General features: G+C 41.5%; 1 protein-coding gene across 1 annotated transcript; it reads right to left on the bottom strand.

Annotated features, from left to right (window-relative positions):
- Positions 1-23,431: 23,431 nt before the first annotated feature.
- On the bottom strand, positions 23,432-97,113 carry LOC126101349 (odorant receptor Or2-like). Its single transcript, XM_049912018.1, has 7 exons — positions 97,066-97,113; positions 90,939-91,496; positions 80,695-80,975; positions 67,300-67,369; positions 48,407-48,508; positions 37,248-37,403; positions 23,432-23,488 (listed from the first exon to the last, which is right to left on the bottom strand). The coding sequence occupies exons 1-7, from the start codon at positions 97,111-97,113 to the stop codon at positions 23,432-23,434; spliced, it is 1,272 nt and encodes a 423-aa protein (XP_049767975.1).
- Between the last annotated feature and the right edge of the window lie 47,066 nt (positions 97,114-144,179).

Consider the following 144,179-nt stretch of genomic DNA (forward strand, 5'->3'; position numbering starts at 1 on the left):
GCCTAGAACCGAACGGCCACCGCGGCCGGCCATCCGAATACAGCTGGAGCACGAACTCACCAGTGAAACTATAATTTGGAACAAGTTCTTAATAGTCATGATTCCAGTTTTTAACACATACATTGTTCCTCTTTGCTGTAGGTCGTCAAAACACACGTATTCAGAATTCTCTTGAAGTCGACATCCGCCATTTTAGTTACCACTAACATTAGATTCTGGAGGAGGTGTTTTGACAAAAAATTCCAGGTTTCGTCGTTTACGAGCGTACCAGTTATTCTCATTATAATCCAAAGGACTTACATTTCATTCGTCGTTGAAGCGTCACATGCTTCTCGTCTCGGTTATTAGAAACGGATAACAAAATCGACGCGAAAAGCACCGTATTACTGAATCAAAGCTGTACTTAAGACGATGAGAACGTCCGAAGTATCTTCTTCACGCTGTGTGATTCACGAAAGCACTATAACATTTTCTGTTTCATAGAACTGACTCATTCACACGACAGAGATTAAGAACAAGAATCAATCGTCTGGTAATGTTCTGTAACATCTAACATGGCGGCACCTGCTTCGCAGCAACGTACAGCCTTAGTCTGAAGCGTCATTTCCCCTTCTTATACCTCCATGTTCGAAACACACAATATAGTCATGTGACATGTAGAATAAGATCCAGTCACTGTTATTACTTTATGAGAAGTGGAGCTATCATTACAGTTCGCCTTTGTTAAAGCTGAAATTAAGCCCACACTTTAACAGTCGTGTGACTTAAAACAATGATGTTAGCTATGAAACACTGTAATTGAAATTATTTCTGCTAAATTCTCAACATAAAAGCAGTACTCATCTGTTTAATAATCGAGCAGATAAAACATAATAAACAAAATTTGAAACATTATTTTTCCCGCTCTTTTTGTACATATTTGTTACAATAGCCAGAATTGCCTTTCCGGACTTGAATTTCCTGTCTGCCACGCTGCGCTTCATCTGGTCCAATGTTCACAAGGGACTCGAAGACATCTTATCGGATTGGTAGGAGGCATTTCGTTTTCAGATGACTCCTCAAAAATGAAAAATATGTGTAAAATGTTTCTTTTGTGCTACTATGAAAAATGACATCCACTTTTATTCTTCAGCTCCTAGTTTTACATAAAATCTATGCCGTCTTTATATTTTCCACGGTTGTCAAATCCATCACGAGACTAAAATCATACTAAAATAAGAAGTTGAGTGCGAAGGAAACGTTGACTATTAAGAAATCCGTTGCAGTAAAGTAGATAATATGCAGTTCGCCTGCTTAGATGACTGGTAACGTGCTTGCCTCCCGTGCAGCGAGGCCGAGTTCGATTCCCAGCCGGTTTGGAAATTTTCTCCGCTCATGGACTGGGTGTTGAGTTTTCATCGGCACGCAAGTCGTCCAATGTGGCGTCGACTGAAATAAGACTTGCACTTGGCGGCCGAACGTGAATGGGGCCTTGCGGCCAACAATGCCATACTATCATTTCATTTCAGATAATCGCTTCATCGTCGTCCATAGAGTTTTGAAATTGAGAATCGGTGTGTATCCCAGATTTCTGGACTGATTATGCCTCAGGCTATAATTTAACGTATTGATCTCGCAAAATGTGTTAGCAATTGGATTTTTATTTTTTAAAGGTCTTGCTGAGAAAATAAATATTAATTCCTGAGACATATTTCTGCGTGTAACCAAACAGTGCACGAGACTTTCACAAACAAAAAATCTTGACTGAGAACACTAAAACAAATTAATAATTACGTTTACAGCATAATTTATGTGCAAATAGTATTCACGTGTCAGCTTACCGTGATATCGTTTTCAGTACATTGCGCTTTGTGTCTCATGTGTGGTCTAAGCGTTTGCGTCTGACTTCCTTGCTGGATAGGGAAGAGATGTGTAGAGAAAGTTCGAACAGTTTACAGTGGCATAAAAACTGTTATTGGTTAAAGAATTCTCAGGTTGCGGAGAATGTATGTTGTAAACTGCAGTGAAGTAATTACGCAAGTGACCACAAGTGATTAACTTGCATACGCTTGGACTGTAGATAACTCACCAAGTCGGAAGAAGACGTGCATATTGGTCCAAAGCTGCATCACATAAATGGAGAATTTCAACTTTACCGCTATTTATTTTTAGGGAAAAAATGTTTCGCTTAACATATACGCTTTCTTGTTGCTGTAAAGCGCGCTGTGGCAGATAAGTATTTACGCGTGTAGTAATGTTGTGGAACCACGTATTTGTGAGAGTGCGAAATAACATTTCCTACCAGGTGTTATCTCTGGTCTCAGTCTTTTAATATTCCAGATCGCTTACTCTGTGGACCCGTGAGTAGCTGGAACCTTCAGATAATTTTTGGACGTAATTTAAACAAATCAACGACGTCAGTCTACGCCATGTTGTGCACCGAATTGCAAAGATTGCACTGCACCTTAAGACATCACATCCTATTCGCATAATCACAACCATCCTTCATGACAACATCGCAAGGTAAGATCACAGTCTCTGGTACGACCAAGACGCATTTGACTTTTATCACACTTCACTATGACAAGAATTGTTTCTGTTAAATATTTAATGTACAGTAAATAATAGTGGAAGTTAATATGAATTCGAAATAATTCTGTGACGAGATTTTATGTTTCGGAATAGAACTGAATCGCGACATCTCTCGCAGGTGCATACGTAAACCAAAATCCTTAATTGTTAATTCGTTTTAAAAAATTGTCTCAGAAATTTATTGAAATAGTTCAGATTCCATGTTCCGACGAGGTTTCCGCTAGATTTCCCTCCATTGTCTAACATACAGCAGAAGTTGTGATTCCCTTGCAAATATCTCCAATCTGGAACGCCTTTTCCAGACTCCTAAGCTAATATGGCAGTTGGCTGACAAGAATAAAGTTCTACATGAAGACTCGTGTTCTCATGGGTACGGAAAGCAAGATGAAAAAAGTAAATAGTATTGTACTAACAGCTAAGTCTACCTATTATATTATAAAGAAACCCATGTAACAGTGCATAAGCAAATTTATGAGAAAAAAAGTTATCCACACTTAAAATAAGGTTGGTAGATTTTTTTTAAGAGATGGTTTAGCATCATGTTAATAATCCTGTTACATGCCTTCACGTAAATGCGTGCAAAAGTACCACCATGACAAAATGTTAACACATTATCAGTATAGATTCTTCTGATTTATCTACAAACAAGTAGAAACAACATTTCATTTTTAGCGTATTTGTATTTATTCTGTCAGAATGCGCATTTGTCGGCCGCAGTGGCCGAGCGGTTCTAGGCGATTCAATCTGGAACTACGCGACCCCGATAAAATGATCTGTACTTCTACAACGAGGCAGGTAACAAATGGCAAATAAATATACGATATTTTAACTGTGTATCGCAGTCTGACGGGTTGCGTCAGCTACCTGGGTATAGGATTTCTTCTGGTTAAGCAGATGGGAGAACTAGTTATTAATTCAAATAGTACTTCAATACTAAATTGTAGTAGACATTAATTTCAGTGTATAATCAAAATAAGCAGAGCCAGGTTAGAATTTAAAATGCCGTCCCGGACGAAGCTATTACCGACAAAGTATATACTCTAAAAGAACAAAGCTGGAGAACAAAATCGAAATAGTCCATTTCAAAGGAACCAACAACTGGTAAAATTACGAAAATTTTTTGGGTAATCGAATGAGGATTTGAACCCCACAGCACCAAAATGAGAGTCCGTCGGGTTAACCGCTGTAGCGACTAGCTCTGTCAGCGCGTAATCGTGTAAATCTAAACGCTATTGTTGTAATAGTTTGTCAGTCGGATTTTTCAGTAACTTATCTGACCAGCACTAAACTCCCTGTTTTCAACTTCCACTTTCCCTTATGACTGCTTTTTACATACATATAACTGTATGACAATGAAATTAACGTTAAGTGGCTGCTAAAATCATTATTGAACAAGATTTTACAGTCTATTCCGTACCCATGGTAAATATAGTGCTGCTGGATCCACGAAACTTATACTGGTTTGTTATATCGATCCACCGCAAACTAAAATTTCCATAAAAAGTACAAACAATTCAATCATTTTATTCCATCATTCAAAACAAATTTAATCTTTAATTAGAAGTTGAATTACATATGCGGAGTTACATATACAAATCTATTGCGCAAGCCATTGAGCAGTACATGGAGAAGGTGTTTCGTACCAACATAGCCCAGAATAAAAGCGAAAAATATCTGTATCCCTTTGTAGGTACCCTAATCTCTGTTATTTTTACGAATCTTACAAAGAACATACGACAGAGGCAGTAGAACTGTTACACAGTCTTCCTTTAAAAGCAGGTTTCTAAATTTAGCGAACAAGGTTTTGTGAGATCAGCGTCTATATTCTTCCAGAGACTGAATTTCATTTCCTTTAGAGTCTCTAGAAAATTTTCGTATCTTCTATACTGACCTACTACCGTCCTAGAAGCGCATCTTTGTATTTGTTCGACACCTTCTTCGTAAGGCATCTAAAGGAAGAAGGAAGGAAAATTGTGATTTAACTTTCCGTCGACGTCATTAGAGAAAGGAAGATTAAATTTCAACTTTCCGTACAGCGTGGTCGTTAGTGACAGCACAAGCTCGAATTGGGAAAGGATGAGAAAGGAAATCCACCGTACCCTTTCAAACGACCAACAGCGTCATTCGTCTACAGCGTTTTAGGAAAACCTGAGCCGCTGTTCTTGATAATGTGAGTCCCTGTTCAACGTTAGAGGACTCTAAAACACGGTATCGGTATTGTCGACCGTTCTAGCGTCTTTCACGCTGTTTCCTCTTCATATTTAGCGCAAAGTCCAGTACTTTTCCAACAAATCTTCCATTCGTCTTTCCCGAAGCTACTATACCGAATTCGCCCTACTTCCTATCACTTCTTAGTGTTACCCCCATATAGCTGTGACTGGTTACATAAATTTACCATTATTCTTGAAAGCTGTTAGTATGTGACTTTTTCTCTTTGTCGTGGGCATTATTCTGAATTCATTCACGTTTAAAGAGCGTTATCACTCAATGCTCCAAGTCGAAATGCTCTCTCACTCAAGCGTTTTCTCTCTATTATTGAACGACGATACTTTTATGCAAATAATATTGTCAGGGAAGAGTCTTAGAGGGTTTCTAACACTACGTTACAAATCGTTTACGTATATCAAAATTATTAAATATTCTATAACACTTCCTTGGGGCATACCAGATTTTATTTTCGTTTGTGTAGAACGTTCTCCGTCTAACATAACATACTGTGTAACGAAACTGTTGTTACGTGGGGAAGACAAAGAAATTTTGCTGGGGCGAAAATTTCCAACATGGAAAAGAGATTATTTGATTTAAACAAAAAAACTCAAAAATTTGTTTTTATTTTAGTATTCCACAGACATCAAGAGATGTGTGATCATGGGGGTGTTTCTTAATGATCACATTGCCCTCCACCACTCAAAGATATACTTTGAGACAAATGCAAATGTTTACTGCTAAAACAGTTTCCAAAACATTACACTTTAGTAATTAGTTCTCCAGTGATACTTACGTAGTTCAGTTGATTTCTTATACGTGTCTTAGTTTGGTGTGACTCGGAGTAATCTGCTTCGTGCTGCTGCTGCTGAAGTAATCGTTGCCTCGGTCCATTTCATCTGCTAACTGGATGAAGGTACGTGAATTCCATGTAATAATCCAGGTACTAAGTCGCTTTATAGTGGTTTATTTATGTCAATCTGCACCATTTCTTCTTAGTGGGAGCCCACTCCACATAACAGGCTACATAGTCACAATACTGTATTACAACAATTAGATTCTTGCACCGACGTGCGACACAGTGGTTGCGCCTCAAAGCTGTCTCCCAACTGACTATTCTTGAGCCTTGTGCTCCTCCTATTTATACCTTTTTTAACAATCAAGTCAACAAAACTACAGTGCAAATTTATTAAATTAACAATTAAAAGTTTAACATTTTTATGAGTAACTACCCACAAGACCTTGCTTATTTTATGCTGAAACTGGCGTATACAATAAAAAAGACTTTTACATAGGATATAAATCATATTATATAAAATACTGAAAGATAACAATGCTAGCCTAAATTTTCTTAATTATGGCTTGATTTGTAAATGCAAAATATTGCGAATATATATTGAACAAGCATGACCTACTAGTAAACAAATGGATTAATAAATTTTATGAGATTTAATATATTACGCGAAATCACTTATTAGATACCATTGGAAATACGGAACTTTAAAAACAAAATGGTTCAAATGGCTCTGAGCACTATGGGACTTAACATCTGTGGTCATCAGTCCCCTAGAACTTAGAACTACTTAAACCTAACCAACCTAAGGACATCACACACATCCATGCCCGAGGCAGGATTCGAACCTGCGACCGTAGAGGTTACGCGGTTCCAGACTGAAGCGCCTAGAACCCACGGCCACACCGGCCGGCCTTTAAAAACAGAAATGTACTTATTAGATATCATTGGAATTACGGAACTTTCAAAACAGGAATGTAAAACAAAAGGACTGTTTTATTTCAACTGGTCTCTATTAGTCAAAAATTCTTTGAGTTTATTCATGTGTTTGTGAACTCGAACGGGCTTATCATGCTAATGAGTTGAAAATGTTCTGCAGTGTCGATCGCGCTACGAAAATATGGGAAGACGGAATCTAGCTGTTCGCCTTTCTCTACTACTTACAAGGTATCGTGTGGCAATAAAACGAGCTATGTTTCACACGAGATTTTACTGTTTACAATATTTTTATCAAATAATTCTTTCACGTTTAATTCAGGGACTATTTATATTTCTCTCAGCCTCAATCCTTTTTTACCGCCTTATTCTGCTTCAAACATCTAAATAGATCATGCAGATTAACATGTGTCGGTGTTTCTTTTTAGTTCATTTCTCCTCAGGACTACATGCAGAACGTTTAATTGGGCTAGTTGTATTTTATGTACTATTGCAACATTTTCAGTTTCACTTCGCATTCCGCGGTAAATTATCCCTAATGGGACTTCATATTTTCAGGTGTGCGAGAGCTCCTCGTAATGGGGGCCGTCAATAAAGTGTGCCTCCAAAATTTTACAGCTTCCCACCAGCGGTTTGTTAAGAAAACGTGTTTAATTGTTTCCATTAAAAATGGTTGTAGCTATTTTTGTTATGTTTTTTATTATGTTGATAATTTTAACTTTAGGACCGTTTGTATACAGCTGAGTGAAAGGCATTTTATCACACAATACGCGTTTCGCGTTTGATTTTTAGGCATTTATACTTCAGTCTGTACTTTGTTGTTCGCCTATCTGTCCTTCTATAAAGACCCCTTTATTCTCAGGAACGGGTAGAGTATCATCAGCGAGCGAGGTGGCGCAGTGGTTAGCACACTGGACTCGCATTCAGGAGGACGACGGTTCAATCCCACGTCCGGCCATCCTGATTTAGGTTTCCCGTGATTTCTGAATCGTCAGGCAAATGCTGGGATTGTTCCTTCGAAAGGGCACGGCCGATTTCTTTCCCCATCCTTCCCTAATTCGAGCTTGTGCTCCGTCTCTAATGACCTCGTTGTCGTCGGGACGTTAAACACTAAACTCCTCCTCGTAGACGTATCAGCTTGAAGTTTATGGCAAATACTAAGGCCTACAGTCGCTTTGTGGTGTAAAACATTTATGTTTCTAAGGCAGTGCAATCAAAAGACATGGCTGTTTATGTCACATACTCTGACACTATCAAACTCACTCATCAAGACATATGGTATTCTTTCCGTTGACATAGACTCATAAAATGTGGTAGGAAGCAAAGTTATGCAATAAAAATAAAGGAAAAATGTTAAAATTGTTAATTTGTAGTTGTATCACATAAGAAATACTTTTTGACATTTGTTGTCCGCCTGTCTCACTCCCTCCGCCTGTTAAAATCTTTTTCTCAGGAACGAGTGAAGGCATCATGCTGAGTTTTATGTCAAACACTGAAACCAGCCTTGTACATTACCAGCAGTCGATAGAGCCTAAATAGTGCTTTAATTACTCAGTCTGGACAGCATTGATTTGGTATATTACAATTACTTTCTCCGTCTCGTTCTTGATGTGGAAAGAGCGTTGCCCTGTTAGATTATAACTGCTGTTTTTCAGTTCCTATATTTCCTCCCAGTTAGGTTATACTGCAGCACAGTACATAATAAGAACTTTTTCTGCAATAATAAAGTGAAATTATGTCTGTTCTTCGCATATGGTGTTCCGTGAGAAGGGGCGCTGACTTAAGACCGAGACCCGCTTTATTGAGAGCGGCAGTTCAAACCCCGGCTTGGTATACAGATTTAGATTTTCCTTGGTTTCCATACATTCCTCAAGGCAAATGCCAGAATGGTTCCTTTTAAAGGTTACGAGCTGATGACCCGTCACCAATAGCCTCGACATCGACGGGATGTTACGGATGTTACATTCTAATCTTATTTCCTCCCACACACATCTCGCGTAATGACCACCACGAGAAAATTCGAGAAATTAGAGCCATAACAAAGGCTTGCCGACAATCATTCTTCCCACGCGCCATACTTCCCACGCGCCATACACGAGAATATGGGGGATCATTTAGTGGTACCAGAAGCACTCTCCGCCATACACCATTCGGTGGATTTCGGATCATGATGTAGATATATATATATATAATCTTCCCTTATTAATTTACGTTGCAAAGTATCATCACTCTGCCGGCTTATTCACAAACACAGGCACTGTAAAAACATGCATGAATATTTTTCGTTTCTCCAAAGAAAAACATTTTGACATTCTCGAATCGCTTCATCAAATTACTTTGTCCACCGTCAAAGCACTCTCACATGTGTCATCTTTTTCCGTCGTTTCTTAGTTACTTAGCCAAAAGTATTGAGCACCGTAGGTAACTTTGAATGTTGTTGAGAAATAAGAAAATTAAATAAATAGAAACAATTTGTGCGAGTTTATAATGTTTATTAGTAACACAAAATCAATATTTCGTTATCCCAACTTTTGCCCTTATTACAGTAGAAATTCTTTTTCGAAGAGCGTACACTAGCTTCGGCACAATGTTCCACTCAAGGTGCAAGCGGTCTTTTAATTCTTCTTTTGACTTAATTGTGTGCCGCTTGACCTTTCGCTTCAATAAACCCCATAAATTCTGAATGGGGTTCAGGTGCGGTGATTGGGAAAGCCATTCCAAAAGCTCGATGTTATTTTCCCGAAGCCAAGTCATTTTGCGGAAAGATTTATGGAAATTGGAAATTTGTGGTAAGGTCTTATGGGAGCAAACTGCAGAGATCATCGGTCCCTAAGCCTACACACTACTTAATCTAACTTAAACTAACTTACATTATGGACAACACATACACTCATGCCATGCCCGAGGGAGGACTCGAACCTCCGTCAGGCAAAGATTTATGACCGGCTGCGCTATCGTGCTGGAATTTAACGCCGTTCTTGTTTTTTATCGCCAAAAAGTGTTGTATAAGATGGCAGTAAAGCAGATTTTAGAACGTCTATGTCTTTGCGGAATCCATGCGTCCTTCACATGCGACCATTTGTCCCACTCCTGCAGCGCTCATGCAGCCCAAGTCATGACGCGCCTTCCCTCGTGTTTTACTGTAGGTACCACACACTCTAGCTTATATTCTTAGCCCATCCGGCGACGGACATGGGTCACACTCGATGTACCAAAAATCTCAAATGTGAAGTTTTTAGAGGTTTCTTTCATGTGTTTTTAAATTAATACATTTTGTTTTGTACCCAAATTAGTATTTGTTGTTAGAGCATCGACTTGACAAATCTGCGTGAACGTTTGCTTCGTCAGACCACACGATATTTGACCAATCTTGTTCGGTGAATGTCTGGTTTTTTCAGAGCCCATTCATGCTGCGCCTTTCTATTCTTGTCAGAAAAGCGAGGACTAAAGAGGTTTTCCCCGATTTTTAACTCTCCCTTACTATCATTCGGTCCTCCTGGCCGGTTATGACTCGCTTGCGCCCAGTTCTGGGCCTGTTAACAAGCGATCCGGTCATGGCCAATCACTCAATAGGATATTGTGCAGATCGGTGTGAAGATTTCACAGTTTTAGAAATCTGCACCTCGTATTTCCCTTGCTCATGCAAAAGCTTTATCTGCACTCGTTTTTTCTATATTAAGTTCGTTTCTGTTAGGCATATTGTAACAGTATCAAAGATATCACAGACGTGAACAGGGAAAGAGAACTAGGTTAGTGATATGTCTCCACAACGAGTGAAAGTAGCTAACTGATTAGTAAACAGAAAAACATTCAAACGAGAAATTTTGTTACACCAGATGTTTCATTGGTGACTTTGAGATGCATAATTGTTTTTGGCCTTTTTCAATGCCGACGAACTACTTTTAAACCAAAGGGTTTGCTTACTGTTATGTATACTGCACACGTGCAAAATTTCTAGCGTGCTCATTATTTTTGGCCAAGGGAGTATACCTATCGAGATGTGATCGGTCTGTACAACTAAATGAAAGGCTGTTTGTTTTGTGTTACACAGTGGCAGTTGTCAACACTGTATGCAGTAAACACACACAACTAACACACAGGGAAAGAGTAAAAGTGAAGTTTGCAGTTGGTGTGTTCGAAATCGCCGTAAATCGGACATCCTGATGTACACAGGCCAACTATGTGCAACTCGAGGACGCCACATGGAATAATAAGATCACAAAATTGTAAATAAAACCAAATAGAAATTTAACCTCAGAAACCTGTGCTCCAAAAAGCACCTAACAAGGAAATAAAAAAGGTATAGCAACTTATTTCGACTCATTACATGAAGCGGGAGAAATGCTCCTATCGGAGCCCAAAAAAGGCGAACATTTTCATCTTTAAAAGGCTGTGATAGAAAAGTGTATGTCAATGTTTTTTTATGAGAAAAGAGGAATGAGGAGTGTGGGAACTGGTTCCCCACTTCTCTGTCAGAGTCTTTTAAAGTGGAACTTATTCGCCTTCTTTGTTCTCCGACAGGAGCATTTTTCCGCTAATTCACTTATTTTCCCTGCTACAGCAGGGTGTGCTGCTTGTGTACTCGTAAATGACAGTTTATCTACTAGGTGATGAGGAACAGACTGAGAAGCTTGTAAGAGTGTTTCAGGGTCGGTTACACTGAGAAACAAATCTCAGGAAAAAAAAGTCAATAGTTACGCCGAGTCAATTAGCATTGAAGTTAGCCAATCATGCCGATGCGCGTGCATATTCAAGCTGCACGACAAGTCGCCAAATGTGTCTTTCGTTTGGTTTCCTAAAGCCGAACAAGAGAGCGATACAAAAATTAGACATCGGACTTAGCAAGGATCGAATCCCTAGCCATAGGTTGAGCACTCTCGTGCGCTGTCATATAAGCTATGAGAACTACTGACAGAAATTGTGTCTGGCGCGCCACTTGAATTCCAGCGCGCAACGGCCGGATGGTCTTAACTTCAACGCTAATTAACTAGGAAACGGCGCAACGTATCGAATTTTTTTCTTAACAATTATTTCCTAAAACAACTTACCTTGCAACACACTTACAAGTTTTTCAGACTGTTTCTCTTTATATACTTCGACACATTTATATATTTTGACACATACAAGCAAGAAATACTATAAGGTTAAATAATATAAGGCTAAAACAAAATCGATTGTTTTACATTTTTTTCTACATACTTTGCTCCTCAATCGGAATTCACCGCAAATCCTGTCTTGTGATTTGTATCGTAAGACATTAAAAATGTTATTAGATACATTTTACTTAATTTGCAGCCTTTCCAATATTGGCAGTCATTTTCTGTTCAGGCGTGTAAAGATCATTCTTAGCCCATCGTTTTTCTACAACCACTCAAGGCATATTTATATAGACGTGAATTATCCATTATACAGAGACAGCGAGTCATGAACTTTTATTGCTGAAAGATGATCGCAGGCCCTTTTAACTACGTCAGTTAAAACTACATTTACACCTCAGACCGGATATTACGTGCATATTTTACATGCAATAGTACGGTAAATTTGAGCCTCTGGGTCTCGGTAACCAATGCTGATATCGAAAAAAGTTTTAAGCTTCCCCAAGAACACCATCTTGAGAACATAAAGTAAAAAATTTCGACGGTTTGCCGTGAACAGAAATTATAGAAGTTAGCCATTCTGACAACCGCTACTTTTCGTGTCCAAAAATCATGCTTTGTTGCGGTTTGCTCAGGAACCGCCCATGAACCAATGGTGTTTATAAGCTACCTAAGGTCGATCGTAAACCTCACGTAATGCAAGAGAACCAAACGATTTGCTCGAGTTCCCTGCGCTGAGTTTAAGTCTTGACACAGTAGTGTAGGATAGTTAGAGTATGCTCGTTCTTGCGATAGATATAAAAATGGACGTTAGGTCAAGGGCTATCCAAAACACTTTATGCCTCTGTGATCAACAGAACCCGAGATATGACCTACTGAAAAATTGTAATTTCGCGCGCGGTTTTTTGGAACACATTGGTACCGTGCGCTCTCGTGCACGGATCGATACGTAAAAAAGAAAACTGGTGTATTAGAGACCACGGAAGCTGCTTCGTAAATAGAAGGAAACGAAACACATATGGTGCAAAACACATTGCCATTCATTTAGTTCCGTAGATGGGCAACATCTCCAAAAATCTCATAAACATCTCTCACTAATTTGCTCTGCCCCAGTAAACTTGCTTTGTTCCCTTTGCCATGTGTCTTAGAATTTCGTGATGTCAGAATTTGTGGATTCTTAACGAATTATTGAGCGAAGCGACACAGTGAATCGGACACTAAATTCACATTCGAGAAGTGTGCCTTACTGTAATTCTTACGTGGCCTATTTCCTCCCAGATTCTTCCCTGAACCGAACTGGAGCTCAGTGTTAATAACCCTATCACCGTTAGAAAGTACTTGTGTGCGTGTGTTTATGAGTATATCTCTAAAAGCACAAGGATGAGATTTAATCCGGTAGCTTTCCTACAGCCAAAAAATTCAGACTTCTGTGATTGCAACAGCTCAGTTGTGGAGAACATTAATCGTTCAGTCTTCGCCTTCCTGAAGCACTACAAGCACAGAGAACAATTTCTACCAGATCTTAAGAATCTTCTGTTTACTTTCACTACAAATATCATCAGTCTCTTAATAAGGAATGATAGCGTAGTACTTAATGTCTCTCGAGATTTATTTTCGGGAACAATTTTAATGTGAACACGGCACCTTAGACAAGAAGCGGCAATTTTTTTTATTGGAAACTCCAGTGTCAGTAGCAAAAAAAAAGTGTTTAGTTATGTTAGTGAGTCATCTTCATTCTAAGTTGAGGAAATTCCAAATTTTCAGTATTGGTGGCTAAATAGAGTTTTCACGCTGAAGGCCAAATAAAACAAAAAATGTGTGTATGAGCCTGCATGTTGTCCTCTAAAGCACGTAGTAAGACCGTCGATGTCGCCCGTTTTAGTTTTATACGTATAGACGACGATACAAAATATGTCAGTTTTATCACTAAGAAAACGCAATCTGCTCTATAAAACGTAATTATGGTTTGTTACGATCATAAGAGCCATTTGATAGGGGGAACTTTCGTATAAGAATGCTTTGAATGCCTATCCATTTAAAGAAAATTACACTTTTCTAATCTATGTGTCACTTCGGTAAGTAAAGCTGTGCACGTCCATAAAGTTAATACACGAATAATAAATCTGAAAAACCTGTCGACTGTGTCTGTTAACAACAGTATTGGAAGAGTTAATGAGCGTGTGGTAAATTTGAGTTAGTGACGCCGTAATATTGGAAAAATATATTTCCCCTATAACTTCAGGAACGCTGCAAAGGATAAAAAACTGAAAATTATGTAGGTATGAATGTTCGTCGATGTAATACTTCATTTTCAAAAGAATGTTACGCTGAGAAACTGCAAACAATTTTGCAAAAAATTCCGAACCGAACTAGCTGTTAATGAACTGAACCAATTATTATCCATTTATATTCATGATGATACGACTTATCTAAATTGTACTTTGTATTTCTATTCCAGTATGTTTCTGGCGTATTATATGATGCACATTTGTTTCAGTGTCGTAGAGCAGTCTGTCGTTTGATCAACGATCAGCTACATAAAACATTTAGCATTGAAAGTAGATTCAAAATCATTATTCGTGTTCGAAGTCACACTCAGGAGTGATATATTATCTTGCCATTCAGCCGTTTCGTCGATATTTGTGAGCAACATTTCAATGCTAAAAACAGTTTTTTTGCACTTTGATTGTGAATATACGAGGTGGCCTAAATGAAGCTTACCAGCATTCGGAATCTCTCGGGCTGTTCTCCAGCAAACGTTCTTCTAGTAAAAGACAGAGTGCAGAAAACAATGTCAAAATGGCAGCGGGGTTAGTTGTGCAAGTCAGACTCATAATTTTATCCTGTCCAGTTTTATTTTTATGGTCCTATATTTAATTGCTCACAGTCGTTGCCACATAGGTCAAAGAAAGAGCTACATGTGGCAAGAACGCAAACGCTGCTAGCAGTTGATGATAGGATAAACGTATTTCTGACGACTTTCTTTGAAACGAATAGACCTTTAGCAGTCCGAAATTGCGCTGCTCCATCAATTAAATGCCATAGAAAAAGACGTGTATTTGCTACATGTTACGATTTTGTCTGTACTAGCAGAGATAATTCACCGCCATGGGCCGGGTAAGAACTCGAGACCTCGAGCGCCAGTTGCGCAACCGCTGGCCGCTCGTGCGTCAGCGGCGCGATCAGCTTCTGCATTCTCGCAGGCGTTCGCTTAATCCTTAAGCACCGAGAAATTAAAGCCTTCAAAACAACGAAAGTAGATATGAATTCGTAACCCACTAATTACAGAGCCACGGGATACGGCGTAGCCTCTGCCAACAGAGGTCGATGGGTATATTTATCATTTATCGCCTGCATTCGTAATGGCTTCCCGTTGTTATTAACGACAGCCTTTACCGCACTGCGGCTATCGAGCGCCTTTTTAACGTAGGATACTCGGAAGAAGACAGAACTAAATAATATATAATTAAGAAATCGCACGAGAGCGGAGCAGTTCCACAAACGAGCCATCGGAAAAGTGCCAGGCTGCAATGTGATGAGTGACGATGCCTGTTATTTTATCTGACGCCATTTATCACAGATTACTTTGTAGTCGAGAATGAATTTTTCTCTCTGCAGCGGAGTGTGCGCTGATTGGAAACGTCCTGCCAGATTAACATTGCGTGATCGAACCTGGGACCTTTGATAACGCAGGCAAGCGCTCCATTGATTGAGCTACCTGGGTGCAACACACGTCCCACACTTACAGCTTTACTTCCACCAGCATCGCATCTCTTACACTCCACATTGGACGAAGGTACCAGGGTCGAATCCCAGTCCAGCACAGTTTTATTCCATTTATTAGTGGTTTTGATCACCATCATCTGTTAACAATCACGGATTTTGAATGATCTACCTTTGTTGTGGTGATTCGACGTAAGAAAGCGAAGAATTTTCTCATCTGCTCAGATTCCTACACTGCTCTACAGGCAGCTTCCCAGCGGTAAGACTGAGAAAGGAAACAGAATTCTGCTGGTTACCAGAGACGTCGTATTTCAAATAAAGAGGCTTACATTGTAACCAGAGGAGCTTACCAAGAACACATGTAGAAGCAGTATCCTTGCTGTTAAGCCAAAAAGTCAAAATTAGGGCAGTCAGAGTGACTGCAAAAGTGTGTGATCATTTTCCAGGAAGTGGCGATCGTTCTTCCGGTCGCAGAGGTGGGATGAAATGGGCCCACTACACCTCTACGTGCCTTCTTGCTCCAGTGAGAGGATCCGCCAGTCTGTGGAATTTGTGGAGTGTGTACTTAGATACATCACATTTTAACAGAGAGTATTTTATGTACTGACGAGAGGGAAGGAGCAAATTTAAGCGGGGACTTGCCCTCTGTTTCAGCGGATGACGAGTGTGGTGCGAGTTTTAAAATTTTGTGAATCGCCCAGACTCCAACCTAAACTATTATATTGGAGGTTTCAATGCGTTGTAGAATAGCCGCTGCATCCTTTTTCGTCCGGTGATTAGAAAGTCACATGTATCTGTTATATTGTTTTGAAACCTTTTCAAGATTTCTTCCTTTCCTTTTATCCACTTTTTGAAAACTGGCATATGACAAGCTTCTGTAGTATGTTTACTTGCGTGTTTATGTATCTGTATTTCGAAAGAGCAGCTTTAGGAAATATTTTATCATTTTATTTTGTAGTTAAACTTTCAGTCATTTTAACCACATTCGTCTCTCCAGACAATGTTACGGCAACAAAAGACCTCGCTGGTGTGAGCACAGATAATTCTATCACCATCATCTGCATCACGTACTTGTCTCTATAACATAACTAGCTGACACACACTTGTCCGATGACGCTCGATTCCGATGAAGGTCTTTTGAATAATGATGTCAGAAAAAATTTTGTTGCCTGTATTTTGCCGGAGCACATCTACTTATGTGTGGTCAGCATTGCCCGCTACTAAAGCGAATGTCCTGGGTTCGGTTCCCACTGATCATCTCAGATTTTCTTCCGCTGGAATGGTCTGGAATGCAGTCTGCTCGCAAAGGCAGATGAGAAGCTGCTTGATAAAATAAGCAGCTAAACCGACAAACAAGATTTGAAATGGAGTCGAATAGAAAGGCTTGCACTAATCTGGAAGCCACACTATTTTTTTAACTGTTTTAAACACTGGTGAGTAAGAGCAGCAAAGTTTTTGACATACAGTTTCGCAGTTAAATTCCAACTATTTGGTGACCTAGACATACAGCCAGTTCATTTATACACTTAGTACGCTTTAGTCGTATTATGTAAGCGCACAATATATTTAGAGAATACACAGAACATTAATTTAAATTTAAATTTTATTTATTTATTGCTTATTTAACCTGACCAGATTAGGGTCTTAAGGCCTTCTCTTATAGCCGACAGAAACGACAGATATAAAATATATTACAAAACCTCCCAGTAATAGTAACAATTATAACAATAATAATAATAATAATAATAACTGACACTGCCTGGCTTTTGTAGGCGATTTTGCAATACTTTCAGAAAATATGACGGACAGGTTTGTACAGATAAACCTTCTGGAAGACATAGCAAATATAAATGTTCTAAAAATTTCAGCTGAAGAGACAAAAATCATGACAACTAAAAAATGCATCAAAATTCATAGACACAAATAGGTAAAAACAGAGTAAGTAAATTTCAGTACCTTGGAGAACCTACACAGCAGAATGAACTAGAAGAATTTGCTTTAGATCTAACAATTAAGGAAATGGAGAGGACATACGATGTGACAAAGGATATTTACAACAAGAAATGCATATCTATGGAAACAAAAACAAAACACTGTACCACAGTGGTACGACCAGAACATTTATATGGATGTGAATCCCTAAAAATGAACTATGTGCTGCACAGAATAGAGTTACTTGAAAGACGGATTGCTAGAAAAATAATGGGTGCAATACAGACTGTAGATGGCTGGAAAATAAAAAATAATGAAGTCTAAAAAAATGGATAAAACGTCAGAAGTAATGCTTAAACGAAGATTAATCTTTTCCCGACACCTCTACCGAATGAATGAGAACATGATAAGGAAGCAAATACTCCTGTACTTCTAGTAGAAGAAATCGACAATAGCATGGATTACAGAAATTAGGAAAGAAATTGAAAGAAACGACATCAAAGAATCGGAAGTAACAGACAGAAACATTTTTAAGAATTAAATACTAACTTTACAATTCTTTCACTGTTGAAGAAATAGGAAATAGGGAACAATGTGGACAGAAGAAAGGAAAAGATAACACGTGGAGAAAATGGAAAATTGGGAAAATAGGAAACAGCAACAGAGGAAAAAGAGGAACTGACAGACAGACACTAACAACAATAAAAAAGTAATAACAACTGTAACAGCAGAGGTCATTGAGAATGATATAGATGGCCTTAGCACAGTTGAATCCATGTTTAGTATTAACAGAAGCGGAATGAACAAAAAAAGAGAAGATTGAAATGACAGAGACTGTGACTGTTAGGAAATAACAGTATATAGATAGAAAACACTGCCGGCAATAGGTAAGGGTAAGTTCCCGGAGAAGCGGCTGATACGAACTGCACAGAATGAAGGAGAGGTGGTTATTGTTACACAAGATGGATGACTGATCGTCTTTTGGACTTTGGAAGAAATTTAATCTCTCTCATATTTTGAGGAAGATTGTACCAAAGTCTGGTCCCTGATACAGACAATGATTTAGACAACATGGCAGCGCTGTGTGATGGTAGAGAGAATTCTGGGAATTGCATTCTGATCGACGTAGAAGACGACGACAGTACTTTCAAAACTCTATCAAGCACGAGTGGTAACAATGATCTTTGCTGTACTAATCAGTAACTCACGAAGGCCTGTAAATTCGTGATCTCTTCGCAGTGTTTTTGCAAACTATGTGACAACTGTTGGCAGTGATCCGTTAGTTGTATGGGAACGAAATGCTCGGTTTACCCTTTGATGTTATTCGAGAGGAGTCATGTATGGAGTGTCGACACATGATTTCGCCCTGTCCCGAAAAAACTTAAATTGTTCTCCATACATACTCGTCATTGTCACCGGCGCTGTTACACATTTAAAGCCCTGATTTATCGCAAATACAAGCAGTCTAAATGCGTTCCACTTGATCGGCTTGTAGGCATTGAGTCACATGAGAAAAATTAATGCAGTAGCATTAGTTAAAGCGAATTTTGTCTTTGCACTAGAGCGCTTAGTGCAAAAGAGGTGAACTAGAAACCAGTTCAGAAAGCTTGCAGATTTCATCATAAAAACTACACTACTGGCCATTAAAATTGCTACACCAAGAAGAAATGCAGATGATAAACGGGTATTCATTGGACAAATGTATTATACTAGAACTGACATGTGCCTACATTTTCACGCAATTTGGTTGCATAGATCCTGAGAAATCAATACCCAGAACAACCACCTCTGACCGTAATAACGGGCCTGATACGCCTGGTCATTGAATCAAACAGAGCTTGGATGGCGTGTACAGGTACAGCTGCCCATGCAGCTTCAACACGATACCACAGTTCATCAAGAGTATTGACTGGCGAATTGTGACGAGCCAGTTGCTCGGCCACCATTGGCCAGACGTTTTCAGTTGGTGAGAGATCTGGAGAATGTGCTGGCCAGGGCAGCAGTCGAACATTTTCTGTATCCAGAAACGCCCTTACAGAACCTGCAACATGCGGTCGTGCATTATCCTGCTGAAATGTAGGGTTTCGCAGGGATCGAATGAGGGTTAGAGCCACGGGTCGTAACACATCTGAAATTTAACGTCCACTGTTCAAAGTGCCGTGAGTGCGAACAAGAGGTGACCGAGACGTGTAACCAATGCCATTCCATACCATCACGCCGAGTGATACGCCAGTATGGCGGAACGCCGTGCTGGATCCCAACGGCCTCGTATCACTAGCAGTCGAAATGACAGGCATCTTCTCCGCATGGCTGTAACGGATAGTGCAGCCACGTCTCGATCCCTGAGTCAACAGATGGGGACGTTTGCAAGACAACAACCATCTGCACGAACAATTCGACGACGTTTGCAGCAGCATGGACTATCAGCTCGGAGACCATGGTTGCGGTTACCCTTGACGCTTCATCACAGACAGGAGCGCCTGCGATGGTGTACTCAACGACGAACCTCGGTGCACGAATGGGAAAACGTCATTTTTACGGATGAGTCCAGGTTCTGTTTACAGCATCATGATGGTCGCATCCGTGTTTATCGACATCGCTGTGAACGCACATTGGAAGCGTGTATTCGTCATCGCCATACTGGCGTATCACCCGGCGTGATGGTATGGAGTGCCATTGGTTACACGTCTCGGTCACCTCTTGTTCGCATTGACGGCACTTTGAACAGTGGACGATACATTTCAGATGTGTTACGACCCGTGGTTCTACCCTTCATTGGATCCCTGCGAAACCCTACATTTCAGCAGGATAATGCACGACCGCATGTTGCAGGTCCTGTAAGGGCCTTTCCGGATACAGAAAATGTTCGACTGCTGCCCTGGCCTGCACATTCTCCAGATCTCTCACCAACTGAAAACGTCTGGCCAATAGTGGCCGAGCAACTGGCTCGTCACAATTCGCCAGTCAATACTCTTGATGAACTGTGGTGTCGTGTTGAAGCTGCATGGGCAGCTGTACCTGTACACGCCATCCAAGCTCTGTTTGATTCAGTACCCAGGCGTATCAAGGCCGTTATTACGGTCAGAGGTGGTTGTTCTGGGTACTGATTTCTCAGGATCTATGCACCCAAATTGTGTCAAAATGTAAGCACATGTCAGTTCTAGTATAATATATTTGTCTAATGAATACCCGTTTATCATCTGCATTTCTTCTTGGTGTAGCAATATTTTAATGGCCAGTAGTGTAGTTTTTATGATGAAGTCTGCACGCTTTCTGAAATGGTTTCTAGTTCACCTCTTTTGCACTAAGCTCTCTAGTGCAAAGACAAAATTCGCGTTAACTAATGCTACTGCATTAATTTTTCTCATGTGACTCAATGCCTACAAGCCGATCAAGTGGAACGCATTTAGACTGCTTGTATTTGCGAGCTGTAGGATTTAGGAGGCTCTTAGATCCCCTGTACAAACACAGTGAACTGGTGCACTAGGTTGCCAGAAATCCATCATCATCATAACACCGAAAAACGTCAACTGTTGATGAAGATGACAGCTACTGGAACACTATTCTGACATCTCTTAATAACTGGAACAGTATATCGTTGGACGTAAGTAAATAGCGAAGAGATAGGTTGAACAAAGGGTAGTTCGGCTTCAGGTAAATATGGAGGCACTACGAGTGTTATTCGGAAAGTAAGGAAAGATCGGTCTCGAGATGGAAAATATAGTGAAAATCTAATGAAGCTTTGCACAGATGCATTGGGCCTTGTGTCCAGTACGCCTATCGATCGCATCATGTCGCTCTTTTCAGTTCTGAGCTCACAGTGAGAACGTAAAGATGGCTAGAAATTAGTGTCTCCGGCCAAGTATGAGGGTCTGGCGAAAGATTTCACCAGAAGCTATGCAATCCACATAACGTAACTGTCATGCGTTTCGTTCTACAGAATTCTCTGCCGCACTCTGCAGGGGCAATGAAGATGCTCCTGCAGCGTTTTCGATGGGAAGTGTTTGATCGCCCACAACACAGCCTGTAATTGGCTGTCACTGAGGTTCATCTCTGTTCGAATGAAGACAATATTTTGACACAGATAATGAGCGGCAGTTCAGAGAAGAAAATTGTCGACGAGCACTGGCGATTGTCTTCTATAACTAGGGAATTGAAAAGTTGGTACAACGCTACTACAGATGTCTAAGTCTGAGCGGCGACAGTGTAGAGAAGTAGCTGGAAGGTTTAGCTAATTGTTGCAAATAAAACAGTTTTGATTTTCACTGTGGTTTCCATTTCACGACCTATCGTTCCTTACTTTCCCAACAGCTTTCGTAAATACTAACTCTTATATTTTTATTCATAAGAAGAAGATAATAGAAAAGTCAGAGTATCTGTATATTTCCACGCATTCCTGGACCTAGAAAAGAACTTCAAATCTGCTGTAAATAGGTATGAATTAATAATGACATCATATTATCTACAAACAGAAGTTATTACTAATACTGACTTAATTTCCTAAATAAAAACATTTTTGTACAAATTATTTTATTCTTTCTCAAACTATTCGCCTCTAATGTTTATGCCCTTCTGCAGGCGTTAGAACTAATTTTGGCTACATTTTTTCCACTCTGAAGTTGTTGACTCAAAAACACGTGGTTTTGGAAGACATCAACTCCTACACTTGATGAAGTTTCCAGTCCTCCTACATTTTGTTTGACGTAATTAAACGAAGACAAGTCGTTACGTGTTAAATTAGATACACCGGTCAATGAGACATTGATTTGAAGATAACCAAATGTTTCACGTGCTGTGTGACAGCTGGTGCCGCCATAGTGGAGAAATACGCGGCGTTTGCGGCTTCTTTTTCTGATTTAATCGATGACTTCTGCAGCGGCATGCGCCGTATAAGCACAGTAGCAACAGATCATTTTCTTGGAAGTACTTTACGAAAGAGTCAGTTTTATTGACTTCGGTTCATCTTGGAACATCCAGCCATTCCTGCTTAGGTTCCGGCTCGTTTGAATAATATATCCAAATTTTCTCTCCGGATATGATTCTGTATATCTATTTTGTATTAACTCAAGTCGAATTTTTTGAAGATTTCCTTACCACTATCTTTTTGATATTCGGCCACATTGTGTGGAGTCGATTGGAAACATCTTTTTCACAACAAAACGCTCCCATGAAGTCTAATGCAGTGCAATTTACGATTAGCCTAAGGATAGCACTATCTCGTAGTAAATCTCATGCTAATCGGGACCTTCGCCTGTCGCAGGCAAGTACTCTACCGACTGAGCTATCCAAGCATGACTAACCATCTCCTCAACCTCCCCAACCGCAAAACTGTACTTCGCCAGTACCTCAGTAGAACGGAAGTAACAACCTGGCTGAACATGTGGAAGTACACCATTAATCAATCACGCCTAGAAAACCTGGGAGAACACACAAGATGGTAGAAGACGATGGCTAAATAGATATCCAAACGTAGCACATGTTGGGGCAATATAGAAACACGTACAAGCCAGTATGGATGCAGACGAAAGATGACTGGAAATCTCTGTGTCCCTTCATACTGCAAGTATGATTTCCAGGAATCAGTTTTGAATTACAGGGATCTCCAACGGTACCAACAACTGAAAATTGTCACCTATTACCGTTCTGCCTACATAAACACGAAATAGAGGATACTTAACATATTTTAACCGATATAGCGTTCTGTAAGTGCTGTTCTTTACTTAAAAATGGAATTTCAAAAGTACAGAAAAATTCTCTGGAACTTTCGGTTTTCTTGACAGGAAGACAATGATCAGAAAAAATGACATATTTTACAAACAAAAGTACGTGCAGAATTAATATTTATTCTTGTTCTTAATAAGTTTACAGGGAGACAGTATTTGTACAAAAATTCTACCCAGTGCATGAACAGATACTTTTAAAGAATTAGATGCAATTCTCTCTCTAGACCCATTCAACTTACAGATATAAGTTTAACACAATAATATACAAATGATTTATTACAGAGGCTTTTTTAATGTTGGTTTTCTAGTGTAAGTAATACTGTCTTCCACATACGTTCATTGTTTGCACAATCACCAGCGCTATGAGTGGATTCTTAGCACATATTGCTTACAGAGGTTGGTAGCTTATCTTCATCTTCGTTGTGGAACAGTATCACAGAAGAAAGCACCTATCAACGCTTGTTGATCTGTCCCAGTAGCGCGTAGTAGGAGTAAGATGCATTCACAAGCTGGAACAAATCGAATAACATTTGAGAGAAAGACATTAGGTCATGTTCCGTCCCTTCAAAATACAAAGTAGTATTCAATTAAATTTTAATTTAGTTTGAGAGCACACAATACCCGTACGAAATGTCAATCTTTCAGAGGCTACAGTTGAACACCTCTATTGATACATTATGTATCATCCATTATGTAGCTTAATGTAGCCCACATATTTGGTATTTTTTACACCAACATCGTGAAAGATAAAAATTTATTTCATTACCAAGAAACCATAAAAACCCGTCATTTTTCATCCCGCTGAATATTCGTTCATTTAAAGTTTTTTTAAAATTTTTGCGCACTGTTACTCTTTTTCATCTTAAAAGAAAAATTCTTAAAGTGAAATCTGTGCATTACTTGGATTTGTATTACTGCAGTGAAAAATAAAGCGCGACCCAACGGTGAGTTAGCTTGTAGCAACATTCAAATACGCAAAGTTGTAATGAGCACGAAATTACATTCGCTCACAGTTGGTGCCTCATTTACAGGGTGGTAAGAGGATATTGCGATCTACAGCTACATAGATTCTCCGCGAAACACATGTAAGTGCCTGGCAGAGGGTTCATCGAACCACCTTCACCATAATTCTCTATTATTCCAATTTCATACAGTGGGCGGAAGAAACGAACACTTATATTTTTCCATGCCAGCTCTGATTTCCCTTATTTTATTATGCTAATCGTTTCTCCCTATGTAGATCAGCGTCAACAAAACATTTTCCCATTCGGAGGAGAAAATTGGTAATTGAAATTTGGTGGAAAAAGTTCTGCCGCAACGCGAAACGCCTTTGTTTCAATTTTGTCCACCTTAAATCCTGTATCATTTCACTGGCACTCTCTCCCCTCTTTCGCGATAATACAAAACTTGCTGCCCTATTTTGAACTTTCTCGATGCACTCCGCCAATCAATCACCGAGCGAGGTGGCGTAGTGGTTAGCACACTGGACTCGCATTCGGGAGGACGACGGTTCAATCCCGCGTCTGGCCATCCTGATTTAGGTTTTCCGTGCTTTCCCTAGATCACTCCAGGCAAATGCCGGGATGGTTCCTTTGAAAGGGCACGGCCGACGTCCTTTCCCATCCTTCCCTAACCGAGCTTGTGCTCCGTCTCTAATGACCTCGTTGTCGGCGGGACGTTAAACACCAATATCCTCCTCCTCCTCCTCCGCCAATCCTATCTGATAAGGATCCCACGCCGTGCAGCAGTATTTTAAAATAGGACGGGCAAGTGTAGTGTAGGCAGTCCATTTAGTAGATCTGTTATGGTTTATACGTGTCACCGGCCCCTGTGGCCGAGCGGTTCTAGGCGCTTCAGTCCGAAACCGCGTGACTGCTACGGTCGCGGCATCGAATCCTGCCTCGGGCATGGATGTGTGTGATGGTACCCTTAGGTTAGTTAGGTTTAAGTAGTTCTAGGTTCTAGGGGACTGATGACCTCAGATGTTAAGCCCCATAGTGCTCAGAGCCATTTGAACCATTCTAAGTGTCCTGAGAATAAATGGTACAGTTGCCTCTAAGCACTATGGGACTTAACATCTGAGGTCATCAGTCCCCCAGACTTAGAACTACTTAAACCTAACTAACATAAGGACATCACACACATCCATGCCCGAGGCAGGATTCGTACCTGCGACTGTAGCAGCAGCGTGGTTCCGGACTGAAGCGCCTAGAACCGCTCGGCCACAGCGGGCGGCTGTCCTGCTAATAAAACGCAGTCTTCGGTTAGCCTTCCCCACAACATTTTCTATGTTTTCATACCCATTTAAGTTGTTCATTATTGTAATTTAGAGGTATTTAGTTGAATTTACGGCCTTTAGATTTGGCTGTTTTATCGTGTAACCGACGTTTAAACGGCAGCATCATCTGCAGACAGTCTAAGACAGCTGCTCAGATTGTCTCCTAAATCATTTTGCAGATGAGGAACAGTAAAGGGTTTGTAACACTATCTTGGGCAACGCCTGAAATCACATCTGTTTTACGCAAGGACTTTCCGTCAGTTACTACGAACTGTGACCCCTCTGACAGTAAATCACGAATCTAGTCACATAACTGAGACGATATTCCATAAGCACACAATATCGCTACAGTATCAAAAGCCTTCTGAGAACCTAGAAATACGGAATCAATTTGAAGTCCCTTGTCAATAGCACTCAACATTTCATGTGAGTAAAGAGCTAGTTGTGTTTCACAAGAAAGATGTTTGCTAAATCCGTGTTGACTGTGTGTCAATAGACAGTTCTATTCGAGGCAAGTCATAATGTTCGAACGCAGCAGGTACATTCTAAAATGATGATAAGGGCCTGTAATTTAGTGGATTACCCCTGCTAAATTTCTTTAATATTGGTGTGACTTGTGCAACTTTCCAGTCTTTGGTCTTTTTTCAAGCGAACAGTTATATATCAATGTTAAGTATGGCTCTATTGTAGCAGCATACTCTGAAAGGAACCTAATTGGTATAGTGTATGGACCGACAGACTTGCTTTTGTTAAGTGATTTAAATAGCTTCACTACTCCGAGGATATCTACTTCTACGTTACTCATGTTGGCAGCTGTTCTTGATTCTAACCTGTTACCTTAATACGTACCCACTTAAATGTGTTGTTTTTTCTCTGCCTCTAATAAGTCTTCCCACAGACACGTTACATTCTAACGACCGGGAGAGCGACGTGCTGACCCCATGCCCCTCCTATCCGCATCCTCCACCGAGGATGACATGGCGGTCCGATGGTCCCGGTAGGCCACTCGTGGCCTGAAGACGGAGTGCTTTACATACACGTTACATAATTTACCACCTGCTGTTTTCTGCACGGTCGTAACTGCACCACTAAGTGGACTATGCTTGTCAGTTTAGACTAACGGTTTTGTGTCTGTGTCCCCGAACTTCAATACCTGATCTGCTGCCTGGCGGGAACGAAATATTAAGGGCTTGCTCTTGCTACATGGAGGTACTAACTAACCTAAAAACATATTACTACTAATAGCCATAGCTATTAGTCTGCAAATGAAATAAATACTGATGTAATGTTGTTCAGTACACTGCCCTCAGCTATCAACAAAAGCATCTGCACTTATATTCCTAATACCCCGTATATAAGGATGAGCCAGCATGAGGTAGGTATACTGCACATGTTCTGGATGCACATGAAGAAATCCTCATTCTGATCCGCAAGAGGCGACCTGTGGTAATACATTAGGGAAGATAACTTCTTTCTCGAGATCGCTGATAGTAACCTTTATTCTCGACAACAGATTTTGGTAATGTTACCGTCTTCAAATCTGGGAAGATTTTGTACAGTGTGTTTATATACAAAAGGGATTGTAATATACAGTATCAGCTATAGTATAAAAGAAAAAACAAGAAATACAACACACCTCGACAGACCGATATTTCACATTTATTAAAATAGTAATAAAGTACTCTTTCTCGCCAATTGAAGGAAGGTACCTAGCAGACCAGAAAACTGATGCATCAGCATGTCAAAATTAAAACAACTAAACACACAGTTATTCAACACATACATATGTCTTATGTCATACACAATTGAGTGCATCATTGCAGCCAGTGTACCGCTAGACTGACAGGCGGTGAACAATAAAGGATAGACGTTGAAAGTTGGACCAACCAACATGTGTAGCTAGTGTAACGTGTACATTCTTTCTTAAAATAATTATATGATTACATTACAGTGTGCTTTGTGTAAGCCCTGCTAATAATCGTATTTCCTCATTTTATAATAAGATGTTTTACTATATTTAGCGAGTGCTCAGTCGTTACTTTGTATGTGACCACAGCACACACTGCTACTTTAATGACATTGTAGAAGACCAGATTGTAATCTTACCCTTGCTTTCTTTTAAGATTTGTAATTATTTAAAAAAAATGTAAGTAATTTAATGGCTTTGTAAGCGTCGCGCTAGAACGCCCAGTGGGCAATACAAAGTACCTAGAAAGTCGCACATAGTACACTAGCATATCGAAGATATATGTCGTAGTAGCTGACAGCAAATGAATTTTAGGAGGAGAAGGCGTTCGCGCCTTACAGTTTATAAAGCTATTGATAATATAGCTATTACTACGAAGAGTGGAATAGGTGCGCAAGTTATTCTCCATGGCTCTTGAGTGTTTTGTGGATGCGTAATGGATTTTACACTTAGTAATGCTGATGCTAGTGCACATGGTAATGGTTGGGTTACTGTGGCTCTAGTACGTAGTGGTAAAGCGGAGACTGTATCAGGGCTGGAGACCTTTAACAGCTGAGAAGTTGTTGCTTATCGCACATTTCAGATATGTGAGGTGTATAACAGAGATCGTGGTAAATCTTACTATATGTCTACCATGCCGTTGGTTCTTAGGACAAGGAATCGCCGTAAAGTAAACGAATCAGAATGTGTCCGTATGGGTTAGAGGTACACTGAATTGTGCAAAGATTAAAGTTGTTGGTGATGTCACGCATTATTATAGAAACTTATTTGACCTTGAGAAAATAAAAAAATTAAAAAATATTACACGACAACAAAAAAGAAACCTATTGGGTCATAGCAAATGAATCATTCCAAGTCATCCGGATACTGATTCACCAACAGACACAAGAATATCACTAATCTGCATATTATCAGATGACTGAAAATTAATATATGATGCTATGTCAAGTTTTCTTGCTCATTCCAAATCTGTTTTCAGTTTTTCCTGTCACGTACAGCTTTGCCGCAGTTTGACTTCAATTATGTTGCTGTGCCTGTAGGTTATGCGTATTGTTGGTGAGAAATTTCTCAATGCGGCTCTGTATATCTTTAGGCTGTTACACTAGTTGGTGCTAGTTGCTATTGTATGACCTTGAAAGTGTTGTTTATCACATAGGCTTGCATTACCAGTGCTGTATTGTGATTATCCCTGTATTTAACACATAATTAGGAAAACAGTTCATCTAACGTTTATAGTTACGACAATGTCCACATTCAGGCGTGTGAACAATCCGAATGTTCACAAGCAAGCGGGTGAACAATCCAAATGTTTTCCGTTATATTTTTAGAAATTACACAATGCTTAAGCGGAAATAGCAGTTTTTGTGAAAAAAGCCTACCATGCTTATTTTAAAATGAAACCTGGTGACCAGGACAAGGGATTGGCACCAAAGACTGTTTCTCGCTATTGTGTTGGAAGGTTAAGATTGTGGACAATAGGAAAGAAAACATGCACGCTATTTGTGATGGTGTGGACGAGCCTAAAAATCACTTTAATGACTGTTTTCTGTTTAGTTAATGTTCAGGGGTACAATTGGAAAAATAAGAAACAAATTGTGTATCCACATACTGATTCAGCCATCTGGTTGCTCCTCTTCCTCCAGCTGTTTTAGAGAACGTGGCAGGAGACAATGATGAAAATGAAGCTGATGCAATTAACTAAGACTATAGTGATGTCTAACACCCTGAATGCGACTTTACTCCACACCTGTTCTCTTAGAGTGAAATTAATTACCTCGCACAGGATTTGAATTTGCCTAAGGAATCTGCCGAACCACTTAGCCCCCAGTTAAGAATCTTCTGGATCCAAGAACACATTACTGATGATACAAACATTGACAGAAGGAACTAGTTCCCTTATTCTCACAGAACGAATCCTTGGCTTACTCCAATAAAAAAAAATCAAGATAATGTACTTACAAGACAGTGATTAAGCCAGAAGTACTGTATGCAGCAGAAACACTTAACATGGATTTCAAAGGCCAAATGGAGAAACTTGAGGTAAAGGAAAGAAAAATTTTAAGAAAAATCATTGGGCCAAAATTTCAAGACAATATGATTATATACATCAAAAATGAAACTCTCTACAAGAAAATTGAAAAACTTTCAGATTCTATGCGAAAAAGGAGAATAAATTTTTATGGTCATCTTCTCGGAATGAATTCCAACAGATTAACTAAACAAATCTTTGACTTCTTCCGTAACCGAAAAACGAAGCCCAACTGGTTTAAAGAAACTGAGAAAGACCTAGTGGAATTAAATATTTCAGAAAATTAACTTATTGATCGAACTGCTAAATTAATTACTAAAGATGAAAACATAAGGTTCCAAGACAAATCCACACAAAAGCCAAAATCCATCATCTCGGAAGAAGAGAGGAGAGGAAGATCAGAAAGAATGAAGAAATACTGGGCCCTAAGAAAAGAACAACGCACAAAGAAATGATTGATCCAGCGTACGCCAAAGAGGGTGAAACGAAAGAAGAAGAAAGAAATTGAACATGATCCTATTCACTGGAGAATTTTTCTGGCATCAATGAGGAGCCTGAAAGACGTATTACTGCATAACGGGGATGTGCGTGGGTTCATTCCCGTGCCCCATTCAGTTCAAATGAAAGAAACGTATGAGAACATGAAGATACTCTTAACAAGTATATAGTGCGAGGAACACAAATGACTTATCTGCGGTAAATTCAAGGTTATCGGAATGCTAAAAATGGCTCTGAGCACTATGGGACTCAACTGTTGTGGTCATAAGTCCCCCAGAACTTAGAACTACTTAAACCTAACCAACCTAAGGACATCACACACATCCATGCCCGAGGCAGGATTCGAACCTGCGACCGTAGCGGTCGTGCGGTTCCAGACTGTAGCGCCTTTAACCGCTCGGCCACTCCGGCCGGCTATCGGAATGCTAATAGGACAACAAGATGAGTTAACAAAAATGCTTGCTTTCCTTGGGAATGGGACAGTCGGGCAGGGCAAAGGCATTGGACTTTGAGAGTTTGGCCAGAGTGGAGAAAGTTGGTGCCTGTAACTAAGAATATTCTGCACGAAACGCTTGTAGAACAAAAAATCTTGCTTCCACCACTACCCATAAAGCTGGGCTTGATGAAGCAATCTGCAAAAACTCTACCACACGGTCGACCCCGCTTCATGTACCTTTCCAAGATATTTCGCTTTATCGCACAAGACAAATTGAAAGCTGGATTTTTTTTGGTCCTTCAGAAAATTTATGAAGGATGAAGATTTTGATAAGACTATGAACACAGAAAGAAACGCAGAAATGCCTTCCGATCAGTTACTGAGAACTGTCAAGGGAATAACAAAGATCCTAATTACAGGAGCCTAGTCGAACATAAGTGTGAAAGTCCACTTTCTACACTCAAATATCGGCCACTCTCCGGAAAATTTGGGACAGTATAGTGCAAAACAGGGTGAACGTTTTCACCAAGATACTAAGGAGATGGAGAGGAGCTATGATGGCCGACTAGTGTTGGGTGCTGAACAGTCTTCATGTACAAGGATCTGCAAGTAAGTTCAAGAAGAGATAGTATAAAAATTAGTGGTACAGTACTGACTTCTTGTTTTTACGCGAGATAGTCACGAAATAAATTAGAGGAGGAATGTTACTTTATTTTTTGTATGGCGACTTGCTGAAGACCAACGTTGCAGGAGTTACAGCTGTGTGCGGCCAGCCGGCACGCTGAAGATCGGACAGGTTTGTGCGAACTTGTTGCGATGATGACAGACGCCTCGTCCAACGACTCACTGTGCTTTTGTTCAATGACAGGTCTCCGTAGAAATTCTGCAAGCTCCTATGAATATATGCGGTTCTCCAGTTTTCCTCCTAAAGAAGCTCAATTACAGCACTCTACTACAAACGCACCTCCATTACAGACGACACTTTGAAGGCCACGTGCAGCACCGCCAACTGTCGCAATATTGCACAGTGTCCCACAACAAATTCCGCGTTTTTTCAACCGAAATTGCCCGCAAAAGAAAACTGTGTTGCATTACTTATTGAACACGCTTCGTAGAAGTGTGTGGAGTCGGACAGGTACCAATAAACGATTCAGGAATGTTGCCCCTCTGGTTCAGCGGGAGGTTGTTCAATTTGAGTTTTTGACCGGTATCGTGAACGACGTTTGGACGCCTCTACCGTCGTCGAAAGTAATTCGGTCAGGATCTTAAAGCCCAACGGTTGAAATTTCGCCGATGGGCTTGTTTTTCAAGACGATAAGGCACGATCACACAGCGACCACCTTGTGAATGCCGGGGTCTAAGAGAGAGAGAGGAACAAACCGAATGGAATGGCTTGATGTACAGACTGGCCTGAATGGAACCTGCCGAAGCTTGCATGCTCCGTGGTACACTGTGTGATCTCAGGAGAACCGCCATTGAGGAGTTGGATAGGCTTTACCATATTGTGGAAGCAAGCTGAGTTCGATCCAAGCATGTTACATTGCACAGATAGGACAACACGCAATTGAATGTCGCACAGCAGCAGATTTGGTTTTCGTGGATATGCGAAGAGATGCACTTTCGAAGAGACGGCCTTTATTTTGGCAACTGTTTTGTTTTTACTTCACAGCAGAGAAATTCTCTCATTCCCTGCAAGCCTCGCAGATGTACAGGTAGCGCATTTTTAGTTTTTTTATTTACAATACAAGGGCTGTCTTTTCAATTTTACAAAAACCATGAGAGTAAGACCATTGTCTGTACCGAACGTTTTATTGTTTCTCAGTACATTATCCTTTCAAATTTATATACATTTTTAGATGTGTTTCAACCAGTTATGTGAACTTAATTTCATTCGTCAAAATCTATGTTTATGGAAGGCCTGCAATTGTACCCCTTATGATTTGGGTAACAGAACTCTGTAATAGTTAGTAGTTTTTATGCTTAGAACTACGCGCTTCGGGGATTTATTCTCACTGTCAAGTGCAAATACAATATTTACATCAATAATACAATATTTACATCACACTGGACTCGCGTTCGGGAGGACGATGGTTCAAACCCGCATCAGGCCATCATGATTTAGATTTTCCGTGATTACTCTATATTGCTTCAGGCAAATTCCGAGATAATTCCTTTGAAAGGGCAAGGCCCATTTCCTTCCCCATCCTTCCCTCATCCGATGGGGCCGATGACCTCGCTGTTTGTTTCCCTCCCAAAATCACCCAACCGATCAGACAAGTTTTTTACGTTCAGCCTGAACTGCTCTTCGATCCTCCAGAGCGGTTGCTGTCACATGCCCAGTCCAACAACAGAAACAGCGTTCATTTCCGTGGAAGTTCAAAATGGTTCAAATGGCTCTCTGTACTATAGGACTTAACATCTGAGGTCATCAGTCCCCTAGAACGTAGAACTACTTAAACCTAACTAACCTAAGGACATCACACACATCCATGCCCGAGGCAGGATCCGTGGAAGTACTTCGCGGCCGAAACACTTTGTTGGTTTCGGTTTATCTTGAACCGCACAGCTAGTTGATTCCAGCTTACTTTCCGGCTCGTACGAATACTTCGAAGTTTCGCACCCTGGTACGACGTGCTGTCTGAGCTGTACGTTTCTTTAGTTGTACGAGGCATGTTTTTTTTTAAGTAAGTACCGTTTTGAAATTTAAAAAAAGCATGTTAAGATATTTCAATAATTTTTTTTAATTGAAAGCCTGTACCTTAATCTACTTTTCTACATAATTTCCGTCAGTATTGAGGCACTTGCCATAACGTTGTACCAGTTTTTGAATACCTTCCTCATAGAAGTCTCCCGCCTGACTTGTTAACCACTGCGTCATCACTGTTTTGACATCGTCATCGTCTTGAAGACGAAGACCGTCCAGGTGTTTCTTCAAGAGCAGAAACAGATGGTAGTGACTGGGCGCAAGATCTGGGTTGTACGGAGGATGATCTAGAGTTTCCCATCGAAAATATGTAATAAGATCTTTGGTCTGATTCACCACATGCGGACGGGCACTGTCTTGTAGCAAAACGATGCCCTTGCTCAACTTCCACGGACTGTTGCTTTGATCGTGGTGTGACGTAGGCCACCCATGTTTCGTCATCCGTAACAGTTTGGCTTAAGAAATCATCACTGTCGTTGTGGTACCTCTCAAGGAAAGTCAATGCACTGTCTAAACGTTTGGTTTTGTGCACATCTGTCAACATTTTCGGTACCCAACGTGTGCACAATTTTCGGTAACTCAAGTGCTCGGTCGCAATGCCATACAAAACACAACGAGAAACATTAGGGAAGTCATCCCTCAAGGAGGAAATCGTAAAGCGTCTGTTTTCTCTCACCTTATTGTCCACTTCCTGCACAATACTTTCATTAACGACCGAAGGACGCCCACTCCGTTGTTCATTATGCACATTTGTGCGGCCATCTTTAAATGCTCTCACCCACTTTCTTACCATTCCATCACTCACAATGTTTTCTCCGTAAACTACATAGATCTCACGATGAATATCGATCGCTTTTAGGCCTTAAGCACTAAGAAATGTTACAACAGCCCGTACTTCACAGTCGGTGGGACTCACGATTATCAGAGGCCTCTTGAACACTGAGTACACAACGTAAACAAGGAAGAATCAGACTGTAATGGAGTCAGTGCGTAGATTAAGGTACAGGCTTTCATGTAAAAATAAAATTACTGAGATATCTTAGCAGGTCGTTTTTTAATTTCAAAACGGTACTTACTTAAAAAAACACGCCTCGTAGTTTTTGTTGTTTTCTTACAGCAAATGAAACAAAACTGTTATTGGAAGTAATGTATAGGGAACACACACTTTTCGCAGTTAAATGTCCATGCAGAATAGAATCTACTTCGCTCTCGGATAGCACCAAGGATAGCTCTGGCTCACGGAATATCTCGTGCTGATCTAGTTCCGTGGTCTTGCGCGTACCATTGAAGTTGTTTATAACAAAAGATATTGTTCGTTCCTCACAAAATTAATCGCTGACACCTACTAAAGTTTGCGAGCCAATAGCAAACAGTCTTGGCTGAAGGCGAGTGATCACCAAAAGGTTAACGAAGCTATTCGAGGGTTTGTTATGTCCTTACAATAATTGTAGCCTACTGCCTGACAATAAAAGAGGAACGCCCAGAAGAGACGGTCGAACATCAATGTATCTTCATGCACGCACACACAATCGACAGGCATGTAAATGATTAAAATTACAGTCCTGTGTGATAGGTAGAAGAACCATCAGAGTCTATTAGTGTTGTTGAGAGTTGTTACTCGGCGTTTAAGGGTGTTAAGGGGAGTGAAGAGCGTCAGATGGTGTGTGATCAATGCGGAGGACCTGGAGATGGCGCTGGTTTCTGACAAACAACGTCATCAGCACCTGACTGAGCTTCAAAGGGAACTCATTGTGGCTCTACATCTGGCGGGCTGGTCGAATCGTGCAATACCCAGATTTGTGTGGCAGCCGGATGTGATAGTGGTCAGACGTTGGATTGCGCGGGAATGTAGTGGCAGATATACTCGTCGTCAGTTTTCCGATCGCACACGTCTGAGAACCGCCGTACTGTGCACTAAGCACACGGTAACCACATCTGAGCCTACAATCCGCGAACGAGTATTGGTCTCCCTAGAACATTCTCTATCATTCCGCGCCATTGGTCGTATACAGGCAGATTAGGGAACTGCCGTCCCATGAGTAAGTTACTGTTATAACAACATAGACGGCTATGTTTTGCGTGGTACCGTGACCAGGAAGCATTGACCGCTTATGAATGTTGTCGCATTGTGTTCAGCAATGAAACGCTGCGCTCCACAACCCTAGATGACCATCGTCGGTGGGTATGGCAGCAACATGCGGTGAGGTCGCGTTCTTCCAATGTTTTGGAGAGGCACAGCAGTATTATTCCTGGCGTCATGGTATGGGTAATCGACTGGTATGACTTTAGGTCAAAGCTGGTGGTTATTTGACGGCACAGCAGTATGACACAAATATCCTGAGTTCTCATATGTAACCTCCCACGCGACAATATCGTGGCGCAGTTTTTCAGCAGGATACTGCACATCCACATACAGCACGTGTCCCTGAGAGGTACTCCCATGGCCAGCGAGTTCCCCAGATTTGTTCCCAATAGAGCACATGTGGAACCATTTAGGAATCAACGCCATCCCACTGTCAGTAGCCATCATATCAAGAACCAGTTGCAGCAGTTGGGCCCAACTTGCATCAGGAGAGCATGCAACAGCTCCATGACGCACGTCTCAATAGAGTCGGTGCATGCACCCAGACCAGAAGAGTGGCTCATACTGCCAAATCCTTTGTAAATTTGGCACGATTTTGTAATCACTGAAAAAACATCACTTACTCTCAACCTACACTCCTGGAAATTGAAATAAGAACACCGTGAATTCATTGTCCCAGGAAGGGGAAACTTTATTGACACATTCCTGGGGTCAGATACATCACATGATCACACTGACAGAACCACAGGCACATAGACACAGGCAACAGAGCATGCACAATGTCGGCACTAGTACAGTGTATATCCACCTTTCGCAGCAATGCAGGCTGCTATTCTCCCATGGAGACGATCGTAGAGATGCTGGATGTAGTCCTGTGGAACGGCTTGCCATGCCATTTCCACCTGGCGCCTCAGTTGGACCAGCGTTCGTGCTGGACGTGCAGACCGCGTGAGACGACGCTTCATCCAGTCCCAAACATGCTCAATGGGGGACAGATCCGGAGATCTTGCTGGCCAGGGTAGTTGACTTACACCTTCTAGAGCACGTTGGGTGGCACGGGATACATGCGGACGTGCATTGTCCTGTTGGAACAGCAAGTTCCCTTGCCGGTCTAGGAATGGTAGAACGATGGGTTCGATGACGGTTTGGATGTACCGTGCACTATTCAGTGTCCCCTCGACGATCACCAGTGGTGTACGGCCAGTGTAGGAGATCGCTCCCCACACCATGATGCCGGGTGTTGGCCCTGTGTGCCTCGGTCGTATGCAGTCCTGATTGTGGCGCCCACCTGCACGGCGCCAAACACGCATACGACCATCATTGGCACCAAGGCAGAAGCGACTCTCATCGCTGAAGACGACACGTCTCCATTCGTCCCTCCATTCACGCCTGTCGCGACACCACTGGAGGCGAGCTGCACGATGTTGGGGCGTGAGCGGAAGACGGCCTAACGGTGTGCGGGACCGTAGCCCAGCTTCATGGAGACGGTTGCGAATGGTCCTCGCCGATACCCCAGGAGCAACAGTGTCCCTAATTTGCTGGGAAGTGGCGGTGCGGTCCCCTACGGCACTGCGTCGGATCCTACGGTCTTGGCGTGCATCCGTGCGTCGCTGCGGTCCGGTCCCAGGTCGACGGGCACGTGCACCTTCCGCCGACCACTGGCGACAACATCGATGTACTGTGGAGACCTCACGCCCCACGTGTTGAGCAATTCGGCGGTACGTCCACCCGGCCTCCCGCATGCCCACTATACGCCCTCGCTCAAAGTCCGTCAACTGCACATACGGTTCACGTCCACGCTGTCGCGGCATGCTACCAGTGTTAAAGACTGCGATGGAGCTCCGTATGCCACGGCAAACTGACTGACACTGACGGCGGCGGTGCACAAATGCTGCGCAGCTAGCGCCATTCGACGGCCAACACCGCGGTTCCTGGTGTGTCCGCTGTGCCGTGCGTGTGATCATTGCTTGTACAGCCCTCTCGCAGTGTCCGGAGCAAGGATGGTGGGTCTGACACCGGTGTCAATGTGTTCTTTTTACCATTTCCAGGAGTGTATTAAGTTTTATTTTGTTTTCTCCTTCCCTTCTGGGTGTTTCACATTTTTTGTGAGACAGTGTAATTTATCCAACTAGAGCACCTTGGTGAATCTACCACTTTCTCACAACTCAGTCTCTCGTCAGAGCATCATATACAAACTACTCTGCGAATTTTTGAGTAAGCAAATTGACAAATTTTAAAACAATAATAATCTGAAAGTATTTGGTGGACACTTGCCGAGACAAAAGTGGTTCTGTTGACTGGGTAGAGGTGCCCTGCGGTGATGACCAGTTGCTGCTGTGCCCGTAATATGACGATCGCCAGGGAGCGCTTGAAGCACTGGCTGGACTCCACCCACTGGCAGCTGTAGGCCGCCATAGACAGCGCCTCCGCCTGTCAACAGCGAGCAATCTGTCTGCCTCGCAGCGAGTACAGAAACTGCGGAGGAGCTGTGTATGCTGAGCAAAATGTCAAATGAAATGAAACCTTTTGTAAGTTATACCATGTAACAAAAAAATTCTTCTCATGTATTTATGCAGACTGAAGCGCCAAATGAAAATGTCGGGATTCGAACCTGTGTCTCCTGCTCACTAGGCAGATGCGCTATCCATAACGCCAACCTCGCACAGTGGCTCTGCAGACTACCACAGCACGCCTCCCACCTCAATCAAAATTCCCATTCACGTCTCAGCACACTGGGTATTCCTTCTAAACTCAAACAGCATTGCAGAGGCTCTCCAATTGTATTGGGCCAACACCTCAACTCCGAATAAAACGGGGGATCCTGCCGTAAACCCAGGCATAGGTGCTTTAATCATTCGAAACTATTTAATTCCAGAGCTCTTTTCAAGCCTCCGACATCTACGATGTATATATGCAGACCGAAGCACCTGCGCGTGGGCTTCAGGCAGCATCCCCCATTGCATTCGATGGTTAGGTGTAATTCCAATACAGTTGGAGAGACTCTGCAATGCTGTGAGTTTAGCGGGAATATCAAGTGGTCTCAGGCGTGAATGGGGATTTGGATTGAGGAGCAAGGCATGCTGTGGTAGTGGGAACAGTTGTGTGAAGCCTCTGTGCCAGGGTGCACCTGTCTGATGAGCAGGAGACTCAGGTTCAAATCCTAGCGTTGGTACAAATTTTCATTGGTCACTTCGGTCTGCATATACGAGGTGCGACAATAAAGTAATGAGACTGATTTTCTTTGCAGGATGAGGCAACCCTGCAGGCTTGCGTAGGCACAATATCTTTGACCTTTGTATATAAGCTGCTTCTAGTCCAAGCGACATGTCGATGCAACTACTCAGTCGTGAGTTGTGCTGTTTGTGTCTCTCGTCACGGAAATGGAACCGCATAATATTACGCAACGGTGTGCCGTTTCTTTTCGCGCGTTAAATTGGGTGAAAACGCGACGACAACTTACGGTAAGCTTCAGAAGGCTTTTGGAGAGGAGGTTATGTCAAGAGCTCAAGTTTTTCGTTGGCATAAAATGTTTAGTGAAGGCAGGACAAATGTTGAGGATGAAGACCCCAGTGGACGACCATCAACCTCATTGACGGATGTCAACTTGGCCAGGTTGCGTGAACTCGTATTATCTGATCGAAGATTATCCGTGAAAATGATTGCAGAAGAACTGAACATCAATCGAGAAACGGTTCATCTAATAACAACTGAAGATCTTGGTAAGAGAAAGATTTGTGCAAAAATGGTCCCCAAAAATCTCACAACACAACAGCGAGAAACACGGAAAAATGTGGCAGCCGATCTGTTAGCGCAAACGGAAATCAATCCAGAATTGTTGAGCCGTGTTATCACTGATGATGAAAGTTCGTTTTATCAGTAGGATCCAGAGACAAAACGCCAAAGTTCGCAATGGTTCTCAACGGGATCACCCAGACTAAAAAAGCTCGCATGTCAAAGTCAAAAGTGAAATGCATGTTTGTGTGCTTCTTTGGTCCCAACGGAAATGTTCATAAAGAGTGGGTGCCTCCTGGACAAACAGTTAACCAATATTACTGCAAAGAAATTTTAGAACGACTTCGTAAATGAGTTCTTCATGTCCGTGCCAACATTGCTGATAATAATAGGATTCTGCATCACGATAATGCGCCATCCCATACTGCTCTGTTAGTGTAGCAATTTTTAACCTCAAAACAAATTTCAGTACCACCACAGCCACCTTATTCACCAGACATCGCTCCGTGCGACTTTTCCAAGAGTCAAAACGGCGGTCAAGGGACACCATTTTCAAATAACACAAGACGTCCAAAAAGCTGTGACCAGGATCTTGGGGGATATTACAGAACATGAGTTTCTGAAATGTTACCATCAGTGGTAGAAGCGCTGAAAAAAGTGTGTGGAATCAGAAGAGAACTACTTTGAAGGAGACAACACTAAACTTGACTAAAACGGTAAGCAACATGTTTTTTTCACATCAGTCTCATTACTTTATTGTCGCACATCGTATACATCATAGATGTTTGAGACTTTAGAAGGTCTCTGGAATCATAGTTTCAAGTGAAAAAAGTCTGACAACAGATTTCTTTTAGTTTCAGGTTATGTCGCTGTTAACGTGCTCTGAAAATATTAATACTACAAGTTGCTTGGTTTTTATAGAAACGATAGAGCATTTCAGAAAAGCCTTCATTTCCTTATAAATAACTATCCATTCCGCTCAACAGGTCATCCGAAGTCCTTTGCTGCTCCTGACAACTACGGTATTATTCACAAACGTCAATGTTTTTACTTTTTCTACTTTACCTTCAATTCCCTCTCCAAATTTATTCCTGGTTTCATTCACTGCTTGCTCAATTTACAAATAAAATAATGTCGGACAGAGCTTCCCTTTCATGTCTTTAGACCCATAACTGCAGTCTGGTATGACCATCCACTCCCTATACTTAAAACTTGCTACCTTCAGAATTTCGAAGTGCATATTACGGTGACCATTGTCAAAAGCCGTCTCTAAATCTACAAATATTGTAAAGTAGATTTTCCTTTCTTCTGTTTCAAGTTACGTCACTCTTAAAGTGCCCTGAAAATATTAATATTAGAAGTGTCTGTTTTTACAGAAACAATTTTTATACAAGCGGTAGCGCAAAAACCTGTTCTTCCATTTCTCTGGAACAGAATGGATAGTGTGTAGGATCGAAGGCATAATACGAATATCAACAAAAGCAAAACAAGAGTAATGTAACGTTGTCGATGTGGAAGAGGTGTTTCTGAAAGAATTAGCTTCTGAAAAGGGGCACCAAAAGTGGTAGATAATATTTTATGTTTGGACAATAAAATAAAGGACGAGGGCCAAAGTAGAGAGTTAATAACATGCAAACTTGTAACAACAAGAAAGCCGTATGTGAGAAGAAAAAATTGTTAACATCGAGTATGAATTTAAGAGTTAGTAAGTGTTTTCTGAAAACGTTTGTCTGGAGTGTAGCCTTGTATGAAAGTGAAACGAGAAATAAAAACAGCTGAGGCAAGTAGAGAATAGAAGCTTTTAAAACGTGGTCCAACAGAAGAATTCAGAGGCAAGCTAATAGCATTTCGTTCCTCCTCAGCAACTGAAGGGACTTACGTCACAGCCAAGTTTTCCCATTGTAGGTATTGTTCACGCCTTCGTGGCTTCTTCACCTGCAACGATCACGAAATTTGAAGAAACAGCTGGACTAGGTTGTGCAGCTGGGAGATGGAAGCGGTCCATTACCATGGCAATTTTTGATGAAGTTGCTGTAGCTATAACTGACCGTGCAGCACATGCCTCAAACCCTGCACCCAGTGCTAGAGCTGTGGCACAGGAATTGTCTCTCCCCTGATCAACAGTTCAAAAGGTTTCCGGCTCATTTTACACTGGCATCCCTACAATACTCAGAATGAGGGTCTGATGAAGTCCTAAGATAGGTTACAACGCCGCGACTTTGCCCTTCATTTTTTAGCATACATGGAAACGGGTACATGTGGCAAGAACGAATGAGGCATATTTTACTGTGCGCAGTGCTGTGAATGCACATAACTGGCGCATATGGATCTCTAATCCGCCACATGTTGTGCAGGGGCATCCACTGCAGTGACCTCGTGTGACTGTATGGTGTCTTATTCTTGGTCAGTTTTTCTTCGAGGGACGACACCTTGCCGATCTCTTGGGTGTAAAGTGTCAGCTGCACGTTATAATGTCGGTCTTGTGCAACACGTGATTCCAGATTTGCAAAGAACGCAAATGTTTTCACACCGCTATTTTCATGAAAGATGGGGAGACACCGCATGTCGCTTGCCAGGAGAAAGATTTGCTTCGACAAACCTTCAGTCACGACTGAATCATCTCTAGGTAATTTTAAGATGTGCGACCTTCCAGATCCCCCGACCTAAGCCAGTGTGCTTCTGGATGTGGAGGTATCTGAAAGCCGAGTCTGTCAAGGGTAATCCGGATTCTTCCTGATCTGAAGGATAGAATACGATGAAATATTGCTATGATTATACCGAATACTCTGGGAGCAACTGTCGACGATGCCGTGTTACGGGTGCAGCATGGCGCTGTGTCAGAAGACCATCCTGAACATGTTGCAATTTACGTGCCAGAACAACATATTCTAACTGTTTTAGAGTGACATTTTCACCTGGTGGCAGAAAGTGAACTTATTTTTCAGCATACTCCGAGAGCGCACCGATTAATGTACGTACATTCAATGTTTACTTTCTACACTGCAGCACTCGGAACATCGTCAGTATATATATATTTTTTTTCTTTATTGTATTTCAATTCCCCATCGGGGCGGGCTGGCAGCAGCATATGCGCTGCTCTTCAGCCGAAAGACATAGAACAAACAAGAGAAGACATTTAAAAATAACAAAGGAGAGAATATGGTGAACAGAGATATAGAAAAGGGGGAACATCGTGGAAGGCAATAGACAAAAAATGGGGTGACCGTAAAATGGAGCCAAAAAACTCTGAAAACTGTTTAAAAGTAGCACACAAAAAAGCCACACACTGCGACAATTAAAAGAACACAAGGCACAGTATGACTGGAGCATAAAAGGTATCGACGGATGGCGTAGCACATAACACTGACGGCGAACCTCAAGGCAGTACACAATTAAAATTACACCTGTTGACGCACAGGAGAAACAGCACTAAACACAACACTGATGTGGCACACTGACGATGATCAAAACAGAGGATCTGCCAGGCGCAAGGAGATGAGGGAGACTGGAAGAAGGGAGGGAGGGGAAGAGATGGGGGAGATGAGCGGAGGGCGCGCTGAAGAGGGCCAGGTAGGGAGGGATGTGGGAAGGAAAGAGGCAAGTATGGGGTGTAGGGTCTCAGGGGAGGGGGGGAGGAGGAGGAAAATCCGCTTTGGGAGAAGAAGGGAAGAAGAAAAAAGGGGGCCCTGGGGAGGAGGGGGTGGAACAAGGCCAGGTTATAGTTGGAAGGAAGGGTAGACGTCACAGCGAAGTTCGTCATCTGGGAGGGGGAGGCGTTGGAAATTGCCCTGATGAAGGAGATGGAGGGTGTGGAGGTGGAGAGAGGGAGGGATACAGCGATAGAGGCGCGGCAACGGGCGTGGTGTGGAGAGGAAGGAGGAAACCAGAGGGTGGGGGGGATCAAGCCTGCGGACAACGTAAAGGATGCGGAGATGTTGGAGGAACAGGAGGAGGTGGGAGAATGGGATCAGTTCATACAGGAGCCGAGTGGGGGAAGGAAGGCGGATACAGAAGGCAAGGCGGAGCGCATGGCCTTCAAGGATTTGGAGGGCCTTGTAAAAGCGGGTGGGGGCGGAGATTCAGGCAACGCTGGCATAACAGAGGATAGGACAGATGAGGGATTTGTTGGTGTGGAGGATGGTAGAAGGATGCAACCCCCATGTCCAGCCAGATAGGAGTTTCAGAAGGCGGAGGCGGGAATGGGCTTTGTGCTGGACGGTCTGGAGATGAGGGGTCCAGGTGAGGTGTCGGTCAAGGGTGAGGCCAAGGTATTTCAGGGTGGGGGTGAGCTGGATGGGACGACCATAAAGGGTGAGGTAGAAATCATGGAGGCGAAAGGAGCGAGTGGTGCAGCCTATGATGATTGCCTGGGTTTTGGAGGGGTTGAGACGGAGGAACCACTGGTTACACCAAGTGGTGGTCAGTATATTTATAACCAGCCGTTATCTTCAGGGTATCATAACATGACAGCCTGAGAACTGCATTTCACACAGGAAATAGCCACATATGACTGGACAGAGCATCGCTCCAAGCTTTTAGCTCACATTGTAGATTGTCGATAAGGGCACCGTTTGCGGTGCAGCAAACGTTAATACATGTGTGCGATTCGTTGAAATCGCTGCTACTTGGTGCCTGCTAAGGCGGGACAGCAGCCTGCTCTGGAACACTGCTCGTTGGGTTGCGTAAATGCAGGCGCATACTAATTCGACCCAGCAGTACGGAGCGAATGATTTCTCTGCGTGTTCCGACACGCCACCTGGTGGTGGTGCACTCTGCAGCTACGCCACAACACGTTTTATGAATCAAAATTTGTGGAGATGGCTCTTTCCATTGACATGTGTCGTTTTCTCGTATGTGTTGCAGTTTTTGATTCCAGAGGACGTTATGAATATCCCTGTGTTTGCAATAATGTAGTGACGATGAGGACGAAGTCTTTCGTGAAGGCACTGTTGTATGAAGCGTACTCTGACTACGTTCCGCTCCAGTCCAGGATAAAACCCCGAGCTTTCGATGGTTACCTCCATCGCGTTCGTCGGGAGCAGCAGACTTAAAACTCCTGCTGTGGTGGCCTTATATAGCCCATAGACGGCTTTTAATTGGTCGTTAAACACACAGAACTTTCGCAGATGGTGTCAACGTCTGCCCTAATGGTGTCACCGCTCCCGTCGTTGCGCAAACATTGCGATGAATTTCTCTGGCTGTTCTCTGCATCGAGAGCTCGATAACATTATATCCGCTTTCGTGACTGAAAATCTTCTCACACTTTCTTATTTCTACAGCCTCTTTAATTACAGAATGCCAGTATATGAGAGCCTGAGGCAAAACTTTTGTTTCGTGAAACAGTAAACAGTTTTTGATGTTTTTGAGCAACAGTCATACAATATTTTTTTAAAGGAACACACCGCCATTTGACTGTTTTATTGTTTATTTAAGTGCAACCCAGTTTCCGATCTTTTGTGCCATTTTCAAATATTTCATTTTATATGTTTAACGTATATTTCAAGACACTCAACATTTTGTCATGCTCAAAGTCGGCCATAAATTAACAAGGCCAATATTTTTCTTAATTTTCTTAATTAAACCATTAGTGCAAAGAATAATTAAGCTCTTTTTTCTGCTTCAAAGTAGTTGTAGGTCATCGTTTTGTAACACGTTTACGTGAAAAACATAATTTCAGTTTTTCACTTATATAGTCATGCATATTGATGGCAACTGAAGTTGACAATGGGCACTTAAGGTAACAAACGAAATACATTTATAGATTGATTACAATTTTTATTTTTCGAACTGTTTTGATGACACATTCTTACTTTATCTTTTTTAAAAAAAGTTATTTAAACAGTCAAAACACTTTTGAATCATCAGAAAAATTCTCATCTGAATCTTAGCTTAGGTTTTTCAAAATTTATGAAACCCCTCAAAACTATAAGGATGAAGTTGTACTGGGCATTTGGCAAATATATACACAGTTCGATTTTAGCATACTTGGTATCTGCGATACTTAGATTGTCCTTTGACGATGAGATGATCTTTTCTGTCCTACCTTATATCATCTAATGAAAGGCATCGTGATGATGGACCAGGTTTTGCTCTTGCGGCTCCATGGGTTATCAAAATTTGAAGAACAACTTGCCTTCGAAACTGAAGATGTGGCAGATCATTTCCCAACCTCCGATACAACTACCATCGCTGTACGCAACATACGTCAATACTCCACACAGAGAAAGACCGCCACCATTTTTAATCGTCATTTTTGTCCTATACAGAGCTGTGAATTTATCATTCAGATCAACCCCTCCCAACTGCAGATTACATTGTTTCACAGCATCAGTCACCTTTATCGCTGTTCTCTATCCGTTCTGATAAATCTTTCCACATTTCGTAAAGATTCTAGATAATCACAGTTGGAAAGAGCTGTCGCTACTGCATTGTCATTCCATCTCATTGCCGTCGTCTGGCCTTTGGATACTGAAACACATTTTCCTCTTTCTCGTTTTCCGAACTCATTCTTCGATGGCAAATTCAGTTGTTTTCTAACTCTGTTCTCTCGCATTGTCCCTGCACCGCCCAGGTATCTTCTCCATAGTTCTTCCAGCAATGGAACTGACATAAATTGTCAAAACAGATTTTTGTTCCACTTGGGATATTTCTTTGCTGAGTCAAACCAATCACTGCATCTCCATCCTCGCCAAGGCCAGTTTTAGATATTTTGGTATGTGTGCCACAGTAACGTTCTACATGTATAATGCAGCCATCAGGATTTTCCAAAATCCATAGCTTTAAATCAAATCTAATTGGCTTGCCTTTGATAAACTGTGTAGCCCCATGCCTCCCGTAATATGGTACAGTTCTCTCATCAATACACACTGCATTGATAGACACTGCATTGTCAGAGGGAACGTGCTTGATAGCGCCATTGAGAAAGTTGATCAGTGGCCTTACTTTATAAAACCCACCTTCCTTTATGTTTTTGTTGTCACTGAAGTGTATATATCACAAGAGTTCTTAAAATCTGTCACCTCACGGATTCTGAAACTAAAGCTACATTGCAATCAGATTCCTCCTGCCAATACATTCTTTTATTTGGCAATTTATGATAACCTGGGAGAATCCGTATTCCCAGGACAGTGCATGATTCATCATAGGAAACATTCATATTATTATTACCTTTCTGTGTAACATATAAATTTGTCTGAGAAACAATAAAAATTATTAATTCCTCAGAGAAAAACTTGTTAAAAGAATCCAATGGGAATTTTACTGTAGTTGAAGTAAAATGTAATAAATGAGGACCATAAGACACATTTACTTCTTTTAATTTCCAGCTTGGTTGCATTTGGTCCCAAGCTGAACTGATAGGTTTTACATGTGATTTGGCCCTCGAGTGTTTGGATAGGGTTGGAGGCTCTGAAGAATTGTCAATATCTTCTACTGCTGCTTGTCCTTGGCTTACTCCCTCACTGCAAAATTTTTACTTGGCCTCCCATTCTTCTTCCCCTTCGTATTTATAATAGTTGGTGTAGTTGGAGTCTCTGCGCAAACTTCAGCTTCTATCTCTTGTAGCCCTTGAATTTCTCCACTCATTGCAAAATTCTTACTTGATGTGCATTTCCTATTTCCTACAGTATTTGAAGCAGGAAGTGTAGTTTGAATGTTTGCGGAATCCTCAATTTCTTCATCTCGTTCACTTCCATCACACACTGCAAAATTTTGCCTTGACATGCCCTTATTTCTCATTGTATTTACAACATGTTCATTTTCCTTTAACTGAATTTGAGCCTGTGCCCTTCTTATACGCACAGGGAGAAGACATGGTTTTCCTTGAACTTCATAATCTGACAAATCAAAATCATCGTCAGTATCTCCACCTTGTGCTTCACAAGGAGGGATGGTACCAACTGATTGTATTTCTCTGTTTCGATCTGCTTCAAGAAATTTTTTTATTTCTTCCACAGTCCACAAATTATCGTCACACCTGAAAGACAACACGAATGCCCAGTGGCAACTAAAGAGGCCAGACATATTTTCCCCCAAGTAAATCACGCTAAAAACAATTTACAAATTCTGAAGAAATTGTATGTATAATTTAGACTGTTTATTACAATATAGTAAAGAAAATTCCCTTCAGATACTCATACTGTCCTGTACTTACAGTTTTCATCGACGCGGTTTCTAACACGCATACACAACAATAGATTTAACATTCGTAAGCAACAACATTGGACTGAATACTGATCCTTCAAATGTTAAACAACATTGCTTCCAACAATTAAATTATATACAGCATTTCATTGTTGCTAACATTAATTTTTAAATTCATTGACAACTTTAGTTGTCACTGGACATTAATGTGTGAAGAAACCAAGCTCAAAGTTGGCCGTAAATTAAGAAAGAAAATATTTTCCTTCATTTATGGCCAATTTTGAGCTTGACAACATGTTAACAGTCCTGCAATATATGTTAAACACATAAAACCAAACATTTGAAAATCGCATAAAAGGCCGAAATCTAGGTTGTACTTAAATAAACAAAAACACTCAAATGGCGGTGTGTTCCTAAAAAAATATTTTGAGTTTGTTTGTGGGGCTTGCTCAGTAAGTGTAAATTTCTCCAGGTCTCTGTGTTTAATATGACGATGTTCTGCACAGCGGCGCGGACAGACTGACCGGTGTAATTGCTCCCGCACTCACTCCTTCGTTTCTGCAGCACTACATCCAGCAAAACAGGCAGAGTTCTGGGAAGAGGAGGCATAAATTCTATCTTCCAATCTCCTAGGAAGATGAGGGTGGTACTTCGCCCTTTTAAGGGCAATCTCGACCTCAGGATCCCTGGGATTTGCAACATCGTTTGTGAGTGCCCAAGCAGTTACTTTGGTCAGTCCATCTGCACCGTTTCCGTCCGCTGTGCGGAACGGCATAGTAAAAATTGATAACTGGAAGAATATGCAGTTGCTGAGCACAGCCTCACAAACAAACACAAAACACTGTTTTACGAAACGAAAGTTTCGGCCATCCTCTTACATACTTGTATTCTGTAATTAAAGAGGTTGAAAAAGTAAGAATGTGTGAGAACATCATCAACCGTGACAGTGGATATAATTTTAATTTTAGCTGTGCACGGAAGCGAGCTTTCGATGCAAAGAAAAGCCAGAGATATTCGTCGCGAAGTTTACGCTATAACTGGAGCGGTGGTGCCACCAGGGCAGACGCTGACACCATCTGCGACATCTGCGACAGCACTGCGTAATTAACGACCAATCAGAAGCCCTCTATGGGCTCTAGAAGGCCGCCACAACAGCAGTTTTGACTGTCGATTGCTCCTGACGAAGATGATGCAGGTAATCGTCGAAAACGCGAGGTTTTACCGTGAACGATCGCTACAAGAAGTCCGAGAATGCTTCATATAGATAGTTACGATACTATTTAACTGTCAAAATGGTCCCCATTTTCGTTGTTTTAGACGCTCAGACATTTCTGCGCTGCTAAATTACAATTTCATAGGACTTCCTACAGCCAAGAAACCCCTTGCATGATGTTTTGCGTGCTTTGCTACATACGTCTTTGCCATGAAGTTTTCGAAAGACTCGTGACATACACACTCACTACGACAGTTTGCTTGGTGAAATTTTCAGTGCATAGAAATTACAACCGTCTACACAGCAGAGCATTTAAGTGAAAAGAGCTGCGTCAGTGGTGAATTACCTTCTCCGTGATGCGATGAGCGGCCCAGCAGTAGATGTACATCTGGCCGCCAGGTAGGGGCAGGAAAGCCACGCATCGAAATACAGCGCTGAAGTCATCGCTCTGGAAATATAATGAAAGCAGTGCGTCAAAAGCACCACTACAGTACCTAAGTCACATAACCAGCGATACAGAGTGTTCCAAAAAGGTTCTTCCTATTTCACAAGGCCATATCTTTTTACATGAATGAGGAAGGAACTTTGAGTAGATTTTGAACTTACGCATCAGAACTGAAAGGTTACTTTGGCGCCAGTTGTATGCTAGCGGTTCACGTGGTTGCCATCGGGAGCCCCCATGGAGCAGCTACAAGGGGTGGACAAAAATATGGAAACATCGCCAGAAGTGCAAGCTTGAACATAAATGCCGATGCTAGCCAAGCCTGCACCTAGCGCTGTTGTATTTGACCACGAACGGCACTTGTGCAATGTCTTCAAAACTTTGTCAAGTGTCAACTGTATTCCGGACCGTTTTCCGCGAAGCTGTAAGCACATTATGTCTCAACTAAGTGAAGTCAAACTTCGGCAGTTTATTGGCACTCGTTAGGTGGGTGCTCTAAACGAGGAAACCAAAGTGTTTGGTGTTTCAAGAGGCACCGTATCGTAGATTTATACCCCACACAAGAAAAGCGGAAAAACATCATCCACTAAGTCATAATGCGCACGAAAGTGAGTGTTGAGTGATCCTGACGGACGATCACTGAAGAGAATTGTGACGAAAGATAAGAGTCACTGCTATAAACGTCACTCCATGGCTGAATGTCGCACTCGCGAATCCTGTCATCACCAAAACACGAAGAGAGCTCCGTAAGCAGGGTATTACAGGGCTAGCTGGAATTCCAAAACCACTAATCAGTTATACATATGCCCGCAACAACAAAACGTGCTGCCGAAGCCATTAAACCTGAACTATGGAGCAGTGGAATGAAGTTATTCGGTCCAATGAGTATAGTTTCACTCTGTTTCCAACTTCTGGCCGAGTTTACGTCCCGAAAGTGAAAAACGGCGAGGGTTTTCATTGGCCCCATGGTTACTCTGCAAGGTCTTATTACTACTAAGGAATATGTGACCATTTTGGCTGATGTGGCACATTCCATGATGCAATTGTTTTATCGTTCCCCGATTGTGATTCCAAGAGTACAAGGCCCCTATTCATCCAGCTCACATCGCCCAGGACTCGCTTTGTGAGCAACACCCCAGGCCACCAGACACTAGATCCCAGTATTAATGAACCTTCGTGGTCTACTTTGAAGAGAGGGGAAAATGATCACTTCACACATCCATCATCGTTACCTGGACAAACTCATGCATCTACCAATGCGCTGTTGAACGAGTGCTAAGTGTTGCCTCAGCGATTCACTTTCTGAAGTACAGCCACGAACTCTCCATCCCCAGTGGACTGCTCGAGTGGAAGCTGGAGCCCACAGAGATTCGTTCAGCGCGAAGACCCACATCGAACTGTCGACTTTATATCTAAATTGTGCAGCTTACTTCTTCCATCCTAACAAGCAAGTCATGACGATTCATCCTTGTTTAAGAACTGTCTGTCAATGCCGTAACTGCGTCATCCGCAAAAATCTTGACAAGAAAACGTGGCACGGTAAAACTCTAGTGACTTTCGATCTACCCTTCTTTTCAAAAAAAAATTCTCTCTATGAACCGTCCTCCCGATGTAACAAACATTTTTAGCAATAGCGCGTTCTCACACCCAGCCTTGCATCACAGATGCTAAAAAATTGTGATCGATACTAGGCTCTTATTTTGCAGCTTCCTGTGTTTCTTTCGAAAAGCATGAGATTATTATCTGCTGAAGGCACTTTTCTGAACATGTCAGGGCGCTGATCTCCCACTGATTCTTTCCCTCAGCGCTGCTCAGCCGCTGGACTGGAGACATGTCATAAACGAACAATAGCGTCGGTGCCCCGGGAACTCGATCGGTAACGTAACTTTCACACTGACAGCACCTCACACTATCTGTCCTCTTTTCTGCGAATGCCCGAGTCCCTGCTGGTTGCTCGAGCCCATTTTCTTCTGCACATCGGACATTGCTCTACATGTCCCAAACCCAGTGTGCACCCTGTTTCCAAGCACTTGAGAAAGCAAAGAAAAAGACGACCCATACCATGTTAAATGTAGTTATGACATGAAGTTAATTATAGGTCAGTACACTGTCGCAGCAGTACAAATTTACTTTTCAGAACTATTATTGTTGTATTCGGCCTCCTCGCTATTTTTCGAGTTGAATGTAATTCTCATATTAATTGTCAAGGATCACACTAGATGGTTTGCCGCTTTTCACTTTGCTGTGTGATTTTCGTTGAGAACACAGCAATGCACCTCCTAAAAGCTCAAAGCACTCCAGGCTGACGCTTACATTTTCAAAGCGCTCGTTGTTAATGTATGGGAAATCCACAAATCACCCCCGTGTGCACATTGAAGACTTAAGTTGTTTTCGACAGTTTTGCATGTGGTACACAGAAACCTGCTTTTCGTGCCACCTGAGATTTAGCAATATGCTTGTATCTCAGGCTTGTTTTACGTCGCCATTTCTTTTCCATATCATACAGAGTGTAAGTAGGCTCTGTATGAAAATCGCTGACTGCGCTGTGTGGAGTCTGTGGCTAGTTGGACTCATTGTTGGAATATTCGCTTCTGTAGTGTTGGGCAGTTGGATGTGAACAGCGCGTAGCATTGGGCAGTTGGAGGTGAGCCGCCAGCAGTGGTGGATGTAAGAAGAGATGCCAGAGTTTTGAGCGGACGATCTGGATGTGTGTCCGCCAGAAAAAGGAAATTTTTACAAATTGATGTCATGAATTTATAAATATATATATGATGACTTTTGAACATTATTAAGGTAAATACATTGTGTTCTCTATCAAAATCTTTCATTTGCTAACGATATCTGTCAGTAGTTAGTGCCTTCAGTAGTTAGAATCTTTTATTTAGCTGGCAGTATTGGCACTCGCTGTATCGCAGTAGTTCGAGTAGCGAAGATTTTTGTGAGGTAAGTGATTCATGAAAGGTATGGGTTATTGTTAGTCAGGGCCATTCTTTGTAGGGATTATTGAAAGTCAAATTGCGTTGCGCTAAAAAATATTGTGTTTCAGTATAGTGATGATCAGAAAAAGTAAAGAGAGAACCGTGAGTACGTTCAGTTTTGCTCAGCTGTTTCTGTATCAAATAATATAAGAGTTTTTCCAGCACTACCATTCATAATTTTTCAAAGGAGACATTTCAAGAGTTCAGTTGCTACAAGCCCTTCATGAGGATGAATGAAAACGTGTAGCGGTTTGCAAACTTATGTGGATATAGGGGACTTAAGATAATAATTTGCTTTCACATTTAGTCTTCAGTGATAGTGTTGCATTCTATCTAAGAGGAAAAATGAATCGTTACTATGTTAGAATACAAGATACCCTATGCTAAGATTGTTGTGTTTTATGTCATTTCCTGACAAAAAAATTTACTACCCATATTTCTCACGGTATCACATACTTGTTTACTTTGGAGACCTGGCTTCTTCGCAGTTGTGATAACATGCCGAAAATTCATTGTTCTACTCAATGGAGCACCATCACACCTGCATGTAAGAGCCATCACATCTGCATGTAAGAGCATTTCTTAGCGATAACCTCCTCAACAATGGATCATCCGTAATGGGATCTCACATCGCACCATTGGCCTCTAAGGTCGTCAGGTCGTCTGATTTCATGATACGTGGTTTTTTTTTTTTTTTGAGCAAGACTGTCTACGTGTTTCGTATGAACTGCGAAACCTTGTAACAGCAGCAGTGAATTCAGTTATCTCAGATCTCAGACTCGTTCGCAAAGGTACTGGACGAGTTTGACTGTCGCCTGAATGTTTGTCACACGGTTAGCAGAAGGCAGAATAAACTTTTTTTTTTTTTTAAAGTACCCGAAGATTTCATGTGCATACGTAAAAAGATGTATCCTTGTAAATTTAGATTTTTTTAAATAAAAATTTTGCAGTCCCATGCATAAGTTAAAATTGGTATGTTCATTTAGGTAAGTGATATCGTCTTTTCAAATAAGATAAATCTTCTTAAAACACCCAGTAGTGTATACAGATGTACTGTATACTACCCGCCAGCTTATCAAGTTCTCTCATAGTCATAATTTATTTTAAATACTGACACTGAAATGAACAGCTGCCTTCGAAGACAGTACGTTTCACTTAAAAATTAATTATGTTAAATATAATTTTGACAACTCTAACGTAAAATTTTATTAATATTGTTTCGGATTGCTGCATGTTGCGCAGCTTCAAAACATTTATTTTTTATTTTTTTTACTATGAAGAACGTCTGGAGGGAAAATGGACAATATAGTAAGAAATTGTCACCACGGAATTGCCACCATGGATATACGCAAGACAGCACTTAATTGTGTGATTTTAGTTTTTCCCTGTGTATGATGACTTTCAAGTTTTCATCGATATTCAGCGAGATAGCATCGTCCAGATGGTGCACTGTTTTGGCACCCTGACATGCTACCATCCTCAGAATGTGTTCCGCTGAACGTCGTCTGTATATTCTCGATCCTGTTGTTGGTCACAGGCCCGCAATGTCCAGGAGAGGCTCCGCTGGCGAGGTGGAGGGGCCAGTACGGGAATTGGACACGAATAACTTCCACGCATTGCGTTGCCACGGCGGAGGTTTGGACGCTGCTGGTGCGGAGGAAGTGCGTCCACGCAGTGCGATCTCAGCTCTTCAGTTGGCGTGGGATGAGTAGACCTTTCCACAGGCTATCATTGTGCTTTGAGACGCTTAGAGTTGAGTCTCAGGTTTTACTTAGTTGAAAACTTCTGCTTTATTTATCATCCCATAATGCAGTCGAATCTCTACAGATCCTTTTAAAACAAATTCCAGAATGTCTTTGACTGCCGGCCGCGGTGGTCTCGCGGTTCTAGGCGCGCAGTCCGGAACCGCGCGACTGCTAAGGTTTGGACTGACCAAAGGTTGGGAATTTGTACGGGCGCTGATAACCGCGCAGCTCATCATCATCACTTAAAAATAGCAATTATTCGTTGCAAAATTGTTAATATTTAATTCAGGTATTATTCGAAAACTGTCGATTTTTAACGTGCAACAGAGGGATGTTGTAGAAAAAGAAATGATTTATCATATAGCGCTAGAAAACTCAATTTCCTCAAAAAAAAGGTAAAATAAAGAAAACCGACAAACAAAAACATATCCAACATCGTTTCAATACTTCGTCAAGTTAATATCAAACATGTTTGTTATTCATAAACAAGTTTCGCACTTGTCAATAATAACGGGGAACTCTTGCCTTTGATCACGATGAAGAACGTTCTATTGAGTACAATAACAATACAAATTTTTTATTTTCGCTCATTCAGACTGTACTTTCAGTGAAAGTAATTGCTTTGGTTATATAAAAGTGCAGATAAACTAGTTTTCCTTGCTTATAAAATGTGATTTATATTTTGTTAAGATATAAAATACACAACGGACTAAGATTGAACAATGCGTGGTTCTAATTACGTGCAAAACAAACAAAAAAAGAAAAGCAAGTCTCCCAGTTTCTCTCACAGATTCATTTATGTTTCTTTCCCTAGCAGTGATACCAAATATTACCTGTAATCCTACCATTTACTACGTCATTTGTGGCTACGCGGTTCTAAGCGCTGCAGTCCGGAACCGCGCGACTGCTACGGTCGCAGTTTCGAATCCTGCCTCGGGCATGGATGTGTGTGATGTCCTTAGGTTAATTAGGTTTAAGTAGTTCTAAGTTCTAGGGGACCGATGACCACAGCTGTTAAGTCCCATAGTGCTCAGGGTCATTTGAACCATTATTTTGTCTTTGACTGTTTTAATAACTTGATGCTATCAGAATTCAAGTTACCTCGTTTTGGACATGCACTGCTGTCCGAAGATTGACTTTCAGTTGTCCCGTATCTTTGTGAGACTTGTGCTCTTTTCGTATTTCCTATTATGTCTGGATAGTGCGAAATTTTCCCGCACTGGCAATGAATGCAGTAGTCTCCTGGTTTTTGGAGTCCTTGGTCGTCCTTAGCAGACCCCACCAAGGCCTTCGTCTTGGACCACGAGTAGAGTTCGCTCTACCACAACTATAGTGCAGTCGTTTTGGTACGATACGTAAATGACGTAGTTCAAAAATGGTTCAAATGGCTCTGAGCACTATGGGACTTAACATCTGAGGTCATCAGTCCCCTAGAACTTAGAACTACTTAAACCTAACTAACCTAAGGACATCACACACATCCATGCCCGAGGCAGGATTCGAAACTGCGACCGTAGCAGTCGCGCGGTTCCGGACTGCAGCGCTTAGAACCGCGTGGCCACAAATGACGTAGTAAATGGTAGGATTACAGGTAATATTTGGTATCACTGCTAGGGAAAGAAACATAAATGAATCTGTGAGAGAAACTGGGAGACTTGCTTTTCTTTTTTTGTTTGTTTTGCACGTAATTAGAACCACGCATTGTTCAATCTTAGTCCGTTGTGTATTTTATATGTTAACAAAATATAAATCACATTTTATAAGTAAGGAAAACTAGTTTATCTGCACTTTTATATAACCAAAGCAATTACTTTCACTGAAAGTACAGTCTGAATGAGCGAAAATAAAAAATTTGTATTGTTATTGTACTCAATAGAACGTTCTTCATCGTGATCAAAGGCAAGAGTTCCCCGTTATTATTGACAAGTGCGAAACTTGTTTATGAATAACAAACATGTTTGATATTAACTTGACGAAGTATTGAAACGATGTTGGATATGTTTTTGTTTGTCGGTTTTCTTTATTTTACCTTTTTTTTTTGAGGAAATTGAGTTTTCTAGCGCTATATGATAAATCATTTCTTTTTCTACAACATCCCTCTGTTGCACGTTAAAAATCGACAGTTTTCGAATAATACCTGAATTAAATATTAACAATTTTGCAATGAATACTTGCTATTTTTAAGTGATGATGATGAGCTGCGCGGTTATCAGCGCCCGTACAAATTCCCAACCTTTGGTCAGTCCAAACTCGCCACACTCATGGATCATGACGAAATGATGAGGACAACACAAACACCCAGTCATCCCGAGGCAAGTGAAAATCCAACCCGGGACCCCGTGCTATGGAAGCGAGAACGCTACCGCGGACTGTAACAGCACGAGGATAACTATGTAAAACAAAAAGATTCCATAGGTTACGTGGCAATTTACATATCCTCACTTACTCTCTAGATGGTTCACAGCTAGGTTTCTAGGGTGATCCAGTAAGACACTGCATACGCGAACAAAGTGGCCGAAATTAGCTAAGGCCCGAGAGGTATGCACCTAACAGGTAAGGCGATTACCTAACACCAGGTAAGGCGATTACGATTTTAAATGGCCAAAGCTACTAGGAAAACTACCGTAGTCTTCGCTTACTTGTTATAGTTTACAGTAGCCTACAGTAGTTTACTACTTTCTCCACGAGCGAAATGCACACTTCACGTCATGTTGCAGGAGCAGTCTGCCGATTTTCACAGACGTGGTACCAGTTGTAATCGACGCGCAAGTCGCCGAGGGGGCGTCAAATCGAAAGACTTGCACCCGGCGAACGATATACCCGACGGGAGGCCCTAGTCACACGACATTTACCAGTCGTAAGGGATAAAGACCGTCGAAATATGTTTTTCCTCTTCCTCTGCAAGTTGTTGCCTAGATGTCTAAGGATTTACGGTACATGTGATCCGATAGGGATTGTAACCGTTCTTCCAGAAAAATGTCTGCTGCTATCCTGTTGCTAAAAACTCTTGGTTGCACATTTCGCGGAGACCTGCGCTCTATAGTGATAATGACATCTTCTCATCTGGAATTAACATGACAGCGTGTAGCATGCTACTATAGATCTGTATGCATTTATTTACAGTAACAGCTGTGTCCTAGTGTGTCAACCGGTCACCAGTTGACTAACACGTTCAAGAACTGAGGTTGGTTGCTTTCATCAATCTCCATTGTGAACGTAGAGGCGAACAATTGGTCACAAGGATCACCCAAAGCAGGTAACAAGTCAACTCCCTGAAATATCCAACCCTTTGGACAACGCCACCAAGACGAATACCCGAAAACGTTTCAAAATCATTAGGCGCCAGGAAAACTTAGTTTCACAACAGAATATTAGAATTAATGTAGCAAATTTGTTGATATTCACGTTTACAATAAGACGTGATTACGTGGGTTCAACGAAAGAATAAGGCTAACTTCCAGAACACATTCCTCACAGTCATAAGAAGACAAGTTGGACATGAGTCCCGAAGCGTTTTGTCAATATGGTTCAAATGGCTCTGAGCACTATGGGACTCAACATCTTAGGTCATAAGTCCCCTACTACTTAGAACTACTTAAACCTAACTAACCTAAGGACATCACACACACCCATGCCCGAGGCAGGATTCGAACCTGCGACCGTAGCAGTCCCGCGGTTCCGGACTGCAGCGCCAGAACCGCTAGACCACCGCGGCCGGCGTTTTGTCAATACTCATTCTCTAAAATTCCTTACAAAGCATTAATCTTGGAGTACACTCGAAATAGTGAACCATGCGAAACTTGTTCTTACATTAAATGTTGTAAATGTCTTGTTAGCTTTGCTACACGCATCAATCTCTAACTGAATCCTGGTTAGGCCGACGTATGCCTGGAGAGAACTGAGTTTGGGCTTGCTCTCTTCGACAATACGGACACGAAGGCTCCCTGCCTCTTATTCTGGTTTCCATGTTCAAGAGCTTTCAAATTCACCCATACATTAAAGTCTAGTGGTCTAGTATCTGGAAAACGTGGTGGCCAGGGCATTGATCCATTCCTCCTTACCCACCAATTCAAGAATCTTATTTAGAAATTAGTTCAGTAGCTTCCATATTTACGGACCTAAACCTAACACTATTTTAATTGTAGGAGCATTAGAAAGCTCCTTTGTTTCGAACCTAGGTAAAGGATGCCGAAAAAATGTCCACGACCGTATTGTGTAAGGCTGCGAAACAGTGCGCAATGCTTCAGATCTCTTGAGAAACTTTTAGAATTACATTAGTATAAAAAAATCACTTTAATTGTCTTCATAACACACAAGTACAGACGTAACTGTGTGTGAGTCTGCCTACCTTTCCGTTTGCTAAACCTGTAAACTGGAGTACGAAGAAACGGAGAGCATTGTCTGTATGAAACGTTGCGGGGCTACAAGGTCAGTCGGAATAATTATCCACTAGCAAGCTTGGCTTAGGGCCCGTACATTATCGTCACAGCAATGGTCACTAAAGTTCTCAACGTATGAATAATGGCGCACAAAAATTGTAGCAAGGATTGAGAACGAAATTGGTCAACATTTTTAATAACATATAACAAATTTGGAAAAATTAATAATCATAACTAGGAAAGAGCCCAAATTAAAGAAAATATTACAGACACAGTTGACACACGGGTACACCAAGGTGCAGGATTCCCTCAAAGTACGACTACTGGTGAAGAAAGAGGATATAAGAATTGGAAGCTAATGAGAGTTGATGCAATAGCAGCGGAGCGCGAATCTAAAACTAATGACAGCTGATGCGGTAGCAGTGGAGCGCGAAGTTGTGATATTTATCTGACCAAATGCAGGACTAAGCTTGCTGTTTTAGGGGCGGAGATCTCTGTGTCTCATCTTTAAGTTAACAGATTTGAACGCATAATCGAAATTACTAAGAAGTAAATATCATCAGAGACAGCTTAGCTACCTCAGCTCACTCGACTTGACTAAATAGGTCAAGAGAGTTAAGGAAGCTGTCGTTTATATACAAACGACATCCTATGTATCTGTTTTCAGATATTTGTTTTCTATTTTCATTGTTGTTTGAAGAATCCCTTGGACGTCCAGCGGCGAATGGAGTTTGACAGCAAAAATCCCTACGTCACAGCAAGTGCTGCAAGGAGATACCATCGCCATAAGAAGTACATGAAATGTACTCGCAGTTGCAAGTACGAAAAGTGGTCAGCTGTATAAGGGATTGACGACAGTGAAAATTTCTGTCGGGTCGGGAATCTAACCTGGATTTCCCGCTTTACGCGAGCGGTCGTCTTAACCGCTTTGGCTATCCGTGCACGAGTCATGGGCAGAGCCAAACTTCCATATGTCGTCGTTCCTACGTCACAAAATTGTACTCTCACACGCATTGTGTAATTCCCGCACAGGGGTGGACATTTTAATTGAATGAAATTACAATGAAATCCAGACATTAGCTGCTTACAGGCGTTGATAAATGTGCGCCCCGACCGGGACTCGAACCCAAGATCTCCTGCTTACATGGCAAACGCTCTATCCCACTGAGCTATTTTGTTATCGTCAGAATGACTTGGTATTATCATGACACTTCAGTAGACCATAGTCAAATCGTCATGTAATATAAGCTGTAAATGGGAGAAAAAATTAGGATAACAGAATAATAATATTAATGACAATAATAAAAACCCGAGAACGTGTGCGACAAACCACCACCAAGCTCACATGGTATGTATCAACAATTGTTTTATATCGTTTTTTATTAATTTTTTATTTTCTGTTTTTCATTTATTTTTATAGTTTGTAATAGAGTCTTAAAGTAAAAGGAAAACGAATCCAGATTACCTTCGAAATAACAAAGTAAGAAAAATTGCAATTTGATTGCAAGGATTGGAGACGCTCACGGGTGTCTATACTTCATCTATACGCATTTTACAACAGAACTGGAGCGATGCTGAGTCAATATACAAAACAAAACGAACAGGGAATCCAGGAGAGGACAAGCCGAAGCAAATCAGATGGGAACATACATAACAAAGAGAAACACTTATCATAAAAATCAAATTAACCAACACCTTGCCGACGAAAACAAGAGCCAACATGTTGGCGAAGTGGTCTCGATATCGAGGCATTCGCAAGCACGTCCAATAGGCAGTGATCATGTACTGATGTACTGCATGAAGTTCGTGTGATCTTCCCCCTCGACTTCTACAACATAATTAACGAAGTGTCCCAGCAACCACATAACGGTATGGGTTTTCGACCGTGAAAAGAAAGAAGAATCTGGGCGCAATATGATGTTCGTAGTGCATGCAGCCTCAGAAGATCGAGTAAGGAAGGCCAATTGTGTCTTGATCCAAGACGAGTTTGCCATATGACCTCCACAAGTAAAGCGATGTATCTTATCTGGAGACGTACAACGACTACATAAATCCGCGTCATTAAGCCCAATATGGAAAAGTCGCTTGTTCGTTGGAATCAAGTTATTTACTACCTTTTACCACGAAGACGCTACCTGCATCGGCAAAAATCGGAAGACTGATATTGAACCAAACTGTCGTCCACGTTCTATACGGCGATTCTCTTTCAACGATGTTCGGGCAAGGGATTGCTTACCGTCGAGTCTTTAGCAATTTCATAGTGAAGACTGGTCTCCATAAGATGTCAGTCCTTGAATATCTCACCGCAAGAAAGGAGACACGAATGTGTTTTAACTTATAATTTATTGGACCAATATCAATAGGGGTTCAAGACTAGCAGGACGGACACATAAATACATGAGAGGTGAATGTGTGAGTTTCTTGAGTCAGCGTCAAAACAGTACGTAGCACATACAGCATCTGCAGCTTCCGTCTTACATCATTCAGGCCCGGCCCCCCAAAGGAAAGAGGCTTCGTGATCATCTCATACCGTAAGCGAAATCTATGTCTCTTCCGTAAGAAACGACCAGACAATTGTTGTTGTTTCTTCGTCATCATCGAGAGAAGCGGATAAACTTGGGTCACGTAATAAGCTTTGTATAAGACATGTATCCAGTATTCTGACTTTCTGGAGCAGAGTAAGAGAACGCCTTTCATGCTCTAATATCGCTGCCTGAATTTTTTCCGTAGCGGACTTCCATTTGAGCGTCACCATTTTGAGTGGACAGCGATCAATGATGATACCGAGACGCGTATGCCGATGCACCGCAGTAGCCCATGGAAAAACCACGTCATCAAAACTTCGCAAGGGAAGAAGTTTGCAGTTACCTTCATTAGGTTTTGCACCTGAACTCCGACAAAAATCATCGATTACAGCCTTCAATCGAGGTATCTCAGCAGGATTGCGAAGCAGAACCATCACGTCATCCGCGTATACATGAACAGCTCTAGTCCCGCCGGAAAGCGTCCAACCTGTCAGCTGAGATTCTAGCATCGGAAGTAGGGGCTCCAGAGACAACACAAACAAAGTCATTGACAGCGGGCTTCCCTGAGGCACTCCCCTATGGATATTTATTGGGGACGTCAATTGGCCATTAAAAACCACCGAAGCCGAAATACCCGTAAATAGATTTGAGAGAACTCGCCGTGTGTCAACAGTGGAACCAACTGCCTCCAGAATTCGAAGCAGAAAGTCGTGATTAACATGATCAATTGCCTTATCGAAGTCTAAAAAAGCAAGGGCACAAGTAACGGACGTTACAGCAGCAACCGAAACTACGTCACGACACTCGACTATAGGGGTAACAATCGTACGACCGGGTACGCAGATTCGATGTTTTGCAACAACCGTCTGCATCAGAGCCGACATCCTACTGCCAACTGCCCTCGCCAGTCTTATAATCCAAGTTTAACAAAGTAAGTGGGCGAAAGCTAACAGGGGCAACCGGTTCCCGGCGTTTCCAGATTAAAACAATTTTTCCCACTTTGAACTAGGTCGGCACTGCTCTACCCTGTAGCACTTCATTCAAAAGGGAGATAAAGGTAGCATCCAACAACGGTCAAAAGCCCACGAAAAACTCCTTGGGAAGTCCATCTAGACCCAATGACTTTTGAGAAAGCGATCTGACAATAAGTTCGTAACCTTCCTAAGGCTGAAATGCAGCTAAGAGCATTGTATTATGTTCAGGTGTAATTGTTGTATCCAAGATGCTGACAAGCGGGTCGTAAAATGTTTCACCGGACTCATCGATGTCTTAGATGTCTACATAGTACTGGTGTAAGATACGCACTATATACTGTATATCAGCTTGCGCCGTTACTATACGTCCATCATTTGTCGTTAGAGAATGAATACAAACGCGTCGGTGACGATTCTGATGCCAAAGCAAATGATATAAGGAAGTCAGTTCTTCCGTCACCGATGACGCGGCTTCGATTGGATTTTCAAACCTTCCATTTGTATTTTCTTGAAGGTCAATAATTTTGCCTTTATACGCCTAACATCCGCAATTCGCAGACGGGCGTGATCCGAAGCAGCATAAAGTTCACGCAGGATGGGATAGTAATATTCATAAGTTCTCCGAAAGTTTCGCGCTTTCGCAGCACAAAAATGTATCAAAGTTTGCCTGAGCCTCGGGTTTGCTAGTTGTGTCCACCAGTGAAGGGTGGAAGAGTATTTCCCAGTGGACTGCTCCCATACGACTTGCATCACGTCATCGAGAGAGGGGTCAGCTAGGTGAGCGACGTTTAGCATCCACGGAGGGCTAAACAATTTGATTGTTGCAGTTCAAGGTTGAGAGTTGTGGCCACAGCACAATGATCCGTAAAGGAAGCTGGGATGACTTCAACATTAAGAATACTATCGTTCAGGCAGTCTAATAAGTAAAACCTATCTAACCTGTTACTAGGAGTCGCCGTAAAATGGGTAAATTTAACTAACGTCGGTTATTTTCATATCCAGACGTCTTTTAGGCGTAAGGAGGGGAAATTAAAATTAGGAGGTTGATCTGCATGACGCAATACACAGCTAAAATCACCATCCAACAGAATACCCGGAGGTCTCTTACGCAACAGATAAATAATATCCACTTTATAATAACGCGAACGATCCACTGCGCGACAAGTGCCAGAAGGGGAATGTAAAAGAACCAAGGTAAGATTAAAAAGTTGACAACCTGTGCCGCTGCCAGAATCCAACATTTCCGCCTCGGCAATAGGAATGCCTTCGCGAAAGAATAACTCAGTCCCCGTAGAATATTCGGCTGCTACATTAAAGGTTATACATAAACCAGGTAAGGAGAAATTACTGAATAACATCTCCTGTAAGAAAAGTATGTCCGTACATGAATCATAAATGAACTGACGCAGCTATGCCAATCACAATTATGATTCTACACGATTAACGTTTAAGGAAAGGAACATGTGGGCTTGGGTCATTGATCACAGCTGGACAGGGATGTACGGAACCTTCGAGTAGAATGAGGTAGGCAGCTGAGAGCCAAGGTCCATTGCGGAATCCACAGTGGAAGCAGACATCAGGGGACCAGAACCCCCGTCATTTCTTAGATTTCTTACGTGCCACCGCACGGTCAGGCTGTGTACACTGTTTCTGTCGGCTACGTGGGATGGCGCCCACTGCATACGGAGGTGTGGGACAGGTCATAGGCACAGCTTCCTCCCCCTCCCCTATAACTAGGGTCATATAATGCAGGTCCTATCACGAAGGCGGAATCATTCTGCGGAACTGCCAATGCAACAGGTAGTACTTGGTCGCTAATTTATCATCCTCAGGAGTTGCGCCTGAAGACGAAGGAAAAGGAGGACATTGCATCGTCTCAGACTGTAACGGAGGACACAAGCATCAAGACGAAGGGGGGGGGGGGACTCCGCTCCCTCTTCTCACACATAGACAGCTCAGAAGGAGCCACTTCGCGAGCAGGAGGGATGCTGGAGATAACTTCTTCGCCACTCGCCGTACTACGGATGGGAGATATCGTAGCATCGAGAGGAGCGCGGGACACAATCGATGCGGAGGAGGTTGGCGCAGAAGGCACAGCCAAATCCTCACGTCGCTTGTTTGTCGCCGTTATAGGTCCTAGCCTGGGGCCAATAGGGTTCTGTACCTGTCGTGGAGGTAAAGGAGGAAATTCGTTGACTCGATTATCAGAACTGACTTCATTATATTCCGAAGTAGAAGCAGGGCCGACGGCGGTAGCAGAAGATCATCAACGGTCAGTTTGCGACGCTGCCCTAATGACGGCTTTAATACAAAAACCCTACGCGGACAATTAGACCGAACGTGTCCACTTTCATTACATAGGAAGCAGGTTCCCTCTTGACCAGTATACATGACACGGACGTGGTTAACACACACTTTTAAATGTGAGGGAATGTTGCGTTTGACATGCATTTCCAAGGAACGAATTCCACTATAACACTGTAATCTGTGTTGAGTAGGCCACCGTTCACGGCCGGCGTTTCTCACGTTAGCATAAGGAGTCTATGTAGTTTAGAAAGTTGTCATCAACTTCCGGCAGGAGGTTTAATACTAGAACATCAGTCTATTCGATTTCAGCATCTGCGAATGACACCATACTAACGAAATTATTGCTATGCTTGAACGGGACTGCCGGCCGGTGTGGCCGTGCGGTTCTAAGCGCGTCAGTTTGGAACCGCGTGACCGCTACGGTCGCAGGTTCGAATCCTGCCTCGGGCACGGATGTGTGTGATGTCCTTAGGTTAGTTAGATTTAAGTAGTTCTAAGTTCTAGGGGACTGATGACCTCAATAGTTAAGTCCCATAGTGCTCAGAGCCATTTGAACCATTTTGAACGGGACTTGAGAACTATGTCGCGACAGTAATCTTTCAACGTGAAGGGGATCCATAAATTTTATGTAAAACACGTACTCGTCTGCATCAAAATAAGCAGTGTGGACCTCATCAGAGTTCGACAAGCCAATCGTGGATTTATAGATACCCGAGGTGCACGTGTCCCGTTGTTTTATCGAAAGTAAAGCTCACAGTACCTTTTCGTGGAATACACGTGGAAACCATGATAGCCATTGCGGAGCGGCCGACGCCGCTGCAAGCAGACGGACACAGACAGACAGTAATGGCTGAGAGGAGGTGCTACGACTCACTCGGCAGGCACACTAACGAGGAAAATTCCACACAAGTGAAGCTGCGGGATGTGGAATAAACAAGACCCTTCCCGCTCGGCCCTCGAAGAGGAACTCGCCATCGAGGACACAGGGGATAGTGCTACTGCAGGGACTTATCTCTGGCACGCTCCCCGTGAGACCCACATTTCCAACTTACTGTCCACTTACAAATGTAGTGCCCCTACCCACTATACCCATTACTCACGGAAGTGAATCTACCGATTCCTGCAAGAGTTGGAGCAATGTGAGTGCATCCCCCTGAAGAAGATCACTGGCCAGTAAGTCTTACCTATGTGGAGATGGTATCTGTTCTTTCGGGCATGTCTGAAAGAACAGATACCATCTTCATACTTTAATTGAAAGTTACTATTTAATATAGGTGAATAAATACGATATTTCAGTGCCTGTTCTTGGCGATATTTTCGTTCTGTCGTTGCAACTACAAAAATTCATGATTTTTTTTTCACCAGACGCGTTTCGGTTTATTGAGGTAAAGCGTCATCAATGGTGGTGATATTCGCTTGACTTCTCGCTTACATCGTGAAATGCCGTCTGATAGCACATCGTTGTTTTTCTGCTTTAGACAGTGATAATTTTCTTCCAATTTTTAGCTGTTCCGCAGAACTATGCATTTCTTATGTTCTTCACAACACTCTTTCATGCACACTATTGTATTCTATTGTGTATATAGTGGTGTGCATAAAATTGTGTTGTGAAAAACATAAGAAATGCACAGTTCTGAGGAACAACTAAAAATTAGGCCAAAATTGTCAGTATCTAAAGCAGAAAAACAAAAATTTGCTAGCAGACGGCATTTCCCGATGTAAGCGACAAAACAGGCGAAAATCACTACCATTGATGACGCTTTACCTCAATAAATCGAAACGCGTCTGCTGAAAAAAATCACACATTTTTGTAGTTGCAACGAGAGAAACAACATACCCTCAAGAATTGTAAAGCAACTATGGACACTATGACCACACAAATGCACAATCCACTGTCTGTGTTGTTAAGAAGAACTGTGTAATTTTCCTTCGGATATGCGTGCATGGGAAGGCACTGCGGAGACTTATGAAATACATGAAATTTATTCGCAGTTGAGAACACGAAGAACCATCAGTTGTATAAGGGAATGACGACAATGAAAATTTGTGCCGGAGCTAGACTCGAACCAGGATTTCCCTCTCGAATCACACGTTAGTATTCGCTTGTATGTAATAAAAGTTCATTGTCATTCAGAAATTAAAAAAAAAAAAACATTTTGATCAATGAATAACTGAAGAGTAAGAAATCACTGTTTTACTATGCCATGTGGCTCAGAATAAGCAAAATTTCGGAAAGCGAAGTAGCATTAATCGGAGAAACAAAAGAAGTCCGAAAGTTGATGTATATTACATGGCTGCTCTTTTAGAGACTCCACAAAGGAGAAGGGACTTACCAAAAAGCAAATATTAATCACTTTAGATTTCGACTCTGATGCTCAGAATCACCTTTACAACAAATATTAACTTCCGGCAAAAATAAATTATAAACTGCTTCTGCTGGGATACCCCGTGTAAATCTAAAAAAATTAGCAGTCCTACAAAACCGTAGAACTACGTACTGGAAACACCAGAAGTACAATAAACACCACGTCTAGTCGTAAGTATTTACGTTACCCTGCATTATACTAAGCGTTTCGGGCTCTGTGGGTATTTATTGAGGTATATTTCGCTTTTTACATTATTTTCGTCGTCGTTGAGCAACAGGGTGAATTAAAAATCTAAGGAAGGAAAAGGAGACGAAAATGAGCAACCAGCGAGAATTTCCTCAGATAAGACAATAGTAACATTCTTTGACATTACGCTAGCAGCTGGTGTAGCCTACCGCACGTCAGTATAACCCAATATATCTCCTTGAGCGGAAGGAACAATTTTCAACGCAGTTGTCTCCCTCGAAGTCGAGAAAAATAATTTAAAATGCTTTTTTATATTCCAGTCTCTGATCACAAATGAATTCTTTAGACGATCACCGGTTTCAGTCTGTAATGACCATCTTCAGATCTTTTTTACACCATGTCCTAAGGTGATACGGCCATAATGGCATCGTCAAAACATATAAATATAATCAGTATAGCATCGTCACATAGAGTTAAAATATGGTGTATGCTGATTATATGTATATGTTTTGACGATGCCATTATGGCCGTACCACTTTATGACATGGCGTAAAAAAGATATGAAGATGGTCATTACAGACTGAAAACGGTCATCGTCTAAAGAATTCATCTGTGATCAGAGACTGGAATATAAAAAAGCATTTTACAGTATTGGATCACTATTCGTACACGTGAATATGTCGCAGTTGGTGAATAATTTAAAAGCGAAATTACACCTGGATGCATATACATGGCCCGAAACGCATAGCAGAATACCATAAAACACGAATGATAATTACTAAAAACTATCCGCGTGACACCTCATGTATATAAATCTTCAGTAACATCAGAAATACAGTATATCTGATGTAATGCCAGAATGGTGGCTAGAATCCGTGGATCTTAACTCATTCGGTAACGTCGTGCTGCATCGCCCAAATGGCTCTGAGCACTATGGGACTTAACATCTGAGATCATAGGTCCCCTAGAACTTAGAACTAATAAACCTAACTAACCTAAGGACATCACTACATCCATGCCCGAGGCAGGATTCGAACCTGCAACCGTAGTGGTCGCGCGGCTCCAGACTGAAGCGCCTAGAACCGCTCGGCCACATCGGCCGGCATGCATCGCCCATTCAGACTAGAACGGAAAGTTGATTTAAATAGTCGAAGCAATTAAGTTAACGCAAAAGTTAATGCTTCTCATCTGATGTAACAATTCGGGCAGCTGTAACTTTACATTTGTCACATACATTTCAAAATACGACACTGAATATAATGTAATACTGCGTGATACAGCAATGAAATGTATTAAAGGCGTCTTACATATGTGGCCTGAAACAGCAGAACGCATACCGACAGGACGCTGAACATGAACTGCGTCATTGCGACGGGACTCATAGTTTCTTCCAGGTATCTGGTAAACCTGTAAAACAAGTAAAACGAATATTAGCAACTGGTACTAGACTCTGCCGTTTAACATCCAGTGCTACAGCAATTTTTGTACACTACTGGCCATTAAAATTGCAACACGAAGCAGGAATGCAGATGATAAACAGGTATACATTGGACAAACATATTATACTAGAACTGACATGTGATTACATTTTCACGCAATTTGGGTGCATAGATCCTGAAAAATCAGTACCCAGAACAATCACCTCTGGCCGTAATAAAGGCCTTAATACGCCTGGGCCTTGAGTCAAACAGAGCTTGGATGGCGTGTACTGGTACAGCTACCCATGCAGCTTCAACACGATACCACAGTTCATCAAGAGTAGTGACTGGCGCATTGTGACGAGCCAGTTGCTCGGCCACCATTGACCAGACGTTTTCCGTTGGTGAGAGATCTGGAGAATGTGCTGGCCAGGGCAGCAGTTGAACATTTTCTGTATCCAGAACGGCCCGTGAAGGACCTGCAACAAGCGGTCGTGCATTATCCTGCTGAAATGTAGGGTTTCGCAGCTATCGAATGAAGGGTAGATACACGGGTCGTAACACATCTGAAATGTAACGTCCACTGTTCAAAGTGCCGTCAATGCGAACAAGAGGTGACCGAGACGTGTAACCAGTTGCACCCCGTACCATCACGCCGGGTGATACGCCAGTATGGCGATGACGAATACACGCTTCCAATGTGCGCTGACCGCGATGTCGCCAAACACGGGTGCGACCATCATGATGCTGTAAACAGAACCTGGATCATCCAGAAAAATGATGTTTTGCCATTCGTGCACCCAGGTTCGTCATTGAGTACACCACCGCAGGCGCTCCTGTCTGTGAAGCAGCGTGAAGGGTAACCGCAGCCATGGTCTCCGAGCTGATAGTCCATGCTGCTGCAAACGTCGAACTGTTCGTGCAGATGGTTGTTGTCTTGCAAACGTCCCCATCTGTTGACTCAGGGATCAAGACGTGGGTGCACGATCCGTTACAGCCATGCGGATAAGATGCCTGTCATCTCGACTGCTAGTGATACGAGGCCCATGGGATCCAGCACGGCGTTCCGTATTACCCTCCTGGACCCACCGATCCCATATTCTGTTAACAGTCATTGGATCTCGACCACCGCGAGCAGCAATGTCGCGATACGATAAACCGCAATCGCGACCGGCTACAATCCGACCTTTATCAAAGTCGGAAACGTGATGGTACACATTTCTCCTCCTTACACGAGGCATCACAACAACGTTTCACCAGGCAACGCCGGTCAACTGCTCTTTGTGTATGAGAAATTGGTTGGAAACTTTCCGCATGTCAGTACGTTGTAGGCGTCGCCACCGGCGCCAACCTTGTGTGAGTGCTCTGAAAAGGTAATCATTTGCATATCACAGCATCTTCTTCCTGTCGGTTAAATTTCGCGTCTGTAGCACGTCATCTTCGTGGTGTAGCAATTTTAATGGCCAGTAGTGTACTATTTTAAGAATCTTCTCATGGGTTTCGGCCGACTGTTGATTGTTTCTCAGATACTTTGCTAGCACGAAGCAGCAAAGTTTCACCATCTTGCGTTTAGCTTATTGCTTGCACTGTAAGGACCCACAGTGGTGTGGTCCACAGGTCTTTCGCTGACATCTGCTGGTGTGTGATATCCTGCTTGCTACTTGGAACGAAAGCTCACTGAGAGGGGAAAATCTATGGTTAGGGTTACTGATATATTTTGTTCAAGTTGTTGACCTAGTTGTGTATGCAACACAACAAAAGGTTTCAGTCCACCACCAGTGATTTAGGTTAAATCTTAAACAATACCCACCAGTCGGTTACTAAACCATCGAAAGAACTATGAAACAACCATCTTGTGGAGTAGGCGAAAGGAAAAAAATAGAGGGTTCATCACGAAGGGTTGCTAGGAGTCAGACAGGAGGTATTACTCTGAGCGAGATGAAAAAATAACGCATATTCCTTCAGCGACACAAAACAAAGGAGACTGCTCGAATTACTGAGAAACTATTTGACGAGGTACATTACAGCGCGACTTTTCCTGACTTCGAATTATTTCCTACCGCTGTTACATTTTTTTATCAAAATGTACCAGCTTATTGGCAGAGGCGCAGCTTATTACGCTGTCAGAAGCTCCCAGTCTAAATCAATACACGTGTATAAAAATTAGTAAAATATACTAAAGCGTCAGGGATCTGGTTGGGAAGTAGTAAGGTGCTGGGAAAAGAAACCGTGTTCCCATAAGCAACAATTTATTATCTCAAACAAAACAGTCTCTTAACAGTAAAGGGTGACAATTAATGCGAAAGAAAAAATTAACTTAAAGCAAAATTTAAACTCAAAGGCAATTAAGTACAATTTTCAAAATTTTACTGAGCAATTGCACAAATACGGAAGCGCCTAAAATAAAATACGAAAACGAATCAAGACAAGTTGCAACCTAGAGATGCAGGTAAAGAGACAACAATACTAATAATACTCTTTACACCTAAATTAGCAGCCAACGCCCAATCAGGTTTTTACAGAATAATTCCCTAGAATACAAGAAGGCCCACTAAATATATGTTTATAATATTAATACAAATATGCCGTTGCCGACGGACAAGCAAGAGCGTTTTTTTTTTTTTTTTCAATTAAATTCGCAGCACATTGCCAGTCAGACTTTTGTAATATGTGAGACGTCTCAAAATCTGAATGCGAAAATTATTTTAAATTTTAATATACCCTGCCGTTTTTAAATGAAGTAATATAGGAACAGCCAACTCTTGATAGCGCTATGGAAGATTTGAACAAATAGCTTTATCAAAAGGATTTCACATCAGTAGCTGTTACTAATTAAGCTTGCTACCAGTCATTCAGATTATTAAGAAAGTTATACAAGTAACTGTGAGTATAATTAGATATTATAGCGGAAGAACGCCTGCCAGCACGGCTGTGAAATTAAGACAGAACAGCTGTGAGGCAACTAAATAAAGTTGAATGTTCAGTTACGAACTAACAGCTAAAACAGGTAACAGCTGTCTACAGCAAGCAGTGCAGACACTAAGTACATCAGCGTAAGACCGCTGGGGCAGCAGAGGAAGACAAACAAACACGCAACGCGACAGTAGCACAAGAGGCGACCACACTCAAATGCTACAGCACAGTAATCAAGTTACAGCAAAATGTGTGGATAAAAAATCCTATGCCAAGATCACTAAAACCGCTTTGTTGATTACTAGTTTCGGGTCACAGACGAACCATTTTCAGATCTAAAACATAGAAAATTGCATGAAAGAGGTGAACAGTAGTACCATATATTTTATGTTTAAATTTCCATTCTGTGATACATACCAATCAAAATTATTGCTTAATTCAGTGTGTATCACCAGCAGGCATTACACATCTTCATAATCTGTTGAAGCGAGTCGCTCTTGTTGTCAGGTACGCACTGAAAAGTTTTATAGATCGTGACAAAAAAGAATATACCATGCACATTTGGTAAGTGGTATAAAGCTATAATTTTTCTCTATTATTTGCTAGGTTTCATAATAATGATCACACATAATGCTGGTTACAGTTTGCACCTACACCTCAGGCTACAACATTTGTAACTTCAACTTTTCGCTTCTTTTATATGAAACACTAGAACTGAGTTAGGTTCCTCAGTATGTGTGGATTGTGTGTTTAACACCCAGACTTCAAGTTCCATTTTATTACACATATGTCCACATCCTCAGGATGTTGGTACAAATATGACTGTCTCACGAGTATGTACTACCAAACAAACAGAAATAATGCTTATTGTTCATTTCTTGACTTGTATTTTGACATGCGTCGTATGTGGTATTGTCTGAGGATATAATCTATAGCAGATACCTGGGTGTAAAGCACTATGACTATATTCATGAAGTTCGATCCTCATAACCCTCTTTACTGTAACATGTAATGGCTCTGTACCACTTAGGTTTTATCCGTCTGTTTACGGGCTTGTAACTGAAAGCACTTGTAGCACTGAGTATGATTGGCACCTAGACTTCGGATTACAGTGTTACTCGCTCTGTTATTCAATATTATGGATTTATAATTTTTTGAGCATCGGTGCTGTACATACTTTCGAGTGTCCTAAAGTACTGTATTGCTTTCAATTGTGACCATGTTTATTTCCTTCTTGTTTACGATGTCCTGGCACTATTTAACGAACAGCTTAATTCGGTATATGGTTGTTACAAATTGTAGTTTAATTCGGTATATGGTTGTTACAGATTGTAGAAACTGAACATAATTCCTTGCATTGTAAAATGCAAATCTAATAGAATTTTCTTTACGTTACAATTTGTTATATGATTATAGAGGCACGACTTTGTAAAACTTTGTTAATCAGCAGCGCCATCTGGCAGTTAGTGTTTACTTGTAGCACTAACGCTAGATATGTGGTCTGCCCTCTAACAGCCGTAATAGAGATACTTCCTTGTTCGATCTTTGCGTTCACACGTGAATTATATGATAGTTACCACTATCAGTCTCCTTGCATTTAAACACAACAGTGGCAATATGAGCACTGAAGACATGTATGGCTAACTTTGTAATTTATCTAAACATGACGACCTACTTTAGAAAAGATTATAGTTTTATATCACTTACCGAACGTACTTTGTATATCTTCATTTTGTCACGATGACGCAAGAAATCTCTATACTAATCTACTTCATAATGAACCAAAATTCAACACCAAGAAAATGAACACCTAAAATTAACAATCAAATTTGAGATGAAATCCTACCAAAAAGTGATGGGCTTACCACGTTCTTATCGTGGCAAAGATGTACTTTCTTTGCCTGCATTGTCTTTTTTATCAATAATTACAACTAATATTTTTTCCTAAGGAACTTTCTCTACAGTCTTTAAATGTGTACATGACGACAAGAGAAATTCAGCTCAACAGATTATGACTGTTTGTAATGCCTGGTGCTGATATACACTTAATTAGGTAATAATTTTGATTGATGTGTATCATTGAATGGAAGTTTAAATATCGAGTTTATGATACAATTGTTCACTTCTTTTAGGCAATTTTCTTTATTTTATATTTGAAGCTGGCTCATCAATGAGCTGAACTAGTAATCAATAAAGGAGTTTTGACGATCTTGACAAAGAACTTTTTATCCACACATTTTAAGATAACAGATCGCCTGTCTTCCGATTTGAGAATGTCAAATAACCTACACTAAAGTATATACGCGGAATTTGCAGGCCAGCTCTTTTCAAAAGGTATAAGATACCTCTGTACAATGATGTGCAAAGAATTCATTAGCTCTGGACTTAGTTCCAGACGCACACAGAACGATACAGCAAGACTCTCTTCCATCTTGAATCCAGTATGTAATAATGATGAAATGACCATTAGCTCCCATGCAACGGGCAAACTGCATTAATCGTAGAACCACGAAACCAAGATAACACATGCAGAAACCAGTGGGGCGACGTTGTTAAACACGATAAACACAATTTCCCAAAAATTTTCAGAGCAATTACTCGAGCATCCATCTCCATAGACGATATTCAATAACGGAATTTATACAGACATTAACAATCCAAGCCACTCAACAGTATGACAATTTAATGCCAAAATGACCAATACTAAATTTAATGATCGGCCCACATTCGCCACAAGTCGCGAAACGTGTTTATAAAGTCTAGAGGTAGCCAAGTACAGAAACAAACAAGTGCATACATGCCCCACTGTATATCAGGCCAGCCACAGGAAAATTACTCGTAATCTAAAACGATAACCAGAACGTCCGGAGCCGCAACACTTGTTCATCAAATTCAGAATTGCTGTCCATAGCTGGAAATGGGCGCTCACCATAAACTCCACAGTCCAGAGCAGCGAAAGATACACAAGCCAAGTTTGCTTCCTCCATATGGTTCAGTGGCTGACAGAATTCCAACAGGCGTCTCGGTGCCAACAACACTCCCGTTTGTCAGGCTGCCGACACCACGCCATATTCAGCCTACAGGGTTGTCAGCACGTCTGGAGCGCAACGGACCCCAAACAACACACGCTTCCACCGACCATGCAAGAGTTAAAGACTATGCCACGCTCGTCCATACAGTGCCGCTCGGTGGCAATTCTCTGCCGCCTGAGGGGAAAACTTGCTTCGGCTAGCCAGCAACCGGTCAGAGACAATTACTGTGAAAGGTTACTGTCGGTATAAGAGAGCAGCAGCGATATGGAACACGTATGTCTCAAATATCAGTACAAATTACAGGCTTATAAAAGTGCTACAGGCGAAAAGAGCAAAAGCTAGTGAATATACAGAAGAAAGAAGAGCTTCGTTCCCTACGTCTCTGACTACTGCAAAAACTCACAAATGAAGACACACGGAAATGAAGCGGGACTACTGAAGAACGGGATCAACCCGTCGGCTTCGGTAAGTCCGTTTAATGAGGAAATGAGTTTATGGCACATTCTGATGGCTAGTCGTCGGTGCCACAAGACAGTTGGCATGACTCTGAAATAAAGTGGCAATTCAAGGAGATACAGAAGATTTTGATTTCAGTGGTAACAGAAAGAACGTTATAAGTCGGTCTTTTCACGGAAATAGTGGGGCAAGTCCAAGGTTTGGTTCCACTGTTCACATTGCACCTGCTAGATCAGTTGGGTTGCGACTTCAAACGTGACCGATTGAGTTTTTACTCTGTGTTATTTCCTTACAGTAAAAGTGTGATAGTAGTGTGGTCCTCTCACGAATTTCAAAATTTGTGTATCATGGCAAGACAATCAGAAACCATCTTTTAATAATCATCTAAAAATAGATAACATGAGATAGCATGAGTAATGTTTGCAGGGACCTTAGAGCAATGTCTCCAGAATTAGGCAGTAACTGCAAATGCTCATTATTTGAGTGTTTCAAACAAATGAAACCCCATGAAAAAGAGCAGCTTATCAAGAATTTTATGTTAAGTAACTGAAATAATCACTCTTCCTATTTAACTAGCTTCATTTCTGTGACATTAATTGCTCTTAGAAGGCCTAGGTATCACCATTCCATTGCCAGAGATTGCTTTTTCAAATTTTCAAATGTGTGTGAATTCCTTAGGGACCAAATTGCTATGGCCATCGGTCCCTACACTTACACACTACCTAAACTAACTTAAACTAACTTGTGCTAAGAACAACACACACACCCATGCCCGAGGGAGGACTCGAACCTCCGGCGGGAGGGGCCGCGCAATACGTGACATGGCGCCTCAAACCACGCGGCGTAAAGCTTTTCTGACACATTGTAAGAATCAGACGAAATTATACGACGAGTGAAATACTGCTTGCATTCTGTACTTTGTTACTTCATGAACGACAAATGGCTTTGGCTGACTATACAGTCGAGTACGACGGATGTTGGGATATCTCCCAACGAGAAAAGAGGTATACACGCTAACCGCCCTTGGAAACCATCCAAAGAAAAATAGTCAGCAATTATAAACTACATTGGTGCATTTAAGGTAAGAGAGAATTACTATGACAAGGCCATGACAGACAGAACGTACCTTCAAGAAGGCCTATCAATAAAAAGAAAGTTCCATGATTTATGTAAAAAAAAAACCTGAAATTCTTGTTCCATATGGAACATACCAGAAAATATTTAACAGCAACTTCAACTTCTAATTAGGGTACCTGCATACTAATACCTGCTTAACATGTGACAAAGTTCAAGCAGAATTAAAAGGTTTGAATGCAATGCTTACGCATAATAAGTCTGAAAAAGAAAAATTAGAAATTAGAAATCAAATTAAAATACTTAGTGCGAAAGAGCAGGTTCGTAAGCTAATGGCTGTTACATTTTATTTAAGGTAACGAAAAGAAACACAAGAAAGTTAATAAATCGAGGAAAATGAAGCAGTATGCATAGATTATTTAAAAAAAACTTCCATTGCCAAGCATCAGCTTCACTGATGTTTATTACAAGCGTCAAATATGTTTTGACTGTTCCAACACCCATCAGATGTCCAAAAGTGATGCAATATTTTATACTTAACTGAAGAGGTAGTGAGTAAACGAACGAAAGAATTTATTAGTTTTTTGCAGAATTATGTGAGTGAAATCCTTGATTAAAAATTAAACATTCTTGTAATGTTCTTTGATTCATGCTGAGGATAGAACTATACAGCTTTTTACACCTTCACTAAGTCGTTAACACCACTAAGAGATTCGGTAGTACCAAAATAGTATTTCCAATAAGAGGACACTCTCGCGTGGAAAACGATATCAACTTTGGTTTGACCAAACAGAAAACTACTGCAGGGTTACAAAAAGACAGGATTAAGGCTTTTGGAAACAAGAGAGTGAATCCAAGACCTTAAAAAGTCATTCATGTTCAACAAGAAATTATACGAGATTGGACGATGTTTCTAAAAGCGTTTAAGCACTTAAGTGTTCTTTGAAGACACGACCGCTCAAAGCAACTCTGGCTGTGAAAAAAGAAAAGTCGTTCAAATAGAGGATTGCTTAGAATGGAACCTGGTCACCAATAGTTTTGGATATTCTGGTTGCCTGCACTCACACGTCAAGCCTGAGTATCAACTGCATAGACCTGACGAATTTTTACAGTCTCATCGAGGATGTAATGATATGTGCTTTGTAATATGAAACGTTTTTAAGACAAATCGAGATTGTTTTGCAGATAACTAATTCTAGAGGTATACTTCCAGAGCTCCTGCCTATATCTTACAAAAAATATGCAGATCTTCAAGAACTTAAACAATTTTGTGGCCAAGACGCAAGAAATCTCTATTTTTGTGGTCAAGACGCAAGAAATCTCTATACTAATCTACTTCATAATGAACCAAAATTCAACACCAAGAAAATGAACACCTAAAATTAACAATCAAATTTGAGATGAAATCCTACCAAAAAGTGATGGGCTTACCACGTTCTTATCGTGGCAAAGATGTACTTTCTTTGTCTGCATTGTCTTTTTTATCAATAATTACAACTAATATTTTTTCCTAAGGAACTTTCTCTACAGTCTTTAAATTGGCACCGTAGTTATATTGTTTACACTCGACTGGAGTGTTTTAAGTAGTTTTTGTAGTCTTGAAAGTTTAAATTTCCTCTCCTGAATAATGTACTAGATGTGACTTATCCCATTTTTCCGTGGGCTTTTTAAATGTATTACGTAAAAGTAATTTACTCATAATAATAATTATGTGATATTTAAGAATACTTGATGTCTTAGGAATCACAGTGGAAGCTCGATCTGAAGATTGTTTTTAGTCAACCGATATCAGTTAACAACCAGTGACTGTGGAATTATATTGCGACGACCCCTATTAAATTTTGTAACACATAAAAATAATTATCATTGGTGTTGAAAAAGAACTGATGCAGTAAAAAACTAATAACGTGCCAGGTCCTGACAGTTCCAACTCTATTGCACAGAGACTATTTTGCAGTGCTAGCCTCATTTCTTAGCTCGCATTTATAGTGAACTAGCGATCCGCCCGATCTTTGCGTGGCTCGTAAAACTATTATAACAACTTAAGTACACAAACCTCTTCGTGAATCAGACTATGTGTTAGTAAAAAACATATCAAAATCCGAAGAATAATTTCCGGATTAGCCTTCACTTACAGACTGAAAAAGAATTTGGGGGACTACAATTTATAAATGTAGATACAGGATATGTATAGATTCTGATCAAATCTCATAGCCCTCTGCAGTTGTAATGATTGTTAACTTTACTGTGTTTCCTCCAGATACCGCCTCCTCTATAGTTGGCTAGCTCCCAGCTACCATAATTAGCATGTCACTCCAAACGTCAAATAAATATAGAGTTGACAAGAATACATATACACTCAATATTACTATAATTATAAATCACATACACTAATTTTCTTAATCAATAAATCCATCTATTATTGAAAACCATATCAAAATCGCTACAGTTTCTTAGAATAGTCTTAGAAACGCAGCGGGGGATTTCATTCAGTTAATAATACGTAGGGATATCTCGTACAGCTAAGACATCTAAGCGACGAGAAGAAAAACATACAGAGGCTCTCCACATGGAAAAAAGACGAAAGTTTTAAATTATAGGTCAACAGCTTCAACGTTTGTTTGCTGCGGGATCCTGGGAGCATTTGCTAATATCGAACTCGGTAAGTTTACTAAAGACAGAAAAACCTTCTGTACATAAATCAGCATGTATGTAAAAAGCGCCGCTCGTGCGAAACAGGGCTTGCACTTTTCAACCATGATACCTTGCTAACCGTGGCTGTAGACTAATGTGATGTTTCTTTGTTGTTAGATTTTCGGAAAACATTCGACGCTGTACCGCACCATAGACGAAGTATACGAACAGTTTCTCAGATACGAGACTCGTCGAAGACGTTTCGAGTAATATAATCCAGTTTGCACTTCTAGACGGGGAGTGTGTGTAATAGAGAAAGATAACTGTAGGGGTGCCTCAGGAAAGAGTAAAGAGTGTTACGTCCGCTGTCCCACTCTCCTTGCACATAAACAGTCTATTGGATAGGGTGGGCAAGAATTTGAGACTGTTTGCTGGCGAAGCGGCAGTGTACGGAAAGGGGCACTAGAAGGTTGAAAGGTCGCTTGTCTTAAATTCAGCTAAAAAAAGAAAAAAGAAAAAACCTCCTGGAAATAGTTATGTATGAAGGAGATTTCAGTCTCAATGGGAACATTATTCTAGCATACTAAGGTCAGCAGTAAGATAAAGTCCCTCTGCCTCCTCTGCTCTCGCCCAGGCACCAGGCAGGGTCATCCATTCACAGTGGAAGTTCTGGAACAAATGTGCTATTGCTCTCGTACGCCGAGGTCACAGGATCTCATCCCCTCTCCTCTGGGGCAATAGTAATCTAGTTTCCCCTCCCCTCGTCTTTTTTTATACTGCAATTGTGTGAGTTTTGCCATTCGTTTGCGTTCTTTAGTCCGTAGTGAAAGGAGCATGTTTGTTTTTGGAGATAGTTCTAATAAGCAATAATAAAAAATCAATTTCAGGTTTGTTATTAACAGTATCTTATCGGAGCCCCTCTCCTCCTCCTCGTCAGTCGAGGTCTATCCATCAGAACTATGCTACTTAGAAAATGGCGGTTAATATTACTAAAGTAAGCCACTCCGGCCCTCCAGAATACAGTAATAAAATGACGCCACGACATTTTCTGACCTCCAGTTGCTATCTATTGCAATTTCCCCTAATACCCCCGCCTCCATTCTAACAATAACAACACACTGCTACGGACGGGAAGACGTGGATATCGTACACCAACGCGGAATGAAAACAACAGCCAATGCAATGACGGCATTCAGCTTCACCCAAACCAAAAAGTTTTATAGCATTCTCCGTTCTCGAATCGAAAAATGATGGCTACCTTTTTCTGGAATGAAAAGGGCGTAATTTTGATTGATTTCATGGGCCGTAGGTCAACAATCACAGCTGATGTATGCTGTAAAACGCTGACCAAACTGATACGTGCGATCCAAAATCGACGCCGTGGGAAACTGTCGTCTGGCATAATGCTGCTGCACGACAACACCGTTGTCAAAACTAAGAAGAAGATTCAATATTTTCGTTGGGAACTTTTTGATCACCCTCCGTATAGTTACGACCTTGCACCAAGTGACTACTTCCTCTTCTTGCATTTGAAAAAGTGGATGGGTGGACAATGATTTCAAAACGACGGGGAGCTCAAGACTGGCGTTACCAACTGGTTCAATTACAGGCGCTAGACTTCAGTGTAGAGGGTTTAAAGAAGCTGGTGCATCGTTAGAGAAACTATGTAAATGTGAACGCCGATTATGTGGAAAAGTAAAGTAGATATGTATTAAAATATTACTGTCAATAACAACCTTTTTCCATGACCGTATTTTTTTATGACCAAACAGGCCGTAGTTTGGAATATACCTCGGAAACCATTATTCATGAGAGACAACATTATAATTCTACTGCCTCTAACTTTTGTTTCCTATAAGGGTACTATGTACAAAGCAGGGAACGGTAGGGTTGGTACTAGAATGGGGTTGTTTGTATTGTTGCCCCGGATGATAATTACACGAAATATTTTGTCAGTATTTGTAAGCAGTGGCTCCTTGAGGTACGGCAATACGTGAACACCGAGAAGTAAGTCTAAACAGTTTTATTAACAAATGCCGATTATAAAACTCAGACGCTACGCGCACCCATCATCACTGTGTCTGTCGTCCTAACAACGGCTAATTACTGTCGTATCTAAAGGCTCTATGGTGAGCTAAGAAAAGAGACACTCTAGTTAACATGGCGCGCTGCGAACGGCGGCCAGTGACTTACTCACTGCATCGCACTGCGGCCGGACACACGTGTACTGACCAAGCAAATTGTCAGCACTCCAGATAGGCCGGCTGGCGAGCGTCTGTTACGTAACGTACAGCTGCGTGCAACCCATAGACCCTTACAGTACAGAGGCATATAGGCCATCGAGTTTCCCTCGCTTCATTTGCAAGTATACGCAGAAGTGGAAGACTAGCAGTGGCACGAAGCATCCTAGATCATGCACCATTGGCTGCGTAGTTGATTGCGTAGCACTCGTGCAGATTGCGTAGGCGGACCAAAGGCTTACTGTACCCTCGGGTTTTGGGAGTTTCGCTGCTGCAGCTCACCACTAGTATTATGCCAGCCACATAAGGCGACCACCGTTGCTACTATTCTCCAGAATCTGAAGAGAGATGGCGGAACCACCCCGATAAACGCTCCAAAAAGCTTTACCTGTTCCAGATAATATTTCCGCAAACATATAAATAAAATTTCGTTAGTCTAGGATCAGGTCCACAGTGAATCCTGTGACACGACCTCGAGTGCCACATGAGTAATTTGTGAGCATGCTGCATGCAATTACATACATACCTTAATGATAATTGAAATTAGCCAAACAACTCTCTCGTCTCGTGATTGCAACAGCTTCTGCATACGGATTGTCCGTATCGTTTCTAGTCGCACTATATTGAGCTTTGAGTTGTAATATTTGCCCTTATACTACAAGTAACGTCAAAGACAGACTGGAAATTGAAACACGGTCACGAAATAACACACATACTTTGATCTCCTTGCTCTCCAGATTTCGGTATTAACGAATCATTACCATTAAATTTAAAAAATAATAAAATTCATGTTACGCTTTCCATCAACCTGAAAATGAGATAATTTCCTTGCAGTGAATTGCGTGACATTTCATTGCCATTTTCATCAATCCCTAAGAAAATTTAGGCAAGACCTAGTGCTAAAAGTGGCCCTGCACCAGCTACACCATTTGTCTTTGGTGTTTCTCTATAACTGCTGGTTATACCTGATGATCTCCTGATGCCTCTCAATACAGAGACACAGCTCCCTGTGAGCGTCGTCATACCCTTTCGTTGCCTGAACAGCACAGCCACGTCCGTCTTTCTGCTCGGTGGTGCAGGCGGTCGCATCCAGTTGCAGGCTTCTGAGTCGTAAGGTTAGTAGGTCGAGCTGCGCTCCCAAGAACTCCATGATGCCCATGAAAAGGCAGTCGAAGCCTAGTGTGACGTTAGCGATGGTGAAACTCGACATGCACTGCAGTACGTATGATAACTCGTACACTGGCACCTAAAAAAGAAACATTGAAAAGAAGTTCAGGAATTCACTTTTCTTGTCTTACCTCACCAACTGCAAAGAGTACATCATATTTGTTAACGAACACTAAGCCATACTTGTATCATGAGGAAAAGAAGATCACCTGTTTTTGTTTAATATTAGACATAGATACTGGGTTCTTTTTTTTATCGAAATTACAGTCATCGATATGTCACAGAGCATAGCCCTTAGGACTCTGATCCTCATCTTACAAGCCCCAATATTACATTACTGGCCATTAAAATTGCTACACCACGAAGAAATCCAGATGATAAACGGTTATTCATTGGACACATACATTATACTAGAACTCACATGTGATTACATTTTCACGCAATTTGGGTGCATAGATCCTGAGAAATCAGTACCCAGAACAACCACCTCTGGCCGTAATAACGGCCTTGATACGCCTGGGAATTGAGTCAAACAGAGCTTGGATGGCGTGTACAGGTACAGCTGCCCATGCAGCTTCAACACGATACCACAGTTCATCAAGAGTAGTGACTGGCGTATTACGACGAGTCAGTTGCTCGGCCACCATTCACCAGACGTTTTCAGTTGGTGAGAGATCTGGAGAATGTGCTGGCCAGGGCAGCATGCGAACATTTTCTGTATCCAGAAACGCCCGTACAGGACCTGCAATATGCGGTCGTGCATTATCCTGCTGAAATGTAGGGTTTCGCAGGGATCGAATGAAGGGTAGAGCCACGGGTGTAATGTCCACTGTTCAAAGTGCCGTCAGTGCGAACAAGAGGTGACCGAGACGTGTAACCAGTTGCACCCCGTACCATCACGCCGGGTGATACTCCAGTATGGCGATGACGAATACACGCTTCCAATGTGCATTCACCGCGATGTCGCCAAACACTGATGCGACCATCGTGATGCTCTAAACAGAAACTGGATTCATCCAAAAAATGACGTTTTACCATTCGTGCTCCCAGGTTCGTCGTTGAGTACACCGTCGCAGGTGCCCCTGTCTGTGATGCGGCGTCAAGGGTAACCGCAGCCATGGTCTCCGAGCTGATAGGCCATGCTGCTGCAAACGTCGTCGAACTGTTCGTGCAGATGGTTGTTGTCTTGCAGACGTCCCCAACTGTTGACTCAGGGATCGAGACGTGGCTGCAGGATACGTCACAGCCATGCGGATAAGATGCCTGTCATCTTGACTGCTAGTGATACGAGGCCCATGGGATCCAGCACGGCGTTCCGTATTACCCTCCTGAACCCACCGATTCCATATTCTGTTAACAGTCATTGGATCTCGACCACCGCGAGCAGCAATGTCGCGATACGATAAACCGCAATCGCGACCGGCTACAATCCGACCTTTATCAAAGTCGGAAACGTGATGGTACACATTTCTCCTCCTTACACGAGGCATCACAACAACGTTTCACCAGGCAACGCCGATCAACTGCTCTTTGTGTATGAGAAATCGGTTGGAAACTTTCCTCATGTCAGCACGTTGTAGGTGCCGCCATCGGCACCAACCTTGTGTGAATGCTCTGAAATGCATATCACAGCATCTTCTTCCTGTCGGTTAAATTTCGCGTCTGTAGCACGTCATCTTCGTGGTGTAGCAATTTTAATGGCCAGTACTATAGTTCCCAGAATCACGTTATAAGTTCTGCTTCGCTAATTTTCCTCTTGTCTTTATCTTTTATTATAATTGTTATCTAATAAGCCTGATCATTACTATTATTTACACTGATACCAACTCTCATTCGTCGCCGTTAGTGGCTGGGTAAACATATTTATCTCTGTACCGTAAAGTTGAAGGTATCTGGACGGATCACATTTTCCGTTGGTTCTGTGGTAATGTATCGTAAAGGTGACAGTAATTATTTGAAATTAACATATAGCTAAGATTCTTTCACAACATCGACGACGTAATAAAACAGTGTCATCATTGGTCTCAAAACCCTTTTCTAAACCAAGGCCATCCAGATTTTATGATGTGACACTAAATTCTTCTTTCTTTAATTTTGGTCGGTTTACTAGTGATGATACAGAATTTGTTAGAGATCGTTTGTTCGTATAATTATACAGATATTTTTTGTTTACTCCACCATAGGATCTCTAATGAAAAGTAAACTATATGGAATATCTGAAACACATCTTCTGTGTCGGACGTACCATGAGCATGTAGCAAACATCTTGGAAACCAGTATTTTCTCTGCCCATCAAGATATGACAGCTCTTCTTTACCAGTTCCAGTCATTTTGCATCTCCATTTCGTATTCAGGTTTTTTTCCATATTTTACACATCTTTCTAGACTTTCCATGTTATTCCGTAATCTATGTATAAACGTACGACAGTATTTGTGCTTGTAACCTCCCCCTCACTTATCGACCTTGATGACAGTGAAAAATTAAACCGCGTGTACCTAATGGAAATTCGGGAAAAGCAATCGTCACCGAGGTTAATTTGTCGGTAAAGAGGGAGGAAAGGGTTACATCTAAATGAAAGGAAAAATGCTAATGAAACTGGTGGAAATTAATTGTGAAATAGGGGTAAAGTTAATAAAGAAAGTAAATGTGCGGCCATTACGTTAACAATCAACTAGCGGTAGTTAGATATTTGAGATTTGGGGGAAATTACGGTCGCCAGTCCTAAGGACAATTACTATAGTAACTGAAAAAGAAAGATTTTTACACATATAATTAGCACTAGAAGCGTGGCAACTGAAGGTCGACAAGTGTAGTGTGAAAACTGAAAGTTTGTCAGAAGTAACAAATTTCGCTACACTCTGACTTAATTTATCAAAAGAATGAATAAAACTGGAAAATCGAAAGTTAATTTAGTGACTGAAGTTAATAGTGAGCTTTCTTTCTGAAGCACATCGAAATTCAGTAAAATACGGTTAGTCTTGGACTACCTCAACAATCATTTCAAAAGCTACTTGAATCTACGCACTTTAGAAATAAGAGATTTAACTTTGAACTTGAATTAAATGATTCTGAACAATTAACAATAGTAAAATTTAGTATGTACCGAGCTGAGCTGCAGTCACAGGTAAGCTAAAATATGATAACAAAACTAGCACTATTAATTTGTGCTTGTGTAATCTAAGTATTGTAGCCAGCTATGAATACTTTAACTGAACTTTGAAATTAAAGTAGTGAAATGGAATGATTGTATTTTAATGCTGGCGTCTGAATTTGAACGACACTCGGGTTCATTCCGGAAAAGGAAGGGAGCCTGCTTGGTAATGCAATTGGGACAATGAGCAACAAAGGTTCATGCTAAGTAGCTGTAATTTTGTGACGCAACAATTTTAAAAGTTTGAAAAGCTGAGGTCTGCCATACAGTTCTAAAACTTTACGTGCTTCCAGTCTTCCTTGTTGGTTGATTGAAGGTTTGAAGCCGTCGATCGAGGATGTGGCGACAGTCACTCATTGTCGGCCGTCGCTGTTGCAGAAGCTGGATGTTGGCGCGCCTTCTTCTCGACACGGTCACCAGACGAAACGGGCTCTTGATGTGCGCCAGATAATGCTTCCCGTCCGCGACACCATGTCAGAAACTATCATCGCAAGTCGAGTGCAATTACATGCTGCCAAACCCCGAAAGCGCGGCAACTCGCGGGAGCGTCACACAACACACCTGCTCCACTCGCTACTCCAGCCAGACTCCCTCTGCCCGCGCTCCACGCGCCAGAGTTAACACTACCAAAGATCCTACACACTTTGATCCTTCACACGACCTATCGATCTAATCGTTCGATAGCAGTTTTCCCTAGGCAAGACCCAGCGTAAAAATACAAATAATATTTACGAAACAGACCAATTATACATCGACATAAATGCATAAATATATATATACAAACAGTAAAACAATTACAATATACGAAGACACAGAAATGTTATATATTCAGGTAACAAAAATAAGGAAAACAAATTTATAGTACAATAGATGGAAATAGGAGGATATGCATTTCCGGCGTTACATGCTCTTACTGCTTACTCTACCATGTTTCTTTGGCATCAAGTAGTGATTTGGGTTCCCCACCAAACCTGAGAGAATCTACAAGGCGTCTGCAAGGCAACTGTTACTCTTTGTCTGCTAAATGCAACCCCATATAAAAAAAATTCTGTCTACACACAACTCTTAACTGCCAATGCCAACATTGTGTACCCCAAAACCTAAATGTACAACAGTGGAGGTGGAGTGCTGTTTTAAATACAGCTTGATGTTTACTGATTCTTACAAAAAAAATCTATCTCCTAAGAACGTAAAATGGAATACGAACGTCTATAAAATGAGACTGACAGGAAGAAATGGCTAAGCAGGAATGGCTAGAGGACAAATGGAAGGATTTAGAAGCATATTTCACAAGGGAAAGATGGATACCGCGTACAGTAAAATGAAAAGAGGCCTTTGGATAAAAGACAAACAGCTGTATGAATATTAAGAGCTCAGATGGAAAGCCAGTCCTAAGCAAAGAAGGGAAAGCTGAAAGATGAAAGGAGTAAATACAAAGGAGATGAACTTGAAGGCAGTATTACAGACACGGAAGAGGACGTAAAGGAAGATGAAATGGGAGGTACAATACTGTGGGGCGGCCGAAATGGCCGAGCAGTTCTAGGCGCCACAGTCTGGAACCGCGCGCCCGCTACGGTCGCAGGTTCGAATCCTGCCTCGGGCATGGATGTGTGTGATGTCCTTAGGTTAGTTAGGTTTAAGTAGTTCTAAGTTCTAGGGGACTGATGACCTCAGATGTTAAGTCCCATAGTGCTCAGAGCCATTTGATTTGAACAATACTGCGAGAAGAATTTGACACAGCACTGAAAGACCTAGCTGGAAACAAGGCCCCAGGACAAGATGACATTCTGTCAGAACTACTAAGAGCCATAGGAGAGCCAGCCACGATAGAACCCTTCCATCTGGGCAACAAGATGTATGAGACAGGCGAAGAATCCTCAGAGTTTAGGAAGAATGTAATAATTCCAACTCCAAAGAAAGAGTTGCAAACAGGTGCAAAAATTACCGAATTATGAGTTTAATAATTCATGGCTGAAAATACTAACACGAATTATTTACAGAAGAAAGGAAAAACTGGTAGAACCCGACTTCAGGGAAGATCAGTTTGGATTTCGCAGAAATGTTAGAACACGCAAGGCAGTACTGATCCTAAGACTTACTTTAGAAGACAGGTTAAGGAAAACCTACATTTATAACACTTGTAGTCTTAGGGAAAAACTTTGACAATGTTGACTGGAATACTCTCTTTGAAATTCTGAAGATATCACGGGTAAAACCTGGGGGAACGAAAGGTATTTACAACTTGTACAGAAATCAGACGGCAGTTACAAGAGTCAAGGGGCATGAACCGCAAGCAGTGGTTGGGAAGGGAGTGAGAAAGGGTTACAGGCTATCGCCGATGTCATTCAGTCTGTACACTGAGTAAGCAGTAAAGGAAATCAAAGAAAAGTTTGGAATACGTATTGAAGCTCAGGGAGGAGATATAAAAATAATGAGATTTGCCAATGACACTAATTCTGTCAGAGACTACAAAGGTCTTGGAAGGGCAGTTGAATGGAATCGATAGTGTCTTGAAAGGGTGTTAGTGACACAGAGGTATCTGCAACAACATTTATTTCGCAATTTAAGATTACAGAGTTATAAAATGTCATGGGGCACTGGACGGCATGCCTCATCAGCAAATCAGGACATTGCTGCTGCAGGTCAGTGAGCCATAGCCATGTGCTGTGCTGGTGACAGCGTGGGGACAGGAAGGCGTCACCCACCCAGACATTCTGCAGTGCTGTGCAGCTTGTACCTGTGTTATGAACAGATTTTTTCGTATATCCTCTAATGTAGTAAACATAAAGTGAGTTTACTACTTTATCCATCAAAGTTATTGATGTTTGTAAAGGTTTAAGGCAGTCCTCTATAGAGTCCAACACACAGGTAATTCGTAACCACACTGCAGTTTCCTTGATAGCTACCTTTCTTCAGAAGTCATGGTTTGATGATACACATCCCCATTTCTCACGTCAATGGCAGAGAGCAAGAGCAAGTAGAATGGATATAACTTATAACTGGTCATAGAGAGAGTCTGTAAGCATAAAGCTTCTTCTATACTATGAAGATCCAAAACGTAGGTAACATCTGGAAATAATGATGTTTTGAGAAAATATGGAAAACGTATAAAATATGGGAAATAAAAGCAGATACAAAATGTGAAGACAGTCGTTAAATGATGATGTAAAGAAGAAAAAATGATTGTTTTGAAGATGTGTCATACACATACATGACACTTTGCATTTAGAAAATAATTATGCAATTTCAATATTCTACAGAGTTTAAACTGCCTTAGAGATATTAGGATGGAGTTGTCATTCCCAAATGGTGTGGGTGATTTCTGTTGAGTCACCACACATCGACAGTTAATTAATACATAGAGACAGATAGCATGTAGATAGGAAAATTCTTAATACGATTACACTGTGATCTTAACATCTTGTTCTACAATACTACAAATAAAATCATACACATGATTGGTTATGGCTACTAGGAACGAATTAGGTAGGTATACTCCAGTTTTTATCTTCTTTTATAGCTCTACGTTGGTGATGATATGTAGTTTTCATAATAACGAGCAGTATTTTGGGCTATGTTCTAAATGCAACCAGAATAGCATACATTTAGAGGTTGGGAGGCAGTCTGATAAAGTACCCTGGCTAAAGCAGAAACTTGGTCTGACACCATACGAAAAAGAAACGTTAATAAAGTGCCAGATACAAATCCAACCAAGACCTTCAAGCATCCAGTCACATCATTTTAGCGAGATGCTACACAGAGTCCTGTGCCAATCCGTAAAAGGGAGGGGTTTTTCAATACAGAAAGTAAGTTGGATGTGAACAGTGCGTAGCGTTGTGCAGTTGGAGGTGAGTCGCCAACAGTGGTGATTGTGGGGAGAGAGATGGCAGAGTTTTGAAAGCGGACGATCTGGACGTGTGTCCGTCAGAAAAAGGAAATTTGTAAGACTGGATGTCATGAACTGATATATATATTATGAATTTTGAACAGTATTAAGGTAAACACTTTGTTTGTTCTCTATCAAAATCTTTCATTTGCTAACTATGCCTATCAGTAGTTAGTGCCTTCAATAGTTAGAATCTTTCATTTAGTTGGCAGTATTAGCGTTCGCTGTATTGCATTAGTTCGAGTAACGAAGATTTTTGTGAGGTACGTATTTCATGAAAGGTGTAGGTTATTGTCAGTCAGGGCCATTCTTTTGTAGGGATTATTGAAAGTCAGATTGCGTTGCGCTAAAAAAAAAATATTGTGTGTCAGTTTAGTGTTGATTAGAATAAGTAAAGAGAGAAATGTCTGAGTACGTTCAGTTTTGCTCAGCTGGTTGAAAATCAAATAATGTAGAGGTTTTCCAGAACTGTCATTTATAAATTTTTCTAAGGGGATGTTTCACATGTTCCCAAACAACGATGGAATTTTTATGAATGACAATGCGCCATGTAACTGGGCCATATTGTTCGCGATTGGTTTGAAGAATATTCTGGACAATTCGTGGGAATAATTTGGACACCCAGATCGCCTGACACGAATCCATCGAACATTTGTGGGGCATAATCGAGAGGTCAGTTCGTGTACAAAATTCTGGACCAGCAACATTTTCGCAGTTATTGACGAATATATTTCTGCAGAAGACTTCCAGTGGCTTGTTGATCCATGTCACATCGAGTTGCTGCACTATGCCAGGCTAAAGGAGGTCCTACACGGTATTTGGAGGTAGCCCATGACATTTGTCACATCGGTGTATCAACATAAGATCATGATTCTTAATGAGTAGCTTGTGACAATGTAAGACGTCGTGGTCTCATGACCTTCATTGCTTACATATTCCGCCCTCACAATCATATTCCGCACATCAAGACGCTTCATTCGAACCCGAACTTGATAAGATAAAGTCAATGTATGAATTCATGTAAGTGATATGCAAATAACAAGTAAGCGCACCGTGGTTGAAATACTCGAGGCTGGCGTACACACATATATTTCAGACATGACGGTCACAGGAGCTTTTTGTTTGAGAGAGGCAGACCGCACGCCGGGAGGCCGGTCCCTTCAGAGGACGAGTCAACCTCGACCGCCCGTGGAGCAGACAGCGTTTTCCCAAGTGAAAGGAAGAACAACCCCATGTTCAGCTTAAAAGCAAATTCCGCTACATTGTGTGGGAGCGCCCAGCCTACGCATACTTTACAAATATAGCACGCAGTTTCATAGATTTTCACAGGGAGACAGCAAACGGCAAACGCCGATGCTACATATTTCCGGATTGGTCGCCTTAAACGAAACGTCATTCTCCTGTTTTAGAAGAGCAATGCTGATTGGCAGACGATATTTCTGACGCCTTGAGCTGAAGGAGTAATGGAAGAGACTGAAAGATATACCCCTTCACGTCTGGCATGGAGAGGGGCCGTTCCGTTGTCGCTCTTGGAGAGAGAACACGTAACGAGAGCGTGCGCGCTCGTACGTGTACTCAAAGAGCGAGGAGCAAGTCTCTCCTCACTGGGAGAGCACTTCTGTCGAAAGCGAATCGGAGTGCGACTCTATACTGAGTCCTTGCGATTAAGCGTTGTTCACTGCGTGGTGTGAACGGACAGAGTTATACTTAAACGCCTGCGAGCGAATTTTTGAGTGGCATCGTGGTGGAACCAATCCAGATAGAACGAGAGGTATTATTTGTCAGCAGCGAGCGGCGCAGACAGCAGTCGCCGCAGCTTACAGTATTGTGCGCTACAGTTCTTGCGAGCCCCATATTTCCTCCACAACAGTACACTTCACTGCATTTCACATGCGACAGCCTCGACCGTACCTAGCAACATTCTAACGGATAATTATTCAAGTTGAGTAGGCGCGGCTCTCAGGCATTCTGCCAAGTCAATAACAATGAAACTTTGTATAGAAATTTCATTAGCGAATCCTATCCTTAAGAGGTAACTTCACATTCCTAAAAGAACCCGTAAATAACTTGTGCAGTTCATAACTAAAATTGCCATTGTGATTTCTCAGAATGTTTGCAAAATAAATAATAATTTTCGTTAGTTTCATGTTTTTCTTACACTAACTAGCACTACTCCAGTACCCAAGCATCCCACTAGTTGCGTAAGAAATTTTGTGAATTTTTGTGTCATTTCCTTACAGCGGACGACTTCCGAAGATATTTACTGTTGAAAGTTTTTCAGGCATTTCTCTTTAGAACGTTAGGAGCGTCTGTCTGACTTCTGTAGGAGTGTGGGAGTGGAAATTGCGGATTGCAGGAGCCACAGGGTAAAGGGTACATCTCAGATTAATCCGTTGCGCAGAATGACAGAATAGCACCCACACGCTCACAACAACATTTTAAATTTTTCATGTCGGTCAATAATTATATGAAATATTAAAAACCAAATTTTTGTTGTCGTTTGAAACCATTAGAAGCCGACGGCCTTGCCGCATTGCAACAACCGTTCCCGTCAGATGATCATAGTTAAGTGCTGTCGGGCTGGGCTAGCATTTGGGCGGGTGAGCATCCGGCCTGCCGAGCGCTGTTGGCAAGAGAGCTGTGCTCAGCCCTTGTGATTCAAACTGAGGAGCTACTTGATTGAAGAATAGCTGCTCTGGTCTCGCAAACTGACAAAACGGCCTGGAGAGCCGTATGCTGACCACATGCTCCTCCCCATCCGGATCCAGTGACGGGATGACATGGCGGCCGGTAGGTACCGTTGTGCCTTCATGGCCTGTTCGCGCGGAGTTTAGTTTAGTTTGAAGCCGATAGATTGGCAACTTGCAAAAAGAATCAGGTCATCGTTTTAGCCATTTAGTGCTGTAGATGCTGTGTAACAAACCAACCTGCGTGTAATTGGTGCTGCGTAGCTGTCCAAACGGTTTAGCCATTTAGTGTTATAGGTGCTCTGTAACAAACAAACCTGAGTGTAATTGGTGCTGGGTAGCTGTCCAAACGGCAGTTTCCTCTCGCCTGGGTAGGCAATAAGCGGCATGGGGCACCAGACGGCGCCCTGGACGCAGATGAGAGCGACCACGAACAGGGCGAAGGCGCGCACGCGGCGGCTCACGTCACGTGCAGAGGCTTCGGCTGCTCCTCCCGCCAGTTCCTCCTGGGACATCACCAGACGCTCCGTTCGTCGCACCAGGGCGTAGTAGCGTCGGTGGTCGCGCAAGAAGAAGGCCAGCTTGACCACACCGCAGGCCGTGGTCAGCGTGTTGGGCAGCACCAGTGTGATCTCTTCCATGCTGCCCTGTCCGAAGGCGATGCCCACGGCGGCTTCGGCCATATTGGCGACACTCGCCAGGAACACGGCTGCGGTGTAGACGTAATACAGGGCGGATTCTGTCAGTGGCCACGCACCACTGAAGAACAGTATTCGAATGTTCACCTTCAATAGGGAGCCCGCAGTCTCGCTCCAAGTAAATGTTGCTGTCTCATCACTGATTGGTAGCTCTCTCTGCAGCAGGCCGCTTTTCACCTGAGAAGTAAACGGAATGTCTGTGAATACAATGCTCTAGAAAATTTAAGGTCTAGCTAGATAAAGTAACGCAACATATTAACTACTAGGCGGAAACAAACCAAAATGCGGGAGTAAATTGCCACAGGTCTCCCAGTCCTACACAGAAAATTTTGGCGTCAGGTGGCGTGAGGTCAGCGTCACTATAATACCCAACGGGGCTGGCCCCGCAACACGAAGCAGCTGAACGAACGTAGAAATATAGTATGTGTCAATCAGCGAGTAGTTACGGTGCAATGCGGTAGTGCTCACTACAACATGGTCCAGAGACAGGAGATAATCTTGGAATGACTTCACACGGAGAATAGTCATCGGGAAACTGGATGATGATGATTATTAGTGTTTTAGGGCGCACAACAGCGAGGTTATCAGCGCCCGTTCCCAAAAGTTCAATTTGGAGCCGAATTGTGAGAGAATGGGTATTGTTCAAATTGCAAGATTGGACACAGCACATCAAAACAGGGAGATAAAAATAAAATAGCAGTACAAACAGGTAAAAATAATTAACGGTGGCTGAGTGACCACTTACAAATAATGGGTGACCAAACCACTGGACAGCACATTAAGACTTCAATCCCAATATTTTGGGAAGAAGGCCAGACATCACACAAAAACGTAAAACTCTAGCGACACGCGCCTCATTATTAGTTAAAAGAGAGGGTAGGTCTGGTGGGAAACTGAAATCTTCCCTCAAACCCGCATATAAAACACACTCAGTTAAAATATGTCGTATCGACAGCTGTGTCCCACGTGTCTGACACGTTGGTGGCTCCTCACGACGTAACAGAAAACCATGCGTCAAAGGACAATGGCCTATTCTAGGCCGCGTAGGGGCTACTTCCTCAGCGCGTCGTTGTCGGAAGGAGGTGAGTGGAAGAAAGACGAAATGTAACGACAGTAGCCCCGGAGTGTGGTGTGGCTCACGGTACTGTTTCATGTGCATGGGGAGCATTCCAAACAACAGCTGCTGCTGCCCAAATGAGAGGTTGTGGTAGACCGCGGTCAGCTACTGCAGCAGATGACGGCTACGTTGTAAAACAGGCAAAAAGGGAGCCGCGTCAAACGGCGGGTGCAATTGTGCCAGCATTTAATACAATTGCAAGTCACGCTATCACACACTCCACAATAACACGGTGACTACATTGGAGTGATCTGTTTGCCTGACAATGAATATATTGTGTTCCATTTTCACCAGCATATCCGTGCACCGTTCGCGATGGTTCCAGCTCCACAGGGACCTGACTAACGAGGCATAGAGTCGTGTGCTCTTCTCGTATGAGAGCAGATTCAGTCTGAGTGCTGATTCCGGATACACTCTCATAAGACGAGAGTTGGCTACAAGTAATGCACACAGGAACATTGTCGAACATGATCATTTTTTGGTGTGGGGAGGCACTGTTTTCCGTGGGCGTTTTGACCTCCAATTCCTTGAACATGGTACACTCATCGGTGAACGTTATTGTGCACTGTATTCCTTCCTCATGTGCGTCTTTTCACGCGTGCATTCGGTCCTGACTTGATTTTTGTGAATGATAGTGCACGACTACATCAAACAGTGCAGGTGGGGGATCTCTTGGAGCGAGAGGATATTTGGCAAATATGCTGATATGTCCATTCCCTCTACTTAAATTCCGTCAAGCACGTGTAGGGTAGGTTGCGGAAACGTATTCAAGCAAGTCCACTTCCACCAGAGATCATCCAGCAGTTGTGAACGTCCATCGGTCTTGTGGCCACCATGGCAGCACGAGGAGGAGCATGAACTGCCGTCCGCCGTGATCATACACCGTATTAAAAACAATGTCCCGACGTTGTACGGTCCAGGGGACAATCATGAATCTTGATGACTTCAGTATCACTATTGTCTTCAAATAAAAGTGTCATTTCTGTTCGTCTCACTGAGCATCTCTCTCGGAGTATGTCCCAATATTCATCGAGCTCTTTACTTGGCAGTGACACGTCATGCGAAAATTGCTTTCGTCCCTAAGTTTTGCACAACATTGTATTTCAGCAGCTACAGAGTCCACAGACGTAATGCTATACAAATGAGTATTCCGATCATTCCACAGGTAGACAATTATTAGAATATTGTCACTGAGTGAATTCCTGTTAGATTCACACCGAGTATTGTGCGGAGTCGGACTCTCACACGGCTCCTCCCAGATTACCGGAGAAGGTAAAGATTACAGCAGTTTATGAGGAAAGTTGAAGAACTGCTAGGTGCATTGGTTGACGCGTATCATCAGTTTGTGTTTTTTCTGTTCCATAATTGGCTCTGAGCACTATGGGACTTAACATCTATGGTCATCAGTCCCCTAGAACTTAGAACTACTTAAACCTAACTAACCTAAGGACATCACACAACACTCAGTCATTACGAGGCAGAGAAAATCCCTGACCCCGCCGGGAAATTCCATAATTCTGCACCATATGTATAGCATGGATATAATAAGCTTTCTAGATAAAAAAGGAAACTCCTAACAAAAACTTGACACGAATTCAGGGAACATCTTTCATGATAACGTCGGTGCGTCTTTCGCACATTGACAGTCGACCCTGAGCGTAAACAAATGCAACGTAGTTTGCCTTAATTGTTGAACAGATCTATATCTGTTTGACTACGCTGTTGATGAAAATCACTGGAAACAGAGAAGACCAAAAAATACACATGCGTAGCCGTCCGAAACAAACTTTAGTGGTATGACCACATGAAACAAATCTGAGATGCCAGACTGAGGTTCAGTCGAACAGTTTTAAAGAAATTTAATTCATCCACGAAACGAAGTGCCTTATAAAAGCCACTTGTCGGACCGATCCTTGAGTATTGTTCATCGATATCATCGTATATACAGGGTGATTATAATTAAAGTTAAACTTTCAAACCGCTGTAAAAATAACACCACTGGTCAGGATGATGTCAAATTGCAATGGAATATTATTGGAGAAGGGGGAAAACGTATGGCAGAAGAAAAATAAATAGTTACAAAATGTAGCAATATATGGCGCTGGAAGCATCATATTCTAATAGAGGTCGACTATAAATGACAAATGAATCATACAACAATGCGTAAGGTGCAAGTTTCACGTTAAACAAACTGTACTACTCAGTGTGCAAGGATGTATACGTGTCATACTGTTAGTTACCTAAGTCCATCCACCACGGCAAGGTCATATCACATCGGATGGGAAAATCGGTTTTTAATTGTCCTGAGGCCATAAACTGCATAAAAAGCATAACTCATATAGGTTTTTTATTCTCCTGAGACCAAAACCGCGTAAAAAGCGTCAATCACATCGGTTTTTAATTGTCCTGAGGCCAAAAATCGCATAAAAAGCATCAATCAAAATCAAATCGGATTATTAATTTCCGTGTTACTGGAGCAAAACATGTTCAATATGCTGTCCACTGTTTTCTGCAACAAGCTGAAATCGGGGAACAGCATGATCCGCAACTAATCGAAATGTTTCCGGGGTCACGTTCAGAATGTGTTGCGTAATGTGTGCCTTCAATGGAACTAAGTTTGTAATCGAAACACTGAACACAACATCTTTTAGATAGCCTCACAGCCAGAAGTCACACGGATTAAGATCAGGTAATCGGCACGGCCAGGCTGTAGAGAAATCGCGGCTGATAATTCTAGCATTTCCGAAATGGCGCTTCAGCAGCTGCTTGACTGGGTTTGCAATGTGCGGAGGTACACCATCTTGCATAAAAATGATGCCATCCACACATCCACGCTGTTGGAGAGCTGGAATGACGTGGTTGCGCAAAAGACACTCATAGCACTTTCCAGTGACAGTACAGGTAACAGGACCGGCCATGGAAAAAATATGGCCCTGTGATAAATGATGCCGTAAACTCGCACCACACAGGGACCTTGTCAGGATGAAATGGTACTGGTTTATTTGCGTGTGGGTTTTCCGCTGCCCATATTCGACAGTTCTGTGTATTGACATACCCTGTCAGATGGTAGTGGATTTCGTCGTCTGTCCGCACAATCTTCCACCGCCAATGATTGTCCACATCTATGCGAGCCTGAAACTCTAAAGCAAACATCTCTCTTGCTGGCAGGTCAACAGGAAGCAACTCGTGCTCATTGGTAATTTTGAATGGATAGCGAAGAAGGATATTGCGTAGAATTTAAAGCACCGTGCTCACGGCTATGTCCAATTCTCTGTGCACTAGACGTTTGCACACCACCATTCGTCTCCTCCTACATTGCTGTTGCCACTTCTTCCACTGACGTCGAATCAATTCGTTTCCTTCCTCTACCAGGTTGCACACCAAAGAACCCGTCTTCACGAATTTCCGAATCAATTTCTCCAGACCCACGGCAGTCATGGGACTAACGCCTTTTTTCAAACCCTTCAGTGTCCGGAACTTCTGCAGAGCGACGTGAGCACAGTCATCATTCTTGTAATATAGCTTTACCAGCAGAGCGCGATCCTGCATTGAGACAGTCATGGCGAACGTCGCAGATGCGAGAGGAGGAGGATCCCTGTACCCGGAGTGCTTATGCAAACTTCAGTGTGTCGAGTGCATGACAGGTGTCTTCATTTACGTACTCTGACACATACAGCACCATCTATTGATCCATTTTGACACTATTTTTTTCTTCTGTCATACGTTTTCCCCCTTCTACGATAATATTCCATTGCAATTTGACGTCATTCTGACCACAGGTGTTATTTCTACAGCCGTTTGAAAATTTAACTTTAATTATAATCACTCTGTATATATCGTAGGATCAGCAGAAGAAATAGGGACCATCCGTTACGTCATGGAATAGTTTATTTAGTGCGAGAGCCATTACGGAGACCCTCAACAAACTCCAGTGACAGCCCCCCAAGAGAAACATTGTGTACCCCACAGAGCGTTACAGTAGAAAGTTCGACATGGTACGTTCGAAGAACAGAAGGGTATATAAGGTTTGATAAATAGTATCCGGACACGCATATACAGGGTGAGTCACTAACTATTGCCATAAAGAATAACTCCGAAAGTATTATAGGAGATGAAAAGTTTGTGGGACAAAAGTTGCATGGGACAACGGGGGCCTTAATATGAATATGACATAGTTTTTTTTTTTTTTTTTTTTTTTTTGCTAAGTGGGTCAGTTCAGAGATAAGAAGGTCAACTTCGTTTTTTAAATGAGATACTATACTTATACTTTGGTACTTATTTTTTGATAGCGGCTATCGAGGCAGTAACGTCTTTATAAACAACGAATACCCACAAGAAAAAATCCAGAGGCGTCAAGTCTGGCAAATGTGCCGGCGACGACATCTCTCTTCCGCGTCCAATCCAACGATGTTAATATTCCCATATCAGCATAAACGGTATGTAAGTGACACAGAACTTGAACCAACCTGTTATGCTGTGTCTGTTGTCTATCCTACACCTCTCGCAAATCTCTGCAGCTTGTAGTTGTGAAGAAATATTTACTGTAATATAGTGGTGTATTGGGTAATTTGGTGCAAGTTTTGTTCTGTTCTAAAATTAGAGAGTGTGATTAAGGGCTTAGGAACGCACCTGTGTAAGCTCTTGTGACAGATATGGGCCACGAGTTACTTCTGACATGTTGGCCTGTGACATCATATGATGTATGGAACATGACAGTTACAGAGGTGTAACTCATATAGGGACTTCTAGTAAGGCGAACTCAGTTTGCTGCCAGTCCACTTCGAGTGCTGTAGAGTTATCAGTCAATCATCAGTTTGTTTTCTTATTGGGTATCTTAAAATCCTACGTATTTGTGTTCAAATGGTTCAAATGGCTCTGAGCACTATGGGACTCAACTTCTGAGGTCATTAGTACCCTAGAACTTAGTAGCACACTGGACTCGCATTCGGGAGGACGACGGTTCAATCCCGTCTCCAGCCATCCTGATTTAGGTTTTCCGTGATTTCCCTAAATCGTTTCAGGCAAATGCCGGGATGGTTCCTTTGAAAGGGCACGGCCGATTTCCTTCCCAATCCTTCCCTACCCCGAGCTTGCGCTCCGTCTCTAATGACCTCGTTGTCGACGGGACGTTAAACACTAATCTAACCTAACCTAACACTAGAACTTAGAACTAGTTAAACCGAACTAACCTAAGGACATCACACACATCCATGCCCGAGGCAGTATTCGAACCTGCGACCGTAGCGGTCTCGCGGTTCCAGACTGCAGCGCCTAGAACCGCACGGCCACCACGGCCGGCGTATTTGTTTTCATTTATTAATATGCAGAAGCTAGTTTCAACGCTTTGTTTTTCTGGTTACGACTTCTTGTGCACACTTCACTCTTTTAATTGCTTTGCACTGTAAATATGTTGCTCGTATTCTGCTTGAATACTTATCGCATTCATAATGTTGAGCAGAGAAAATTTTTTCTATATTTGTTTTTGTTTCATATAAAACATAAGCTGGGTGTTCTGTGGACGTATGTCTATTGTTACTCCTTAGGAATACGTGTGTGAACTGCTCCATTTACATTCTTTGTAAGTACACTGCTCACATTCTACGTCATTTTTGTTCAAGTCCGTTTTCTGTTCTTTCCTGCATTTGGTGGGGAGCTTTATTTTGTCACGGAATGAATACGTAATTTAGTTTTGAATAGTGTTACTTCTTGCAACTGAGTGTCATGGACTTCATAGTGGTTTACAGGGTACGGACATAAATGCAGAGTAGTGTGATCGATAATCGATGTGACTGGAGAATACTTCCTTGCAAATACCAAACATATAGCAGCAGATGCGTGTTCACATGTATTTAACAGGTATTACTAACAATAAATTTTAGGAGAACTCAATGTACTAATTATCCTCTCCAAAGAAAATTTCAGCGGCCTCCATTGAACGTTATAAATTTAGAAAACAGGACGCGAACAAAAGCAACGTAGAATACGATCAGCATGTTTACCACACATTTGAATCGTGCAGTTCATACACGGAATCGTAAGCAGTAACAAACAGGCATGAATCCAGAGAATACCATGTGACAGAACCAGCTTCCGTTAAATGTGAAACAACAGCAAACATGGAATAGTTTACCCCACCTAATATTACAGATTTGAGCAAAAATGTAGCAAAATACGAACAGCGTACCTACTTGTACAATGCAATTCAAAGAGTACAATACAGACAAGATGTTTGTAATCAGTATGTATCTGTGTCATGTTATTTCACGTGGTTATAAGGGTCTGACATGTGCTACAGCGTAATTATTTGCACATCTACTGGCCGCACGGTCGAAATCGCAATAATTGATTTTACAAATTAATAATTTTTCTGTCAAAAGCTGACCACGATATAATTTACAAAATTTTACCTGACTGTGAAGTCCAGCTATTAGAAGTTAATCTTAATTTTTGATTGTGATTTCTCGAATGTATCACTTTGCAGGGTATCGAAAGCATTTCTAGGCACACACTTTACAATCAGACTACCAGGCCACCCACAAAGAATAAATAAAAAGTATTTTCGTGGCAAATTTTCCCGTATTAGAAGTTCATTGCGAGGCCGCTAGGAGCGCTGCTGTCGATCTCTGCTTGCGTATCATATCATGGGTGTCGCATTTCTTATAATCTGGTGGCCGGCAGCAAGAGGGTGCTGTCACCAGTCGGCGTGGAGGGTGTCGCGGTGCAGAGCCGAGAGAGAGTTCGTAGGAGGTTGCCGACGAGGCGGAGGCGACAGCACGGCGAGGCGTCGGGACATCTTTCGAGCGGATAGCCGATGGATCTCTCCAAGTTCGTCCCACATACTTTAAAATAAAGACACAAGTATCCCTATCCTATTCCAGAGACGGTGACAATTGTTTAAACAGTCCACAGTTTTAAACCTAAGCCAAGTTGGCTCATGAGTTCTAAACTAAGGGCGGTATGCACTGAGGTGGTAGAAGCTGTGAAATAGCGATATGCACACAATTGGTCTTTCGTATTGAGGAGATTTATGTGAAAAGGTTTTCTGACATGATTTTGGCCGCACGACGGGACAGACTTTGAAAGCGGAATGATAGTTGGAGCTAGACACATGGAACATTCCATTTCGGAAATCGTTAGAGAATTCAATATTTCGATATCCACAGTGTGAAGAGTGTGCCGAAAATACCAAATTTCAGGCATTACCTCTAACCAAGGAAAGCGCATTGGCCGATGGCCTTCACATAACGACCGAGAGCAGCGGCGTTTGCGTACAGTTGTCAATGCTAACAGACAAGCAACAGTGCGTGAAATAAGTTCAGAAACGGATGTATGACAAACGTATCCGTTAAGACCGTTCGGCGAAATTTGGCGTTAACGTGCTATGGAAGCAGACGACCGACGCGAGCGCCTTTCCTAACAGCACGACATCGCCTGCAGAGCCTCTCCTGGGCTCGTGACGATGTCGATTGGACTGTAGAACTTTTTCCAGTTCATAGTGGGGTTGTTACAGCATTTAGCATGTTTGATATGAGGAAACAAGCAGTCTTGGTTGCAGTGTTACTGGGAAATAATAAAAAAAATTCAACACTGCATGCAAGACTGCTTATTTCTTCATACCTAGAGGACTGGGAAAACGTTGCTCGGTCAGATGAGCCCCGCTTTTAGTTGGTGAGAGCTGATGGTGGGGTTCCAGTGTGGCGCAGACCCCACGTAGCAACGACCCAAGTTGTCAATAAGGCAAAGTGAAAGCTGGTCGGGGTGCCTGTGTTCCCACGGAGTGGACTGGAACCTCTGGTCCAACTGAACCTATCGTTGAATGGAAATGGTTCTGTGTTCGGATTCTTGTTCCCAAACAACGACGGAGTATTTATGGATAACAGTCCGCCGTGTCACGGGGCCACAGTTCTTTACGATTGATTTGAAGAACATTCTCGACAGTTCGAGCAAATGATTTGGGCGACCTTACCGCCCGATGTGAATCCCATCGGACATTTACGGGACATAATCGAGAGGTCAGTTCGTGGACAATATTCTGAAGCGGAAGCACCTTCGCAATTATGGACGAGTATAGAGGCAGCAACGTTTAATATTTCTGCAGGGAATTTCCAACATCTTGTTCAGTATAAGCCACTTAGAGTTGCTGCAGTACGACGGGAGAAAGGAGATCCCACATCAAATTAAGAGATTTCCTATGACTTTAATCATCTCACTGTGTCTTTAAACAGCAGATACACTGTTTATGAAAAGCTCTCAGGTTTTCATCTGGCTGACAGTATTATAAAACCGCGACGTTTCGACTTCTGGCTTTTCATCTACTGTCTACATCGCGTGTAAGCAGATATACTACTGACAAACAACACTCAAAATACGTCACAAGAAATAAAACAAGCAACGACAAGAATCTCGTCTGAAATGATAGGGAACGATGGCATCAGCATAATCATGATCATGTAGGTTTCGGACCGCCTAGTATCAGTCTTCACAACCACATTTAATTTGTGCCTCCTGAACAGGATACGCAGGACCGGTTCGAGAACATTTTCTCAAGATACTGAATTTTCATTTCGCGCCACTTCTGTCCCCGGAACCCACCTTCTCGTCCATGTCAGTTTTCGATAGTAATTCTGATGTTCATCGTACAAACAATCTCGTACTTACGTTCTCCTTGCGCCCCTCTCAGCCTGGAACCGTAATTACTTGCCAGTCTGCGTCCAGAGTCCTAGAATCGTGATCAACTGATAATACATTCAATTTACTCGTAAATTCAACTTTCACCGGTTCGTGCACGAGAGTGCACAGCACCAGTATGTCCCAAGAAGCCACGCGCAAAAATGCAGTGTTTCAGTGGGTCATATTTCGGATTCTATTTAACACAGAGATAATGCTTCAAAGTTCTGGATAGCCCTTCTTATGACCATCTGTATACGTATGAGAAGAAGGGCCATACAGAAGCTATCTTACAATACAGAGTCAAAATGTAAGTATTTCACGCTTCCTTCAGCCCAGGCAAATTGAACAAATCGATCAGTTCTTTTACTTGAGGAGTGATACATAGTGGACCTCAGGTAGTTTGCAAAAGCGACATTTGTTCATTTGCGGGTCCTAAGTAAACCTCGGAAAATCATAATTCTCGGGTACGAAAAGTACCAATTGTGAGGATTCCAATTTCTATGATTTCAGTTCATAACAGATTGTCGAAATTTTTACCATATGTTCTTGAGATGATATTCTCAGGCAGCTTAGAAAACTTTCTCCATATCATTATTAGTTACCGAGATCCAAAGGTTGAGAGCTACAGTACTTGTGCACGTAAAATATGGGCGTAATATTCGGTCTGAAGCATAAATGTAGTTTTAAATAACGTAGTGTTCACGTGACAAGGTTCCACATGTACAACCCGGATCATTGCAAGCTTTCTGAGGCCATCAAATTATTAGTCAGCATTTCTTCACCAACAATTTTCTGACGCACTGTCTTTGTATAATAGGCACTTCACGTCTATATAAATATGCCCAAAATGGTATTTCAGTGATAAAAAATGGAATAAGAAGTGTCTTAACATATCTGAAAAGAATTTAAAGTAACTGCGATAAATTATGAATTACTGAAAAGACTGCAAATTCAGTAAGATATTTCTAATAATACTTTTACTGTTTTAAGATATAAATCATAATTGGGCTGTTTTCGATGAATTGCAATCGATTAGCTAAGTATCCATAAAAGTAAATCAAATGCTTTTGATTTAATCTTATATTATGCGTACATATTAGTTGTTTATAATTGTGTCGAAGTATATAAGTAACTGTCAAAATTTACTTACCTATAGAATCCGTTTAGTGCAAGCACCACACTCTCCTGTAGCAGTAAAAATAAGGGAACAAGCGAAACACAAAAAAGGTAAATATGTTCCTCTTTGAGAGACTCTGACAGGAAAGTGGGAACCAGGTACCAGGTACCTCGCCAAAAATTTTGGTGGGCGAACATATTCGCGCTTTTGTGTTGAAAGATCTGAGAGAAGTGATGGTGGAAGTGAGAGGAGACAGTGGTGGTGGGAGAGAAAGGAGACAGATATGGTGGTACAGAGAGAGTGGCAGTGATAGAGAAGACCGTAGCATTGGGAGCCAAAGAGAGAGGAGATACTGATGGTCAGTGAGAGACTGTCGCAGTAAAAGAGAAAGAGAGATGGGTGTAGATAGAAGCAATAGGAGCAAGAGGGAGAAGAGACAGTGGAAATTAAAAGTACAAATCAGTGGGGCCAATAATAGAATTGGATGGTATGGACCCTTCCAAACCGCCGATATTTAGGTGTAGGGGAGGACCCATTTTGAACGGCATTTTTAAATACATTGGTATTGGGGACAAAAATAAGTTGGATCCGCGGAATTTTTGATTTGCCACAGTATGGTGGAGACAGTAGCAATGGGTAAGAGACGCAAGGAGACAGTGTAAGTGAGAGAGGAGACAGTGGCATGGGATATATTGTAAATCAATAGAAAAGGGAAACAGTGGGAGAGAGACTATTTAGACACTGTCAGTGAGAGAGAGAGATGCTTGGTATAAAGGTTTAACTGCAAAGAGAGACTGGGTAAAATAATTTAGAATGTCTGTGTTAAAATTTTTGGTGATGGAGGTTGAATGAGAATGGCAGCTGGTTCCCCACTTTTCTTTGATGGGAGGACCTTTCTTGTGCTCCGACAGAAGCATTTTTCTGCTGCTGATAAAAATACACCGAAACACAAATACCGCATCATCTCCATTGCTGCTGTCTGCCTCCAGAGTAAGTTACCTTGAACTGTTTGCACAATTCAATGCCCTGCTCCATTTAGAAGTTGAAGCACTTCGTTTTACAAGTATGATAACTTTTCCCTAAAAAAAAATCAACATATGAATCTGTCAAACAGTAAAGCAAACGTTCTGATTTTATCCCAGTTACAATTTTCGTCTCTCAGATACTCACGGTACTTTCTTCCCTCCTCTCTCCTTTGCCTGTGTTCTGTCACCTGTCCCCATCTTCCATCCTTTTCTCGAGTAAATTGCTGTCAGTGCCCACAGTTTAAATCTATCAGCCTATAATTTGTCTCTGTTATTCACTTTTCACAAACGAATATAAGCTGTTACTTTTCTACTATAGGTATTAATGTTTCCAAGTGAGGTACGGCCTAATCGTCCAAATGCTGCCAGGATAAATAAATAAATAACTAAAAAATAAACGGGTCCCCATATTTTGATCTTCCCCCAAGTAACAGGTTGTAAGAGCCTCCGACTCCATGTGCAACTTACCCTTCATCTCGAGGATGATGAATTGCTGTAAAAGGACTTACCGTTGTTAAGCAGCTATTCAGTCTATAAATCGCTTTCTACAGTGAAATACTTTGCAAATCAAACTATTTTGGAGCTACCTTTGTTAACATGCTGAAGACAGGGGTAAGTCCAGATCACTTTCCTCCTGAGAAAGTCGTTACTGGTCCGACGACGTCCCACGGCGCGACGTCTGGATTTGAAGTGCCGCTAGTAGCCCATCTCACGTGACTTTCTGCTCTCCTTGCACGGAAACGGGGACATGAATATTGTAAAACCCAAAACGTTCCTACCTACCCTGCCGCTGTTTCTTTTAGTTATTTTTCTTCCTTCATATTAAAGAGAATCTTCAATGACCACAGAATACACAAAGACTCTTCCAATTAACCATATCGTTTACTTTTATAATGAAACAAATTTTTGTATTTAAAATAGCATGCGAGTCTCACCTAAACGTGAGGTCTACAGTGTACACATAAAATCTTAAAGAGGAACTATTCTTCTAAGGAAAAAGTAAATAATAGAGTACGTCAACGGACGCGGATACACTAAATGTCATTCGTTCACAAGATAATTCACCGAATGATAAAGGGAATAACTGTCAAAAAACAATGTTACTTCCTTTGAGTGCAAGACACAAAATTTTACAAATACTGCTTTATGATAATGACAATATTCTTAAAATAGCGCTGCCAGGTACATCTACATCTACCCAATGAATAAAGTTTAAAGAGGAAAGAATTTGCTCTACACTCCATAGTTTTGCCTGATCATTAAAAAAAAATACAACTTCCTCTTTACTAACGAAGCAAGCAGAAAAATTAACACTATTATCACCCGTGTTAATAACATATTGTTTAGTTTCCTCAAATAGTTATCTCCGCATACTGTTATACTATAACGTCCTGAGAGGAAACAGTAAAAAAGACGAAGAAAGACTACCAAAAAAAGGTTCGATTCCATTCACAGATCAGCCTTGTTTTCCACGCTTCGTGACTCTGAAATAAGTAATATACTAATAAATTTAATCAAAGAGCTTCCCATAAATACTCAGCCATAAAATAAGATTTTTGAGAAGATATCACATCCATTCAAAATTAAAGGTAGCGCCATTAACAGTGTTTCGGAAAGAATAACTCAACGATGAGAAAACGTACTTTGAGAAACTAGAATTACTCAAATATTTTTCAGGAAAAATATCAGTGATAGCGAGTTTGCAGCCCTTCACATCTTAAAGAAAATAAATGATCAATATATTTTATTCATCCGAATCACTAAAAACACACATTTGAAAAATCAAGTAAGTCGAAAATTTTAAATAATGGACTATATTTTGTCACGGTACACTTACATCAGGAAGGTTTTGGAGACTAAGGTAGAACTCTTCTCTCATTTAGGTCCACGTGCTTTATTGCTTTGTTATTGCAGAACAATCCCTCATTAAATGTAACAATGAATGTGGAAAATGGATACAACATCACGGTGTGGCCCAGCAGGAATGGTCAATATTCAGAGAGATAAGAGGAACGATAATTCGAAACAAATACGTCAGGTAAACAAGAGCTTTAAAACGCCTTAACAGCTAGAAGCACTTCTTCATCTTCTGTGAAACAGAATCTCTTCTATTGATGTCTCTTTGCTTTCCATATTTTGGGAAGAGGTATTATGGACTAAAACAAGCAAATATTGACTAATAAATATGGGCTGTAAGATGCATACCTTAATAGCTATGAGCGCTTATTCAGTAAACGAAATGTCTTTCGCAGTATCAAAGATGAACAATGGCTCATAGCTCTTAAGGTATACAATTTAGAGCCCATGTTTAGTGGATTTTTTCCTTGTTTTGGACTATAGTACCACCTCTCAGAATATGGAAAGCAAAGAATCTGAAATAAAAGAGATTGGTTTCGCAGTGTCGAAGATGAAACAGTGCTCCTGGCCTTTAAAGTATGTATTTCAGAGCCCATGTTCTCAACACTATTGCTTCGAATGATCCCGTCACATCCCTGAATAATGACCATTCCTTCTGGGACGCCCTTTATATCCCAGGCCTACTTGATTATTTGATATGTTGTCTAGTCTGGGACGTCTACTTGTTCATCAGCTTGCTCGTCACCGTCATTCATAGAAGCTCTGACTGCAGTAGTTTTGTCCTTAAACCTCACTGAATTATCACCAAGCAGAACCAAAAAGAAATCATGAATACTAAGGTGGAAAATGAAATAGAGATTTGTATAATCACCTAACTGCAGTAAAAGTAACGTTTCAGCTTAGCAAATCCGATATGGAACATACCAGGACAGTAGTATTTAACGCTGAAGTCGTTAAACCAAAATGCAATACTTCGCTTGGAAAATTATCCTCGCAAATATCATATATGTGGAAATGTCTTCAAGAAATACGTCGGACATCTCTAACCATCTGCTCACCACCAAGAGAAATCGTAAAACAGAGTATGGAATAACACATGTGACGGAGCAATACATGAAAGATTTAAAACACGAGAGCTTCTTACACTCACAAATCAGATATGAAATGGAAAAATTTCGGAAATAGACACTCAAAATCTTTATAACTGCAAATACTACTAAATACTACATAAGTGTAGTAAATACTACATAAGTGTACAGAAGGCAAACATACATTATCCAAGATTTCTTAGCAAACAACCGTAGAAACTTCTGCAAAATATTTACATAAGAGATTCAAAATTATCATGCCCCAGGCTAATACTTCAGATGTCCAGGAAACAAATAACAAAGAAAACTGCAAAATTTTTGCAGTCTACTTTCAAAACTTAAGAAACAGTGGAAGTCTAAATGATTAAATCATTTTGATAAACCTATACCGAATCTTGATTCGCCACTGCCCATACTGGAAGGAGTCTGTTAAATTATGTCATAAGTGAGAAATTATAAGCATGGGATAAACATCCATAGTGTATGTGTGTGTGTGTGTGTGTGTGTGTGTGGGTGTGTGGGTGGGTGGGTGGGTGGTTGTGACTATTCCAAATCATTTATGAAATATTATATAATATCTGAAGAACTAAAAATCCGCGAACATTGGTCTACAATAAATTACCTACTGGACAAGAAAGGAGACAATCAGATATAAACCACACTTCACACTCCACTGCTTATAAAATCTTCTTTAAATCTCTACTAAATAGCACAGAAATAAAAATATCTTTTAACAGTAGAATACAGTTATAATCTCTAAAAAGCAGGTCGTATTTAGAAGAAATTCCAAAGACTGAAAGTACCCTTTAAATTAAAACCAAAACTTAACAAATATTAATTATTTTTGTGGATTCCAAACAAAAAATATACGATTTCATTAACAAACACTGCGCAACATGCTAGACGGCTTCCAAGTTTAAAAACCAAGGGAATTGATCAAATAAGCTTGAGTGACAGGATTTCAAAAGTTTGTTTTTTTGGGGAAGGAGAGAAATTTTGGCACCATTCAAGATAAAGAGAATGGTCAGGGAGGGATCTACTGCTTAATTTAGTTCTGTTGAGAGTGATTAGATATTGGCGAAACGGATCGAAGGCTATTATTGTTGACAAAATTCTTCTTGTGGTCAACCTAACTATATTTTCTCATTACAATGCAATCAAACAGCCAATGTTTTAGTCAAAATATGAGTAGGTTTGATCTCCAAATACATTACTTAAGTGTGATATCTATTTTAAATTTGAAGCAAAACATATGAAGGGAACAATGTTAATGGCTAAGGACGAGACAGTTAAAGTGTGTGTCAATCGACCAACATTCATGTCCACTATGGGAGAAAAGGATGACTAACTAAGACTCAATATGGCGATTTGGAAGGGAGGTTATCTTTCTGTCGCGTTTGTCTGGTGTCCCAGTCGGTGAACTGCTTACTGGAGAGACAGATGCTGCGTAGTTTCTCTATCAGGGCACCTCAGAGAATCACGTGGCCATCCAATGTCGAGAAGTAGTACTATCCTTTTTTTTTATTTTTTTGTCATCAGTCTTCTGACTGGTTTGATGCGGCCCGCCACGAATTCCTGTCCTGTGCCAACCTCTTCATCTCAGAGTAGCGCTTGCAACCTATGTCCTGAATTATTTGATGGATGTATTCCAATGTCTGTCTTCCTCTACAGTTTTTGCCCTCTACAGCTCCCTGTAGTACCTGGAGGTCATTCCCTGATATCTCAACATATGCCCCATCATCCTTTCCCTTCTCCTTGACAATGTTTTACCCACATTCCTTTCCTCTCCGATCTATTCAGAACCTCCTCATTTCATCCCTTATCAGTCCATCTAATTTTTAACATTCGCCTGTAGCATCACATTTCAAATGCTTCGATTATCTTCTGTTCCGGTTTTCCCACAGTCCATATTTCGCACAATGCTGTGCTCAAAACATACATTCTCAGAAATTTCTTCCTCAAAATAAGGCCAATATTTGATATTAGTAGACTCCTCCTGGACAGGAATGCCCTTTTTGCCAACGCTAGTCTGCTTTTGATGTCCTCCTTGCCTGTCTGTCATTGCTAATTTTGCTGCCTAGGTAGCAGAATTCCTTAACTTCATATACTTCGTAACCATCAATCCTGATGTTAAAGTTTCTCGCTGTTCTCATTTCTGCTAATTCTCTTTACTTTCGTCTTTCTTCGATCCACCGGCTATCCATATTCTGTACTGATTGGATGGTTCCTTCTATTCAACAGATCATGTAATTATTCTTCACTTTCACTCAGGATAGCAATGTCATCAGCGTATCGTATCATTTTGAACTTTAATGCAACTCTAGAACTTTTATTTTATTTTCATCATTGCTTCTTCGATATAGAGATTGAACAGCAGGGGTGAGAGACAACAACCCTGTCTTTCACCCTTTTTAATCCGAGCACTTCGTTCTTGCTCGTCCACTCTCATTCTTCCCTCTTGCTTCTTGTACATTTTGTATATTACCCGTCTTTCCCTATTTTTCTCAGAATTTCGAACATCTTGCACCATTTTACGTTTCACGAACGCTTTTTCCAGGTCGACAAATTCTATGAATGTGTATTGATTTTTTTTAGTCTTGCTTCCAAGATCAACTGCGTCACAATTGCCTCCCTGGAGCCTTTACCTTTCCTAAAGCCAAACCGATCGTCATCTAACACTTCCTCAATTTTCTTTTCCATTCTTCAGTATATTATTCTTGTCGGCAACTTGGATGCATGAGCTGTTAAGCTGATTCTGCGATAATTCTCGCGCTTGTCAACTCTTGCAGTGTTCTGAATTGCGTGGATGATATTTTTCGGAAAGTCATATGGTATAGCGCCAGAGTCGTACACTCTACACACCAACATGAATAGTCGATCTTTTACCACTTCCCCCCCATGAGTTTAGAAATTTTGATGGAATGATATCCACGCCTTCTGAATTATTTGATCTTAAATCCTCCAAAGCTCTCGTAACTTCCGATTCTAATATGGGATTTTTTTATTATCACGTGATTTTTACGTAAACGGGCTGTAAAACATTCTCTCGACTAGGAGCAAATTTTGGACAGGTTCTCAAATGTGAGATAATACGGCATAGAAAGGATTGCAAACTCAGCAGAGGCCCGCACCCACGCCCGAAGAGGAGAGACCCAAGTTGACGGTCTATGAAGAGGGGGTCGCCCATATCACGACGCTCCACTAAATTATCACCACACTAGGCCCTCCGCCATCAGACAGAGAAGAAACAGACCCCACATGGATGGTTGCAGTTGCTGACTACGCTTCTATCGGGTGAAAAACTGTTTACCCGCTGACGTTCCTTACAGATTGTGCTTTGCAGTCTTGCGTGATAGCCAAGTGGCTGGGACAAAGGTTCTTGAATTTCTACATAAACCAGTGCTCTTGCCAAAGCTAAAATTGCGTGTTTCCCTTTTTTAATAGAAATTTCATCTGAATTCCCGTGTCAGCAAATAGGAGAGAGAATGATTTGCTTAAGACAGACAAGGACCTACCATTTAGAACTGTGGCGGTAGCTGGCAGACCACGGATCACTATGATGGTCTCCGCTATGGTAACGTACTTAAAAAACCGAATACGGAGAATGTAATAACTTTACTCTTAGGAAAAACTAGTCGTGTTAAAGAAAATAGTGTTTGAATAAAACACAAATTTCTTCGACATTTGTCCCCTTCTTAACTCTCTGTCTATACATAAATACTAGAGGTTGTTGTCGCCAATATTATCTTCCATCGGGGCCTAGTATTTCTGTAGGGGTAAGCGGAGAGCGATGTCGGCGCACGGAAGAGGGAATATTGTTTCACATTTTCAGCGACACACTATTGGTCTCACATGTACTCAAGTCTTAACCGAGATCTTTAAGCGGGAGTGTATCTCGCTACCTTCACTGTCAACGAAAGACAAGAAGCAATTCAGTCTATAGGGAAAGTATAAATTATATTTTGTCGTGCTGGAAGTCAAATCTGGAAGCTGGAGTGATCTGTAGAGATTGAATAAGAGTCCCTAACCGTCCTTTTCACCAACCTGTCGTCTTCTAAAGTTATGTCCTTAGCGCAGAAGACAGCTCGTCGGTCGCGTGATCTACTTCGCCGGAGACTGCTCTGCTGTCATCTCGAAATGAACCTATGCTTGTGCTTTTTTTGTGGGGTGCCATATGCCTAGCTTAGTCTCTATATCTACAGAGGGCAACATCTGTAGTACTGACAATGATGTTAGGCGACACCTCTCATTAATGTATCCTGTTTATTGGTATTTTAAAATATCACTTTTTACACTGTCTCCTACAACACTCGACATAGCTTTCTTAATAGTATGGTAACTTTTCTGACAACTTCCGATACAGAGTACGACATGTCTGCCCAAAACATACAGGGAAAAAAGAACACATTGACACCGGTGTGTCAGACCCACCATACTTGCTCCGGACACTGCGAGAGGGCTGTACAAGCAATGATCACACGCACGGCACAGCGGACACACCAGGAACCGCGGTGTTGGCCGTCGAATGGCGCTAGCTGCGCAGCATTTGTGCACCGCCGCCGTCAGTGTCAGCCAGTTTGCCGTGGCATACGGAGCTCCATCGCAGTCTTTAACACTGGTAGCATGCCGCGACAGCGTGGACGTGAACCGTATGTGCAGTTGACGGACTTTGAGCGAGGGCGTATAGTGGGCATGCGGGAGGCCGGGTGGACGTACCGCCGAATTGCTCAACACGTGGGGCGTGAGATCTCCACAGTACATCGATGTTGTCGCCAGTGGTCGGCGGAAGGTGCACGTGCCCGTCGACCTGGGACCGGACCGCAGCGACGCACGGATGCACGCCAAGACCGTAGGATCCTACGCAGTGCCGTAGGGGACCGCACCGCCACTTCCCAGCAAATTAGGGACACTGTTGCTCCTGGGGTATCGGCGAGGACCATTCGCAACCGTCTCCATGAAGCTGGGCTACGGTCCCGCACACCGTTAGGCCGTCTTCCGCTCACGCCCCAACATCGTGCAGCCCGCCTCCAGTGGTGTCGCGACAGGCGTGAATGGAGGGACGAATGGAGACGTGTCGTCTTCAGCGATGAGAGTCGCTTCTGCCTTGGTGCCAATGATGGTCGTATGCGTGTTTGGCGCCGTGCAGGTGAGCGCCACAATCAGGACTGCATACGACCGAGGCACACAGGGCCAACACCCGGCATCATGGTGTGGGGAGCGATCTCCTCCACTGGCCGTACACCACCGGTGATCGTCGAGGGGACACTGAATAGTGCACGGTACATCCAAACCGTCATCAAACCCATCGTTCTACCATTCCTAGACCGGCAAGGGAACTTGCTGTTCCAACAGGACAATGCACGTCCGCATGTATCCCGTGCCACCCAACGTGCTCTAGAAGGTGTAAGTCAACTACCCTGGCCAGCAAGATCTCCGGATCTGTCCCCCATTGAGCATGTTTGGGACTGGATGAAGCGTCGTCTCACGCGGTCTGCACGTCCAGCACGAACGCTGGTCCAACTGAGGCGCCAGGTGGAAATGGCATGGCAAGCCGTTCCACAGGACTACATCCAGCATCTCTACGATCGTCTCCATGGGAGAATAGCAGCCTGCATTGCTGCGAAAGGTGGATATACACTGTACTAGTGCCGACATTGTGCATGCTCTGTTGCCTGTGTCTATGTGCCTGTGGTTCTGTCAGTGTGATCATGTGATGTATCTGACCCCAGGAATGTGTCAATAAAGTTTCCCCTTCCTGGGACAATGAATTCACGGTGTTCTTATTTCAATTTCCAGGAGTGTAGATTCACGTCCGGCTCTGAAGAACACCCCAAACAGAGTGAGTAGCACAGCCGAAGTACTTAATCTCCCAGGCGGGCCAAAGCAACCCTAAGATGTCTTATTTCATTGTTCTTATGTTTCCCAGAACGAGTGAAATTTAATAAACAAAAACGGTGGACACATAGGGGAACCATGAGAGACTGTCATACTGAAAACTGGGTTAAATACAATGAAGCTTATATAAACAATTAATAAGAGAAGTTCGGCGTTTTGGCGCCTAACACCCGAATATGCCAACCAATCAGAAGCAAGTTCAGTGCAATTGGCGGACTCTCCCACGGGAGCTGCTTGTACCTCACTCCACTTTTGTACCATATTCTACTTGACATGTATCAAGCTGCATCAAGGCGAGCTTCCAGCAAGATAAACTACTGGCGGCCACAGCCAGGAATATCACACATCCCCTTCCTTCTTTGATTTCCAAAATTGGCCTGTTCTAGAAGACAACTAACAAGCTTGTAAATGAGAAAATTGTGCCCCAAATTTAAAAAAAAACGATGGCTGTTTCCAATCTCTCAGTAGTTCCCCTACTCTCTCATTCATGTAAATTCTTTAAAAAAAACTAGAAAATCGTTGTTCCTAAAATATCATCCCAATTAACCAAAACCATTTACTTACTAATGCTAAACATATACTTTCTCATCTTCATTGTATCAAAAAACCTTAACTAAGCACGCTTTACATAATGATCTTCTTCTTGCTACAACTTATCATTTATGATTTTCAGCACATAGCTGTCCTTTAAATTTTCTGTAGTCTTGTTATTCAACAGTAAACATCGGCACGTGGGCCATTAAATCTCCTCATAAACACTCACTACACTTATTGATGTTTATATATGATAGGAACTAAACTATATATCTTCTCGGCGCAATGTCTTCTATCTTTACACATCACAATTTTTTCATCTAATATCAGCGCAGTGCCGTCCACTTTTACCTAATAACACTCACTTTTTTTGTTTTACTTATGCCACCACTAGGGCGTCCATATATACTATCACATAATTCATAAGTACTCTACATATAAGTGTCCTTACATAAAACTCATACATTGATATTACATAGCTTTACAATATAAACAATGTTGCATTGATCATAATACAATAATATTCACAAAGTCTTTGTTACTACTGTGTTGACTGCAGGGCTTTCATTTGAATTGTCTCCTCGCACGTCCAGTGTTTCTAATATTGACTCATCGGTCAGTGCGCTCTCGCACCACCTGTTAATGTTTTGCCGTTACACATCAGGCGTGCCTCCCCCCTGTCAGCGCTTAGTTTCACTCGAGTTAATAACGGCGCTCGACGCACCGCTATCTTACGTCTACGTATTGAACATGCGAATGACTTGAGGAAAGCTCTCATTTCATATTTCAGGTTTTATTTTCATTTCATTCGATAACTTAAGTAGGCATCCAAACAAGATTCACAGGTCTTTTGAGAGAACCGAAGATAGCCTAGATCGTGACAACAGAGATACGTAGCGAAACAAATCCTGTAGCTTTAACTCTCTGGAAGCTTATTATGGACTTTGCTGCACAAAAATGTAAACACTATGAATATAACAAAAATTTCTCATGTGCTTTATGCATTTGTATCTCGGTACTTATTATCGTCTGAGTCCTATACGATATTCATGTTTTACGTTCATTAGCTGAGTGAGTAACATTTCTGTGTCGTGATACAATTAATAATAATGCTTCGGCGGAAATACTTCGCCTACTAATCACTAAACGTGTGGCCGACTCTCACGTCGCCTATTACCTTCCTATTTCCTATCATCACATAGGAGCGGTCGACTTCTGTTGTCGATCCAAAACTCTTTCATCATCATTTTAACTGTGGCTGGACTCATCCTAGCCTAAATACACTACCAGTCATTAATTTCAATACACCCTGATATTTCAGATTTACAACACAAATCAAACGTTATTTCTCACAAAATTGAAAAAGTATGAATTCCACACATATAATTCAATCACAATCATCATATTTTACTTTCATCAAAGTATCCTCCTTTGGATTTAATGACTGTCTCACAAACTTGAGGCATGCAGTCAATCAGTTTTTGTAGGTATCGTGAATCTAGATGATTCCACACATCCTTAACAATATTTCAGAGATGTTCCTTGCTGGATATTTTAACTCTCCTGATACGTCTGTCCATTTCATCCCAGAGCATTTCAACGGGATTACAATCGGGGCTTTGGGACGCACATACCATATCATTCAGTACTTTCTCCTCTTTCTTTGATGCAGTGTAGTTTGTACAGTATGCCGACCGATGTTACGGGTCATTATCCTGTTCTAAGGTGAGCCCTTTCCCTGTTATGTGCAATCCACTCCGTATTGCATGATACTGAAGTATGCGGTGGTACTGCTTCTGTTCCATACAATCTTGTATTTTCACAATGTCGTCAACTCTATCTCTGGCAAAACATCCCCAAACCACAATAGAACCCCACCGTGCTTAACTGCAGGTAGAACACACTACTGGGCTACCGTTTCCCCTACAAATCGGCGAACAAATATTCTACTTCTGGTTCCAAAAATCTCCGATCCATCGGTGAATAACACCTTCGTCCACTCTTCTAATGTCCAATTACGATGTATTCTAGCCCATTCAAGTCTCTTCTGTTTATTTATGTGCCTTAGAAGGGGTATCTTGCTGTGATACATCCTTTCAAGCCGGCTTTAGACAGTCTCCTTTATACTGTTGCAATAGATATTGTTGCCGTGTTCATTTCTATCAATTCTGCACGAATTTGGGGCGCTGTTTCGAATCTGTTTCTCTTATTGGTAATTCTTATATATTTATCATCACTTTTAGTTGTTTTACGAGGTCGTCCTGGTGGTGGCACGTCCTTACTTCTACCTGTTGTCCTCTGGCGGTGAAAGGTGTATTGAACCCCTCTATAGACACACTACACTGTTTCGCAATTTGGCGAATACATAATCCTGCTTGGCTAAGTGCTACAACTGCAACACACTTCTCTATGGAGTCATACTAGCGATGTGCACACTTCATTGTCACGAAGGAACTGACGTTCAGGAACCACATGTTACGTATCATAACAATGCTTACCGTTCGCAGCGGATATTGCATCACTACAGGGAACAACACATGTGCACCAAATGCGGCGTCCGTCGGCAAATAGGTAAACATACATATCAGATAGGTACATATCGTTTATGTACACAACATTTTTTGTTGGGTACTATTGTATCTCGATGACCAAAAACAAAAATCATGAGATGTGTACAACTATTGTACTATTCCTTTGCTTCCTCAACACTACCCACAGTATTATACCTTATCTACAGAGAACTAGACGTCATTTATTGGTTGTGTTGAAATTAATGAGCGGTAATATATATATATTGCAGCGGAAACCTCATCACTTCTTGTAATCACTCGCAGACCATACAAATTGTTGCTAATAAAGTTAAATCTAATCGTCTCAGGACCAATCCGTACTGTTTGTGCTAGTTGTGTCCACTTACTTGGTTTGCCGCCGTCCTCTTCGTCTCTGTCAGCTGCAGGCTAGCTAATAAAGAAATATAGAAGATTGTTTTCTCTGTATATATGCGTATGTAATTTCTTTGTGTTGCATAACATTTGTAAAAAGTTTCTGTACGTAGTTTATAGGGTGTTCTGCTGCCTGTGTAGATGAGGATTTTAGTTCTTATAGTCTAGGTTCTGTATTTGGTTTGCAAACTTTATGCTGCATTTTATCTTTTGTCGTACATAAGTATAGTCTATGATCGGTTGCTTAACTATTCATCTTTTGTTTCAATTCATCCCTTTTTGTCTCTTTTTTTTTAATAGAGAAGAAGGATAGATGACAGATTTTAGTTCAGAATGATGCAGAGGGAAGAACTAACAGCGTGAAAAAAAGGAAGTAAACTGTTAGTTAACTCGGGTACCTGGTAGGCGTCAGCTACCTAGCAATGCGGAGAGTGCTATTGCCCCCTGAGGTTACTCTGTTTCTGATGAAATCTTTTTCTATCAACACTATTATACAATCCTTTGCTCTGCCCGGTCTTTGGGCTAGGCGACTCCACAGCACTAGGATGAGCCAGTCTAATTATCCTAAACGAACCCTCAAAACGACTGGCTACAAATTTGATTTTCTGTTGATCTGTCAGTTGTCAGGTATGACGCCCTCAAACTGACGAATAAAGTCAACACAATGTACACTACCTTTTCTAGAAAAGTTACGAAATTTGTAAGCATCGGCATTACTGACTACGTCATTAATGCGAACAACACTCTTAAGTATTTCCTGTTCAATTCATGTTTCGAGTTTCTGTTTTAATGAAACTTCCACATCACCTATGTTTTTACTCATCTCACTTAGTTGAGGTATGTTTTCTACCTTCTGTTCTATTTCTCTCAAACGACCCTGAAACGTATTTGTATTACCACTACAAACAGATTCTATTCATAATACTTTACGGCTTAGGACTACATTTTCGTCCTTCAAGTCTACGACCGTTTGTTTTGCCTCTCATGGGTATCTTTGCAAGTTTTGTTTATTTTACACTGATCATTACTTAATTTAATGACTTCATCCCTAACTGACAATACCAAAGTATCTTGAGCCTGCATGAGATCATTTATTTTCACTACTTCATCATCAATCTTATGATTAGCCTCTTGCTTACACTTATCTAATTTTTTACCTCATTCCTTACCCTCATGCTCAATTCTTTTTTCATAAGCCCCTATTCTAGCTTCATGAGAATCAACCCTGGTCTCTAAACGTTAAAACGTACGATTAATTTCTGCTTTCTCCTTGTTTGTTGCTTCTATTTTATCAGCAAGTAATTTTCGCGCGTTCTATAATTCGTTTGAATCCTTTTTATTTCTTTTTGCCCAGATACTAACTCCATTAACATTTCAACCACACTTTTATTATTATCTTGTGTAGGCATTGTATCAGCTGATGCTGTTCCATGGCTTAACGTATTTGTTCTACTTGTTGATTCAATAGCAATGATAGTGTCAGAGTCCCCACCTCTGACATCACCATTTACCTTATTTAACTTATTGTTAACATTCATGTCATTTACATCAGAATCTACCTAATTCCACTATTGCTTCTATCTGAAATTATGTTTCCTTGCGAAACTTCCGTTTCTACATCAGATGATTCTGGTAAACAGCTATCATCCATTTGATTTTGTACACTTTCCTCTTTACTTATAATACTAATTTCATCTGGCATGCCTTGTAATTGGCTTGCCTCTTCCATTTCGTTACCCTGAGGCTGCACTGTCTCTGTACTTCTAAGACTGTACCGCATTTTGTTTTCCCCCGACATTTTGTTATTAAGGAAAGTATTGCGAAACAATTTAAAAATATTCTTAAAAACTCCATGGTTTTTAATACTAGCTTCCTCTCGCTAGCTATAAAGTGATTAGCGTACACGCTACCTTCCTCCCCGGCGCGATGCTACTACCCGCCACATTCTCTTTATCGTGTCGGGTGTATTCAGCTGCCATAGACGACCACAGACGTCTGTCCATGCCGTTCGCCGCTCTCTGACGTTAGACTGCAGCTGGTGGAGGCGACAGTTGTTGCTTCCAATTCATTCGCCTCGCCTGCTGTACGCTGCTCAGCTAACTGCTCCCCGAATCGTTGCTTCTCGTAGCGGTGAAATAAAAATAATCCGTTTGGACCGTGCACACACTTATAACTTTACTCTTCGACTTGCGTTTTCACTTTCAACTACGCGGAGCCATTTGAACCATTTGAACCAACTTTGAAATGAAATGCACCCCACACCATCATTTCTGCTTGTTGGGTCTTACGTTGGCCGACAGTCAGGTTAGTATCGCACAGCTGTCCAGGGCGTCTTCAGACACGTCTTCGGCATGGTATCTCATTGACTGGAGTAGAATTGTCTTCCATGAAGAGTTCCTCTTTGAACTGAGCCCCGATGACCAGTGAAGACGTGCTTGAAGACGTCTCAGGCATCCGTAGTGTACCAACCTGATTTGTCAGCCTCCATATGGATCGACAGCCAAGAGTAATGGTCTGGAGTACCATTTCATTTCAAAGCAGGACCCCTTTGGTTATCATCCGCAATACCCTTACAGCACAGCTGTACGTCGGCGATATTCTGTGCCCCGTTTTGTTGCCCTTTATTGCAAGCCATCCTAGGTTTATATTTCAGGAAGATAATGAGCACCCGCACTCGATGCGAGTTTCTCCTCCTTGTCTTCATGCTTGCCAAACGCTACATTGGCTAGCAAGGACGCCAGATCTCTCCCCAATCGAGAACGTTTGGAGCATTATGTGCAGGGCTCTCCAATCAGAGGTCTATCGCACCAATTGGACAGAATTTGGCACGACCTCCCACACGAAGACGTCCAATAATTCTCTCAATCAATGCCAAGCCGAATAACTGCCTACATAAGGGCCAAAGGTGGACCACCGCATTATACTATTGTTGAATCTGTGAAGCTCTTTGTCTCGAATATACTATCTAGTTTTTCTGAAATTGTAATCATTTGCTTTTCTGCAAATGTAAATCACGTCTGCTGATTCCAGGCCCATTCAGATCATTCCTTCGTAGTGTCTTACCACAGCGCACGCTTGGAACAGATAATATAACAAAATATATATCTTATCACAAAACGCAAACCACAGTTATTAAAGTAGAAGCACTTTATGAATCCCAAACCATGGTAATTGATAAATGATAAAGGGCGGAAAAAAGGAAGAAATATTCAGAGAAAAATCCTTGGACCAATGTGAGAAATTGGAATTTGTGTGAAGGAGAAATGGGAGAAAATGTACCAAATCACAGAAAAAAAGAAGATATGAGTGGAAAACGACGACCTCATTATTGCAGTCAGCTATATAGAATGACACTAACAGGCACAAAGAAAATTCTGGAATTAGCTTATTCATGAAGATCTGAAGCATTTAGCTACCGGAAATGCATGTAGAACACAAATAAATAAAGCACGGTTGAGCAATAATGCTGTGTAGAAAAAAATCAGTCACAATTTGATGCGAAGCTTCCTCGCGAAGCTACAGGAGAAACAGAACAACTAAATACAAACACAGTGAACGGATGAAGAGTTACTGGAAGGAAAATAAGAGCTGCAGCTGTTTCTTCTGGCTTCTCACTTCGTCCAGACTTTTGCTTGGTATCCATTTCACCTGCCCTGTCGATTAAACACACATCAAAAAAGGTTTTGTATCACCTCGGTTCCAAAAGTTCTGGAACTGTACAGAAAACTGGCATAGAGATGAACAAAAATATCATTTCCGCCCTTTTTATTGCTTATGAAAACCATACAATTCACGTTGTACCACCATACAGCGAGACCTTCCGAGGTAGTGGTCCAGATTGCTGTACACACCGGAACGCCTAATACCCAGAAACACGTCCTATTGCATTGATGCATGCCTGTATTCGTCGTGGCATACTACCCACAAGTTCATCAAGGCACCGTTGGTACAAATTGTCCCACCCCTCAACGGCAATTCGGCATAGATCCTTCAGAGTGGTTGGTGGGTCACGTCGTCCATAAACAGCCCTTTTCAATCTATCCCAGGTATGTTCGATAGCGTTCATGTCTGGAGAACATGCTGGCCACTCTAGCCGAGCTATGTCGTTAACCTGAAGGAAGTCATTCACAAGATGTGCACGATGGGGGCGCGAATTGTCGTCCATGAAGATGAATGCTTCGCCAGTATGCTGCCGATATGTTTGGAGGATGGCATCCACGTATCGTACAGCCGTTACGGCGCCTTCGAGCGGCGTACGTCGGCCCCACATGATGCCACCCAAAAACAGGAGGGAATCTCCATCTTGCTGCACTCGCTGGACAATGTGTCTAAGGCGTTCAGCTTGAACGGGTTGCCTCCAAACACGTCTCCGACAATTGACTTGTTGAAGGCATATGCGACACTCATCGGTGAAGAGAACATGACGCCAATCCTGAGCGGTCCATTCGGCATGTTGTTGGGCCCATCTATACCACGCTGCATGATGTCATGGTTGCAAGGATGGACCTCGCCATGGACGTCTGCGCATCATGCAGCCTACTGCGCACAGTTTGAGTCGTAACACGACGTCCTGTGGCTGCACGAAACGCATTATTCAACATGGTGGCGTTGCTGTCAGGGTTCCTCCGAGCCATAATCTGTAGGTAGCGGCCGTCCACTGCAGTAATAGCACTTCGGCGGCCTGAGCGGGGCATGTTATCGACAGTTCCTGTACCTCTGTATCTCTTCCACGTTCGAACATAATCGCTTTGTTTCACTCCGAGACGCCTGGACACTTCCCTTGTTGAGAGCTCTTCCTGGCACAAAGTAACAATGCGGACGCGATCGAACTGCAGTAGTGGCGGTCTAGGCATGGTTGTATTACAGACAACATAAGCCGTGTACCTCCTTCCTGGTGGAATGACTGGAACTGATCGGCTGTCGGACCCCCTCCGTCTAATAGGCGCTGTCCATGCATGGTTGTTTACATCTTTGGACGGGCCTGGTGACATCTCTGAAAAGTGAAAGGGACTGTGTCTGTGATACAATATCCACAGTCAACGTCTTTCGTCAGGAGTTCTGGTAACTGGGGTGATGCAAAAAAATTTTTTGATGAGTGTATGATACTACTTGTTTCGATAGTTAGTGGTCACTCATTTATTTTTAAATTCCAAAATGAAATTTTCACTGTGCAGCGGTGTGTGTGCTGATATGAAACATCCTGACAGCTTTTAAAATTATTTTTTCCAACTTTAACGGCATTGTCACACCCGTTTTCATTGTATCGCTTTCTTGTCTGTTTGCAGTTCACCTTAAGCTAACTTTCCGATGAGCTAGATACTTTACTCTTTAAACATAGCCGAAAAATGGACGACCTGCATATTAATCCGCTTTCTTATCTGGTGTGTGGCGGAGGATCCTTTGTGTACCACTGCTATTTCTGCCTTTTACTGTTCCACTCGCGAATGGTTCGTGGTACGAACGATTACTAGTAAACCTCCGTGTGTGCCCGGTTCACCTCAGTTTTTACCTTCACGAGATATACATAGCAGGGAGATACATACTGAATGACTCAGGAGAAAAGAAACAGAAATAAACCTGAAATGTAACACAAGTTCTGTCGTTATCTTATGAAAATATTTAAATCAACAAGACAACATCGGACACACAAGAGCAAAAAGGAAAAAAAATATTTAAATAAAAATCTTTTCAATACAACACGTTTTAAAACTGACTGAAAAGTAGAAAATAATTTCTCCTAGAACAGATTCCTAACCTTACACAGATAGTCCTGAAATTATGTGCTAGTGGATTTTTAACGGTTATGAAAAAACTTGTAAAATTTAAAACGAGAAACCTGGGGCTCAGGCAGCGATAATACACTCCTGGAAATGGAAAAAAGAACACATTGACACCGGTGTGTCAGACCCACCATACTTGCTCCGGACACTGCGAGAGGGCTGTACAAGCAATGATCACACGCACGGCACAGCGGACACACCAGGAACCGCGGTGTTGGCCGTCGAATAGCGCTAGCTGCGCAGCATTTGTGCACCGCCGCCGTCAGTGTCAGCCAGTTTGCCGTGGCATACGGAGCTCCATCGCAGTCTTTAACACTGGTATCATGCCGCGACAGCGTGGACGTGAACCGTATGTGCAGTTGACGGACTTTGAGCGAGGGCGTATAGTGGGCATGCGGGAGGCCGGGTGGACGTACCGCCGAATTGCTCAACACGTGGGGCGTGAGGTCTCCACAGTACATCGATGTTGTCGCCAGTGGTCGGCGGAAGGTGCACGTGCCCGTCGACCTGGGACCGGACCGCAGCGACGCACGGGTGCACGCCAAGACCGTAGGATCCTACGCAGTGCCGTAGGGGACCTCACCGCCACTTCCCAGCAAATTAGGGACACTGTTGCTCCTGGGGTATCGGCGAGGACCATTCGCAACCGTCTCCATGAAGCTGGGCTACGGTCCCGCACACCGTTAGGCCGTCTTCCGCTCACGCCCCAACATCGTGCAGCCCGCCTCCAGTGGTGTCGCGACAGGCGTGAATGGAGGGACGAATGGAGACGTGTCGTCTTCAGCGATGAGAGTCGCTTCTGCCTTGGTGCCAATGATGGTCGTATGCGTGTTTGGCGCCGTGCAGGTGAGCGCCACAATCAGGACTGCATACGACCGAGGCACACAGGGCCAACACCCGGCATCATGGTGTGGGGAGCGATCTCCTACCGTCATCGAACCCATCGTTCTACCATTCCTAGACCGGCAAGGGAACTTGCTGTTCCAACAGGACAATGCACGTCCGCATGTATCCCGTGCCATCCAACGTGCTCTAGAAGGTGTAAGTCAACTACCCTGGCCAGCAAGATCTCCGGATCTGTCCCCCATTGAGCATGTTTGGGACTGGATGAAGCGTCGTCTCACGCGGTCTGCACGTCCAGCACGAACGCTGGTCCAACTGAGGCGCCAGGTGGAAATGGCATGGCAAGCCGTTCCACAGGACTACATCCAGCATCTCTACGATCGTCTCCATGGGAGAATAGCAGCGTGCATTGCTGCGAAAGGTGGATATACACTGTACTAGTGCCGACATTGTGCATGCTCTGTTGCCTGTGTCTATGTGCCTGTGGTTCTGTCAGTGTGATCATGTGATGTATCTGACCCCAGGAATGTGTCAATAAAGTTTCCCCTTCCTGGGACAATGAATTCACGGTGTTCTTATTTCAATTTCCAGGAGTGTAGTAAGGAGTGCAGAGAGCAACTGTCTTTGAGAAAAATTACACAATTCACATCGTTTGTAGTGCAATAAAATTATAATGACGTAGGTGAAGTATTCTTGCATCAGTTATCTGTTGCATGCGCCCCACATTTTGAGTTTTAAATTTCGCAAGTACCGTCATAACTACCAAAAATTCACAAGTAAAAATTTTCAGGACTACCTATATGGATTTAGGAATCTATATAGGACTAGGAGATATCATTTTATACCTTTTAGTCCGTTTTAAAAACGCGTGGCATCAGAAAGTTTATATTTATCTAATTTCATCAGTTAAAGAATGTGTGGTCAAGTCTTGTAATACGTTTATAGCTCTATCTGTAATAATGTTTCAGCTTCCCATATATTGTATTCCTCCTTATGAGAGTAGACCCAGATAAATTTTATCTCAAAAGTGTCTCTTTTCTGGTATTATTCTTAAGTTTAAAACTATGAATGACTCGTTCATGTAGAAAAGTTTCTAATGATGAAAAAATACATGTATGGATTAAAGGACTTGGTGTACTTGCTGAAAATGTAGCTGTAACTGGTGATATTACTTTGTATTACAATTATTAATTGTAGGCGATGACATCTAGACCGGCAAAAGATTCTAGTCCGGGTAGCGATGCGTTTTCACAGCGAACAATTGCGGGTGTAAACCACCCACTGCCAGCTGCTCCATTTGCGACATCGAGTGAAGAATGAACTCGACATCCACGGAAAAAAATTGGTCCATTGAGAATTACAGACTGTGCAGTGCCATTTGCTCCAAGTATGTTTTCGAGACTAATAATATATTTATAAACTGGCATGCGGTGGCGACGATGACGATACACACGTCGACGAGGCATAGTGCTTCAATGCTGTTTCAGATAGAGCTCACAGCGGAATGATTCCGTTGGCGTGCACTGCCCTCTTATACATATATACAGGGTGAGTCACCTAACATTACCGCTATATATATTTCGTAAAGCACATCAAATACTGACGAATCGATTCCACAGACCGAACGTGAGGAGAGGGGCTAGTGTAATTGGTTAATACAAACCATTAAAAAATGCATGGAAGTATGTTTTTTAGCACAAACCTACGTTTTTTTTAATGGAGCCCCGTTAGTTTTGTCAGCACATCTGAACATATAAACAAATACGTAATCAGTGCCGTTTGTTGCATTGTAAAATGTTAATTACATCCGGAGATGAGTACCACTCCTCCGCTGTTCGATCGTGTGTATCGGAGAGCACCGAATTACGTAGGGATCCAAAGGGAGCGGTGATGGACCTTAGGTACAGAAGAGATTGGAACAGCACATTACGTCCACATGCTAACACCTTTTTATTGGTCATTTTCACTGACGCAAATGTACATTACCATGAGGGGTGAGGTACACGTACGCACGTGGTTTCCGTTTTCAATTACGGAGTGGAATAGTGTGTGTCCCGACATGTCAGACCAATAGATGTTCCATGTGGTGGCCATCATTTGCTGCACACAATTGCAATCTCTGGCGTAATGAATGTCGTACACGCCGCAGTATATCTGGTGTAATGTCGCCGCAGGCTGCCACAATACGTTGTTTCATATCCTCTGGGTTTGTAGGCACATCACGGTACACATTCTCCTTTAACGTACCCTACAGAAAGAAGTCCAGAGGTGTAAGATCAGGAGAACGGGCTGGCCAATTTATGCGTCCCCCACGTCCTATGAAACGCCCGTCGAACATCCTGTCAAGGGTCAGCCTAGTGTTAATTGCGGAATGTGTAGGTGCACCATCATGCTGATACCACATACGTCGACGCGTTTCTAGTGGGACATTTTCGAGCAACGTTGGCAGATCATCCTGTAGAAACGCGATGTATGTTGCAGCTGTTTGGGCCCCTGCAATAAAGTGAGGACCAATGTGGTGGTCGCAAATGATTCCGCACCATACATTTACAGTCCACGGTCGCTGTCGCTCTACCTGTCTGAGCCAGCGAGGAGTGTCCACGGACCAGTAATGCATGTTACGTAGATTCACTGCCCCGTGGTTTTTGAAACCCGCTTCATCGGTTAACAGGTAGAACTGCAACGCATTCTCTGTTAATGCCCATTAACAGAATTTCACTCGATGATTAAAGTCATCAGCATGTAATTGCTGATGTAGCGACACATGAAACGGGTGAAAGCGGTGACGATGCAGTATGCGCATGACACTACTTTGACTCAGTCCACCGGCTCTCGCAATGTCCCGTGTACTAATGTGTGGGTCCATGGCAACAGCAGCTAACACACCAACTGCACCCGCTTCTCCTGTGACGGGCCTGTTACGGGCCCGTTTGCGTGCTACGACCATACCTGTTGCATACAGTTGGCGGTAGATGTTTTGCAATGTGCGGCACGTTGGATGCTCTCTGTCCGGGTACCGTTCTGCATCCACCCTGCAGGCTTCAGCTGCATTTCGTCGACACTAGCCATAGATGAGTATCATCTCCGCCTTTTCAGAGTTCGAATACACCATGGTCACAGTTCCTGCAACACTACACTATCACAGACGTCTGGTAACACAGTGTACTACAGTTGGTGTGCGTGCGGAGACGAATGCAGAATAACAATAGCAGCAAGCACTACATACGGACACTGCGACAGCTAGACCAAACCACAACAGTGCATTACAGCCACACTCGTAAACACGGTCGTCATCGTAGACATGTTCCTGCAGATGCTGCTCGCCGACCGTGGCCCGTGTTTGTTACAACACGCAACTGAACGTCGGAGGTTTCAAGCGTCAACTTTAGGTTACAATATCTCCGGATGTAATTAACATTTTACAATGCAACAAACGGCACTGATTACGTATTTGTTTATATGTTCAGATGTGCTAACAAAACTAACGGAATTCCATTTAAAAAAAACGTAGATTTGTGTTAAAAAACATACTTCCGTGCATTTTTGTATGGTTTGTATTAAACAATTACACTAGCCCCTCTCCTCACGTTCGGTCTGTGGAATCGGTTCGTCAGTATTTGATGTGGTTTGCGAAATATATCCAGCGGTAACGTAAGGTGACACACCCTATATATATATATATATATATATATATATATATATATATATATATATATATATATATATATATATATTCAAATGTGTGTGGTTTGTTTTCGATGACGTAGCTTCGACTGGAGGTTATGTTGCTATATGGACGATTTGAAGTGGAACCATTTGATCGATCACTGATGATTAATGTTGTTCCAATACTTTCGTCTTTAGCTTTGATATTTGTGTACTGCACTTTTTTCACACTAGACTTAATTGTTCTAACGTGATTTCAAGGTAATCTTGGCGTTACAGTCTTCAGAAACCTCATTATACATGAATAATCTTTCAGATAGGGTCTTGAACTCTGTATTTTGTACACTCCCAGTAGGGTTAGTTGTAGGGAAGTCTCGACTATTGAAGATTGCAAGGAAATGGGATATGACAGTTTTTCTTCCATATGAGATATAAAAATGTACTCCTCCTTAAATGTAAATAAATACGAGATTACAGCCATAAACAAAAGCAAGAACTCGACAGCATAATTTTTGAAGAAATTTCCGCAATTTTACTGTAGATTTCGCCTTTGTAGCCATTCTCAAGTGCAATCTGAAATGTCTGACCTGTATAAAATAATATGTCATCGTTGAAATAACCTGCATATCATATCTATGCAATATTTCACCCATATTACGCGTCTTTGGTATGTTTTCCTATACTTTAATACGATGCCTGGTTTATAAGACCGGATAAATATTATTTCGATTATGACATGTCATTTTAGATACGTCAGACGTTTTTGAGACTTCAGATTCCTCTTGACAATGATATAAAGCCGAAATCATGATTGTGTGAAATAAATGAATACAAATCTACAGTCAAAAGGAGGACTTTTTTTTTCAAAAAAATTCTAAGTGACTGCTGTCCTCCATGAATAAAAAAGGGATAGTAACATACTATAGTTCTACCGGCCGACTTTAGATATCTGTCACCCCTAGATACTAGGGAGCCATACTAAGAAGCTGTATGAAGTGAACATGTGAAGTCACTAGTTTTGTCTGGGTTAATCAAATGTTGAAATGTGTGTGAATTCTTAAGGGACCAAACCGCTACGGTCTTCGGTCCCTAGACTTACACACTATTTAAACTAACTTATGCTAAGAATAACACACAAACCCATGTCCGAAGGAGGACTCGAACCTCCGGCGGGAGGGGCCGCACAGTTTGCGTTAATCCCTAAGTATTCAGCCGCCCGATCCCACACAATGACACTTTACGCAGCGTTTGTGTTGTTTCTTGGGTGTGATCCTCTAGAGTAGGAGATTGTGAAGAAAGCGTGTGGAGTGTGACGTCTTGCATGTTAATGATACTAAAAGAGAAGGGAGAGAGTGATCCTTGCACCAGCATAGACCCTACACTTCTCGAACAGTACCAAGAGAGCAACACTGCACATGCACAGTATTTCGTCAGAATACCGCCACAAATCCATATTTTCCGGTTTTCTGACTAGCCTTGATTTGAAACACAGTCTTCGTAGCCGAGGTCGACCGATCTCAAACCGAACTCACACCCTATACCGTCGCACACTCAAATGTATCCATTTGGAGAAAGTCAGAACACGAAAGAGGCCTATTGATTAATACCGAGTGTACCTAGAACGGTTTGTCACGTAATCACAAAACTATTTCGCATTCACCGCTTTTCTGTTGCAACTAAAAATGTCAGATGGCTGTAGGTTCTGAAAGCTTCCTGTAGCGTTGTACCTGTTTTGTTGATAATTTTTTTCTCTTGTTACCAGCCAAATCTCTCACACTATCAAAGAATGAGTATATTATGTCTCGTGATCCATTTCCAATTTATTTCAATAGTTTTGAGTTTTGTTTTGTAATAAATTGTGCTTTGTATCCTCCATCCTCCCACTTACACCAATTAAGATTAGTCGCCGTCCAGCCCCTGTCATTACCCGCACTCGATCCTTGATTCTGCGACCGTTCTTGCAGACGTATATGGCCAGATTCTGAAGAAAGGGACACACTTCACAATCGCATCTTGGTTGTAATAGCAGCTGCCAACGTGAAAGAAACTTAAACCAAAAACTTTGCAAGTGTTAGCAAATACGTGACACAAGCAAATGTTTGAAATATCGGACATCCGTAAAGAGCCGCATCAAATTTTACAGGTTAACTGTAGTTCCAGTGGTACTTTACGGAATAACAACTGAACTCTCTCTGTAACAGACCAACCAAGGGCCCCGTCATGCGAGATGCTATTTCTGGGAAATACTAAAGTGGTTTCCAGCTTACATTCGCGACAGAAATGAAGAAATTCGGCGAAGATGAAATTTATTCCGTAAGTAAGAACATCACGAAATACAGAGAGAAACAGAAACACTCTATGTTAAATAACAGTCACAGATAATTTTTGACGTGCTGTGAAATCTCAGTTGAAATAAAAGTATTATTTTCTACGATTTAAACAATTAGTGCAGCAGTCACAGTGAAATTTCTCGCAGGTAAAAATAAGCGCAAGTGGATTTAATTTAGCAGACAAAGTTGATTAATTCATCACCCACGGTACGGGACTACAAGTCCCACCGCCACACCTGCACCTGCCCATGTTAGGCAATAAATTCTGCCTGACTCATGTAGTACTATCACCGTAAGAGGGTGGTACGGGACTACAAGTCCCACCGCCACACCTCCAAAGTGAATTGCAGTGACAAAGTCACTGCACAGTGGAAATTTACTGGCCCACCAACACAGTTAGACCGCAACAGACCGGTGATGCTGTATTGTAACCTATCACCTCGGACTACAAGTCCATAAAAAAAAAAAAATGATTAATTAAATGCTGCATAAATTTATACCAGATTATGAGTATCTGCTGTACATCTTTATATTCTATGTATCCGGATTAACGCTTATCAGGAAGACCATAGCTATAATAAACGCAGTCAGTTTGGTGTGGCCCACACTCCCTGACTAATAAGAAAACTCGTAACACTCGATAGCAAGAAATACGGATAACGAGATGAGAATATAGTGTTAAGCAAACTATTGGGGAAGTAGTTTTCATTTACAATACTAATATATTCCGTGGGCTACAGCTTCTTCTAAAAAGACTCCTGTTCCAGTCGAATTAAGTATTCTATTACGTCGAAAAATTTTAACCAAACGTCATTCATTTTGTAACTCATTTTGGTACTGGAATAGAGTAAAACTGGTGGTTGGTCTCTTCTTATTCCTTCTTTGCACTTCGTTCTATTTTTTATTAAATGTTCTACGCATGTCAAACGTAGTTACCTCATGACACATAATAGACATCCTCACTCCCCATTGCCAGTACCTGTAATGGTATCTGTTCCTAAAAATAAAGAATCATTTTAAATGGACTGTAAGTTATAAAAACAAAAAGGTAAATTTTTAACGTAAAATTTTCCTTTTAAAATTTGCCCCCTTGTCTATGGTTCTAAGGGTGTTTCTGTATTCTGGTGCGAAGTTCTGCATCAAAGGCAAGAAAAGCAAGAAACTGTGAATCTCCACAACTAAAAATATATCTTATTTGTCATCCTATCGCATCATCTATGTATCTAAATCTGAGGACTGAAAATTCGTTCCAGCTGCAATGTTTATTGTAAACAGTTCTTTGTTCTTACAATAGACATTCTTTCATTATACCAACTGTACTTTCATCTTTGGCGAAGACTACATACCTATAAATATTTTTACCTTCTTAAGAACTCTCGAACGAAATATATTTGTTTGTTTCAATGTGCATTTTAATGCCTCAAGAATCCATAACAACAATCAACATAACATTTTTATTAATAGTACTCAGGATGATACAGTTAATCTGTACCCTATCATTAATGGACTCTCTGATGATGATACAAGATTAAAGTAAATAAAGTAACAACTATAAGACAAGTTCATACAAAGCAGCTAAGCTTATTAATGAGATCAGGATACATGATTGTAAGAGTAAGGCCGAAGACGTGGTACGGGATGAACAGTTTACGGAAAGAGATGCTAATCCCAAATTTAGTTTATTCCTTAGTCAATTCGTGTCAGTATTCCAAAGTAGCTTTCCTAAATAGTAATTCAGAAAATCCATTAAAAATTGTAATCTATGGATAACTAACAGCATCAATATCTTACGCAAAAGTTAAAGGAAATTTACGTAAAGGCCAGAATAAGTCAAGGTCAGACATTACACGCTTACAGCAACAAATATCTTAATATTTCAAGTAAAGGCATTAAAATATCCAGAAGTATGCTGAACTTGACAAAATTACTGATACAGGAAGTAAGATTAAAAGTATGTGGGATTTTGTCAAACAGGAAGCAGGATACCTAGTAGGTGTATAAGATACCATAACAGTTAAACCAAATGACAGCGTTGTGATTGTTAACACTGCACAAACACTTTTTGCCCTCTGCAAAAAAAAAAAAAAAAACTGATTATGACCATTTCTCGTATGCTGAATTAAGATAAGATTTTTTTTCCTTCACAACCAGCTTTTGCTGGGTATCAATTTTTTTCTGTCGCCGAAATATGCTTCATTTTGATTGAAACAGGTTGCAATTCACATGCAATAGGGAAACTTTCTTCTCTTTGTGTATTTGATTTCTGTGTTCGTCCCTCTAGCGTTATCTACCATAAGCACATGTCACTATTCTGCCTTGGGCTATCAACTGATGAGTTTTCGTTCAATTTCGAAGAAAGAGTATTGATTCTACTCTATAATGACCGAACGAGGTGGCGCAGTGATTAGCACACTGGACTCGCATTCGGGAGGACGACGGTTCAATCCCGCGTCCGGCCATCCTGATTTAGGTTTTCCGTGATTTCCCGAAATCGCTGTGGCCAAATGCCGGGATGTTTCCTTTGAAAGGGCACGGCTGACTTCCCTCCCTAATCCGATGAGACCGATGACCTCGCTGTTTGGTCTCTTCCCCCAAACAACCCAACCCAACCCTCTACTCTATAATGACAGTTACTACCGTTGTGTGTGTTGTGCTTGTGCGAAGTTCGTGATATACAAGCATATTCTACCAGAAACATCTTTACAAAATGTCTAGGCAACGTATAAAAAACGTCCGCGGCTCGTGGTCGAGTGGCTAGCGTTGCTACCTCTGGATCACGGGTCCCAGGTTCGATTCCCGGCTGGGCTGGGGGTTTTCGCTGCCCGGAGACTGGGCATCATCAATTGTGACCGTGGCTAGACTGGACAGAGTAAAAATTGGACTGTGGAAAAATAGGGACTTTATAAGGGTGCTGATGACTATGCAGTTGGGCGCCCCACAAACCAAACATCATCGTCAACGTGTAAAATAACCTCAGTAGGTTGTTTTAGACATGTGGGAAATACACAGTGAAAAGTCAAAGACCAAGTCTTACTCCTGTAGTTAAGAATGCATACGCACTGTATTTTGGCTGCATAGTTCGGGACCAAGATAAGCCTTTTTCTCCTCATCTTTGTCGTGGCACATATGCAAGTAACTTGCATAAGGGACTGCAGGATTCTGGAGTGTCAGCGCTATTTACGGTACGAATGGTGTGTCGCGAACAGAAGGATCATGCCAATGACTGCAACTGTTGCTTGACCAAAATGAAAGGGTATCCCGCAAAATCAAGACATGCTATTCAGTATCTATACCTGCCCTCAGCCGTGCTGCCAGTTCCTCGTGATGTTTCTCCACCATATCTTCTCCACCACCTAAACCACCATTGATAAAAGCTCAGCGAGTTAAAATGCCTTCATGTAGGACGCGCCAGGCTAAGTCTGAAACCTTTGTCTCTTTCTCCATCGATTTTTTGTATCGTAGTGACACCAGTGATCTGTTTGAAGCACTATATCAGGACTGGAGACTCTTTATTAGTTCCTCGAAATCAAGTTTAAAGGCAGTCCCCGTTCACAGATATCCCTCGGTTCCAGTCGGATGCTCGGTTAACAAGAAAGAGACTTATGAAGCCATGTGGGGTTTTATCAGTTACTTAGAACATGATATCTGCAACTGGAAATCGTGCGCAAATCTGAAAGTAACAAAGCTACTGACTGGTTTGAAATTAGGTTGCACGACATAATGCGCTTTCTGTGTAAATGGGACAGTCGCAACAAGAAAGAATACTACGTACACGAGGAATGGCCGAAACGAAGCGCCTACATTCTAGGTAAAATGAGAGCGTCATATGAGCCGTTATGAAACCCTGAAGATGTGTATCTTGCATCCCTTCATATTCAAATGGGGTTAATGAAGATATTTGTAAAATCGTTGGACAATGAAGGGGAATCTTTTGCTCACCTGAAGACAAAGTTTCTCGATAAAGTTTCCCGATATCACAGGTGCAAAGATTAGAGGGAGTATTTATTGGCCCCCAATACGACAGCTTATGCAAGATACAGACTTCACCAACTCTTTAAGTGAGACTGAAAAAGGTGCATGGAATGCCATCAGATTAGTGTATATGCACTTTCTTGCAAATCACACATCCGATGACTATAAATAGATTGCGAATAATATGATGTTTCCAACGTATGAAGTGTCATATGCCATCTAAGTTACATTTCCTTCATTCCATGTCGACTTTTTCCCTCAGAACTTGGGGTATACAAGTGATGAACGACGGGAAACGTTTTCACCACAACATTGGTGTAAAGGAAAAACGGTTTGTGGGCAGTTGAACTGTAGCATGTTGACAGAATATTGTTGGTCCTTAGCTAGAGACACTGCAGAACTTGAATACAAAAAATTAGTTAAAAATCCTTCAACACTCATCCATCGATGAAATTTTTGTCTTTCCTAGGTTTCAAAATTAATTATTTTTCATAAATAATGAAACCTGTACTTTCAGAAAACAGTATGTTACAGGAAATTTTTATTTTCAAATCCTTATTCCATATAACCATGACAAATGTAAAACCACAATATTATCCCGAGGGCAGACAAAATATGAAAATGTGTTGTACAATGGTAATTTACTAGTTATGACTACTTCCAACAATCACTTTCTTAATCTAGCACCAAAAATAGGTTTAAATGTTTCAGTTGAAGAAGCAAGAGAATATACTAAAAATGTCATTCCACAAAATGTTTAGCAGCCAAAAGTAGCACCAATATCATTCACGGAAATTAGTAGAATTATAAAAATTCTGAAAAATAAAATCTCATTTGGTGCCGACGGAATTCAAACAGCATTCTGCAATGTTTTTCTAACTTACTAAAGGATATCCTTAGTGATGTATGTAATGCATTACCAGCACAGGGAATTTTCCCAGACAGACTAAAGTATACAACTGTTAAACATCTTCATAACAAAGGTGACAAGAAAGTATTAAATGATTATCATCAAATTTCCTTACTGAAAATTTTGCAAAATACTCGAAGAATAATTTTCTGAATAGCAATATCACTTTTAAATAAAAACAACATAGTTTGGTTTCCAAAATGGGTGCTCAAGTGAGAATGTTATTTATACATTCACTCACCAAACATAATAAGCTGTGACTAATAAAATACCGCCAGTTGATAATTTTGTGATCTTTCCAAGGCCTTTGATTGAACAGATCATGTGACACTCTTAGAAACACATAGCTTTTATGCTGTTAATGGCCTTACACACAGCTGATTTGAATCACACTTAACAAACTAAATAGAAAGCAACAGAAGAGATTTATAATGATAGTTTTTCAAAACATTAATAAGTGGTTCCCTGAAATTGAAGTCTCCGTTAGTTTTGAGGGACACACTGTACTCAGTTCTGTACAAAAAATAGTCATACCAACAATTGGTGTAGCACATGAACAGGAGTTAGTAAACATGGTAGAGCGCTTAAAAATTTTGGGTATAAATATTGTTGAAAACTTGTACCGGAAAAATCATATCACTGAGATGCTCAAACAGTTAGGTTCAGCTACTTTTGCTCTTTGTATAATTGCTACTCATAGAAACAAAAGAGTAGAGCTCGTGACATGTTTTGTGTAAGCCGCTCACTACTGTTTTAATGAATAATTTTTGGGGTAACTCCTCACCTAGAAAGAAAGTACTGATTGCTGGTTACCATGTGAGCACCTTCTCAAGGAATATTGAGGACGCTCAGCCCAATTGTCAGTCGTGTGATTATTGCCGCAACATGTTTCGGGACAACATTATCCCATTTTCAAGTGCTAAAAGCAAGGAAACCAGATAAAACATCCTCTATGTACCAACAGACAATAATGATTACAGCCTCCCTGAGTTGTAACCTACCTTAAATTATTTATGCCGTTAGTCTTCGTCACAACTTAAAAACAAGCTGCATGCGTGCATTGTCAACTCTAACCACAAAACATCACAAGCCGGTGCATCCACCGTTCCCTAGGTACAGTTACAAATTGAAAGCCGCCGCCATCGCCTGTCAACGATTATACTTACTTAAAGCATAATCGTCAGCACCAACGATACAACTGTCTGTCATAAAATTTTTGAGAAATGCCTACACGGTTCTAGCCCATACTACCACTATGCTGCAGTCTGAACGGAATAGCATGCAGAAGTCCTATGTCACTAGGTGAAATATGTTTGTGGCTGCTTCTTAAAGAGGAAATCGCTAAAGTGTCCCCAGAAATGCCCTGTAGACACTTCCGTCTTCTCATTTAAACCGCTGACGCACTCCTCTTTCAAGGCACAATAAATCTCTGTCTCCTCAAAATTTGATAGCAATCACCCCGTTTCTTTAACGGCACCACTCACGTGCTTTCCGTTACATCTCCCTCCGTAGAGCAGTGGAAGCATTACTGCCTACCATGTATGGGGCCTGCGTTCGATTCCCGGTAGGGGACTGGGTTTTGTGTGTCCTTCATCATTGTTTTCATCATCATTGACACGCAAGTCGCCGAAGTGGCGTCAACTAAAAAGACTTGCAATACGGCGGGCGAATCCCGAAGGGGATATGCCGGCCAATAAATGCCATACGATCATTTCATTTCCCAACGAATGCTGCTCATTCTTGAGATGATTTGCCACAGCTAACGAGATGTTCTCTCTAATATTACGACCTTTAAATCTAACTTAAAATTCCGTCCCGTCTGCCCAACATGTCTCGCTTCACCATCCTGAAATTTTACTTCATACACCCTTCATTTCATCATCCAGTTCACAGCTGTGTCGATCTTATGCCTCACCCTTCGTCATAACATGTTGTCCGACTTGAAACCAATTTTAGCCCTTTCTCGTTAAACAACCTCGCCAATTTGTGTAAGATGGTCCCCCAATATGGCATGACTATACTTTTCTGGATTTTTATCGTTTTGCTGCTTACCATGAGTGACTGTTACATCCAAACGATTTATCAAACCTTCTTCAAAACCATTTTCTAGCGCTATTTGTCTATGAGTTTTCATTTCCTCAGCTTTGTTTTCCAGACTTAGAGGTACGGAATTAGCCCTGTGCAGAGTATTTCTGAAAAATGCTAATTTTTGTTTTTGGGGGTGGAATGAGGACTTACCAATAACCATCCCTGCGAAGGTGTTTCCTACAAATTCCTGTCTCGAGCTTGTTATTCATATTCTCAATCCTCAGGTCCAGATGATTTAAGACTACATGTTTCTCTTGCTGTGCTATAAAAACCACACTGAAGCACAAAAGAAATTGGTATAGGCATGCATATTCAAATAAAGAGATATGTAAAACGGCAGAATACAGCGCTGCGGTCGGCAACGCCTATATAAGATAGCAAGTGTCTGGCGCAGTTGTTAGACCGGTTACTGCTGCTACAATGGCAGGTTATCAAGATGTACGTGAGTTTGAACGTGGTGTTACGGTTGGCGCACAAGCGATGGGACACAGCATCTGCGAGGTAGCGATGAAGTGAGGATTTTCCCGTACGACCACTTCACGAGTGTACTGTGAATATCAGGAATCCGGTAAAACATCAAATCTACGACATCGCTGCTGTCGGAAAAAGATTCTGCAAGAACGGAACCAACGACGACTGAAGAGAGTCTTTCAGAGTGACAGAAGTGCAACCCTTCAGCAAATTGCTGCAGATTTCAATGTTGGGCCATCAACAAGTGTCAACGTGCGAATCATTCAACGAAACATCATCGATATGGCCTTTCGAAACTGAAGGCCCACTCATGTACTCTTGATGATTGCACAACATAAAACTTTACTCCTCGCCCCGGCCCGTCAACACCGACGTTGGACTGTTGATGACTGGAAACATGTTGCCTGGCCGGACGAGTTTCGTTTCAAATTTTATCGAAGGGATGGACGTGTCCGGTTATGGAGCCTGCATGTCAGCAGGGTCTAACAATACCATCACTTGCTAAGTAGGTTAGAAATCAGATTAATAATGTTGCTCACGCAGCATATGTACGCTTTATCGGGCAACAACAAAGTTATTGACTGTGGATGGTATCGTCAGAATGGAAATAATGATGTCACTGTAAAAAAGTCATTAATTCTGGCACTTATCTTGAATGGATTCCCACGTAGATTTCGTCGAAGTTGTTATGGCTCATCTTGTTGATTCTGGGGTGATTCCACTTTGACTGCTAGGAGGTCCAGATCTGTATTTTAGCAATATTTGAAGATCTAACAAATGAGTTCTTCAGGAAATTCTTAATGATTAAACAATCCCAGATCAGAACAATGGTATAGTAGAAATAATTTTTTACTTGGTGTTCACGATCCGCATTTTTATTAAACTTCTTGTAAATTCACATATACTTCTTCTTAATTGTCACATCATTAAGAAAACAGTTCTTTATTAATCTTCGTATATTTAATTTCAACTTTAACCAAACACAAGACTTAACTGTACTTTTATAATGCGAAATAACAACTTAACTTCTGCAAAGTGAAACAAAGACTGCTCTGTGCGCATTCGCGCCAAAACGGTTACAATTAAGTCAAAGATTATGACAGTCTCATAGAAATGAATACACACAAGAACCATATCACTGCAATATATCGATACATCGGAGTCCCTATACATTAATAAAACCAAATGTGAATATTGTCACAAACATATGTCTGTTACTTCGCAGAAAAGTAGTACGATATTACTGGTATCGAGAAGTGGGGTTGGAGTGCCGTAATTGTGACGTAAATAAAGAACCATTAGAAGGGGACTGTAAAAACTGGTCGGGGCTCCGTAATGGTGTGGGGCTTGTGCAGTTGGAGTGATATGGGATCCCTGATACGTCTAGATAGGACTCTGAAAGGGGACACGTGCGTAAGCATCCTGTCAGATCACCATGTCCATTCTGCATTCCCACGGACTTGGGCAATTCCAGCAGGAAAATGCGTGTCATACGTATATCTGTTTTCATTACCAAAGCGAGCACTTTGATTAGTAGCATTAATTACACTCTGGTCGTATGTCATCGTCTAGTTGTTTCTGTCGCGCTGTGTTGGGCTGAACTGCCTCAGCTATCACATGTTTATTATTTATAACAAATTCTGCTACGGTGTTGTGCACAACCGTCGCTAATTTTTCCTCTATACATTGGTCAAAATATTTATTTTTCTTATCAACCCAGTCATATATCTTTATTTATGTTGGCAAAATGATTGTCTGCGTGTAACTGCAGTTTATCAATAAGCTGTTTATCCATAGTGTAAACTTTGCCTTCAATTACAGCAGTGCGTGTTTTTATTGAGTCATGAACCGACGGACAAGATTTGACTTGAGTGGCTACAGCTTCGCATGTAGCATTTAAATGTTTGACTTCAGTTCAATTCGGAGTAAGTTCAATTCGGAAAAAAGTACGGTCACTTGGCCGCTCAGTCTAGTGTTAATCTTGTCTACTCTTTCACACAAAGTGTCATCACGAGTTTTTAGTGCTCTTAATTCAGCCTTAATCTCGTCATGTCACGTTTTTAAAACTGTCATGTGTTCGTCAATGTGTTTTTTGTTTTGAGTCATCTGATTTTGGTTTTCAGTCATTTATTTGATAATAGCTTCAAATATGCTGGCAATATTTGTCAACTGAAACTGCCCTGCACCCGCCACGTCGTTTGACATGACACCACAGACAAGAATGGGCTCTGAGCTGGTTATAGTTATTTGACTACTGGTCGGCCTATTTTCGAAATTTCCGTCACTAGGCACGTTAACTGTCGATTGATCGTTACTCTTGAAGTCAACTGTGGAGTCATTGTCAGTGTTTTGTTCAATGTCGAAGTTGGATTCGGTTTGCATCTGTTGCCTGTCGTGTCCAATTTTTGCTAACTGATTACGTGTTACCACCACGCTACACGTAATGTGTATGTGCACTAAGTATCTCGCAATAGCTTTTACAACTAATTGGATATTTATTATTTTCAGTGCTACTATAGTGTTTTTTTATTATTTTTGCTTGTAAAATTGTTTTTTTTTTTTGTGTGTGTGTTACTGTGTAAAATAGTGTGATAATCAAGGCGAGTTAAAAGCGTAACACTAGGCTGCGAAGGAAATTGAGAAATGACAGTGACGACGAGCGTAACTTGTTAGCACCACCTAGTAACCAATTGACAAATGTTCAAGACAATAATTTGGTAACAGTGCATAGGGACACGGACCAGGCACTAAATAACGGGGTATAAATTGAAACAGTCAGTGAACAGGGAACTATTAATGATCGATCGGTCGGTAACAGCTCGCCTCAGGAATGTTAGATAACAGAACAAAATCTTACAAATACCTTAGATTCAGGTTTTGCATCAACAGACTTTCCTCAATTAAGTCAAGACACACTCACTGTTTTTCAAAATACGAATATTGCCGGTGCGAACGTACTAACGAAAAACACAAAGGAACATGTTACAGACACGAATGCATTGTTATTATAATTAATTTAAAAATTTGATCAAACGGACCAAAAGCTTTAAAAGTTAGACACAGTTGACGAAATTAAACAAACACTTGAACAAACATGTGAAGATTTAACCGCTGAGATACACAAAACCAAATCGAAATATCAAAACATTTCTGAAGACGTAAAACCACAAATCTGTGAGCATTTTCAGCCTTTTTCCGCGACATGAAGGCACATTACAGAACCATGAAGCAGCAATAAAACAACTGCAGACCATTGTACACGGAAATCGCGACACCTTTCAGGCAGCGAGGTCATCGGTGTCATCGGTTTAGGGAAGGATGGGGAAGGAAGTCGGCCGAGCCCTATCAAAGGAACCATCCCGGCATTTGCCTGGAGCTATTTAGGGAAATCACGGACAACGTAAATCAGGATGGCCGGACACGGGATTGGAGGTTAAAATTGACTCTGTTGCATCTACCGATATGGTTGTGCAAATGTAAATACTCAGGAAAACTTAAAGGACACAGTAGACATGATTACGACACAAATGGATAATCTAAGACTTGGCTCAGAGAAACACATGGATGAAATCAGCACATTATCGGAAAAAATAGCCGAACTTTCGGATCAGTTAACAAATTTATGTACGAAGATAGATGATGATTTGAATGATACAGGACTGCCAGCCTTACTGACACGGAGAAGTACTAGGAAATTAGGAAATTTAGACAGAATGAGAAATAAATTAATATGCAACACAAAAGAGAATATAGTAAGCACAAATCAGTTGGCACAGGTGATACGAGAATTACATATTTCAGAGGATACTCGACTCGGGAAGAGGGATTTAGAAAAACGGAAAAGTCACACGGTAATAATACATGGTAATTCGGAGATGTTGAAAGGAGGAGTCGGCAGGGTGCAACGAGTCTTTGAGTTGGAACCGCCGACACGACGGAACAGTCACCGATTTGCGACTCGCCAACAAGATGACTTTGACTATAAGCTCTTCATCACAATGCATAAATTTAAAACATTCCAGAATTCTAGTAATGACATACATCCAAAAGCTTGGCTTCATCAATTTTCTCATCGTTTTCCTCATTACAGCATATATTAGAATCTATGTGTGTGGCTATTTGGAAAATGAACCAGCTGTAAGAATGCGATCAGTTATTCGCGACTGTCACAGTGAAGGAGATCTTTATCATGCCTTCCTTTCTGCATACTGGTCTCAGGCTACACAAGATCGAGTAATACACAGTACTATAATGATGAGGCATTTCGAACAGTCTGAATTTTCCAGCCCTGTAAAATATTTTGAAGATATGTTACACAAGAATCAGTATTTGTCAAACCCATACAGCCCTTAGGGACTTATTCGCATTTGTTTAATTAAATTGTCTGAACGCTTAAGAAATGTTGTTTTGGCTGGACGTTGTAAAGATGGTGTTGAAGCTTTTCAGGGACTTTGGTAAGAACTGGAAATCGACACCGACAATCGCATGATGCGAAAACGGGAAAGCAACAACAATTACAGGTCACATCCGTCACAGTTTCGTGACAACAGAAACAATAACCACACACGACAAGTCTACCGTTATAACGCAAATCGTGACGAAAACAGACACCACCAATATGACAACCATTGGCAGAATACTAATAAGTACAGAGACTGATCACTTTTCCATGTTAATGACTATGACTGAGACAACCGTAGAAGTAGACAGAATAATTATTATCAAGGGAAACAAAATGAATTCAGACACAACAGTCCACCTCTTAATTACGATTCCGGGAGAAATTCTCCACCACGTAATCGACAAGAAAGAAACTACAGAAATTACCAACAAGATAACAGACGCTATATTCATGACAACAGACCTAAATTTAACCAGAACTGGTGTGATTAAAATAGGTCAGTGCCCTCTCGATGAGTTGAAATTGTAGAAACTAGTCCTCCAAATCCCAGTAACGACACATGACAACAAAGAGATAATAGACAATGACTCGCACCGCAGGCAGCTACAAAACGTATTTATGAGGGTGATTACGTAGCTGCCATGACTATCAATTATGTGAAAATGGATACATTAGGGACATTTTACTCCAGGAATATGACGTGAAACAGAACAGTATTGCATATCCTATAATGCACATCACAACAAATGACATAACATTTACGGCATTACTTGACTCCGGTATTCCTATTTCGGTAATTAGTGACACAGTTTTCAGTAAATGCGAAAAATCGAACGATTGCCCCACACTTCCTTTACATAAAATTAAATTACAGGGTGCAATTTTTGAAAAAAGTGAAGATATACGCCAACAAACTAACTTAGAATTCTTTTGTCAAAGTCACAGATTTATTATGAATTTTCTTATTGTTCCATTGTTATCGACAAAGATTATATTAGGTGTAGATTTTTTGAGTGGGTATAAGGCAATTTTAAACTTTTACCATGCTGAAATAAGTATAGAGAAAGAAGGTAAGTCAATAGCTTTGAAATCTGAAGATTGGCTTTCAAACCATGACGAGGAAATTAGTCGGCTTTACCTTTTGTCACATCACAGTTGGAACTTTCGATGGAATTTGACACTAATAATCACTTTGCAAGTACTGACAGGGATAATATTGATGACATATTATATACAAACGTTTTCATTCAGAAAAAACTCGAACAACTGAGAACTGTAATGACACTGATAGGCAGGACCTTTCTGACATCTTACAATCACGTTCCACAGTTTTTACTCACAAAACAGGAACAATTAAATAATTTCAGTACAGATTTCGTGTTCGTGAGCATACAGAATTCGGCATTTATTATCAATTTCGGAAACATCGTTTTGTAAATAAGTTACACACAACTGCAGGCACTGGTTGCAGTTGTTTATAACTTATTTACATTCAACATACAGTCGCGGTTCTAAAATATCCGTAATGGATAAGCATAACATCCTTTTGGTTTGAACATTTCTTGGACAGAATTCATTCGTGGGCTAAATTCCTTATTACCTGAGTTGTTAAAACGACACATCACGTCGTTTCCTGAGTATGAAACTTCTAGTAACTCCGAAACTTTGTTATCTCACTGGCAAAAACACTATTTGGAACTTGGACGAACAGGCACGGTTGAAGCTGAATTTTTTGAAAGAAGTGCTACTTAACGCGCCAATCTTAGCTCACCCAGATCTGTCACAGGATTTTTGTCATGGCACGGACTCTTCTAAAGAAGGTCTTGGTGTCCATTTACTTCAAGAAGTTATAGAAAATGACATTGCTGTTCAGAAAACCATCGCTTTTGCTAGCTGCATGCTATCAAAATCTGATAAAAATTATTCCGTTACTGAATTGAAAGCTTTAGCTATCGTTTGGGCATTTGACACATTTCGTTTGTTTCTTTCTGGAAAACATGTAAAAGTTTATAGCGATCATCGAGCATTGCAGTTTCTTATGTCTTCAAAATGAAATCATGACAGGTTGAAACGTTGGGCATTATTTCTGCAAGAATTTAGCTTCACAATAGTCTACATTCCTGACACGGAAAACTTTGTTGTGGACTTACTTTCACGTGCACTGGCCGGCCTTGAGAAGAGCAACACAGAATCTAACCTTGAGATAAATTTCTGTATTCTTTACATTCAAAAAGTTGCATTTGAAAACTTCGTCACTAGATATTAGAAGAACATTTCTCATAATAAGGCAAGGATCCGATTTGGATAGATATGAAAAGTAACCGGCGTGAAAAGTCAGAGACGCAGATTCGTCATTCTTATCTGGTTAGATATAACTTACTCTTCAAACGTTGAACTGTTGACAACAATCTAGAGGTACTTTGTATTCCTGACGATTTTGTTAATAAACTCATCTGGTACATTCATTTCAGCTACGCACATTTCTATCCACGAAAATATAATCTTATACTCTGGACGACTTGTTACTTTAACAACATGGAAAAGAGAATTAGGAGAGTTCTATCTATTTGCAAACTTTGTCAGAAAGCTAAACCGTCTACCATCTCACATCGTGCTCCATTGTTTCCTATTATTCCTACTACATTAACGGAATTAGCTGCAGTTGATCGTCTAGGTCCCTTGTTAAAACATTGAATGGATTTTCGTATGTTTTCGTCTCTGTTGAACTTACTTCAAAATTTGATTCTTTCACACCGTTACACAAAACCACAGGACGTTCTGCATCCCAAGCCTTTTTTTAAAAATTGGACACGTTGACAAGGTCATTTCAGATAACGGACTACAATTCAGATCTGCTATTTTGTCACTCATGTTTCGGAATCATCAAATCAAACCTGTTTTTATTTAATTGTACTCTCGACATTGTAACCCGTCTGAACGCGTTAATAAGCTTTGTAGACTATATTGTCACAGGAAGCATCAGTACTGGGACAGATTTTTACACTTATTTCAAAATGTATTCAATGAAATGCCTGAGTCCATTGCTTTACCACCTGTTCTTGTACTGAAGAATGAGGAACCATCCAACAGAAGCAGAGAGCTTGTACGTTTTCGGAGTACACGTAAACTTCAACATAAACACATATTTGATTTGGTTTTTGAAAATATAAATTCTGCTGCAGACAAAAGGAGAAAACTACACGGTAAGATGAATGCAAAGAATCTACACATTGGTCAAAAAGTTCTCATTAAAGCCCATTCACCGTCACATAAGAAGAAACATCTGAGTCGTAAATTCTGTCTGATTTACAATAGACCTTGCAGGATCCGATGTATACCGCATGATAATTGCAGTGAAGTTGAAACTCTGTATACTAATAAAAGTAAAGGATTACACGACATTGTTCATCTAAAACCGTTTATTGAGAAATAATTTGCTTTCTGACTTAGTCTTTGCTATAAAATTTTTCTCTTCAAGTTACTATTATGCTTTGTCACATTTAAAAACTGTTAACATGCAGAAATGTTTTGAAGTTAACTATCCAGTCAAGAACCTATGGAACATATTAGTACAGTAATTTTTGAGAACTTTGCTTAAGAGCGACGATAACTACGACAGTTCGCACATTTTTACTGCCAAGCAGAGGCAGAAATTTTCTTACAGCAAGAAGTACAGGTCAACGCTACATAACATGCATTTGAGTGATTACTTCTTGTAACTGAAACATTATTAGGCATATTTTTGAACTGCAATGATACAGAGAAGGATTTCGGTGATACATTTAATTCCGCAGTTTTAATCTGTAAGATCTGAGGTATAATTACTTTATCCCTCAAGGGGGTACTCCTACTTTGTGTACCATGTATGTGGCAAGCGCAAGGAGCCCTAGCCAATATGGTATTTGCTTATACAGTTTTATACGGTAAATCAGTACCATATTTCTCCAACACAGAATTACACAGCTATCTGGCCATTTAACAGAGAGCAATGAATATTTTTATTACGTCTCTGGCACATGTTTAGGTAATTACACAGTTGGATTACTTTGCATTTATGAAATTGTACTTTGCCTGCATTTTGTGAACTGTTCACATATATTTTAGGAGCCGTTGTGATGTATACTGTATGGGATCATGATTTTTTAACTATGTT

The sequence above is a fragment of the Schistocerca cancellata genome, chromosome 9 (assembly GCF_023864275.1).
Source record: "Schistocerca cancellata isolate TAMUIC-IGC-003103 chromosome 9, iqSchCanc2.1, whole genome shotgun sequence".
Lineage (NCBI taxonomy): Eukaryota > Metazoa > Arthropoda > Insecta > Orthoptera > Acrididae > Schistocerca > Schistocerca cancellata.

What these genes read in the sequence shown, in the direction of transcription:
- LOC126101349 (XM_049912018.1), bottom strand. Translation starts at nt 97,113, where the DNA reads ATGTCAGAAGTAACTCGTGGCCCATATCTGTCACAAGAGCTTACACAG. An exon ending in TGTCACAAGAGCTTACACAG is followed by an intron (nt 91,497 to 97,065) that starts GTGCGTTCCTAA and finishes TTTACTTCTCAG; the next exon opens with GTGAAAAGCGGCCTGCTGCA. An exon ending in CTCATCGCATCACGGAGAAG is followed by an intron (nt 37,404 to 48,406) that starts GTAATTCACCAC and finishes CGCTGTTGACAG; the next exon opens with GCGGAGGCGCTGTCTATGGC.